This window comes from Melanotaenia boesemani, chromosome 14 (assembly GCF_017639745.1).
Source record: "Melanotaenia boesemani isolate fMelBoe1 chromosome 14, fMelBoe1.pri, whole genome shotgun sequence".
Lineage (NCBI taxonomy): Eukaryota > Metazoa > Chordata > Actinopteri > Atheriniformes > Melanotaeniidae > Melanotaenia > Melanotaenia boesemani.
This window is the reverse complement of record NC_055695.1, coordinates 17,270,769-17,413,945: the sequence shown is the minus strand read 5'-3', so window position 1 is coordinate 17,413,945 and position 143,177 is coordinate 17,270,769. Positions and strand designations below refer to the sequence as shown.

The window sequence follows — 143,177 nt, the reverse complement described above, 5'->3', positions numbered from 1 at the left end:
TTACAGGAAAACGAAGCACCATGGAGTTACACAAGTAGCCCTAGTTTGCATTTACCAACAGTGTTGTGCATGAACAAGTTCATTGAACACGCTAGTTTTTCTGTGAATGTTGAACTGAAAAAAATGTATTTGTTCTTGAAAGTGTACTCGTTCATATTATCTGAGGTCCCACAAAAGTCACTACCTACAAATTTACCCTGTTCTACACCTATTTCACACTATTTACTCATGAATGAATGAATGAATGAAAAATACTTTATTAATCCCAAAGGGAAATTCAATAATGATGCACACTCTAGCAAAACAAACCAGCAATACTTCGCATCAACTCCTGTTCAGAGAAGCTGCAACACAGTGTGCACATCAGATGCCTCATCTGCTTATAGTTATTTATGGGAATATTACATACTCTATGAAGTACCGGCACTGTTTAGTTCGCTTTAAACAAAGGCCGGTCCGCAGCTACAGATATTCTGATCCGTTTAGAATAGTGTGAATGTGCATTCGGACTATGATGCGGAGCAAAGAAGCAAACACTGGTCCACCTAAAAGCTAGGGGTCTCTGTCGGCTTGCAAATATACTGGTCTGGTGTGCTGACAGTGGGAATAGAAAGAGACCATCCACTGGACCAAAGAGAAAAAGTGGTGTAGGACACGTCATACCGTAATATGTCGGATAATTAGTTGCCTTTCCTGCTGCTCATACTAGACAAATCCTGGTGAAAACCACAACAGGTTTGAACTAAGTAATAATAAAAAGACTAAATAAATTCATTGTTGCTCCATGTTTATTTGCGATGGACGAGACAGTTTCGGCCCCGGCTAATCAATGAGCAGGATTTTCTTCTTTCTTCCAGGTCAGATGTTGTTTCGGGGAATACCTTTCCCCAGTGGCCTCATCCAATTACTGTGTGACATGGTTGAGGCTGTTTGGTTCACTTAAGCAGTGATTCCCAACCTGGAGTCCTAAAGAGCACAAGGGGTCCCCGAGGTTTTGGACATTCAGACCAAATGTGATCAACACATATGTAGCCTTTATTTTAAGAAAAAAAAAATTAAAAAAAAAGAAAAAAATACAAGGGTATATGTTTTTAATTTAACTTTAGTTCTACCCAAGGACAGGACTCAGCCAGAATACATTATTTTTGGTGAGAATCTCACTTTTGAAAGCATAAAACCAAGCATGGTTTCAGCATGGCGTGAGACAGGAGGGCCATGGCTTTTTAGTATTTGCAAGAAGGGGGTCCTCAAGGAAAACAGGTTGGAGCCACTGTGCTTGAGTAAAGTGCAGTGTGAAAGCAAACCAAACCCATTAGCCATTAGCACAATCGTTCCCTATTTTTTCTGCTGCATTTACTTTTTAAATATTACAGTATCTCTGTGAAATTAAGCTAAAGTTTTGGGGGCTTTCATGAGCAGTCATTCATCATGCCTCCATCACAGCAGCTCATGGGTGATACAGCCTGTGGTTTTCTGGGTTTGACTGGGGAAAGGTTTGGTTGCCCTGAACATCAGCATTAAAAGTTCAGCAAAACAGATTGCACACATACACACTCACATACACCCACACACATTCTGGCTTTTAGGCACACATTGTGTGCATACACAACCGAGTGCAGGATGTGGTTTTACTCATTCTGTGTAAGAGGAAAACACCTCTGATGTTTGTTATGTTTTGCAAGAAAATAGCAGTTGTTCATGCAGTTGGTTTGACTGCTGTCAGCCTAAATTTCACAAGTATATCAAAAGCAAATCATTGTTTTTTTTTTTTTGGTTTTTTTTTTTTTTTTAATGGAAACATGAAAAATCCAAAATATCAAGTACAGAAACAATATTCTGGAGAGTCACATAATATTGCATCACTGCAACATTATGTGACTTTAATCATTTCATCAGTTGAATTAGTGCTACACCAACTCCTTAAGAGCAATATTAGTGTTTCAGTTGTTTTGTGTTACTTTGAAACTTTAAAGTAAAGTATGTGGTGTGTTGGATCAGGGAGTGTGACTTACTGACTTGTGGTCAAAGGAATGTGGAGTGTTTACATGGCCTCCTGCTCAGATGATAATAGACAGAAATTAGTCCAGTTTACTTGGACAAATCCACAGGAGTCATGCTTTTTTATGATTGATCATTTTCTTCTCATTATTCAGTTTTCTTATTTGTAAGTGTAGCAAAATAAGACTTAGGACCAAATTGTATGTTCATTTTAAGAATGACATTTTCTAATATGTTAATAATGATGTTAATCATATTAATAAACTTTATTTATTATGCATATTTACACTATCACTAGTTGTTTTACAAGTGGAAATACAACCAGACAAAAATTATTATGTCTGTGAGAGCCAGACAACATTCATGGCACCAAAACCTTTTACAGCCTTATATGCTTGGGTCTTTTTTGTTTGTTTGTTTGTTTGTTTGGTTTTGTTTTGGGTTTTTTTAATGGACATACCATAACTCATGTAGCTGGGTCATCACCCACATGTTTTATTTGTGTTTTCCTATAGTGAAGATAAATATAATGTTAGTGATGGCCAGGATGCTCTCAGTGATGCAGCAGCAAGTTTTTATTCACTTTTCTTCATTTTTTTTGGAGGCATATTCTTATCCCAGCTGCTCCATACTTGCCAGTTCCAAACTGACCCAGTGCCTAATGGACGTCTCACTCAGTTAAGCCAAAAAGCAACGTTGTAGTCCCAAACCATCCAAACTGGAGACCTTCTGGTTGTGCCAAGAAATTCTGTCTATAAAAATTATGAAGTGAATAAAAGAAAAAAGGGCAGCAATAATGGAGTCCAGCACACACTGGAAATTGAGCTGACTTAATGCCAGCAGTAGACACACATTTTAGCTGTAGGGAGACCTAATGGCCCATAATAAGGGGGAAGGATGTCCCATGTTCACTTTTCACCTGTGTTTTCATTGAGTGATGAGGAATATAAGGTTAAAAAATGGTGCAATACGTGCACAAGGGACACAGTTTTAAGCCTTTTTACAAAGTCCACTGAGCACATGAAGACTGGTTTGGCAAAATCCCATGCATCCTCTAATATCCTTGCAAGAGTAAAAATCTAAAAATCTAAAAAATTCCCAAACCATGACAAAACACGGCATTGCTCCCACCTTCCCCAGAATCCAAGATTTGACTGAGTATTAAACTCTTCTGTCCCAACCCCTAGCAATTAATTTCCCAGGGAGGCTGAAAAGTGTGATCTTCCTGTGGCTGTAACACACTATCTGAACCAGTACTTAAAAAAAAACTTTGACCTCCACACACCTGTATGGATGAGTCAACCATATTTACTAACCGAAGAAACAAATGTGCTTATGGTTCTCTACTAGCACTTTGTTTAATGTTAAATTTCCCAGCAAGAAAATCTGACTTCTATGCAGTGTTTCTTTTTTTTACTGTTCACCTGCTGGTAGTTAGAAATAGTCATTTCCCATTTGAAATCTGTACATCAGTCCCAAAAAACAACCATGGTTAAGTATTGTCTATATTAACATCATTTTTTTATGTTAGCAACTAAAATCTTAAAATACAGAAGATCAGAATGACAAGAAAGTCAAGATAATGCAGACCCATATGTGAATTACAAAGTAAACATTTACTTTTATTAATCTACCAACAGCTTTCAGGTTTCTGATGCTGTTTTAGTAACTTGGTTCAGCTCAACACATGACTCAAAACTGACCAGCTGCCCATGTTGCTGCTGATGATGGAAATGTGAGTATTTCAGGGGGGAAAAAAAAAATCTGTCAACATTTTTTTATTTTCTGAGATATTTATTTACTGTCTCCCTAGCTATACATATATGTATACATATATGTATACATATATGTAAGAGATAATGCCCGACGAGATGGCCATTATCAAAAATTAATGGATGACGCGGAGGCGTGAACCTTTCGACGATGTTGTTTTTTGCCAGTAAAATCCTAAGTTTTTCACAAGAAGTGGCTGAGTAGACTATTTCGTTGTGACGCGTTGCCAAGATAACAGGCTCTGACACAGAACCTGCAGCTCGGTGGGCAGTTATGTTACACAAACATTTCAGAGGGCCGGTGCAGCTCTTACAGCTTGTGTGTGTCCAGAGAATGATGCGACATTTTGTTTCAAACAGTCAAAGTCCACAGATAGTTTCCTACATCGTTCACTATGCCTGCAGGCTGCTCTGATCGGGTGTCTGCTGCCGGGCATCTGAGTTTCTGTTGCCACGGTTACCAACTACTGTTTAGTCAGCGCAATAATTTACAACAACAAGTCTATTTGACCGGAACTTCTTTTATAGGTGTCCATTATCAGTTTTTAATGGATACCTTCCAGCCAATCAGAATCGAGTAGAATAATAACTGCCTTTCTTCTGGTGCTGAAGAGCCTTTCAGTGGCAGTGCTGGCAGCAGGGATGTAGAGGTATTTCTTGGTTCAACAGTTTATTCAAGGAAAGTTTACCTTGTACATTTTCCACAACATGAGGAATGTAGTCTACAGGTGGACAGTTTACGTATCTGTGTGGTTCATCTGGGATTTTCTCTCAGACATGTTGGCTCTGTTGCTATGCCCTTAAAAGCTTCCAAGAGTCTTCTTTGGTCTTTTTTATGAACTTTGGGTCAGTTGAGTGTTTTCTGCAGTTTCAAAAGAGTCCAAATGTAAGACAAAAAACAAACCTGCGTTAATGCATGTTGGAAAAATTAATGGCATTAATCAATTAATGCGTTATCGCGTTTACATGCCTAGCCCAATAAATTACATCTATGAAGGCACAATCAATGCTGGAAAGTAAACAGAGGACCTAGAGCTACAGATGTTCCCATCCAGACAACATCTCTTGCAGGGAAAGCCTCTCAAATTTGAGCAAAACAAATGCTAAACTACATACAAGCATGGCTTCACAGGAGAAGAGTTCAGGTGATGCAAAGGCGTGTCTGCAGTCCAGATCTTTCACCAACAGAAAACGTTTGGCACATCATGAAGCAAAACTTCTAGTAAGAAAGGCCCAGGACTGTTTAGCAGCCAAAAGGTAAAAGGTCTTAGCTTTAACATGGTGTTTATATTGTATTAGAATTAAATATGAGTTTATGAGATTTGTAAATGATTACAAATCATTTTATATTTATATATTTTTGGGGATTGTTGCTGTAGTTAGTAACTTTTTTTTATGTTTATATTTAGTAAATTTGCCATTGTTATTTCTCACTACTGAGATTAGTTTAAGTTTTGTTTAAATTCTGATACTATAACTACATAAAAGGCAGACTCAACAAATCACTTTTCCCTTAGCTAAATAACTAGGACTGATCAGTTAGGGATAAGTGATGTTTGAACTGTGTGAATACAGAATGTTTAATGTCAGTTCCATTGCAAAATAAACTCTAAATCATGGTTTGGTTTTCAGAACATCTAAGAGGATGATTTCATTTCAACTTTCATGTAAAGAAAACTAAACACATCAGTATGTTAGTGTACGATGAAAACTTTTTAGTTTAAGAAAAACTGTCTGGAATGTTTCTGAAATTTCTCTGTTTTTCAATGTTAAAATGATTACAGTTTTTAATCTATGTTAAAATAATTGATAATGAATGCCAGAGCATTTTTGTTTTAATTGCTGCCAAATCATCTTCAGCGTTCATGATGGCTTTGTGTGAGTTTACCATCTCGGAGAGAAAAGCTGTTGAAATACTTGGACTTAGCACGTTCTGAATGCTACCCCTGTTTACTTATCTTTATCCTTTCAGAAAGCTGTCTTTACCAATTGCGTCTAAATCCTAACGATACAAATAACAATGATGAAAATTCCACATAGCTCTGAGAAATGTGAGCTGTAACACTTTTCCTTTGCTGTTCATCTTTGTATCCAGACTTCCGCTGGTGGAGACTGCAGTCAAAACAAGGAGGAAACAAATGATGGTTATGATGTGCAAATAAAAGATGTGTTAGCCTCAAACAGGTCTGGTGATGAGTGGGTTAATATGAGGCTTTTTCATCTTGAGTACCTCCCCCCTCCCCTCATCCGGACTAATTACAAGCAATATAAAAGCCTGTGTGTATCTGATGGTCTTCAAATATCTGAGTCCACAGGAGAGAGTCTGTCTGCTGGTTAATAACCCCCCAGCAATAATACAGGTCATCTCCAGGCTTTATGAAAGGCAAGGAGCAGCTTAATGAAGTAGTGAGAGGAACACCTACCACTTTGAATTAGACTGAGCCTCTACAGTGTGTTTTTCTGTTTCTTTGCACCTCACAATGAGCAGGTTTATGTTTAGTCTTTCTTTCTGTGTTTTTCAGATAAGTCATGGTTCTCCTTTTTATCAGCAGTACTGAAAGTCATAAATCTATGTATACATTAGTTAAACATAACTCTATATCTAAGCTATATTATTTGGATGTTTATCTGCTGTGCATTTCAAATCCAGTTAGCTCACTCACTTTCAATATCTTATAAAGGCTTGACACACCGGTTACAAACTTAATTACCAAATAAACAACTTATTACTAATCAACTCGAACATTTTCTAGAGCCAAGCAAGTGGTGTGATGAAGGATTTAGCAAATATCTTTCCCAGCATATCCCTGTTGTTATGACTAACTCTTTTACCAGTTAGAAAACTCTGTGTCCAATTTTCTATAGGAAAATCACAACTTTAAACCCTTTAAAAATGAGCTTGTCAGCCAGGACCTGGTATAAAGGGTCAGATACAGACCAATGCCCACAACACTTATAGAAAAGGAGACAAATGTTTTAAATTCTTATTTTTTTAAAAGAAAAAAATCAAGTGAACTTTCTGTTGCATGCCACATAAGACATATCACATAGGCCTAAGCATGTGAGAGGGATCACATCTATGTGTCATGACAATACTCAAAGTAATAGGTGTGATATAGGTGATGAAAAAAAGTGTGAAATGGGGTGTGATAAGACAAACCAAAGGAGTATACAAGCAGCATAGGTGCAAGATGCAAGATGCAAAGCCTTCTCCAGCACATCGCAAAGATTCTCAATGCGGGTCAGGTCTGCACTCTGTGGTGGCCAATCCATGTGTGAAAATGATGTCTCATGAAACACTCCTTCATAATTTGATCCCAATGAATTCTGGCATTGTCACCTTGGAATATAGCCGTGCCATCAGGGAAGAAAAATTGATGGAATGGCCATTCAGTATTTTCAGGTAGTCAGCTGACCTCATTCTTTGGGCACATAATATTTCTGAACCTAAACCTGAGCAACTGCAGCAACACCAGATCATAGCACTGCCTCCACAGGCTTGTACAGTACACAAGGCATGATGGCTGCATCACTTTATCTGCTTCTCTTCTTACCTTGATACGTGGATCACTCTGGAACAGGGTAAATCTGAATTCATCAGACCACATGACCTTCTTCCATTGCTCCAGGGTCCAATCTTTAGTCTCCCTAGTAAATTGAATCCTTTTTCTCCAGTTAGCCTCACTGATTTGTGGTTTTCCTCTGGCTACACAGCTGCTCAGTCCCAATCCCTTGAGTCCCTTCACATTGAGCATGTAGAAATGTCCTTACTTTCATTATTAAACATAGCCCTGAGTTCTACTGGTGTTTTCTTCAATTTGATTTCATAAAACATTTAAGTGATCATTAATTACCATCATTCTTGTTTTTTTCTAATCACATTTCTTCCTTAAAGACAGTTAGTAACCCAAACTCCTTAGATATTTTCTCCTGAGATGGTGTCTCTGCTTGATACATGCCAGTGATTTGACCCTTCTTAAACAGACTAGAATATTTTCCACAACCACAGGATGTGTCTTTCTACAAGGTTGTTTAAGAAATGAGAAGCTACTCATTGCATCAGTTGGGGTTAAATAACTTGTTACTAGCTGAAAAATAATTGCCTGTACATTAATTAACCAACAGGAGGCTTGTACCTATTTGCTTCAGGTGGTTCTTTTGTCAAGACAGTCCATGTGGAGGTACAACTTGCTAAATGATCACTTCTTATTGTTTCTTTCAGATGACAAACTTTATGAATAATTTATTTCCTCACTTTCTGACTGCTACCCTTCCCCAAATGCTGGCTGATAGCTACCCATTAATTCTGAATGTTATATATATATTTCTGTTTTATATATATATATATATATATATATATATATATATATATATATATATATATATATATATATATATATATATATATATATATATATATATATATATATATTATGACTATATCAAAAATAGTGTGACAGTAATATGAATATGAAACTAACAAACTGGAAACAGCCAAAAATTTATTTTATTTTTGTGCCCACTAAAGCCTAATCCAATGCAGAGTCCTCCACAGAATTCATCATACCAAAGATAAATTAGCCAAAATTTACTGCACGGTAATGATGCCTGCAACAGATGGAAACAATCCCCTGCCTATCACATGTTTTCTAATTTATGTAATTAGTTATCAGCCACCTTTATCATCCCTCCTGACATCAATCTCTCTGTTGGTATGAGGCCAAATCTAGCTTTCATAATCTTGCATGAACATTTTACTGATTTCATAAATGTCCTTTTAATGTTTTCTGACTTGCCACCTTGAGCACTGCTACGGTAAATTTCAGAGTAAAAATATCTTTAGCTAAAAACACACATCTCAGTTTGTATAAAGACAGACATCTACATGGAGCCTCAGTCACTCAGCACCCAAACACCAAAACATTCCCTTACCTTCTTTATCTTATGCAAATTAAACAAACTCAGACACAAAACAGAGACACAATTATGTGAAGCCCGTAAGACACACAAGCAGAGCTGCTGTGTGTGCTTTTCTTTTCAGCCAGCTCAGATAAACAAAGATAGAACCAACCAGTGTTTTCCAGCATTTGGTGACTGGCCATGCAGCAGTGTCGTGGTGCCCACTGTTACACCCCGCAGCCAGCCTAAATGTTCCACAAAATCCAAAACATACAATTACTGTATTTAAAAGTGTCTGTTTGGGTGGTTGTGTGTGTGTGTGTGTGTGTGTGTGTGTGTGTGTGTGTGTGTGTGTGTGTGTGTGTGTGTGTGTGTGTGTGTGTGTGTGTGTGTGTGTGTGTGTGTGTGTGTGTGTGCGTGTGTGTAAGTTCTACAGCCACCTGCCTGCAGTAGTCATGATTTTAACTAATTTATTTTTGGGTTTTGACAGCTGGGGAAAGACCACCCTGGCAAAATTCTTACTAAAACCAAACCCCCCTCTCCTAACCACTGGAACATTGAAGCTTTCCTAATATGTGTCCTTCAGTTACTATTCTTAACCCATCAGACACTGAATTGGTTTTTAAATATCTGTCAGAGAGATGTTTGAGAGTTAAAAGTCCTATGCCAGGTTAAAAACAGGGGGTGGGATGGGTTGTTCATGAAGGGTAACAGGCACAGATTTCTTAGTTTATTAATGCTGCTGGTACCTCTGGTACAGAAGCTGCTCTCAAGCAGACCCCAGCACAGTAAATGACCTTTTCCTCCTTCATCACCACTCTCCAGCTTCTTTAGCTGCTTTTGTATTTGTTCCCTTTGACCAAATAGCCTTTTTTGACCCCATGTTATCATAAATTATCTCTGCAGGTGAAATAAACAGGGCTCAGAATCAGATTATTTCAAATAATTCATTTTAAGGGAGGTACCAGGTTTAAGGAGTTTCTTAAAATGCATTATTAATAATTAAAGTGGTACTTCCTGTTCTTTTTCATAAAGAAGTTTTTCTTTCATTGCACAAAATTTGGGGAGAGGAGTATATAAATGAATAATCGTGACCACTTACAAATCATTGCACTCACCTTTAACTGCACATTGCATCACTGGCAGAGATTGTGGAGGAAGAAACAAGAAGACATTAACAGACAGTCTAGAAGGAATCATACAATGCATCTCAACATTTTATAACTTAATTTTATTCATGCTTATTTTCTTTTATTGGGGTTAAAAACTTGTGAAACTGCAATGTCATCACTCATATTTTCACCTGCAGTGTTCCTGAGTGCAGAAGAATATAGAAGGCCAGTGTATTTTCTCATGAAGGATGAGAAATGGAAGGAAAAGAAAATGTTCTCAAAAACTGTTGTTCTCAAAGTCAGTTCTCCGTGCACGCCTCTTGTGTAGAGCCGACTTATCAACGGCATGAATTTAAATAAATGACTGAACATGGACAATGTACTTAATACAAAACTATTGAGCTATTTAGTAGTTTTTTCTTTTTTTTTTTCCTTTCTGCCTGCGGTCACATTCTGTCTGCTACAGGCTCAGTGCCTCTCTATGTTTTTCCTGTCAGAAACCTTTATGGTATTTTTAGATCTCGGTTCAGCTTCCTCTTATTATTATAATTGTTTTTTTATTTATTTTTTTAACAGTCTTTTTCTCCCCTTTTTTTCCTTTGGACTCAGAGTTCCTTCAGCAGGGAACACACCTTTACCACAAAATGGGGGGGGGGGGGGGGTCCCCTTACAGTCGTGTGAACATCGTCACCGACCCCGAGTAATAAGTTTGCCCAGCCTCTCTTTTCCAGTGAACTACCACTGGGGGACCTCTGTGGACACAGAGGAATTAACCAGCTTCAGGCCTGTCTCCCGCAGCTAACACCGCGTACGCCCATGCGACCAGACTCTCACAAGACCAAACAGACCTCCCAGTCTCCCAAACCAGCTTCACAACTTAATTAAATAAAGTACTTTTAACTCTCCAGACTTATTTCAGACCATATTTTGAGTTCATTTATTTCGGCAGTGACTTCCAGAGAACCAAACGAGGGTCTTCCTTACAAAAACAATGCCTGAAAATCAGGTTCAGGTCGGTCAGACATCGTCGTTGGGTCCCCCTGGTCACTCGCAAAATCCTGCCCGACAACTCCAATTGTTGTAGAAAAGAATGAGTAAAAGTATAAAAAAGTTAATTACAGGAGAATTATTGAATAAGGAATTACTTGCAAGTAATGAGAGTGGTCGTCCCGACTCACGTGAAGTCGAGAGAGACTCTGGAGAGACAAGAGGAAAAACAATAGATATACATTTCTGTAGAAAGAATCCTCCTTCCTGAAGACCTTGGGTGGACACACAACTCCAAGAGCTGGCGTCAAAACAACCTCACATAGTTGTGTCTCCACCAGAACCAGTCTGACTAAGGGTCTGGAGCAGGACCAGAAAAAGGTCTCTCTACAACATCAGGAGGATCAGACCCTACCTGACTGAACACACGACCCAGCTCCTGGTCCAGGCTCTGGTCATTTCACGCATTGACTACTGCAATTCCTTACTGGCTGGCCTGCCTGCATGCTCAGTTAAACCTCTGCAGATGATCCAGAATGCAGCAGCACGTCTGGTCTTCAACCAGCCCAAAAGAGCTCATGTCACTCCGCTGCTAATTGCTCTTCACTGGCTTCCAGTTGCAGCAAGCATCAAATTCAAAGCTCTGCCTCTGGCTTACAAAACAATAACCCAAACGGCTCCGGTCTACCTTCACTCTTTAATCCAGAGCTACACTCCCTCTCGACAGTTAAGCTCTGCCAGCGAAAGACGCCTAGTGCTCCCACCACAACGTGGCGCTAAATCAGTAGCTAGACTCTTCTCCTCTGTTGTTCCCCAGTGGTGGAACGATCTACCAAACTTCGTCCAATCCGCAGAGTCCTTATCCACTTTTAAGAGCAAGCTAAAGACTCAGTTGGTTAAGGAGCATTTCCACACTTAGCTTAACTAAATGAGTTAGAAAGATATGTCCAGCTCTTTGGCTCAGCCAAGTACTGAAGAAGCTGTGTGCACTTATGCCCAAGATGATATTGTGTGATGAAATCATGCACTTATGCCCAAGTTAATATTGTGTGATGAAAGCATGATCTTGTGATTAAACAAAATGACAAAAAAAAAAAAAAAAAATCATATGCACTGCCTCTAGCACTACATGACAGCACCTGGGTCCAACTGGACTCAAAGCAGTCTGACCATCACTTAATTATGATGTCCCATCTTGTTTGAATTCATGCTTGTGTTGTTCTTACTCTCAAATGTAAGTCGCTTTGGATAAAAGCGTCTGCTAAATGACTGTAGAATAGAATAGAATAGAATAGAATAGGTCATCTTACCCTCGTAGTGAACTTTTAACAGAGCATGTATATGAAGAGAATAAACCTTAAAAGTGAATAAAAGCATGATGAGTAAATATGTACAATATAAAAGATGTAAATGAATATAGTAAAGGAAGTAATTATAGGTGTGATTATAATATTATATATAGAGCATAATAAGTAAAATTTCTTCCACACATGACATTGTGAAAACTGTAAAACTTGGGACTTCTTATTACCAGTGGGTGATGACAACATACTAAAATGGTGATGTGTTGAGGAGGGCACTGGTTTCCAACATGTAAAGGGTTGGTAGACAGTGGGTCCGCTCCTTTACCCTCAGCTTGGTGATGACCAGGGGAGAAGTGATGATGAGCAACAGAGGAGGATTTTGAGGTTTTAATGGAGAGAAAAGTGTTTGTCGGTGGAAAGAGACTTTACCAAAACAAAAGGGGTATGGATCTTTCAGGGCGAAATTGACAATAAAAATAAGTTTATAATAAAGCCATAATTTTGTACACGTTTCTTTCAGGTTTTAGTGTGCAAAGTGCAACAGTGTCCATTAGAGGTCTCCAAACATATAAGGACAATTAGTTGGGTTGGAACATAGCTTCACTGCATAGAGCAGCTGAAAAGAATCGTAATACCAGCAGAAGTTTTTTGATGAATCATATTAATGCAAAGTTATCTACTGAACAAATAAATGCCAAACATAATTTATCAAGGGTCATCCAGCTGATTGCCTGGTTTGAATGGAGTGAAAACTCCACCCATCCGACTCGCCACCTGGTCAACTGGTTGGTAAATGGTGCGGACCCACTAAATGGTGTTTGGAACAGAAATAACAACTTCATGTTAAATGGCAAAACATCAACATATAACTGGTGCCATGGATATTCTTTTTAATGAATCAAAATGTTTTAAATAACTTTCAAAAACTTAATAAAAAAAATGATTGTAGACTTATCCTGACCCATGGTTATATGATAATACCTGTAGGATTGATAAAAACATTTAGCCTAGAAAAAAGCCTAAATTTATCCCAAAAAACAGACTAATTAAAAATGGATTATTTTCATTTTGATGTAACCGTGACTTCAGGAGGCTTTTTGTAAATCTTAATAGGTTGCAGTTGTGCACCAAATGTATTTTGGGTCAGTGAATATAGTGAATGTAGTGGGTGGGGCTGAATTATTTGCTTTAGGGCAGTGTTTCTCACCCGATTTCCTCAGGGACCACTACCGTGCATGTTTTAGTTCTTACCAACTCCAGCACACCTGATCCAGATTAATTAAACTGCTTGTTAAGTTCTATGTAACTGGGTGTGTTAAAGCGTGGACACCTCTAAAACATGCAGGGCAGAGGTCCCTGAAGACCAGGATTGAGAAACACTGCTTTAGGGGCCACTGAGCCAATTTTCCACAACCACAGAACATGTTTATGATTTTGGTGTTCGGGGTTTGATTATCATCAAAAATGCCAAGTTTCGGTTACAAATGGATGTTGTATTTGAAAGTTATAAGAACCTCCTGTTTCATGGCCATCAGGGACCAAGTAGTAAAACAGCAGGACACATTAAGTTTTATTCAAAACATTTTTTGTTTGTTTGTTTTTTACCATCAAAACTGAAAATTGTAACCAAATCAAAAACTGAACTAAACAAACTGATAAAAGAGACCAAATAAATATAACTGGACTCAAAATCAGAACTAAAGAGAATTCAAACAAATGAATGAACATAAACAAACTAAGCTCCTGAACATCACACAGAGGAACTTAAGTACAAGTTTAGTAAAAGTAAAGACAAAGGGGGAAAATCAAACGGCTACTACATGTCACTTCCTGTCCCCCGGTGGGCGGAGCTCCAGCACTGAAAGGATGAAGTCAAGTAGATGTGTTCAGGGTGTGGCAATGATTAAGCTGTGAAAGTTTGACACAATTTGGATTTCATATGCTTGATTTATGACAACTTTTACGTCATGGCATGATATTGAAATTCGGCATGCCACATGGGCACACCCTGCAGTGAAAAGTCACAGTTTTCACACAGGAGTGGTCCTGGCCTGCACTGCGCTCTGCGTGGGCAAATACCCTGCTAGACGTTCCCCTTAATTTATATGAAAATACAATTTGCAAGCTAAACCTGCATCATTTACCCAGCTGAAATAAAAATGCTATTATGCAGTCAACACTTAACAGAACAACATTCTGAAGTATCAGTGTATGTTATGTTTTTAGGTGAGTACCAACTCATGTGTAGCATAGAACATTTTCTTTTTGTGAACACAGAAGTGTAAAAAAAACTAAATACTTGGAATACTCTGTGAGTTAAACATATTGTGTAACAAACACAAACAAGCTGGATGAAATTAATTAGATGACACAATCAGATAATAATAGTTTTAGTTCAGGAAGACTAAAAACTGAACTGTAGAGGCAAAACAATAACAAAAACATTAACTGATTAGTTTTATGAGATGATGTATCAGCAAACTGGTTCTTCTCCTCTTTTTTCCTTCATTTTTTAGAACCGGACCACCTGATGGATTCTTGAATCTTTTAATGTCCATTCATTTTTATGTGCCACTGGACCTGAGACTCAAACCACTTCAATCCTGCAACACCGTCAACAGTGTCAAGATGACATTTGTAAATTAATTAACCTGGATGGTCAGATCTTTATTTATTTTATTTTGTTTTAACAATTTCACATGACCTGCAAACAATTATGACACTTTTGGTATATAACCAATACTTTATGAGTGAAATCCAGTTTATTTGGAAGCATTTTGTGGTGTCATTGATTTTAATTGAATCAATGAGATCCAGAGGTTAATCTAAACAAATAAAAAAACAAACTTTAAATTGCTTTGCATCTGTGATTAACACAAATACGTTTACAAGCTGTAGAAAATATTGTTGTTGTTAACCAGAATTAACTAAGAAACTTATAAACATATTTTGTGGTGTGCAAACCACACATCCTACTGCAGCTCATTAAACCAACATGTGGTCTTATGTGCACACATATTCTTCTGCTGTTCCTTCATTGCAAAATTATACCAGCCAAGTGTAAATAAACACTAAAGATCGAGCTGGGTGTGATCAGCAATCAAGCACAAGCACTACCATCTGTCAGACAATAAAACGTTTTAAACAAGCTTCAAAAACAAAAAGCAAATGATGAGTGTCACATCACAGCTAACAACAAATTCAGTTAATGCTGATGAAAAAAAAAAGATTTACTACTTTGATTTGATTTTTTTTAATGATTCCAGATATGTCAAAATCATTGTACGAAACATCATACAAACCAAAACAAAAAGAAAACAATCTTCAACACTAATATGAAACCATATATACATACACACACATATACACACACATACATACACACATACACACATACATGCATATTCTGAACTTTGAATCTCATCCCTTTGGTTTATTTATCTCTCTCTCTGCAGGTAAATGCCTCCAGAGCTGAATGTTTCTGATCAGACAACAAACACTGGGCAGTGTTGTCTCCCTCTGTCTTGCTGTCCTTCTTCTTTTCTTCTTCACTCAACCCCAACCAGTCCAGGTAGGTGTTTGTCCAGAGTCTGGTTCTGCTGAAGGTCTTTTTTTTCCCCTTCTTCTTCTTTACAATATTCTGTTCAACTGAAGTGAATTAAATCAAAAGTAGATACAAATCTTTTTCTATTCAGAAGGTTTTACTTAAAAGAAAGTAAAAAAAATCTGACAGAAGCCTGCATCATAAAACTGTAGCAGCTTTGTTTCAGGGGAAAAATTTACAACCAATGCTTTGGTGATGAACAAATAAAATTTAGCAAATAATATATATTAAATAACCAGGTTATAATGATGAGGAGATGGCTGACAGATTAATTTATCTGCCATATTAAATGCTTCATTCAGTACACAGTTTGACACCAGGTCTGAAATGTTTCAGTGCTGTGAGCAGATGTTTAGCTGAAGCTCCGATGGCTCTTAAAAGTTTATGAGGAAAAGAGATCACCTTGTCAGCTGCTTGTGTGTGGCCTTAAACATAATTTTACACAGGAAAATAAGAACTCACCAATGATCTCAGAAAGAACACACTAACTCAAAAATGATTGTGGAATTAAGTACCGCCATTCAAGATTACTGCAAAATCTCAGAGAAATTCCCGTGTTTGTTCTTTACTGAAACTAACTAAAGCTGTGGCTGCTTTGCCCCAGTAGTTCATCGTTGTTACTAAAGTAAAACAAACTTGGTTGCATCACTAAAAAGAAACTTGAGAATTCAAAACTAGTCTAAAAAGATTATAGAGGTTATAAATAAGATTTATTTGCAGCAATTAGACTAGCTCATCTTGACCAACAACACCGGATCTTAAACAGCCCACAATCTTTTTATTGTAATATTATCATATCAGGAAGTAAAAGATTATTTAAGATCTGGACCTGATGTATTTTAACTGAGCTCATTCAGGATAAATTAAACTGATTAAGTTTGCGGAGGGGTGTTGCCCCTCTCTGTCAGTGCTCACCAGAGTCTCACACTGAGGAAGCCTGCTTTATTTATTCTAAATCTGTCCATGCTACACTCTTTTTGGGGTGTAAGGTGCTTTTGTTTGTACCATAGTAAAAAAAAAAAAAAAAAAAAACTGTAAGATTCACAATTCTCTGTCTCCTCACTCTCTCCGACTGAAATCTTAGTTTTGAAATCTCTCCTCTGTGAATACTTTATCCCTCTAACCCTCTAAAACCCTTGGTTCCTAGAAAAAGTTCCTTTAGTGTAAATGCTGCTAAATGAGACAGTGTTTTAAAAATGGTGACTTTCATGCAGTGCTGCTAGATGGGAATAAAGATTACACCCACTTCAGCTGTGTCCCGTTAGCACTGGGAATATTTCAGCTCCTTTGAATCCAAAGAATCATATTATCTCAATTGATGACAAAGTTTCCTAATTAAAGTTCTTAATTAAATTAATATTTGTTTATTTGTATAATCATGCTGGAAAACTATATAAAAAATATTCTCATGTAGATGGAAATCCCAAAAGATTCATTTCACTTTTGACCACATAATCTACATATAACTTAGCTACTTTGGTTCCTGTAACACCGTCTGCAGACGACCTTATCCCATAAAATGAAATGTTAAAATATGCAAAATGCAAAAATATAAAAAAAAAACTTCAGTATCGTAAAGGTTGGCATAAATTGCCCTATTTAAGGCTGGAAAGGAATGCTTTAAAAATTTGTGGTTGGAAAAATTTGGTTTTCTGGGTCTCAAAATGCAAGAGAGTAGTGAGAATAGTGTTGGTTAAACAGAAAGTTTAAAGGCAGATCACAGTGGAGAACCTGTTCTGTAGCCAGGACACACTATTTGGACAGCTGACACAGTTTAAGACGACATTTTAGAGATTGTGGGACGAGCTGCCCATGAAAATGTCATAGGCCTAACCATTTTTGCTGTCTTGCTCTGATTCTTCTATTCTTTTCTTTTTCCCATATTCTTTTCATCTCTTTGTAAAAAAGACTATCCTTTATTGTGAGCATTCAGTCTGTAATTCCTATCCTTCAATAAAAAAAAGGAGCCTGGGTTTCTGGCAGGCTATCCAACAGCAATCCTGTGGCTTTGGCATTTTAAGTAGACAGGAGGAAAGAAATGGTGGGAGAAATGAAGAGAAAGAGTCAAAGAGGGAAAGAGCTTGTTGTGGATGTTTGAGTTTACCTAAATGCTTCCAACTAAGTTTCAGCTCCAAAAAATTTAAGTCAACCTTATAATTTCCTCTTTAAACAGCCTGTGGACAATCTGTCTCCCAGCTCATCTGATGCAGTTTAACCGAGGCTCAGAGGCAGCATGCGTGCTGTGAGAAATCAGCCTGTCCTCAACCTGCTCCCACAGAAAAACATGAAATCATCAGAAAATAAATGTTGTGTTTGCTGTTGGACAAATAGAAAAGGTTTTTTTTTTACACACATTGTGACTAAAAGGTGGTGTTTTTCAGTGTAAGGTTGCTTCTCTGAGGCTGCAGGGTGGTGTGGCGGTTAGCTCTGTGTCTGCTCAGCAGTAAGGTTGCTGGTTTGAATCTCAGATTTCTGTGCGGCGTTTCCATATTCTCCCTGTGTGTGTGTGGGTTTTCTTCAAGTTCTCCATCTTTGTCCTACAGTCCAAAAACATTGGTCTTAGGTTGTGTGAGTGCTTGTTTGTCTCTGTTATGGACTGGTGAACTGACCGGGTGACCCCCTCCTCTCACTTGGTAGCAGCTGGGATTGGCTCCTCCACCCAATACCTTAAACTGGATTAAGCAGATATAATATTAAATGGATGGATAGATGATATTTTCCATTTCAAAACCCAGAACCTGACCAGACTGCAGCTGGTGGCTGTTACTGTTAGGAAGCACAAACAGATCTTCAACTTCTGAACAGACCTTTTTTGACTTTTAAAAAGATGACCATTAGTCATTTTAATTACAATTTGACAAAATGCAATACTATAATATATAATCCAATCGATGGATGGATGGATGGATGGATGGATGGATGGATGGATGGATGGGCATAGTAATGAATGGTGATTAATCATAATTATACATGATTAACTAATTTGTGAGCTGTGATTAATCTGATTAAAAATTGTAATTAACAGAAGGGCAAGACAACGAAAAACAAGCTGCTGCTGATCTCCTGTACCGAATGAGTTTGTCTGTGTGTTTGATGTAACTAGGGGAGTGTTAACAGCTAACAAATTACTTTTCTCTTCGGATCATAGCTCAGCCAACAGGATCCACATGCAGCTTGTAAAATCGGCCAGTCAACATGAACATGTGCATGCACACGTGCACACACAAACATGCGCACACGTGTCTGAGCTGCTCTGGGATTTTTGGGGCTTTAGATATTAAAAAATTGCTGAATGCTTTACTGACCACTCAGCAAACTAGATATGGGATGTATAGAAAGGTCTGGGACTGTGCTCACCAACATGAATTAATTCCTCCTCTATAAGACTCTGTGTATCCACTGAGACGCCACAGGCCTTCATCACATCCTACATAAATATCTTTCAAAGTATAACTCTTAACATGAACGCCAACTGCTGCAACAGTTGCCAAAGAATTATTCCTTTCGTTTAAATATAAGCTTAAAACATTAAGAATGTGTCTGTTTCTTTTTAAAGAGGTATTTGTAATGTATTTTGGTTGTTCATGTTTTTTCAGCCACTGTCCAAAGATCTGTTTAGAGAAGAAAATAAGTAGAATGAACACAGAGCCTCAGAAAGTGAGGATGACTTGTGTTTTTAGCATATTAACTTTCCTTTTTTTTGTTTTAATCTAAAAGCACTGTACTTTGAAAGTCCCATCAATTCCATCTGTGCTCTGAAACAGAGGAGCAACTCAGTCCAATTCACCCCACAGCTATGCTTGGAATCCTCCTCTGATTTTCTTCATACTGGATTTTTCATATTTCTGTTTTCTCCTTAATTTCTATAACAACTGGTCTTTTGACGCCATGTTCACATCTGGTATTATTGTCCACACTAGTGAGCATCTTTTTATCACAACACTCCTATCTATAACACTGTTTTTCTGCACTTCTTTTAGGTTTTCTCTTGCTCTTTAAAACACTGTGTTGCACTTCAACTTGAAAAGGGTCTTAGAGATGCACTCCCAAACTTTTGCCATCTTCTAGCCCACTATCAACATCTAATTTGGCATCCATCTTGCATCCTACCAGTACTGTGAGCTCTCTCCAGACAGTAAAAAACAGTCTAATGTTGACTTTGGTCTTAGCTCTTGCTCTGTCTCTGGCTCTCTTTTGTTTCCTCTTGTCTTCCGATTACATCTTCTAATATTTCTTTGCTGAATTAGCCATGGTGTATGTTCCAGATTGCCTTTTTGTGTTTTTTTTGCGCAAAGTCACAGTGTCCTATATGAAAAAGTGGCATAGTGCAGATTCTCAGCTGTGGGACACTGTGAGGACAGTGAGAAATGCACATAATAGATGTCACCGTGCCATCAAATGCAGCGTTTTAAGGCTGAAAAGTTACAGAGTTGGTCTTTATAGTTGAGTCCAGTCATTGCATATTACTATACGTTACTTTTAGGCATATGATACAACTACATGTACAATCAAATGAGCCGGATGAAAAAGGCATGTTGCAGGGCGGCAGAGGATGTTAATATTTTAAAAAAGAGGCTCACGACCTTTAAATACTACCTATTTATGTAGCTTACTCTACTCTGTTTTTATTGTTTTTTCACAGTTTCTATGAACTCCTTTATCCACACTTTTATCCTCGTTGCTCTGTTTTGTTGTTATTGTTTGTAGTTTTATTTGATCATTGTTTTTACTTTTTAACTTTTATAACTTCAGTGTTTTCATCATGGAGAACCTGAAGCCATGCCTTCAAAGCACAGAAACGCACAATACTTTTTTCCTATTTGCTAACACTCTGCTCTTGTTCTGCTCTCCTTCAGCTTTTTCTTGACAGTAGCCTTCTCCAAAACAGTTTTTTTGTCAGACTCTATATAGACATCTTTTCTGCCACAATGTCCCTTATGTTTAAGTATTTTGATGTAATAAGCTAGCCAAGCTCTGGCTCTTACTTTATTGCCTCCACAAGTGCTCCAAGCCTCTGAGAGCGAGAATCATGCACGTAGAGGGATACATACAGAGGGGTTGAAGGTGGAGGGACAAATGGTAATTGAGTTTGATAGACATATCACCAACCAATCGTTTAGAACGGGATGGTGTTTTTTCAGTGACAAGTTGAATTAATTACTTGGCTGCAGTTGGGCTTTGAAGGGGAGTTTAAGCAATATAGTAAAAAATGCTCCTGGAAAACATCTCCCTACCTTTCATACTTTTATATTTATATTCAATTAAGAAACAGAAACTTGAGTTTGGAGTTAAGTCTGTGCAAAATAGGATGGGGGCGAGGAGAGGGGTGGTGGGGATGGGTACTTGTGTGTATGAGTGTGTGTGAGAGAAAGTAGGATCAGGCGTGTGGCTGTACTTTATCCACAATGCTGTACAGAGAAAACTAACAAAGTCTTCAGTAAATCCTTTATCCTGAGCATGCTTTAGGCAGGGTTGTCAGAAAAAAACTGCCTTCTAACAGTTAAGACACCTGCTGCAGAACCAGACTCAAAGAGGATGGTCATGTGACAAACACAGAAACCTCAAGTCAGTGATACTTGGAAAGAGAAACACGTTAATGACAACAATGGTGTCATATCTATACATGGAGAGTAAAGAGTAAAGATTAAAGAAGAGGAGCTCAGGGTATCATGCAATGTTCCCTGGCATAGTGTTGCCCATGCCTTTTAGTGAGTATTTAAACCAGAATGGAGAGTGTCCAAATGTCTTTATGAAGCAGGTAGCATGGCTTGTACCGTGTGTAGATACTTTGAAGAGGTATTCCTGTTGATGAAACAAATAATTTTTGAAGGATTTATATATGGAGCCATTTTGAATGCTTTATAGTCCTGAAAATTTTTTATTTGTGTACATGCACATCCATGTTTTGTGTCTGCATTGCACTAATTTAAAGTTAATGTTGGTCTGTCTTGTAGGAGGGGCTTCCAGTATAAAGCTGGAGTGGAAGCTCCAGGTGCGAGATTCATTCATTTGCAGCTAAATGCCTAACTATTAAAATGGCAATGTTTGAGCTCCTAAGGGATGTTTTTGTAGTTTGATTTGGTGTTCAAGTATTTTTTGACCTTTTTGCAGCTGAGTTATGAGTTTTGCAAAGCTGCACTGTCACTTTACTGGTGAGCAAATAAAGACAAGCACCAGGTTGAAGAACTGAGCTTCCACTTTTCCTTTCCACAACCCCCCATACACCTATGGGGTTCGGAGGGTGCACACGAGCCTATATTTTTGAATTGGGGCCAGGTGGGATACAATGAAGGATTACTATTATACTCAGTAGAACCTGTAATTGTCAGAGGACTCCGAATCTGAACTGTACTGAAACAAAACTGTGATCTGTGCCATTGTTGCACATGCTCTAGCTGCTATGATATAGCTCCTTGCTGTGTTTAGATACGTTCAAGGAATTTGTGGGCATGAAAAAGGGAATGGATATAATTCATGTAAACCTCTGTTATGACACTGTGTATAACCAGAACACCACTTCAGGCACTGCTGTCATCACATGTCATTTATGACCATTTTAAGTTTTTGGCATGATGTTTGACATTGTTAAAATACAACAAAATGGTGACAGTTTTGGTGATAGTTTGAGCCAGGGTGTCATCCACTACACCGTTAATAACTCAGCATGACTTGGTGAGCAGTTTGTGAGGACATGACCAGCAGCAGCCTGTGCTGATGGTAAAAAACATCTCTGAAAGATAAAAAAAAAAAAAATCCGAATATTAACAGGTTAGTTTGAATCACAGTAACAGATACTTTTATGTTACTGATGTCTCTGCTTCACATCATTCCTGTCTCCGTATGTTTCCCTCCCACTCTTTGGCTGTAGAAGGTATTTCAGAGCGACACCATAACAAGTGCTGGAGTAGGTCCAGGCTTCCTAACGTCATGAGCTGAACAATTTCCAGCTTCCCTCCCACTCTCTCTCCCTTTCCTACTGCCTCTCTGTGTCTGTGTCTCTCAGTGCCTGGTTCTTTCTGAGCGATCATTCCCATGATTCCCTCGGAGTCGGCATGGCGTGCCGGTAGGAAACTCAGCCAAGTAGGCTTCCTGAGAGAGCAAGAGAGGAAGTGCAGTAATAAGGAATCAGGAAGGGGGTGTTGGTTAAAAATAACCCGCCTATATAAGCTAGGACGAGAGCCCACTCTCCGTCTCCAAGTTTCAGTCTGAGATAGAAAACCACTGTGCTAGGCCCAGAAGCTCTCTCTCTCTCTCTCTTTCTCACTCTCTCTCTCTCTCTCTCACACACACACACACACACACACACACACACACACACACACACACACACACACACACACACACACACACACAGTGTAGTCCAACTTTCTTCTTTCTTATGTTTCAGGGAAGCAGAAAAATAAAAGTAGGTGTTTCTGATGTGAGGTGTTCTTTTGTAAACTGCTTGGTTGTTCATTTTAATGAGATGTTTCAAAAAACATCCTCACCATCTTGTTTACTTTCACATTTTTCTACATACACTGCAAAGGGACAGCTCATCTTTAGCAAAGTCTGAAGGCTTAGAAAAGGCCAGTTTCAGTCAAAGGTGACAAGCACCAATCTCTACTTTTGATACCTTTTGACTTACAATAGATTTATGTAAATAAATATCATATATTCATGTTACAAAAGAAACAGCAGAACAACTTATTCCATTGTTTTATATTTAGGTAAACTTGGATCCTCTGTAACAGAGTCACTAATAAATAAAAAGAGCCTTGTTTGTTGACCTCTTAAAGAACTTTTACATACTTTTCAAGCCACTTTCATACAAACTCATACAACACGTACAAAGGGTTTTTCCTCTAACACACATACATCTATAAACACATCAGAAGCAAATTGAGGTATTGGACTTGAGCCTGAATACCAGACCAGTCACATGATTAAAGACAATACATAATCATACTGAAAGGTCCAATGTTTGTTCAAATCGAGACCAAAAAAAACATAGGGTTATCGATATTCATTTCAGTTATTCGAAACCCACCAGGAACTGACATGAGGAAAGTAGAACATGGGTTTTCCTAAACTGGAAGTCTTTTGATATCTATTGAAGCTCTTGGGATTATTGTGTGACCTGGAAGATTGAGAATTTTGGTTTATTGAGATAAGGGAGGACAACATGCGGCAAAATCAAAATCCTTGCATATGAACCCAAACACCTCCTGTGCAATCTGTCACAGCCCATGCTCTTTGTTTTTCTAGTTTTGATCTTAGGAGTTTTATGCTGTTACTTTTTTCGTGCTATTTTCTTCTTTGTGTGTGTGTGTGTTCCATTTGAGTTTTCTAATTTTACCACAGTGTGTATGTATGTGTTGAACCACTTAGTCACTCTGCTTTACTGTTTTGTAATGTTTCAGATCCTGTTTTTTTTGTTTTGCTTTTGTTTTGTTTTTTTGGGGGGGGGACGACGACGACTGATACTGATGATGGAGCACCTTCAGTCCCTAACAGACGTCATGATGCAGTATTGGGTCATGGAACCACTTGCTGCTAATAAAGGTATTGATACTTTTCAGCACTCAAAAGTTAAATGTTTACTAGTTGTGTACAAGTGCTGCTAAAAACCTAAAACAAACTAAACATGGTTACTAACATGCAGGACATTTACAACTGGACATACCATTCCCCATACGATGCTCAGAATAATGGCTATCCATAGCACCCAATCAGTAAGTTAAAATATCCTGCTTGATTTAAGTCAATTCTGAAAATATCTAAATATATAAAGTTGATATTTTAATATAAATTAGAAGAGAGAACACGTTGAGAATGAAGAAAGGAGAAAAATAAAGATTAAAAAATAAAATATGATGAAAGGGAGAGTTAATGTATCAACATTTTCATTCTTTTCTAGTTTCCTCATAGCTTTTACAGCAGTTTTATGTTTTATTATGGACATTACAAATAATGTTTTGGATTACATTATCTGACTATAGATAGGCTGCCTTCTTTACATTCTCAGTAGATGCATAGGTCCATAATTGATCTTGTTTTGCTGATCTGAGAGAATCTTACATTTAAAATGGGTTCCTTTTTTTTCTTCTTCTTCTTTTTTTTCCACATTTGACTTCATTTTTCTTATAATGTGTTTGGATGTTTACTGGATAATTACAAGAAGTTGAGCCAAATGATATGGATGGATAGAGAAGTGCGGGGATTGTTCTCTCTGCTTGTACCTCTGAAGTATAAGAAGCTGAATTTGACAGAAAAAAAAAAATTATGGTGACGTTAGCTCCTTGCTGCGCTGCATCAGTCTGTCATGACGCACAGTTGGCACGTTCTGACATTTTTGTTTAGCAAAATATTTTGTGGTCATAAACTCAGCGACACAGTATGCAAGCAAGTGGTGCAAACATTTCAGAATATGATATTGAAATGATTAAATAATTATTAATTATTTGCGTAAAAGCGCATCGATTCCAAAAGCATATGGCGCATGGCACCTGTCGCATCTCTACTCCTGGAGGTTCTTTGACTTTGCTTATTTTTTCAGTAAAGTAACTGCTTTTATTGCTGGTACAGGGGCGGTCTCCGTTTCTCTCTGTGCTTCCAGTTGTTGGACAGGTTTGACAGAGGGGCGGGTTTTTATCCTCCCTGAGAAGTTTAAGTACAGTAGTTCTCTGCACTCCGCTCAGGTCCTCTTCTGACTCTCCCACCTCCTGTCTGCTCAGGCTCGTAGGCTGACTTTTTATACCGAGGCTAAATTTAGGGGGTGGTCGGTGTGCGGCGTCCCTATCCTGAACGCACATCCTTCCCCAGTCCTGCGCTGGTCTGATTTATGCTGCGACGTTAACAAGAAAAGTTACTCACAGACGCATAGCTGCTCATAAGGAGCAACAGTTATCGGACAGCATCAGAAGAAAAGCGCTCCCCATCATTTTTGCTGGAGGCTCTGTGGGTTCTGTTGACTTCTCCCACAATAGCTAAAAATACGTCTTTTGGTAATTACTATTTTTTCTAATTTTGTTTATGATAACGCATGGAAATGGCCTTGAGTGGAACAATTTTACCTTCAATTTCTACGTTTTCTAACCAAAGAGAGAAATACTGGGAAGATGTAAGTAGAGCTCTTTTTACTTTTAGCCAATTGCTGCTTCTGGCTCAGCGTATCACACAGCTTCGTGCACTTGTTTGTTGCCATCGATTTCACATATCTGATACAGGGTATTTGCTAGATGTTGACTTTGGATCGGTCTGTTGCTACGCATTTGCTATTTCTGTCAGCTTATCATTGTCACGAGTAACTTGTCAGGGCTTTTTTTTTTTAAGTAAAACCCTAACTGCAGCCCACTCTCTTATCTCGCTCCAGAGATGGAAAGGCGCCATGAGTAGCATACCAGGCGGAGGCAGTTGTCTGGACACAAAAGACGAAGAGGACCTGGATAAGTTCTTGGATCTTGAATTTATTCTCTCAAACACCACCGAATGCAACAATGCGCCAACCCCAGGGACGGCAGCAGAGTCATATCGACACCAGGAATCTGGGGGATCCGCGTATCACCAGCAAGAGCTCCAGCACAGCGGAGCGCCCCAGCAGTTGGCCAGTTACAGTTCAGTCCCAGAGATGAACATTCCTCCCCCGCCCTACAACAGCCTGATGGCAGAACTCCTTCGCTCCGACGTGGATACGAGTTTCCCTGATAACAACTCTACCTTCCAAGGGAGATTCTTGATCAGCTCCACCCCTTTCTCTTCGCAGGATTTATTTTCCGAGCACCTGAGTATAAAAATTGAGCCCACATCAGTGGACGCTTACGGACCTGTCAGTGGTCTGGTGCCTCAGAGCTGCATCAAGCAGGAAGGGAACGTCTCCTGTATGATGTCGTTCGAGCAGCAGCCGCGGCTGGCCAACTCCCCGCAGGCCACCACGGGGAGCATGACTCCGCCGCTCAGCCCGGACGACCTGAGGAACTCCGAGTGCCAACAACCCCAAATGTGCAACTCCACCTCGCTGACATTCCAGCAGAGTTTTCCCCGCCGCGCTCCAGGCGTATTTCCTCAGTTGAACACCGGAATCCAACTTTCCTTCGGGGCGCACAGACACCATCAGTTCCCTGGTGTTTTCGGAGAGGATGCAGCCATGAGCGTACAGCAGCAGCCTACGGCCGGCCAGCGGGTGCTACTTACCCCACCGTCCTCCCCTCTGGAAATCATGGACACCAAGCCAAAGAGGGGTCGCCGGTCCTGGCCGAGAAAACGGACTGCGACGCACACCTGCACGTTCACTGGCTGCGGGAAGACTTACACCAAGAGTTCCCACCTGAAGGCTCATCTCAGGACGCACACAGGTAGACAAACATCTAAATGCTGATAGTGCTGACAGTTGTTCATTCACCCAATATGCATTAAAAAATGACATGAACCATCTTTGTTTTTATGGTTCTAGGAGAGAAACCATACCACTGCAGCTGGGAGGGCTGTGGCTGGAAGTTTGCGCGTTCTGACGAGCTCACACGTCACTTCCGGAAGCACACTGGACATCGGCCTTTCCAGTGTCACCTGTGTGAACGGGCGTTTTCCCGGTCAGATCATCTCGCACTGCACATGAAGAGGCATATGTGAATAAGTTTCCTGGGGACAGAAAACAGGCTACAACAGACAAAGACTACACCGAACCTCACACCTACTCAAGTAAGCTGTGAGGATGTAAGCAACAAGTCTGCAGGTATCCTGTAGGAACTAGTTGTGTCTTTGCAGGATAAACTGTATGATGGGGCCACCACTGAATAAACATAGCCTATGCATAAAACTAAACTGAGTTGGTTCTTCATCAAGACAAGAAGCCTTTTAAATTTGGCTTAGCTTCAGGTTGTTTTATACGGAACACAATTAAGTCAATAACTTTTTCTTTTTTAAAAGAAAAACAATAGAAAAATGTCATATATAAAGCTAATTTCAAAGAAATGGTCATGCAGATTTGACAAAGACAGATGAATTCTGTTCAAACAATTCTTTTTCTTATTTGTTTTATTACAATGATGTAGCTGGTACTACATGATCATGCTAAGAAGTAAGTGGTTACACAGACATTTGGGAAAATCCTGTTTGTGTTTGTATTTGGCTATCAGTGCCTTCGATGTCACATTATTGCACATCTTACGAGAGCCATATTCTCTACTGGCTTTGAGAAAATCAAAGTCTCATTCTCCAGTGATATTTCCATGGACATACGTTGTGACAATGTTTTGCTCCAAACAGCGGTTGGTTTTGTTCTCCTTGAAGACTTGAAATTAAAATGTGTTGTGAGTGAAGCTTCATTAAAGTGGATGTCATCTCAACTTGACTAAGGAGGGACCACACTGACTTTAGAAAAAAATGTATTTGTCTGTGTCTTGAAAATGTTTTGCCATGTAAATACAATGTTTATACTTTGTGAATAGTTTATTTTAATATACAAATTAAATGGATAACTGGGTGTCTGAGTCCTATGATTTTAATAGAGATGCATATGAGCTGATGTAAACACACACACAGACACACACACACTGGTTTCCATTTAAAAAGGTCAGTTTTTACCTCATACAGTAAGTACCTGGAAATCTACTGAAGTATTTCCAATTTATTTATTGAAGAACAATTGATTCTTTCCTTTCAGATTCTTTCCTTGGAATAACTTAAAATAAGTAATTTCCTGCAGGAAATCAGCAAACAAAGAGCATCTAGAAAAATGTAAGGTCTCATAGCAAGCTTGTGTTTGCTTGTTTAGAGATGGAATCTGATTTCAGATATATCTAATGTTTGGTTTTATTTGATGACATTTATTCTGGAGACAGTGATGATATATATCAATACAAGAATATTCCTGTTTAATGCTAACAGTGGTGGATAACACATTTACTGACTTGTGCAAAGCCCCAACAGACTGAATGGTCTGGGACAATGCTGCTACTATGAACACAAACATTATGCTAATATGATCAGTAACTTGACTGGCTGTGTTAGAGCACATCACAGGACCGAATGCCTGAGCACGAAGCAGTGAAGATGAAGACAATCATGTCCTTAGAGGGAAAAAATAAAAAATTAGGGAAAGCTCAGAAAAATCTGTCAAATAGACATTATCAGCCTAATTTCAGAAATAATGTAATTTAGTAAAAAATGCATCATTACTACTCCATGATCTGATTAGAAGAGTCATAGTTGAGGCTTAGGCATACTGACACTTTTCAAAAAAGTGTCAGGTGAATAATTTCTCTGGCAGATTAAACTTACAAAATGGTTACATGAAATAGGTAACAAAAAGGCTGGGCTTTCAAACATAAATGTTTTTCATCGGGAGTCATGTTATTAAAATGCTTCAGCTTAAACAGAAGAGTAAGAAATAAAGGCTAACAATGCCTCAGATGATTTGGTTTGGATGGTATGTGTCACTTATAGACATAATGATTTGGGGAGTTTTCACTGGCCAATACTTCCCCACTTTCTAGTGATTATATTGTGTGCAGGACCTGAAGAAAGGGTTTAAAGCTTTTTCTCATTTCTCTGTTTTTACACTTTCACTTTTCCACACCACCTTTTTATTCCTCTCATCTCAAGTCCTTTGAAGACAGCAGGCCTTAACCTCAGCACTGATGGTTCAGAAGAGTTAAAAACACTTATGATGGATATCCGCAACCTGGATTATTTACATGAACTGCATTTCTGCTTGGTTTTTAGTTTTGACTGTAAACAAAGTCTGTTTAATAGAGCTTAATTTTAAAGGAGAAACCAAATGATGGCCAAACAAAGATCCCTTTGATGAATATAACAAGCACAAGTTGTCCTTCATTCAAATCATTCAGCTTGCTTCAGTACTTGTGTGTTGTAATGTGGGTTGACCAACAGAGATGCTGTCTCTTCATTTTCAGTTACACTAGTGCTGCAGTTGGTTGACTGTGGTTGTAGAAGGCCACATATCTCACTGACATCTCCACAACTGGCCCCATGCCACCCCGGAGAAAAGAGGAACCCAACCTCTAAGATTTGCCTGTTTACTCAAGTGAAACACCAACTGAGTGTAGGCGGTTGCAGACTGCAGAGCATGGGAACTGTGAGCTGTGAAAGTCAGATGGTTTACATTTAATAGATATACAGGTATCTGTATCTGCTGCCAGAAAGTCATGTGATCTGATCAATCACAACATTCTGTTACAGAGACTTGAACACGTTATTGGGATTAAAGGAATCACATTCAGTTATATTTATCTGAGAGATTCCAGTTTGTGCATGTAAACTGTGTTTTTCTTCCACAGCTAAGTAACTTGTGGAGTTCCTCAGGGGACTGTGCTTGGACCAATACTTTTTACTTTGTAAAAGCACCTATTGGATAATATTATTAGACAGCATGGTATAAATTTTAGATGTGCTCATCAGATGAAACCAGCCAAACTACAAGCATGACTGACTACCCAGAGTAACCAACATATGATTAACTCATTCAACAGCAGTGTGTTTCCAGAAACCCTGCAACCCTGTGTATGTTAGTAGAATATGGATTTATTTTTAGGTCAATAAATAATTCAACAAATATTCTGAATATGTGCAGTGGCTCTGAGACATGATATTTTCAGTATGTTAGTAATATCACATAAGGATGGTGTGCCAGGGTTAAAGGGTTTGTACAAACACACTGCTGTTGAATGTGCTGAATGTCATTGTTTGGTACTGTGAGGAGCACAAAGAAAACAGCTGGGGGCCTCCAGGACACAAACTTTCCCTCAGCCTTGAATGTGATATGATGATGGAAGTATTGATGCAGCTGATGGATCCCTGTTTTCCTTTATCACTTGACAGAGAAACCAAAAGTCTTTAATCTGTTTTACCTTTTTAATCTGCTTGAACATGAACCATCTCACATAGGAGCAACAGCACAAAAACTTACTCACCACAGAATGATTAACCTCACCAATAAATCTTCAGCCAACATTCCTGAAGTAAATTGTTCTTCTCAGTTATGATGCAACAAATTATTTTCACTCTGTTTCAGCCTCCATGGCTGCGTTTCATCATCCAGTGTTTGGAGTTAACAAGAGAAGGAAAACATGTTCATATGTTCTAAGCAGCAGCTCTTCTCAGAGGAACTCTCCATTATATTCTTCTTCAACAAAAGCCCACTAAAAGAAAACAGAAAGATGGCAATAGAGGCTGTATACGCTACAAGTAAAAATACTTTTTAATGTGCATTTTCTATCTTCACTCTAATAGTTTACATTATTTTTTATCATAAACAGAGAGAAATTCATTTCACTGTCCTGAGAACAGTGAGGTTTTATTAAACTCATAATACAAGCATTTTTCTGTTACTGAAGATTTGAACTTTACCTGCTGTTTGGGAAAAATTTGGCTTATATGAAAAAATCATATGTAGATTCCCAGAGTTACAAGTGCCAGGCAGCACTTTCTAAGGAAAAGTGGGAATTCTGTTTTTTGGTAAGAGGCTGCCATCTACTGGGACAGCAGCACCTCATGAACCTGGAAACCAGTTCCTGGACCTTTTATCAGACTTTTTCTGATGCTAGTGTCTTTGAAACGACCTTGATTTTTCTTTTTATTTCCACATCTCATGTGTGTTAGAGAACAGGAGTATGGCTGCGGTCTTTCTTCACACACTTCATTGGTCTTAGAAAATCAGTTTTATCAGTGACATTAAATGTTGGAAACCTCTCTGAGTGTACAATGATCTGGTTCAGGAGCATCAGAATCAGCTACAGTCTATAAAGTGACCAAAAGAGTTTCAAACAACCATAATGAGGCCATTTTTAAAATTACACTAAACAATAATTAGGAAATGAGTCACTCCACGCCTCGTCTACCCTTTAATATCAATTATCATTTCATATATATCATATCATATCATTATATGAAGGGGAATGTTTCCTTTTCTAAGTCTTCCATTTTTTTCAGAGCTGTGTTTGTTAGCTGTGTGTGCTTCACACTGCCAGCAGACTACAGATAAAACAATAACACCAGACTAAAACAGCTGTATTGAAATATAAACTGTTAATTTTTTAATAAATAAAAATGTATTAGATGAAAACTATGGGACCAACTGCTGGGATCTGATGTTTGACATGGAAGAACCTTCAAACCAGGACGAATGTGAACTGTGTTGAAGTTGTGTGATGACAAAGGAAACAACAGCAGTTTTTTGTAAGAGCTCAGATTTCTTTTTACTTGGGAATCACAGATTATTTACAAAGAGCTCACCAGTAGCAGGGTTGATGACATCATCAGGAACAGCAGCATTTTTTTTTTCTTAACAGCATCACAACCCACCTTGATCGCCCCTCCCTTACAGCACTCAGCAAAGAGCAGTGACAAATAACTGATGTAAAACTAAATTAAATCCATAATAAAAAAATAATAAAATCTAAACAGGTCAAACTTAAATACCTTCTCTAGACTAACCATCTGGTTTGTCCTAACCAGGTAACTAACTCATCAGTAAAATTCAGCTGGAGGCTGATAGGAGTAAACTTAAAAAATGGAGATGTTGGTGAGTTTTCAGAATCATAAAAACAACAACAAACTTCAAGTCTAAAAAAAATAAGAAACATTATAATGTCAAAGTGTAAGTTTTTCTCCTTCATGAGGGGGATGCTGCTGCCTGATCTCCATTCAAACAAGATATTTCTGATTGTTAAATTCAGTTTGTCTCATGCTGCATTTCTTCTACATGTGCAAATCTCTGATAGTAAAACAGCACTAAATGCTACACAGAAATATACACATATTTTTAAAAGTTCTTCCTGCATGTTTCTGCACTTTTAAGTCACTGAAGCTGTTAACCAGCAGGCTGCACCTAAAACACCTCCAGAACCAGGAAGAGGAGGAGAAGGAGGATGATGAGGGAGGTGGAGCAGTGTAGGAAGGCCCAGCAGGTTTTTGGTGCTAATTTGCACCACTAAGTACCAAAGTTAGACTAGAAATCAGTGTTTTTAGAGTTGATATCTGGTTTTAATGAGGCCTGCAGGAGAGTTCAGCTCTACTGCTGGAACCATCTTCATCAAACAGATAAATCAGACAGCAGCTCAAAGTCTTGAAGTAATTATTCTAGTAAACAGCAGTGAGTGTGAAAAGAGGATCACTGTTAGAGCAAACCAACTCTCCACAACTATTAACTAAAACTGGTTCTCTATAATCTGACTTTTTCTCATTAGTCCTCACTTGGTCACTGGTAAGAATACACAGACTGGATGCTTCTGGACAGGTTAGATTATGTTGCTATGAGGAGGAGAAGGAAATAAATTCACCTAACTTAAAGTTAACCAAGTCTAAAACAAGTTCCCCAAATTCTGTTAGAAAAACTTAATTTTAAAACATGTCTGTGAGTTCAAAAGTTTCATGTCAAAATGAAATAAATCTCCGTCTAAACTAAACACGTTAAGCTGTAAATATATTTTTCATTCATCATTAATCCATAAATATTTCTTTTTCACTTGTAGATATTTAAATAATACTGAGTGTCAGAAAGCAAAGAGCTTAATGAACTTGCAGGTAGTCGAACCAAATGAAAGACGGGGACAGAAAAACACAAACATTTTCTACATATCAAGCTATTAACATCAGACTGATCTGAAACATACACACAAAAGTAAACAAAACTATTGCACAGTGGAGAGTTTAACAGGTCACACAGGATGAATGATGGTACCAGTGTAGAACAGAAGACAAATGTCAGACCATCAGGTGCTTCCCTCTGGTACTGACAGACCTGTCTGTGGTACCAACAGCTGGAATCAAACATCTGCAGAACACTGAAAGCATCTCTTTGATCACATGGGTCAGTATTTGTCCTGGGAGCTCCACAGAGCATCAAAACCAGTTCCAGATGAAACCCAGACTTTGATTGAAGTTGGAGTGAGCGCAGCGTTCTGAGCTGAGACCAACCGGACTTCCAAAATTTATCCACCACTTCCAACAAAGGAGGACTAAAAAGCAGAATTTCTTTCAAGTCCTCTGTTTCCAGCATGATGCCTCTTAAGATACACACATATGTGCTACGTAACACACTTTTGTTCATGTTTTTCAAACAGGGTTTACATTCTGATCCCTCCAGCTGACACACCGCAGACACAAACCTCAGGGAATTTTGTGTTTTAACTCCCACTGCTCCAGAAACCGTCCGGCCACACCGATTGTTGTGACCTTGTTAGAAATGAAAACTAACCCTGCGTCCACACAGACGGTGCCAGAGTAGCAGCACTTTCTGCTGTACTGAACTGTTCCAGGTTCAACGTTCAGGTCAGGAGAGGACATGAGGAAACTCCCTCCTTTTAACTCAGCATATTATTACATTATGTAAATCTAATTTCACGTAACAGTGGATTGCATTGCGTTTTCTTTCATTATTTTAGTTGGATGAAGCAAACGCTGTGGTCCGGTCTCAGCAAACAGATTATTTCCTGAAGTTAAAAATCAACCAGCTGAGAAAGTAACTGGCTCATATTGAACTCCATCAAGTCATTTATATTACATCATTTCATCATCTTTCATGATAGAAATGTAAAGGAGTTTTTTTATGTTTTTGCTTCAGTAAAACCTCTTAACGCTTCTTCCAATGACAGATTGAGACGTATGATCCTGAGCTGTAGAGGACTGACTGCAGTCTGCTGAGACTCAACAGTCACTGCTGCTGGAAGAAAAACAAATCCTGTCCATCACATTGTTTGCCAATACAGGCTGATGTTGTGTTTTTGGAGTATGGGGAATAAGATAATATTTCAAAGCTAAGGGGAAGCAAAGTTTTTACGAAGACAATTGGTACAGTCAGAGCTCACACCTGCCAAGCTGAACTTGCTTCATACAGATCACTGGCGACAACTGATTTGATTCAGGATAGACATGAATATAAATACAAAAAAACAAAACAAAACAAAAAAGATGCCATCTTACTTCACTTCTGGCATCAAGCTACTTTTTCAGCTGGCTGTCCGTTTACTGTAAACCTAACTTCAGTATCAACACTAACTACTACAGAACTAAGCTGCTAGAGGCAAACTAACACTGTTCACACTTCTGTTCTCATTTCTGTTGAATGAGGGTGCTCTCACATGATGAAGACTTTTAGCTGCTTCAACATGTCTAATATCTATGTTCATATCTCAACAATCCTTCCTCTTCATCATCAGTTACATGAACATCTGAAGTCACCACAACCATCCAGTTTTTATCATTAACTCCAACATTATCACAGGAACAGAGCTGGTTTCTTTCCTTTCAGCTCTTCATCATCTCTGCAATCTGATCACAGACACTGAAGGCCTGTAATAAAGTTGGTGATAATCGTTTAAACACCTGAAGTTATGCAAGTTCCATCAGACGATGTTCAGCACTGCAGAGGAAGCTGAGAGGGAAGTGGCCACACAAAGAACACAACAACTACAGTAGACACCGTTCAGAAAACGAACAGGTCCTTTTGTTTAATCAAACTAAAACTGCCTTCGGTTTGTCTCCTCTAACTTCAAGTAAATCAATAAAATATATAAAAACAGATAAGTGGTGGATCCAATGATGAAATATTGAACTATGACACATGAAATCTGTCAGTCACAAACCTTTCCAAAGCAGGGCGAGACAGCTGGAAACTCAGTTACCACAGAAACTACCTGATGAAATAAAAACACTAAATATCCAGCTTATGGTAGAAAAATGTGTTACAATCATCACTAAAAAAAAACAATAAAAAAATGTTTCATATGAATGAAAGTGTTCCCTCATCTGCCTTTCTGCTGTGAGATCCAGCTTAACACACTTTACACTCGCTGCTCACATCACAGGAGACCAACAGAGTGTGAACGAGATGTCAGTTACACTGGGAGTCACAGAGGATGAGGAGGTCTCCATCTGTGCCTAACTAGGTTCTCCAGATTCACGGAGAGCCTCTGGACTCCACATCTGTAACCCTAAACAATTTTTATGAAACACATTTTCACACAGGAGGGTTTGTTTTCACAGTTTGTCAGTGCGACTCAGAACAATGAAGGTTTCACCAGGCTGACTGACAATCTAATAGTTGTCTTCCTCGATTGTCTCAGCTAGTTTGTCCACATGGTGGTTTTCTCTGGTAGAGAAGTGCACCGAGAAGCTGTTCGTCTTATCTAAAATAAAAACAGCTCGCTCATGTTGGTGTTGGCTAAGCTCATAAGATTTCAACATGTTCAGTGATGGAAGAACAGAGCTCAGCAGAATCCTCCATCTTCTACACATCTCCTCCTCCATCCATGTTGTCCTCTTTCTGACAGATCGTACAAGCCAGAGCTGCTTCTGCTTCAGTCTCTTGGTTACCATGGTGACAGTTTTCTTTCAGAAAAGTTCTGTCAAATGTTGCTGAGTGCAGCAGCTTTTCTTCATGTAGCCTCACATACACACCATGTGGACACCCTGAGCCTGAGACCAGAAACATAAAGCAGAAAGCCTCAGGAACCACATGTGGTGTGGCACTTCATTTTATATCAGATCAACAGCCACTTTAACACATCCAGCACTCTCAGGGCTTTCCAACTTCAGTTTCTGTGTTTTCTTCAGCAGTGGACAACATATCCTCAAAGTTGAAGTTGAATATGTGATGACATGTGGAAACCAGGTGGGCCTTCTTAGTCTGGACTCCAGGTGGGGGTTTCTGGTCTCAAAGTGAACCAGGCTGTGCTGTAATGTTCAAAAGAAACCTGCTGTTTGGGGAAATCTTCTCACCCAGATAGATGAGAACACGAGAAACATTTTCAGTGCTGTTCATCCAGTTCAGAGTTCAATCCTCCAACAAACCAGTTCTGAGAACATAGACCTAGTTTGTCTTCTACAGTCCTCCACAACAGGCACTGCTGGACCACATCAGTGTGTATCTGTTACTGTGTTACAGTAAAATGAAAACATCTGGACATCCAGTTGTGTAGTGAGTAGTTTGCTCTGCAGCTGGAGGCTCAAATACAAACTGCTGAGGTGATCTGTCAGTCCCTCTGGGCTCCTCTTCATCACCTTCTTCATACTTTTACTCTTCAAGTTTTACAGTGATAAGTTTAGCATAATGTACAGTTTCTGAGTGTGTGTGTGTACAGTTAAGAGTAACTTCAGTGGTAAGCTTCATGTCAGTCACAGCTGTGAGCATGCTGGCATGTTGTTTCTTCCAGGTCACGCGTTTGACATCTCTGCCTTGCTGAGTGCGATGGCCAGCTCTAGGTCTTCCTGCTCCTGCTGTCGGAGCCTCTTCAGCCGCTCACGCTCGGCTCGTTCGCTCTCTCGCTTGGCCCACTCCAGCTGCTGAGCCTCATTCCCAAACTACAAAAACACAAAGAAAAGACAAGATTCAGATTCCAGCTCCGTCTTTAGAAAGCATCAGACAGTCTTTCTGGATATATATATATATATATATATATATATATATATATATATATATATATAGATATATATATATATATATATATATATATATATATATATATATCAGGGCTGTCAAATGATTAAAATCTTTTAATCAGATTAATCACAGCTTTCAAATGAATTATGATTGATCACCATTCGCAACTATGCCTGAAATTTGCCAATTTTTACTGTATTGTATCAACAGAACAAGCCAATACTTACAAATAATTAACTGACCTTCCCTTGACTTAATGTCAGATGTCCAAGGGTCAGTAAATGCAGCATATAATGTGCTTCTATATGTTGTTCTAAATCACCTCTACCATATTCTAGATCATAATGTAGAATTCATATATCATCATCTCACCAACCATCTCCATGGTGAAAATTTCTGTCATAAAACCACCAGATGTGACGACTGAAGTCAACATTGATGAAGAAACACTGATAAAAACTGATGATCTGGATAAAAACACGTTTTTCCTTTTATCACTGAAGTGTAAGTGTTTCTGCAGCATAAAAGTCCTACAACAGCATCACCCAAACTGTTATTAAAATATATCATTGGCTGTTTGTTTCTCTTCACTTTTAGATGATCACTTTAGTGGCAATAATCATTTCAATATTTTAATAAAATCTAGACCTATAAAAAGGTCGCATTTGTGCCCCCATTTTCCTGGTCAGTGCTCCTGCCTGGCCCCACATAAAAACTTTTCTAGACCTGCCCCTGCATAGCTGAAGAATAAACCCTGTCTACCACCAGCTAGACACTGTGTTAGAGAAGGATGTACCAGGAACAATACTTCGGGGTAAATATGTGCCGGTGTGAACCACGAACCACTAGTTTCCTCCTCAGCTGAACGATAAACAAACGCAACAAGAGAAAAAAGCCGATCAGCTGATCACTGACAGCCTTCATGGAACAACTTGAGAGGAGAGAGAAGAAGCAGTGCTGCACAAACATGTAGATGACCAGAGAGCCACTGGAGCAGACACGCTGGTGCAAAATGCAGGATAAAAAAACAAATTAAAATGCGGTAAAACTGCAGGCTCATCTTTTCCATTTTGCCTCTCCACGTCCCACCGTCATGACAGAGAGATGATGGGTGCATGGGGTTTGTCATGCCACACATGCGTTACCAGCTCCCAATTTGGGTTTAGGAAGCAAACACCTCTCTAAATTTAAGATTAGACGGCAAACCTTTCTTTTTAATAAAGCTTGGGGTTAAAGCTGGCTTGAGTGACCCTTGGCCATCACTTCTTATAGGCTGAAGCTGCTGAGGAACATCCCATGATTAGCTGAGATCTTTTCCGCTCTCTTTACTCTCCATGTACTGTATATATGTGACATTATTATGGTCATTAACTTGTGTTTCTATTTTACTTCCTCAGCAGGCATCTCTGGCTTGGAGTGATGGTGCTTGTCGACCCCTCTTTCCTGTCCTCTCCACGCTCTCTCAATCAGTCAGAACTGATGGCCTTTCTTCTTGGTTCTGGTTCCACTGGAGATTTATTCCTGTTAAAATGGAGTTTTCTTCTCCACTGTCACCTCATGCATCTCAGGGTGGGGCATTGAATTAAAGTGAAGATTCAGTGGGGTCTGTTGGTTTCTTTTGCTAGGCAATGTTTTATGAATTGGCTTTATATTAAAGAAAGTCAAATGAATTGGACTGATGTGGATTATAATGGATTTGAACTGGATTATAAATAGATTGAACTTAATCTTTAAAGTGCCTTGAGTTGATTATTGCTTTAAGTGGGTGTTGCATAAATAAAACTGAACTAAACAGAGTAATAATCTGATCTGATGGAGAAGGAAATGTGTTATTTCTCCCTATAATAACATTTATTAACAACAATTCTGATTTCATGTGTTTTAAGAACAAAGAACTTTCTCTAGAGCATTGTTTCCCAAACTTTTTCTGTATCCTTTTACATCGAAAACAATAACTCCCTTCTACGGTAAGAAATACTATTCACAAATAAAAAAAACCTTCAAGAGAGCTATTCTTCCCAGGAGTGCACAGTACAGCAAGTTCGGCCAAAGGTCAGATTGTGTAATGCTCCAAGAAAATGTAGAAATTCCAGGAGCTACATCTCAGACTCCACAGGTCTCAGTACTCAGGCCTAGTAATACTCAGAGTAGTTCAACATAAGACGAAGTTAACATTATCTAACAGAACCACATGTTAAATGGGTCGTTTTTAGTAACAGCAGAGAGATGTGGTAAACAGAAGCGATCATTTAGACGGCTACTGTTTTCAGATTTCACATTGTGTTTGAAATCAAATGCTGACCTACATCTTGTTGACATCTCAGCTTTGATTTGACCTGTTGGGGATTTATATGTCCTGTTAACTACTAGTGACCAACCAATTTCTGATCAGATATATCCAGGATTTCTTTCTTCTTTAAATTGATTTGCTTTTGTAATCTCCTTTCAATAATAACAGTTTTTCTGGATTTATTTTACAGTGGACAGATGAACCAAGAGTTTAGATTTCTGCCGTTTCCTTTGTCTTCGTCTTTATTTTTGTTCAGTAGAGTTGAGCTTGCAGCACTCTGGGAAATTATCTAAATTTCTCCTGACTGTGGACAGCTAATCTTGTGATTAAGGCAAGGTTGATATCAAACACATATAAGTAAACAAGACAGACTGAATCTGTACTGTGACACACTGTGCAGCCTTAGTTCTTGTTTACTTCACTTTGTTAAAGATAAATTATAACCACACAAGCTCTTTTTAGCACACAAAAACACAACATGGTTGAATCTCTTACCTTGACTTTGTCAGGTCCTGTCAGAGGGGTGAATTACAAAACAGAGAAGTTATACAGCAGAAATCATTCAGCTCTTGGATCTAGGCTACAGCACCAGACACAGATGCTGAGAGGGAAACCTGCAGAGTTTCTTCCCAGTCCTCTAAACACTGTAAGTTTTAGTATCTTTACATTCAGAGCAAGCGATTGTACTTGCTTCACCTTGCTGGTGTGTGAGTAAAACTAAGAGATGCTGGCAGCTGCTGAGGCCGAGGCAGACTGCTGTGACATTACTGGACTGAGATGAAACAGAACTGGCAGCAAATCCCTTCAAGTAAAAACGAGCCACACTCAAAACTTAAGACAATTCAAACAAACTCCTAAAACAACATGCAACATGCAGATGGACAAATCCATATTTTGGTGATGTACACTGTGGTGGATTCAAGTAAGATCTAATAAGGAATAAGTAAGGAAGGCTAAAACATCTTTTTAGTTCAAGATCTTTGGCTGGTTCAACCAGGGCTGCATTTTTCTGCTTGGTGGCCAATAACTGGCTGATGATGAAATGCTGGATGTTTAAGATATTAAGCAGAGTCGTTAGAGATGAAGAACCAGGATATATTGATAATGCTGATTTAAATGGTCTTGCAGTGATGGCTTCACCCAATATAGACTAAAAACATTCAACAAGAATAAAATGTGATGTTTTCATATGGAGCATTTGCTCCGATTTGTGTTACTTAAATGATGCTCATAAATAATCTGTATGTGAGGCTGTCTAAAATTAGATGGTGAAGCAGAGAGATTACAGGAGCTACGGTCAGCTAGTAGGAAGAAGGATAGTTCTGGAGAGTGGTAAGAAAATGCCAAATAGTAACATCATAAGACAAATACATGCATGACAGAACAAAGAGCAGAAATAAACATGAACACACACCACACACACACACACACACACACAGGAAGGTCCTACAGGGCCAACAGACTCAGCTGACAGTTGAGAGGTGATACTGCTGTTTCTGATGAGACACAGTGTGTTGAGAAACACTGTTAACACTGAGTTAACTGAATAATGTTGGGTTAATGTAAATGTGGGGATGGGAAGGTGATGTTTTCATGTGTGCAGACTGTAAGTTTTCTACCATTAGCTGATATTAGGTCTCATTTCTACGTTCCTCTTCCCAAATGGACCAGCTCTGTGACCTCTTTGTCATTGTGTTCCAACAAAATGGACAATGGTAGGGTTCCTGCTCACTGACGCTCAGGTGTACGACAGGAATTCACTTGTGGAAGTTCAAATCAGCCCTTTTTAGCACCTTGTGCACCATATCAGCTTTTCACATACATTTTTAAAAGTTTTAACAGGTGTAATTTGCCATCTTCTCTTCCCATCTAAATCGGTTCCATGAACAGTGAGATTTTTACGACAGATGGAGCAGCATGAACACCCAGCTAACAGATCTGTCGCATGGTTTCCAGTTTGACACCAAGAAATGAAGCTGTTGGGGCAACAGAAGAAAGTGATACCAAGCAGCAGTATGATGTTGTAAATAATGGAAAAAACATAACTTGATTAAAAACTTCATATTGTGTCATGTAGCTCTAACCGGACAGAAAGAATAGGAGGTGTATGTTTGTCTCAGTATTGTTGCTATGTTCTTGTAATAAGGTTACACTGACCTGGTTACTGGATAGTTTCCAACCTCTTTTTGCATGTGTTCTGAATTAATTCAAAATGAAAAATTATAAACACAGGTCCATCATCACAGACGAGGTATCGCTCATCTTTGAAAATGAAGACACAGAGGTCATCAGAACAAAGCAACAATAGCAAAGGAGAGACTTAATTTCCTCTCAAAGCATCACTCCAGCAGAAAGCCTCCTGCTGTGATATGCTGATGTGGAAAGATACCGGACCAAACAGCCTGAACCTTCTCCTAAAAGTCTCCACGGTTCACCCGAGAAAACAGCTGTATAGACATTTAATTAGGTTCAGTAAGGGTGTTATGATTTTAAAAATTAAAAAAAGGCACTAACACACTAAGAGTTTCACAGTCTGGACCAGAACTGAGCCAGTCAGTGGTCTGATGGACCAGTCATTAATCCTTTTATTTATTTTCACTACAGAAATGCCCTGATTCCCGCTTCCTCAACAAAAACCTGTTCTATGTGCATTCCACCATAAACACCAGGTTGACCTCAAAGATGGTGCAACACACAGATCAAATGGCGGCTGGATGGAAGTGAGTTTGAGTCAGAAGGTGGTGACAACACCAGATTTCATTGCACAGAAGAAAAAGCAGCTCCTCCAGCAGCTGAGCTGAACAAGCAGTTGTTTTTAATTGAATCACAGAGCAGCTTAAAGCTAAAGCACCAACACAAGCAGCAGCAGCTTAGACTTCTCCACACAATTTTGGTGAAAATAGCATAAAACGTTTGTGAAGCCCTGACACAGAGCAGAAAGAGAACCTCTTTGAGAGCTTCTACAAGAACTGTGCTTAAGATAGTCTACATGTCAAGAAGTTATCTGTGCTCCATGTTCACTGTGTTCACTACACCTCTAAAGCTGTGTTGAACTCAAGATGCATTCATGACTCTTCTTGTCCCCATACAGAGCTCTGTAGCATCCCAAGCCTCATCCGCTCTCATCAGCAGTTTTTGCTGCAGTGAACTGAAATGTTGCGACTGTGCTGGTATTTGTGTGTGTGGCTGTGTGCGCACTAGCAGTTTAACAGTATCACCGATCTCAACTTACAGAGCTGACGTCTGTAAAACCCGAGTCTTTAGGTGCTTTACTTGATGCTGAGGATGGGGCGAAGGGGTCCTTGCCGCTGAACGGATCTCCTGGGCCTTTTTTACTCTGAAATGGATCGATGATGTCAGTGCTGAATGGCTGGAAGGGGTCACATGGTTTGGAGGAATCTGCAACACCAGTTAGGCTAACTGGTGTTGTTTTACCTGAAGACACAAAAGATGAGGCACGTCATCATAAGTTAAAGTTTCTGGCTTTTGCCAGTAAATTCAGACTAATTCAAACACAAAAACCTGTCGCACAGCATCATTAAGAGATGACTGGACATCTTCAGATGCTTTAATTCCTCGGCTCTGTCTTCTTATCTCAGTTCTCACCTTATATTTAGTAACACTAGTAGCACCAATCTGATTAAAATACTACCACTCCCATTTGTGTGGGCCTGCACAGTCACCTCAGATGCCTACCATCTCAGAAATGTTTACAGACCTCTAAAATTCAACTCAAGCACAAATGTCTAATTATAATCTGCAGAACTTAATTCCCCTAAAGACAGGAAGTACTGACAAACAGCTGGTAACAGAAAAAGACACAACACCCAAAGGACCAAAACCAGAGATAACCCAGAACCCACAGGGCATTCAACAGTTATCTCTCTACCCACAACATCAAACACTGGCTCACCATATTATCCACAATCTTTATATTTATGAAGTATTCAAACTCTGTTCCCCATTTAGCAGAATATTTCACCTAAACCGTGTCATTTAAAAAAAAAGTCACTCAGCTTCAGAACAAGCAGACATAAAATGTTCATCATCTACACATTTTACAAATAAATAACCGTTACAGAGTAAACATGTGCACACCAGTTTAGATCTGCAGTATATCATTTTTTGGCTCCTGTTTTTCTGATCATTAAATCTGTAAAATAACCCATATTACCTTTCTTACAATAAATCGGATATACATCTGGATATTATCTGTTTACGGTTTTATAATAGCATATTATATTAGTTAAAAAAAAAAACAAAAAAAACAAAAACAGCTCCAAGAGGACTGCATGGAGGCAGAAACACAACCAAAAATTTGTACCAGCAGCTTCCTGACAACTATTTCAGACTTTAAACTGCTTTTAAAAAGACTGTTTTTTTTGTGTTTTTTTTTTTAATCAGACTCTGCAGAGCCACATGTCAACATGTGCAGAAACAAAACATGGAGCATACCAGTATTTATAATTATAGCAGCTTCTGTTACTGACAAGAAGATGAAACTGGGCCTGCCAGAGGACTGTGGGAACATTGTAGGTGTTAAACCACAGGACCCAACAAAAGCAACACACACACAATATGACCTGCTGCCAGATAACCGGCTGGTAAGGGTGAGCAGTTCATTTCACACTCCATGTTGAGCAAAACTGCAACCCTGCCAATAATTTTTTTTTCTCCTTTTTTTTTGAGTAAACTGTGTACATCCTAGCACACGCTCACACAAGCACACACACACACTTGAGAAACCGCAACTATGGACTCCACCCTGCTTTACAATTCTGTGTAACAGAGGTGGCATCTAATTTGAACTTCTACCACACAATCTCATAAGACCTACCCAGCTTCAGGTCTATCAGCATGATGAGCAATAAGAAGAGCATCCAGCAGAATAACATCTAGAGGAAATACACAATAAGTTCATTTTACTAACTGTATGCAGCTTGTATGATGACCTGCAGCACTCACCCACAAACATTCACACACCCCACCTAAACCCACATAAAGGAAGCAAGACAGGGTGTGTCTGAAAACAACGGGCAGAGGAAACTGCACACCATCTCCCGTACTTCACCACCTCTACATGAGGATGTTCACAAACAACCCAGCAGCACTTTTTTGAGCAATGATAGATTAAATTTATAGTTAAAAAAAACACTGACGTGGCATTTAACCATAGTTTTAGAGTCTCTTTTCTTTCTTTCAGCAGATAACAGACTAGTTCCCCTAAACATGATCTGACTCAGCGTGTTAACACTGTACTGGAAACATGCTGAACATGACATTCTCAAGCTGTCCCATTATGTTTTCGAAAACTCAAAAGAACCAGAATCTGTAGCAATGATGCCAACAAAGCAAATATTATTTTCAGGCCTATTTTCTGCTGGGTAATGGTTGTAAAACCCAACACGAACTGTCACAGAGTGTCCTTGTGTCAGTGGACATCATCGTTTATATCAGAACCACTCTTCTGGAATCTAGGCTGGTTCTTTCTGCGTGGTGTTTCCATGCTCTCCCTTGCATGTGTGGGTTCTCTTCATATTCTTCTGCTTCCTCCCATAAACCAAAAACATGCATGTTAGGATTAGAGCCTTGGTAGAAACTAGAAACATGAAATAAGAATGTGTTTCGTTACAAGTTTGAAAGATAAATCAAAGAGGAGAAAAAGCAGCCTTAGATGTCCATCTGAGAGGCAGTTTCAGCCAAGATGAAAGCTGGCTGCATTGATCTGCGACATCTGAAGTACAGTTTTTTTTTTCTGTGACATGAACTTCTTATCAAGTAGGCACATTTCACTTTATCATTGTTACTGTCCTAAAATTCAATGTAAGGCACTAAATTTCATGAGGTAAGCTGCTTTTGTCTGAGGTAACTGCAGGACTGCTGGCGAACAAGAGATGCAGGAAACCATTCTCTCTTTGTTTCATACCAACCACACAGAACACTTACAGGTGATATCATTAAGAAATAAAAGTAGTTGCTAATTCTTCGGCTGTCAAACTGATGTTATCAAGAACAACAACAACAAAAGCTCTCACACAAACTTCATTCCACAAAGACAGAAGTGATGACTGTTAATATGTTTGGTAGCTCATTTAAAGCTTGTGTACTGAAGCTCTCACCGCTGGGGGGTTTGGGTCTTGGAGGGACGCTCTTCTTCGGAGGCAGAGCTGGTGTGTCACTTTTCCTGCTAAATGGGTCATCTGCAAACACAGGCTGGAATAAAACACAGAGTTGGAGGAGGTTGGTAAGTTCAACACAATGTTATAAGGTTTGTTGACAACATATTTATGTCAGAAAGGTTATTTTAAGCTGTTCTATTAAAGTTACAGTCCTTTAAAACTGAACACTGTGGGGTCTCTGTGGGTCTCTACACACGTGGCAACATATTTTAGTACAGAAACAATGAAAAATACAATCTTATCTTTCACATTTGTTATACTATTGTTCTTTCCAGAGCCCATGTGTCTGCCTGCCCACAAAAAAAGTTTTTAATTTGAAGTTTGGTCTTCAGTACCTTCTGGTAGTCTGGCAGCCAGCTAGCCCGTCCTTCAAAGGTGTCTCTGGGTTTGGACATGTGGCTGAAGTCTGCAAATCCAGCCGAGCTGTTTGTGCTGCTATTGAACGAACTGCTCCCAAACGGGTCTAAAGTGCCAAACAGATCTGAAAGTAATAATCACAAGCTTTGATTACCGGCCTATCTGATTTATTCAGTATAACTGAAACCACTTTTTAAATCCATGCACCATTTTCATGAATTTGCACATCAGCAAAGCTGCCGTTTCCTGTGTTTCAACACAGGTCTTGGATTTCCTAACATGAACTGATGTTTTTATGTGTGATGATTAAATTTTGGCAAACTAATTTCCATGAATGACACTATTAGCATGTTAGCCTGCTGAGCCTTAACATAAAAAGCATCTTGTTGTTGGTTAGAATAAAAGCAGAATTGTTTGATTCAGTTGGGTTTGGAAGAAGCAAAAGAATTTTAAACTCTGATCTCAGACCTGTATGGAATTTCAGTGGTCCTAAAACCTAGAGTGGCAGGCTAGCTAATGTGACTGCAGTCATGGTTCAAGGTTTGTCCACCCATTTAAGCTGAGTTCAAATCACTCAGAAAACTTTAACTAAAGTCTGACATCAGTCTAAGCTCAACACAACACTGTTGCACTGTGGTTTAACATCTTTTGATTTCATTTTTACTTTAAAAAGCTGTTTTATTTCTGCAAGTTATATGATGGAATAAAGAAAGAACTCATACCTGGTCCTCTGGATTTTGGGTGGCTTGAAGAAAATGGGTCAGTGCCTGGAAAGTGACCAGTTTGCTGTAGAAAACATCAAATAAATGCTATTTTATTAATAAATGCAATAAAGTCACAACCAAACAGTAATAAGTCTTCTTCTGCGTTAAAATCTGAATAAATGCCATGGGTCCAAACATGTTGAGCCAATAATGTAAGCATGTCTGTGACCTGTTCAGATGTTCCTCCTTCTGTATGCTGGAGGTTTCTGAGGTTATGTCAGAAATGAAGACCCCTAAAATCCTTTCTGACGATTTTTGCTTATTTACAGTATGTGTAGGCTGCAGGTGGCAACAAGAAGAAAGACAACCTTGGCAAAAATAATAGAAAATGCAGCTCATTTGGCTGATTTAATTGGCCCTCAAAAATCTGATACAAAACTACTCAATCTAGTAGCTGACAAAGACTGAACCAATGTTTTTTTTTTTTTCAGACCAGATCAAGCAGAAGATATTCCCAGTTATTTTAGTTTCAGTTCCTCTCTGTGTTTTCTGATGGCAACTTTGTCTGAGGATTTCACAGATTGATATTTATCAATTAGATACCAACTTTCTGGCCAATAACTGGATAGACCGGTTTTGCAGGATAGGGCCTTTCCAAAGAGCATTTTATTCAGTTTCCAATGCTCTTTGTTGTCCATTGCTAATTGCTCTGCAAATATTTCTTTATTCGCAGACTCATTTACATATTAAAACATGTGTATTTGTTTTAAAAATACAAATAATTGTCAAACTATTTTCACTACTTGACCTGAAAAAGAAATGTAAAAACAAACAAAAAACCAGCTATTTATAAAGGAATGAAACAGTTTTGTGTCATTTTGGGTTTTTTTCTACAATGGAACAGCTGAACAAACACATTGTTTTCTTAAATGAAAACAAATCATATAAAATTCTTTTTTATTCCTTCACAGATGCTGACTGAGTCACCGTTGCTCCAGCTAACACTATCTGTAAGCTGAACTTCAAACCAGCTGCAGGAAGGTAATAAGTGAGGGCATGTGCATGAGTCACTGTAAGGTCACAGAGAGGTTTGTACTTTCTCAGCAGTAAGAGAGACACGTTTCAGCCAGGTTAGATTAGAACCTCTTTAGAAGGTTTTCTGATATGGAGAGCTCTAAAGATGCAAAACATGTTGATGTCCTGATCAGTTTAGACATTTATGCATATGAAGTTGACAAAAACCCTAAAGCCAAAGTTTGTTCTGTTCAGGATTTTAAAAAGCAGCTGTGTTGACACTGAGGTACCTTGGATGGTAAAGTGGCACTTTTACTGAAGGGATCTGGTGCGGAGAAAGGATCCATCTTTGTGGTTTTCTTGAAGAAATCTTCTGATGAAGCTTTGAATGGATCTGCCTCTTTGAACGGGTCTCCTCCAAAAGGATCTGTGGTAGAAACATCAGTCACTCAAACACTGAGTGCATTATTTCTCTAACTTCTCATTAACCAAACTAGGTAAAGCTAAATAATCAATGTTTATGAAATACCACCATCAGTAAAAATGTTTTTTTTTTTATCCACAAAATGACTTACAGTGCAGCTACACTATACATAACACATGTTTTAGGTATTCAGCAGTTGTGTATGAATACACTGGAAAATTTGCATATAAGATGCCCCAACCAGAGTTCTGTGATAAACCTACAGTGTATTCACATTTCAGAAAATCTGTAAAAGCTCTTAATTTCATCTTTGAATGACAGATTTTAGTTTATAAATTATACTTCTGTTAATATGAGAATGACTTCCTGACAATATTTAGAGAAGGGTCTCTGTGACTGGAGAACATGTGAACAGTCTCAGTACAACTGTAGCATCCAGCTAGCTCTGACAGGAAGGCTGTCTTGTTTGAATTACCACGAACAAACTAAAGGAGCAAGAAGCAGGAATGGATCTACACACTGGAGTCAGAGCATGCCAGGGTGTGAGCTTCATTGCTGCATGAAAAGCTTGTTTTCCATCTACTGAGCAGAGAACTGAAACTGTATCATATTACTGAAGGAGGAAGTGCAACAAGAGTTCGAGCACACACATGTGTCAACCAAAGTTTAAGAGCTGGTACCTGGCACTCAGTGAGTGTTCCAAGACATGAGCTACCTTATATTTAAACCTTTAACCCAGGTGAAACGCAGCATCACCATGTGTGAGCTATTACAGAATCAGAAAGATGTGATGTTTGGACTGTGCTGTCAGTCGCTTTGTTTGGTGATTTAGTTAAGAATAACATCAGTGCAACTTATTGAACAGTGCAAGCAGTTTTAACAGTGTTGGTGTAGTCTCAGTGAAGCAACAATAGATTCTCTTCATTAGAATAAAATGCTGCCAGAAAATAACTGATCTCACTGTTCCAAGTAAATACCTGTGGATGATGATGGCTGCTTTGCAAAAGGGTCATTTTGAAATGGGTCACCTATAGGAGCGGAGTCATGTAAAGCAGGAGGAAAACAAAGAAAGGGAGAAAACAGTCAGTGAGCAACTCAAGTAAACAAAAGATATAAGCTGTTTGGACAGAAAAAAAGCAATAACTGCAGAGAGGAGTGGGAAGACAGAGAGACACCATGAGAGGGTACATGGTGAAAGTAAAGTGGTCTAACCTTTAAATGGGTCTGTTTTGAAAGGGTCTTCAGAGTGAAAAGGGTCTGTGTGAAGCTCCTGTGGCTGGCTGTTGAAGACAGGGGGCTTTACTTTGAATGGATCTTCCTGTAGAATGAAAATAGAGTTATTTACTGAATAAGATCTCATCCATCACCCCATCCAACAAACTCCAACAACACACTTCCCTTCCTCCACTCTATAGCAAGTACAATGATCATCAAATAAGTTAAATCAGTTCTCAAACCAAAGACAATAAGAAAGTACTCTGGTCTCAGATGCTGGGGGTGTCGTCACTGAAGATGCGGATTAACAGATCCCAAATCAGTTCTAATGAACTGCAGTACAAACAGAGCTTGTTTCAGAGGAACCAAGGTGAAATCCCACAGTGAAATCTATTAATCCCCACTGTCTCCAGATTAAATTAGTAAAACTACCTGTTGAAAAATGAGGCTGATGTTGGTGGTGACACTAAACACTCTATCATCAACGCTCTGCATAAAATAAATCCACTGAGCAACCACAGATCAGTCATTACTGAAACTTTTGTTCTATGTCACTCTTCACAAAATTAGTCCAGTTTTTCTTATTCACTGCGTTCCCTATCAAGTAAGTACATCCCAATGTTTCTATACAAATGTACAAGCGCTAACAAAGACAGCTCATATTTCAACCCTCTGCTGGGCTTCGAGACATTGATCAAAGATTAACTTTAAATAAATGAAAAAGGTCTGTGCTTCTGACCCTCAAAAAAGCAGCACTGTAAAATCTGACTTGTCGGGAAACTGTGGGATCTGAGAGTCAGACATAAGAAACAGAGTTTTCAGTGAAATATGGACTTAATGACAGAAGAGAGAGCTAATGCTGATTTGCAAACTGAAGATAATGCTTACAAGGGAAAAGACCCAGAGAAACAGAGGAAGTGTGTTTTTAGCTATAATTTTGAAGCACTGATGCCTGTAGAAAAAGTCTGAGTGAGGAACAATTAAATGTGCTGCAATCCGCAGTAAGAAGTAGAAGCCCCCTGACCTGTACGGCCCTCCCCATTGCTGAGAAGCCTCCGTTGTCTCTGTCAACAAAGCCCTCGCTCATGTCGGCCAGGTTGGTCATGCTACCTCCATGGGTTCCATTCAGGCTGCGGTTGTACTGCTCGATGCTCTTCGAAACTTCCTGTTGACTGTCCTGAATCTGAGATAACTTGCTGCGAGCCTGAAGGAAATAAACACAAGTCAGGAACTTGAGGAGCCTAAAATACTACAAGATGTTACACATTTTTTAAAAGTGCAAACAGGTCACATCAATGCGACACTGAAGCTTGCTGCTGAATCTCTGGAACACTAGCAGAAATATAAAATATTCTACATGTTTCTCCCAAGTCATTTCTGACTTAAGCATGTTTCTGAATGTGCTGCAGGCTGAGGTTGCAATCATTAACCACAGCAACAAAATATTTTTCCACACAGCCCTGTTATTTTCTCACTTACCAGGACTAGAAATTGTGCAGCCTATTTTTATCTTTTCACTTCATGTCTTTACCAATAAATGTGCAATTTACCAATAAATGTGCAATCAATTATCATCACTGCTCTGAAAAAGGTGAGAGCAAGGTAAAAACTGGACACACACTCATGCATAGGCTTATAGTTACAGTACTTTAACTGTCCTCTAAAACCTTGGCTAAAAGATTAAAAAGTAAATAAAAGAGAATCACAAAGAAGACCCAGGACTATTGAGCACCTAGAATCCTCTATCAGACCAGAATGGGACAATAACCTTCTCCCAAAGGTCCAAGTCTGTTAAAAGAAGAGTGGATGCTGCACAGTGGGAACAATGGACCTCCATTAACTTAATAAGATGTGTTACTGCCATCAAATTCCAGATGACCTTATCATCTTTCAATGTCTTACTTTCAACATTTGACATGTTTTCTATGTTCTGCTGTGAATAAAATATTGCTTTAAGAGATTTATAAATAATTTAATGATACTTTTATTTACATTTTGCACAGAATCAAAACTCTTGGTTTTGTGGTTGTGATCTGTAGAAAAATACTAGAGATATAAAAGAAAGCGAGAGAGAGAGAGAGAGAGAGAGAGAGAGAGAGAGAGAGAGAGAGAGAGAGAGAGGAGTGGCTGGCAGAAAACAGATAACATTATCCACACTTTCATGCCAAGTAAACAGCAGGTGATGAAGTGCAGTGGCGCCCCCTGCTGGCAGCCTTCAGACACACAAACACTACCTATGTCCTACCTGATTGATCTCATCCTGGGTGGACTTCAGAGACTTAATAATGGTTTCCAGTTGGATCTTGCCAGCAGCCAAGCTCTGCTCCAGCTGATTCTCCTCCTGCTGCAGGCGGCCCAGATCAGCCTTGGCCCGGCTGAGTTCCTCCTCCTGGCTCTGTAAGTCTGACTCCTGACAGTGTATCTGGCTCTGCAAGGTGGTGATCTATAGACAGACAAGGATGAAGTTAAGTCATTCCTAAGTAACTTTAAAATCTCTTGTGCAGTTCTTCAACCACATGGATGAAATCATCTGCTTGTGACCAGGTTCTAAAAGGATACAACTACATCCTTAGATCAACAACACCATGGCATCTTACAAGGTGTCAATATTTATTTAATAAATCTGAGCCAAAATGCAGATGAAGTGTGGAAAAAAAGAACAATCCAGAAATACTGAAATATCCAAAGATCATGAATGAGTCTGTATTTATCTGCTTGGACAGAAACCAGGAAGCTAAAGGCAATCATTAATGAGATCCAGAGAGGGAGATGATTCCACAAGGACAACAGTGAGAGCAGCAATCTTCTAATCAGACCTCCCTATTAGTGTCCAGGAAACATAACATCCGGGAGTTCAGTATGTAGGAAACATTAAGTCTCAGTGTTCACGTGGACGACAATACTAACTCCTGTACAGACTCTGCTGTTACTGCTCAGGAAGCTTTCAACCACAGCAAGGACTCAGTGAGGTGCCTGAACATTTCTGTAATTAAGACATTTCAAATCAGTTTTCCTAAATTACTTGTGCTTTTCTCTTTCTTCTCATCTGCTCTGTTGTTCTTTAGTAGTAAACCAACTTCAACTGTCACAAGCACCAGTCTGTCCTTCCTTACCATCTGAGACTCTTCTTGGCACTTCATCCTCACTTCATTCAGCATGTCTTCCAGTTTATGTTTCTGTTGGTCCATCTCATCCAGGCGGTCCTGAGCATCCTGTTTTTGAGCCTCCAGCTCCTGTAGGCTGATTGTCTCTCTGTCCAGGTCATTCTGCATTTCCTGATGGACCAATCATCAAAACATGTTAGTACCCATCAGCTAACATGCTGGGTGACCTTTTCACACATGCCTTCCATTAACTAGCTAGAAACTGATGATGTTAGAGATTCTCTTTAACATTCTAAGAAGACAGTCTGATCAGGTGGCACTAACACGTATCACTTTTTAACATGTCAAATCTTGTCTAATCAGCATGTCAAATCAGCTGTTCAGCGGTATCTGACAGATCACATTGTTGAATAAATAAATAAGAGTGGAGTTCAAGCTTTTGTCCTTCAGGGTTTTATACTCAGCTGAAGTGCCGAGTATTTTTTCCTCAGCGAATTAAGCCAAATGAACCACAGGAAACCGTTTCAGTTTCTGTCTCATTATAAATCAAAATTTTCAGCTGCTCCATCCACCTTTCAGTTCAGAGCCATAGCTTCACCTCTCACAGACAGCATTACATTTTCCTACAACAGACAGTAGATTTGTAACACATATGTATATATGTATATACTGTACATATATATATATATATATTGGTGGTTATTCATCCTATCCACCTTGTCTGAATCAAGTACTGCCACATTAACAGAATGATGTTTAATTTGAATGTGTGAAAAGGTTTCAGTGTCAGATCCAGACGGACTGTTCAGACTGTTTGATATGGATCCATGTGCTGACATTCAGGAGGTGGTCTCACCTGAACCTCTGCACTCTTGTGTCTGATGGCGTCCTCTGTCTCCCTGATGTCCTGCTCAAGTGTGTACTTCTCCCTGAGACACACATACACAAGTGAACACAGACAGAATAAGTACTTTTCATGGAACAAGGTTAAAATCCACCACCCCAGCTGCATACACATACATGAAAATGGCCCAAAAGAAACTGGACTGAGATCCTATGACAGACACAATCCAGTTCTGTTCCCAGAGAGCTGATGTCCCGCAGGTGTTATATGCTTCCTGCCCCAACACACCTGGTTCAAATGAAACAGATCTCCAACAGCTTGTTGTCAAATTTAGCAACAACTTGATAATGACCTTTTACTCTGAAGCAGGGAAACATGTAGAACCTGCAGGACAGTGGCCTTCCAGAACCAGAGCTGCGTCTCCCTCATTCCATGGATTGGAAACCATGGCTCGCTAACAAATTTTGCTAAAGATGCCATGTTCAGAATGACTCATTGCCTCTCTTTAATTAGTGTTAATTTCATTTTTGGTCACAGGATTCTGCACCAGCCTTTGCCAATGATCTCTGAGGGACCGAAGATGTCTGACTCATGGTCAACTTCAGGTTTACTGTGGGGTCTGTGTGACAAAACTGGCTCATTTTGTACACTGTCTATCACTATGATGATCACCCTTTCTGGAAAACTAAATAAAAATATCTCTCCTCCCTTTCAGACTTAATACCACACAAATCTTATGACTTCCACTGGTGAGCCTCTTCATGACTGAAATCTTAGAGCACAGAGAACCATAAACTGACTCTCTTTAGATATTCCATTAATACAATGATCCAAAGTGATCAATAAATGGTTACAAATAAAACTTTCTGGTGTGGCCCAAACTGGATTTGAATCCCACCCATAACACGCAGAAAGTACTAAAGATCAGAGTGGGAATAAAGAAAAGGAAGAGGTCAGAAGTCCCAGAAGAGATATGCAGAGAGGTTGTGAACCGATACTGCAGGCAGGTGATTGCTGAGATGCATCATGAGAAAGTCTAATTATAATGCTGGTTTTTAGCAGTCATTAAGAATTTGTGATTTTTGTGAGAAAAAGGCAGAAACTGTTAAAAGCTTCTTGTTTATACTTCAGCAGGATGTTTATCATCTTTTGCTAGTCATATCATTTCCAGCCAGGAGAATCCTTCTGGTCAAATACAGAGTCAGTATAGATGTGAGTAACTGTACTGAAACTTATCAGAAGTATCCAATCTGACTCCAGACTTTTACTATGTGGACCAACTTCAAAGTTCTACAATCTCTCCTCTCCAAACAGTTTGTACATGGCGCTGACAAAAACAAGCATATCCTACAGAAGTGAGTGTGAAGTATCCACAGCAATAACAAACATTGTTAATGTGAGTCCCAGAATCTGAAAGATTTAGTTCATGAATGCTGATTAGCCAAGATGTTTACCTGAACGTATTCCACTGCGTAAACGCAAGAGTGCTGACGCCGCATGGAGAACAAGTGGTGAACAAACAAAAACTGGATCAAATACATGCATCAAAGGATGGACGGGTGGATGGATGGATGGTGTGGATAGATGTGTAGAACTCAGTTTTGTGTTTGTGTGTTTGTGGTTCTGATGGAGATGATGACAGTAAATACAGAACATCTCACAATGAACGTGTAATGTTCTGGCTGCAGAAGAAATACAGAAAAATGCACACACACAAAGACTATTTAAAATCCGAGTTTGTTTCACTATAAGGTTCCACTCATGTCATGAAGGAGGTATATCATATTTCTGAGGTATTGGCTGAACTGCTGGTTACCTCTGTAATTGAGCTATCTCCTGGCTGATGTCATCCAGCTCCTTGATGCCAGTGAACTCTCCAGAACCCACCGAACTGGAGCTGTCCTGCAGAAACAGAAAAAAGGTGGAAGGCAGAACGGTGAAGTGGAGCTTAGTTGTAAAGAGGGCAGGATGAAGAAATGGCACCAAATGAGCAGTGGTGGATCGGACCAAGGGACAGAGACTGAAGGAAAGACAGGAGTGGTGAAGAAGAGAGGATCAGTACAGAGGTTTGACCGACAGGTGGGGCTGGGTCAGTCACCAACATGTGAGGCGTCACTATCGCTGACAAACCGCAGAGGAAAGATTCTGGATATGGTCCGTTTTAAGAATTCTATGTAATTAGAAATGTCAAAAAGCTGAGATGACTCATAGTTTTCAACTAAACTCCAACATTTTGTCCACTAACATTTGTTTTTCATGCTGGTCCCACCATCAGGATGTATTTCATGGAAAAAGTAGCTCTCAAGAAAAAAAAAGAAAACAAAACAAATGTAACTGATCTGACTTCATTTAGGTTTACAAACGGCTACCATCATAAATCTGGAACTGCTAGAGAATTATTTTACATCCCATCATCTTGAATCTTCCCCTTATCAGCAGACAGTTGACAGGGTGAGACACTGTCACTGCACTGAAAACTTTGACAAATGCTTCCAGTTATTGGCAGCCACTGAAAGCATTCATGGGTTAATACGGTGTAGGTCCATGTTACCTACCCACAGCTTGAACATTATAGCCTGAGGGGGAAGATGCAGAAACATCAGCAGCACAAGAGTTCAAATATAAAACAATGACAGAATGACAGTGAGTTTAACTTTGAACTGATTAACCTCTCCTCACATCTTCCATGCTGTTTCTGCAGGTCAGAGGCAGACGTTACTTTCAGTAAGCATATTTCACAGATCAGGGCAGCTCAAAATACAATATGTGCAGCAGCAGGATGCTAACTAGCTAGCTAGATATATAGATTAGACAGACAGACAGACAGACAGACAGACAAATAGATAGATAGATAGATAGATAGATAGATAGATAGATAGATAGATAGATAGATAGATAGATAGATAGAGCAGAGAGAGCAGAGAGAGCAGAGAGGGGAGGAGAGGAAGTGTACTCACCCTTCTCATTTCTGACAGAGCAGCCATCTCTGATCCCACCGGAGTCATGTATCCAGACACACTCTGCTCCCAGAGACAAAACACATTGTTACCAACACAAACACTGCAAGCAAACTTTTTAATGAGCAACATTCACAGCATTAAATAAATGCAGGAACAGAGAAGTAAATGTAGGAACAGAGGGCTGTTTGGTCAAGAAGCATAAACTTTTTAAACTAAGTTCAAAGGAAGTCCATTTTTTCACAAGCAGATGTGATACTGTTACCTTCTGATCAATTTGCTGAATGTTATATGTTTAAACATATAAAGGAGATATAAGGCGTTATTAACAGTGAAGGCCTAAACAGCCAATTAGCACCTGGAGGTGAACTAAAGTCTGTTCTCAGTCCAAATGTCCTGACTGTGGACTTGTGTAAATCTATCAATAAGAAGCTCTCAGCTTATGGCTTAAACTCTGATGTAAATGTTCCAGCAGGAACACCTTGACACCAGGAAGAGTGGCAGAGGAGTAAAAGAGGGCAGTTCCCTGTGGTTCTCCTATCTGACGCTCATCATCATTTAATCTTGTTCTTTTCTCCACAATGTAAACAAGCTGTTTGCTAAAAGTTGTAAAGTGATTCTTTAACAGAGGAAATCCTCTCCAATGTGGTCAATGTGGACCTTTTGTTGGTAATCGTTTCAAGACATAACCATGGAAGATAAGTTAGTCAGTGCTACAGTTAGCTTGCTGTAAGGACAAACAGTAAACCTGGACTGTAATAGGTTGACTCCCAACAGAGGATGTAGAGCTCTTTTCCATGCCTCCTGCTAGCTGCACTGACTGATTGCAGCCTGATGCTAACCTGGACTGGTGACATACTGGTGTACAACACTGTACAGCCTCTACACAACATCCCGCAGTGAGATGTCCACGGTTCTGCTATGAGGACGCTACATGAGGTCATCCGGCCCACTGTAACATCCTTTTACAATGTGTCATTTGTCTGTTTTTACTGTTTTCTTTTGGTAACAGTCTTGTTTTCCTTTATACTGCCTAAAGATCTATTTTATGTAGTGATACCTGAATGATAATGATTTCTCTCTCAGTGTTTGCGTATATTGGAACCTACTGGTACAGGAGTGCCTCTCTCAGATGGGGGGATCATGTCAGCAGTCAGGGCCTGAGGAGGGTCAATGCCTTTGCTTACTTTCTGTTGGATGAGGTGCATGGCGAGAGCAAACTGCTCCCTGGTCAGTTTGCCAATCTGCCGAGTGTCTGCCAAAGCCCTGCAGGGGAAAAACAAGGGGGTTAATCTGAGCAGACTGATCACATTATAACTACCAAAATCATCACAGAGTTACTGCATGCCTCAGGTCTAGTTCACATCTACATCTGTCCACACTCAAAGATTAAAACCAGCTTTGAAATAAGAGAATAAAAGTTTAAATAAAGCTGAATATGATATAACCAAGATGCTTTAAATAGCCAGAGCTTGTTTTAACATTTAAAACATAAGAGTAAATAAAAATAAAGCTTGGCACATTGAAGGTGAGAGTTAAAAAATGAGTGGGAATAATAATTACTAAAAAGACTTGTAAAGCATCAGATGGGAGTATTGGGGGCTGAGGTGAAGAGAATAAAGAGCTCTGGGCTCATAACAGCTGTCAGCAAAGAACAGGAAGAGGCTCAAAATGTGCTGGTGAGCAGAAAGATACAGAATGAAAAGATTATATGCTGGATGAACACTGGTGGACAACAGAGTGACATCCAGAGGCAGGGAGGCAGGAGGAGAGTTAGTACAACTTTTGAGGTCTCATTTTTAATCAGAATAATTTTAGAGACATGATCCCGGGCTGATTACCTCTTACGATGGGGTTCCACCACTGTACAAGGACATTTCTCTAATGCAGCATTTGTTATCAGAATAATTAATATGTGCTGTTATCAGAACAACAATAAGCACTGGTTGTCACATTGATTAAAATGGACATTAAAATGATGATAATGATATGAAATGATGAAGGATGAGCGGGAGCCTGCTGGGTTCCTACCATATATGAGCAAGGAGGTTTTGAGAGAGTCCAGACTGCATGAAAATATCCTTCACTTCCTGTCCGCTGACAAAACCATCCAGATCAGCATCTGTCTTCAGGAAAATGTCGTCATAGCGACCACGCTCCGACACCGGCACCACCCAGTTCAATGAATGCTGAGACAGACAGAGATACTCAGTTTGTGACCTTCTGGGTTTTAGGTTTAAAATCAGACTTACTGAAACTGATGCAAACGTTCCAAAACATTTAACTTTATTCTACTGCAAAAATCCACTTGATTAAAGAGATCATTTTGTTGCCCTGCACAAGGGTTTTCTGGACACGTGACAGATAAAGCTCAGATCTAAGGGACAAACACCTCCAACAGTCAGTGTTTTATTAGCAACAATCATCACAACTTCAGCACACAGATATAGTAAAACTTAGATTAAATGCAGATATTTATAATAGAGAATTATTAATTAAATGACTGAGGCTACAGTAAAACCAGGAAATCCTTCACACCTGTACCTATTCAAAATCCGTCCAAGTTACACACTTTTATGGTGTGTTAAGGTACAACTGCTGTGGAGACAGGATTTTTATTCTACTGATTTTACTTTTTTTTTTTCTTGCTATCTCAGCTTTTAACATGTTCACATCCTGGAGTTTGAACTCCTGCAGCTGTTTCTGTTCTACAACTGTGAATATTAAACCTGAGATGACTGAGATGGAAAGGAGGACATGCTGAGAAATGCTTGGCAGAAATGTTCAGTCAGCCTCACCCTAAAGGTTCAGGAAAGGCCCCAAAGTACTCCTTCTCTACAGGACCCTTTGTGGGGTTGAATTTTCTTTTAAAGGACTGTTTAGTCCCCAGTTCCTGAGGTCAGGACCACAAAACAGACCCTCTAAAGACCTAAAAAAGGTTCCTGTGGTATATTTTTAGAGATGTCAGCAGACATGAGAACAGATCTGCAGATGTTGTTTTGGTTGTGTCAGGTGTATCCTAGTTTCATTTCTGTACAGACAGCTGTTAGATGTTTAGAAATTTAGAAGAATATTTCAGGACATCCTGAGCTGAATCAGAGTGTTTTTGCCTCAGCTCAGTCAGGAAATCAGTGCATACTAATGCATACTTTAATATCAGCATTGTTGTACCTAATCTCACTACACAGCCACAAACAAGTTTAAAAGAATTAAATATTATCTTATCATGCCTGGCTGTGTTAGTTGTGTTTCCTGAGCTGTCCTAATTTTCTCTGATCTGTCAGAGACACAACTGAAATGCAAAAATGTTATATATATTTTATCTCAAATACATTTTCTAGTTGATAGTGTGGGATTATTGTGTGCAGTGTGTGAGTGTTTGTTAAGTGTGTTTTACCTGTCCTGACTTCAGTGTGTGTTTGGGGGACAGGCTGCCAGTGCTGTTGAGCGAGGTCATGCTCCCATGGGAGGGGGTGGAACGCAAGGAGTCTTTTGGGGGTGGAGGGCTCGCTGGTAGTCCAGGCACAGGTCCGGTCACCGAACAAAGACTCTTCTTCCTCTTAGATGGAGGGATGAGGGCGGAGGGCAGGAGCGAAGGAACAGGCTCCTTCTCCAAGGCTCGGTACACCAGGTGCATGGCCTGGAGAGCACATCCTGCTGTCAATGGATGCATTACAAGTTTTCTAAAAACACTACTGTTGCCCCAAGTCCAGACACAAGCTCCAACACCGTTTACGTAACAGTAATGACATCAATTTGAAAGCCAGTTAGGGATCACCTATTTTTCTCATTGTGTCTTTAACAGCAAACCTGCACAGTTCACATCTGAACTATAACAGTTGATTACCTGGCTTCCTGCAGCAGAGTCTATCAGATTAGTTTTAAATTTAAAATGAATTTATGGGTCAATGCACCATCCTCCTCTCTATGATGGTTTCTGGGCACACACTGACCCTTCCATACCTGAGCCTCATGCATACCCTTTGTCTGTGATCAGAGATGGAACAGATGATTTAGGGGAAAGATGTGCATGAAGAGACTAAAATCTCTGCCATGTTTTTAGCACTGACCTCAAGTAAAGTCATCAACAGTTCAGAGAATATAGCATACAGTGTTCAGACAGGAAGACATGTGATTGTTGTCAGAATAATGTTGTACCTTCACTTACACTGCTGTACCTGCCAGATAAATTTCTATGTAAATCTAGAATTGTATTTATATCTGTTTACACTTGTGTCATGTTTCCCGTCACACTTATGTTCATGTCCTTATCCTCTCTAATGGCCAGCTGCCACATTTACTCTGACAGACGAGCTGATCTAAATTTGGACTGAACTGATCCATCCCTGTAGCTGCAGCAGGGAGGAAGGGGGCAACAAGAAACTGACCTCAACAGAAGGTGTTGAGCTTTTCAAGTTGTTAGAGGGGTCTGAAAGGTAGCTTAGGTTGGTGACAGCAACTCAATGGCAAAGGATAATGTGAGAAGTATTCCTCAAGATGGAAAGACATGACGCAATCAGTCAAGATTTGACTACAGATAAGAAAACCCGATGTTGTGCAAAATGTGACAAAAGTCTGCTTCTGTGTGCATACATAAGTTGTAAAAATGTCCAGTCTGCACTCAAAAAATCAACCAAAAACTTTGAAATCTGAAACACTTGGTCACAGATGCAGCATGTGTGTGGGTCACATCTAGAAAGCAGGAATTAACCTGATGCTGGTGGAGGTGTTTCAGGGCTCCAGGGATCCCAACCACAGGCAACATGGTCCTGGGTGAGGTGCCAGACAAAGTGTGATTCAAACCATTATGATGGGGAGTCCCCCAAAGAGCTGGAGGAGGGGGCTGAGGGGACAGAGGTCTGTGGGTCTCTTCTGAGACTGTCGTCCTAACCACCCAGTCCAGATAAGTGGAAGAAAATTAGATGAAGAGAATTAACATTTAAGTGGAGCTCCTGAAATGTTCAGTTGGTGTAAAAACCTCTGACTTCTATACAAACTTGGTGTTTCTTGTTCTTCTGGATCTTCTGGATCATTTGTTATGATCCTGCCTGTTTACTTCACAGACCAGCTACCTCTGACTGAGGGGCCATGTTTCTGTTATGTTCATCTTCACCTGCAGCTTCCATCTGAGCAAAGACACTTTGCCTTAAACGGTTTGAATTTATGCTGGGAGCCTGAAGGAAAAAGTTTCTTTACACTGTAGTGAATAACAATGAAAAGAGTCAAACTCACCACAGCAAACTCATCTTTGTCCAGATGGCCATCTTTATCTATGTCACTCAGGTCCCAAACCTAGCAGTGGAAAGTAATCACAGACATGTCATCTATGACAATGTGTTGCTGAACAGCAACCATGAAAAGGTCATCTTAGGGGTGTCTGACATTGCCATGGAAACAAGGAAGAGATCAAAACATCCTCTAACAGCAAACAACAGAAACAATGGTATGGTAGGTCAAAAATTCTGGATACCCCATCAACAAAACGTCACTCATCCTGGAGCTTCTACATAGAAGATTTATTTTAGTGGCTAAAAACCATATTTGTGTGAGGATAATTGCAGTTTGCAAAAAATACCCATGTTCATGTGGACATGGCCTAAAAACAAGTAAAAATGAGGCAAATACCTTTCCAAGAACATCCAGAGGCAGCTTGGAGTTGATGAGGACTGGCTTGACCTTTTCTCCTGACAAAAGGCCGTTGACTGGAGCCAAACTTTCAAAAATGCCATCAAATTTATTCTTCTCCTCAGGCTACAAAGACACAACAGTTCAGTGAACCAGCTGATCTGCAAATACTCAACTGACTTACATCTTCTGATCATTCTGTAGTTGAAGCACTAACTTATTTCAATTATCTTTGCTATAAACCTTTACAGTACGAGTATCAAATGCTGAAAGTGAGACATTTTCCTATTTCATAACGAATAAGGGCTTATTTTGAATTTGATTGCAGCAACACACCTCATAAAGTTGTAATGGGGCAACAAAAGGCTGAAAAAAGTGGTGAAAAGTGGTTCTCAAAGAAAAAGCTGGAGGGACTTGTTGAAGTTAATCGGGTGGGTGTCGGTGATCTTTGGGCCCTCGGGTAGCAATGCATTAAAAACAAACATGATCCGTCATGAAAATCAATGCACTGGTTCAGAAACACCTTCAGACACTGTCTGTGAACACATCTCACTGTGCCATCTACATATGCAACTTGAAGCTCTATTATGCAAAGAAGAAGCCATGTGTGGTCATGATCCGTTTCTGGATCAAAACTTGTTTATTTGATGAATCCAAACCTGAAATTGATTTTTGGGAAATAATGGACACTGTGTATTCCAGACTAAAGAGTAGAGGGATGATCCAGCTTGTTACCAGAGCTCAATTCAAAACCTGTATCTCTGATAGTACATGGAGGGCGTTAGTGCCCCTGTAACTGGCAACTACTAGAAAGTCTCCATCAGTGCTGACAGGTATACGCAGGTTTTAAATCAATCCAAGCATCATCTTTTCCGGGGAAGACCTTGCATATTTTAGCAAGAAATTCAGGCTTCGTAGTAGAAAAGTCTGAGTGCTGAACTGATTCGCCGGCAGTCCAAAACTTTCACAAAATGAAAACATTCAAAAACCCAGAACTGTTGAGCGGATGGGACCCTCTATCAGACCAGAATGGGACAACATTACTCTCCCAAAGGTCCAGCGGCTGTTGACCTGTGACAACTTTATAAGCTGTGTTACTGAAATCAAAATCAAGACGAGTTCATATTCTTCATTAAATAGTAAAATGTCTTATTTTCAATATTTCATATGTTTTATATTTTCAATTGTGAATAAAATATGAGTTTATAAGATTTGTAAATCATTACATTGTGTTTTTACTTAGATTTCATCCAGAGTGCCAACAGTTTGGAGTTGTGGTTGTACTCAGTCAGAAATTAAAATGATTTATCACCAAGACTCCAGGCAATATTCTACCTTTTATAATGTTAGTAATAAGAGAGCTTTACTCTGTCTGTATGTGTCTGTGTGGGCGAACACACCCTAACAGCCCAGTGGGATTCAGCAGAGACACAGGTGTTGCTCAGAGATGGACTGCTGGTGTCCTTCTGAAATAAAGAAACATTATTAATTCAGAACCTGTCACATGATTCATTCACTGACTTTCACTTAAGGCTTTAATGAAACAGCAGTATCATGTAAAAAAAACTAAAAAAAATAAATAAATAAAAATAATAACAATAATAACGATTTCACACTCACAAACTTGGGAGGAGGAACAGTGAGGTTGAGGCTGGACAGGCTGACTTCCTGTCCACTCTGAGCACAGGCCACCAGGCGGAGAGCAACGTAAAACCCCTGACACATAAAACACATTTTCAACCTTTACAATTTAATCTTTGCTTTTTCTTTTTTTTTTTGTTTGTTTTTCTTTTAGCTGAATACGATAGCTACGATAACAGGGTTATTAAGGGTTGCAGATCTGTGTGTGTGTCTGTGTGTGAGTGTGTGTCTGTTTGGGGGGCGGGCGCGCTCACCTGTTTGTCAAGGTACCCTTTCCCATCAGGATCAGCCAAATCCCAGATCTGAAGCAGCAAACATAAGCACACATTAATGACATGCTGAGCTCAGAGGGAGCTACATGTTCAGCAGTGTAGTCGCACGGGGCTCCAGTCAGTGCTGTTAATAATGAACCACAGGTTTTCTGTCTCTTATCTGTGAGTGTGTCCAGAGATGATGCCTCACATCCCCACAGAACCTCCCACTTCATCAACCCTTGATCACCCAATGTAATCAATACATCCTAGCAGCCTGCACACACTGTTAACTAAATGACGTGTCAGTGACACAAGTAGCCATTATCCTGCTGCTGGTTGACTGTGGGGAGCTTCATATAATGAGAGGCTGTCAATCAGTGCAGAGATTTCAGCACTGGACCAGACCACACACCAGAATCAACAGGGGGGAAATTGGGTTTTCCTTAGTTAGCTTAGTTGGGTTTGTATCTGTTACCTCTTTGTGTCTTTTTGTTTGGGCTGATCAGCCACTTTAAAGTTTACCCTTGTGTCTCAGTTGTTAGGCCAGTTTATTTCGTTTGTTTGAATTATTCTGCCACAAGTTATTTAAGTAGAGTTCTTTTATGTTGACCTCTTTTATGGGCTGGCTTATTAATTGATTTAATAATTGTTTTGGATTACTTTTTTGGGTTAAAATAAAAAACCCTTTTTTTGGACTTTAAATCTGTGCCTGACTGTCTTTCACTGCTCGGTCCATCGCACTCTGTTTCTGAGTTACTCTGTCAGGCTGTTAGAAATGGCAACAGTATAAAAAGTACTCTTTGTTTTTCTGAATGAAACAAAAACTACACAGAAACTTTATAAGCTCAGTGCTTTTACTTAAAGCACTGGGCTTAGAGGTGGCGTGGCTCAGTGGGTAGAGTGGTCATCTTGTAGCCTGAGGGTTGCCGGTTCGATCCTTGGCCTGTCAAGCTACCCTTGACCAAACTCCAAATTGCTCCTGATGGCAGCTTTCTCCATCAGTGTTTGAATGTGATGTATGATGTAAATTCCATCATTGCAGGTACAGAAAAAGCTCTATATAAATACAGACCATTTGCCAAAGAAGAATGTAAGTAGGGGCAGTGTGGAACCCTGAAATACACCTCAATGTTGCATGAGCTTAAACGCATTCTTCTAAAGAACTACACACTTTTTTCTACCATACAAATGCAACTCTAATAGATCCTGAACTGTCCCAGCCCCTGTCCTCCTAAGAGGATATTATGAGCCCACATCCTGTCAAATGCTGCTCAGCTTCTCCTTGTCCTCTGAAAGCCTGACAGATTTATTTGTCTCCATTACTTGAAATATTCATTTGTTTCCCTCTTCTTTCACTGACATAAATATATATATATTGTTATAGCATTATTATTTGGATTTCACACAGTGTTCTATACAGGAAGTGTCTGAAACAAGATCCCCTTTCTTGGTCAGAAATACTTCACTCTACAACAAAAAATGTATAAAGAACTCATCTTTTAATAAAAAGGCCGCTTACAAATGAAATGTTTTCATTTGATATTTACGTGATACATTTTTTTAAACAGCCCTTTTGCCTCAGGCCACAGAATTTCCTTCATAATACCACCAATTTCACAAACAAATGGAAGATTAGGTGTTAAACAGGTTGTAGACACATAACTTATATCTAAATGCATTTAAAGCTGATATACTAGGCACCAAGCCAGCAGCCACTCCTTTACATATCCAATGGATAAGAAACTTCTATTTTTCACCTGGAATTCCAATGTGTGATTTGATGATTCACGCTAGTTTTGGGTGGGAAACTAACATTTGACAACATCACCTGGCTCTTTAGTCAGTCCATGCTAGCTCCAGGAATGTCTGATTCAATCAAGTATTAGAAAAAGAATTGAATCAAGTAACAGATTTTTTTCTTTTTTTTTTTTTTTAATGATCCGTATCCAGATTGTGGTCTTTAGTCCCATTAGCCTACAGTAACCTCAGTAGATGTTGATGGCTAATTAGCTTATTATGACAGAGACAACCTACTAAAGCTGTGTACTCACCATTTTATTAATAATAAAACACACAACGCTTATCGCAATGCATATACAAAACAGCCTAATCTTGCCAATCACAGTGAATTGTCTCGCTCAATGTCACCACAGCGAAAACATTTAAAGGCCAAAATAAAAAACAACTATTTTATTCATATTGTTATTTTTGCTGAAATACATTGGTTTGAAACCAATTGAAATTTTAGCTTAAACTGTGAAGTGGAGGAAAATGTAAGTATCAATCTTTTAGAACCGAGATCATATTGGGGACATCACAAGCTAAGTCTTAACTCTGAGTACCTGCTGGTGAGCAGTGTAGGTAACTGAGTTTTTTGCTGGCAGTAAAACCAAAGCTGAAGGAACTGCAGAGACCAATCAGATCAAAGTATTTGGTTTATGTAAAGACATCAGAATTGAATGTCTGTTCCCTGAAAATCACTGCAAAGTTGATTTTTGCTGACAAGATCAGCTGTTAATAACACTGATATGACCTCAGAGGCTGCAGCCCACTGACAACCCACAGTAACAGCAAACATCCACCAGCATCACTGTAACTTTGGTCACCTTTCCCAGTGTAATGTCAGATAGTCCAGACTTCTTTAAAAACAGGGCAGCCTCTGTTGGTCCCACTCTCCCTGTGTTTCCTGGATCCACCTGGAAGCAAACACACACTCTCATTGCTTTGAGTCATTTAATCCTGAGCTGTCACTCAGGCTGTCATCTATCTCAAACATATCAGCAGCTCAGCAACAACCTGCTTCAGCTCATGTTCTTACCTGTCTGTAGAAATTCTCATAAACAGGGTTCCCACTCGACAGCTGTGGCACAAACACAAAGTATTTACACTTAAAAATTATTGTGTAAAGTCCTGAAAGCCAAAAAAAAGTCACAGACAAGCAGACATAGAGCTCTTCTCACATTCAGCTGAGATCAAGATAACAACGTGGCGATTTCGAACAATATATAAGGCTAACTTAATTTTTCATTCAAATAAATAAAATCATCAGCCTCTGTGTTCCAGTGGACACGATCCACTTTTTAGGCTCACGGGACAGACACTATCACTGCTGAGAGCACTGGCACAGAATCAGCTATCATCACCATCATTCATCACGTTCAACCCTCCTCCTCCGCCGCCTCCTCTTCATCCTCACAGCATCATGCTAGGCTAACTGCTAGCTCCTGTGAATCCCGGACGTCCTCATGTCAGTCCGCCTCAGTCTCGGTGTGCTGTGTCGTATTTCAGCCTAATATCATTAGCAACATCGTGTAATGTGTCGCGGGTTAACAGCTACACGGCTAAATAGATCCAGCTGATGCTAACAGCCGCGACCTAACGGTACAGTACCAGGCCTTGTTGGACTGGCTGCCTCATTCCGAGACGCCCCTCAGAGGGAGCTCAAGAGTTGTTCCGAGTTCAGCTCAACTAGAACCTGATCAGGGAAACATGCTGGGTCACAGCAGTGCTAATTGTCTACTTCCACTAAGGCAAATTGAGGTAAATGCTGCATCTTTACCTGGGTGAGAGATGTGAGGGCTGCCATCTTCCCTGTTGCTGCGGGAACGCGCTCCACCCCCAACCCCTGTCCAGACGACACGCCCCCTGCTGGACGAAGTTACAAATCCCACCACCTATCATGAAGGTGAAGCTGGAGGCAGCAGCTTCAGGACCCCGAGTTTCACTACAGCTGCTCTATTTACTCAAATGAATTTGAGTGAAGAGTCCTGAGAGTGTAGAAACGCTACTCTGTCACGATGACCTGCTCAGACATTCATCGTGGTCCTGTTGGATTGAGACACTTTCAGGATTTGTCTTGAGTATAGTGTGGCAATCAGGGATGATCTAGACTTTTTGATGGGGGACCCAGACATGAGACCCAGGCACAGACCAGGAAAAGGGTGAGATATGCAAATGAGATCTTTAAAAAGGGATCTAGGTTTTAGGAAATAATTATATGATTTTTACAACTAAAGTCCTCTAATTTACCAAGAGTAAAGCAAAATTTGTAAAAGCAACAGCCCATGATATAATCCTTCATTGTATGCCTTTAATCACTGTGCATAAATACATGTACCTTATTGATAATGAAAACAAAACTTGTTTAAAAATAAATCACAGGTTTGATCATAGTTTCTTCAGCATTCTTGGTCAGCTAACTTTATACCGTGATAACATCTGGTGGTTCTATGACTTTCAGAACCCCTTCATAAAATGAAAACAGTCTGGACAGACAAATATTATCACCCACATAGGCAGCTGGCAAGATTATGCTGTAACAATGCTGCATTATAATTAAGAACATAGTAATGTTAATTTAAAATGTAGAAGTACATAACATGCTTCCTTCACTTGCACTACCAGAGCATCTGAGGTTTACCCAGGTAAGTCTGTACTTGGGGTGGCACCAACACTAACACTACCTCCACCACTCACCCATTAGGCCCCATGCTTAGTAACAACAAAGAAAAGGACTCATTTGAGTGATAAACTCTGGTTAACTCAGTTATCTGGATCAGTGTTTGCTTGTGTCTTTATCTTGAAACTGTTACTTATAATGTGGGGGGAGAATGTGGCTTTTGCTTCTAGTAAAGTCACTCAGCTCCTTTAATTTTGTAAAAGCTTTTTATTTTACACATTGCTTAAACATTTTCATAAATAAAACTGCTTCATTTATGGTTGTCAAGTCTTTTCTGATCAACCAAAAGAGGAAAGAAGATTTGATCTGAATAAATTACTGGTGAGTTTCTTCTTTCCTTGCCATGCTCCAAACAACCATCTCATGCAACACCAGTAACTGTCACAGTGAAGCAGCTCCTCAGTCGGTTATGTCCTCCTGCAGCGGAAATAAAAATTGCCAGTTTCAAACACTCATGCAGCAAAGCACATGCTGAAGGTTTTGGTACGTTTGTCTGCAATTTAGCAAAAAATCCCCTTCAGTTCATTAGAGAAAAACAGCAATTAATTCAACATGAACACCAATGTCCCTGTTGTCTTTCACCATAAGACATGAAGAAGCAACAGCTTGACTCCTTACAGCCACAAGATCCAGAGAGGATGTGGCAAGATGGGACAAAGGAAATTCATTTTTGTTTACTTAATTTGATTCATTTTCTAACAAGGTGTAGTTCACAAAGTATGTAGTGTGCTCACCTCATATCAAACTTTTCCCATCTGGAAAATAAAGAGCATAGAAAGACCTGATGATGGTTCAAACTGAATCCAAGTGCTGCACCTGGATGAGTCAGTTCCATAAAAATACAACTTTTCTAATATTCACAGCAGGGGACTGTTTCTGTTGTTCATCATTTCTGCCTTTGGCCAAGGCCAAGACACATTTGGCCAAACTGTTAGTGGTTTTGACCTTTACTACTGGTGTGACAATGATGAGAACAACTCACAGTGAAAAGATAAAAATACAAAAAACAAACACATGCCCACATCCTGACATACCCACCCCAAACAAACACAGTAGGTCTTGGCTCACAGTTATCAGCAAATCACCATCAATATTTGACCTAAATTAGAATCTCAAATACATAACTGTAATTTGAATTCATGACTATGCAGAATCCACCTCCCCATGACAACAGCTACGTTTCTGACTGATGAAGGCTCAAACACCACCCTTCTGTTTTAATGTGGACTAACTGAATCATTGATATTTTGAGGTAAAAAGCAGGAGAAATTGGAGAATTCAAGCTGAAGAAAGCGGCTCTAGTTCTCAAACGCTGAAGCAAGCAGCAGTAACACGAAGAGTTTGCTAATGTGTTTCTCTCTTTCTTGCTATGAACTACACACACAGCATAAACTGCACATCTTGAGTTGAACCCAGGCTGATGATAAAGTCTGCAACCTATGAAGTGATGCTGATGTGACCTCTGTCAGCAGCAGATGATAATCATTACAGCTGTATGGAGTGTAGGCAGCATAACTAACTTTAAACAGCACATCATTATCATCATCATCATCAGACCAGACCACAGGCACCATCATGAATAGAAATGTCCTCTTCCTCCCAGAAGGCCTGTGCAGGGCTGCGTTCTGCTATGCAGCTCTCTGCAGGTGCAGCAGGTGTTGCTGGTTTACTCGTCGTCCCAGGTTTGTTGGAGCAGGAAGTTAGCTGCCAGATTCTCGTTCTTCTCACATGCAAAGTAAGCCTGGATGACTAAGCCCTCAGGGAAGCCCAGTGCTTTTAACTGGAACACAATCAACATGTTCTGTTATTACACACACTCAGTTACACAGCTGCCTGACACATGGAGTCAGACAGAAATACCAAGTCTGGACACTGACCCTCTCTATGGCCTCCTTCTCCTGTGGGGTGACATGAATATAGTTTGTGTGCGATGACCCCTGGACCTCTTCCCCTTGTCCTCCTGCATCTCCACCTTGTGGCTCATTAAGCATTTGCACAAAATGGTCCTGGTGCTGCGTGATTTGCTGCAAGTAACAGCAAAAGCAGGTTCTCAGCTCAGGACATCTGATCAGGGTTTAGATCAAACTGTAGATAGCAAACATGGTTGGCTAGCCTACTTCACTTTTTCACAGTAACAGTGAAACTTCAGCATATAGATTTGTGATTGTGGTACCTGCAGCAACTGTGGGTTGTCTCTGCCCAGCTGTTGCAGCAAGGCCGGCAGGAGAGCCGGGTTGTGCTGAATGATCTGTCTCATCTGGTGGAACTGGGGCTGGTTCCTTAGAAATTCCAGTGGGTTGCCTGTGGGGCTAGAGCTTCCCCCAGCACTGGGAGGCAGACTGCCAGATAGTGGCCCTGCTGAGGAGAGACATAATCTAATGAACATGTTTAATTACTGAGAGGTTATTTCCTGAGAAACTATTAGTTTAAAGTCAGTTTATGAATAGGTTAGTTTTTTAAATGTCTAAAGAAATTTTAATACTTATACTATCAAACAATTGCTAAAAAGTTATAGAAAGAGTTGTGAAATGTGTTCCAGAAATGCTACAACTTATGCTCTATCATTCTTGTAGATATTACCCACCCAGCTGGTCTCGTACGAAAGTTCTTTTCAACTGCTTCATGTGAGAGTGTTAGCCACGTTCACCTAAAACAGCTGATTGGTAATGTGACGGCTTCTGTGTGTCAGCTAATTACATTCAGTGTTTCATCCACCTTCGTGCACCTGATGTCCACAAAACGCACCTCAAGCAACCAGAAAAACTTCTGTAATATTGAGGGAAGTGTCTTAAGAATATTTATTTGTCTATCAAACTTTTCTAAAGCACATCTTTAAAACGCGAAATCAAAAAAACTATTATGGAAACCCAGCTAATGCACACACTGAAGAATCTTTGGGGAGAACCAGATCACTGTAGGTGGATCTTTTTGCTACTGAAGCCTAATGAACATAAAGGACACAGAAGCGTGAACTTACTGTTGGAGGCTACTGGGGGCTGCTGTGGTTGTTGTGTGGCAGGGGTGGAGGGGTTGGGTGGAGCACTTTGTCTAACGGGATCTGGAGGGGGTGGGTCACTGGCCTCTGCAGGAATACCCTACAGGACATAAAGATTTACTACACACTTAGATACAATAGAAGAGGAGAATTCAGGAGCAGAGCACATCCTCACCATGAGTAGATACTCCACTGCTCGATCTGGGTTGTTGTAACTGGCTCTGAGTGCAGCCACAACCTGTTCTCGTTCGTATCCCATAGACATCATCTCTGACACCAGGCTTTCATAGGCCAGACCAGTCACTGCACACACAACAGAAGTAATTTATATCAAGCTTCTTACATCTGTCATTTACTATAAGAAGTGCGTCTTTGCTGCATACTAAACATTTGATATACAAATTGGCTCTTTTCATGAAGCTAAGATTATTTCAGCTTTGTGTCTTAACAGATATTTAAACCAGCACTTCATCTTTATTAATCCAGAATCTGTTAATCTTGACCACTGTTTCCCTACAGAGCAGAGGAGATTGAGCTGCAGGTAGATCGTGGACTACTCATACAGTCACTGATGAGAAACAATCATTTCACTGCTCCTAATCATGACCTTCTCAACCAGACTCTGATGTTCCTCGATGCTCTGCAGAGGCTCAAAAGTTCCATCTTTCTGCATTTTTGTGTAAAACCAGTAAAGTGTAAGTTTATATTAATCCAGTTTAATTCCCAACTGCTCTCGTTCACCTATTTTTCTGTTTTATTTATCAAAAAAATGTGACTGAAAAGCAGCTCATTAAGACTATGTGTCAGCTCTCTTTTCTGTAACCACAACCATTGTGAGATAAACGCATGGCTAATTGGCATATTAGCATATTTTTGCAGTTAGTTTACATTGCAGATTGTGCACCATCAAGTGATGTGAGAGATGAGGCAAATAGAATATACAGAGCAGAGGAATGGATGTAGACTGAAAAATGAGTGTTTACTTATCAAATACTTTAATTCTAATTTGATCTGATAATAAAAAAAAAGCTGATTCATTATTTTTTTTATGGTAATGTTATTATTTATCATCTGCAACAAAATCTGCTATTCATCATTCCAGGAAAGTGCTCTCAACAACACCATCTCCAATGAAATGTCAATTTATCACTCAGTTTTTATTTCACAAATCACTTAAAAGTTTATCAGCTTTTGTCTCTTCTGTTTTATTTAGTTACTTTTGTTACTTCAACTCTTGCACCATTTCCATGAAATGATAAAAGGCAGACTTCATGTTGCAGATGAAAAATAATGAATTTAACTCTAAAGACTAAATGATAAAACATGGCTTTTCATTCATAGAATTGCAACTGTTTTAATCAAATGTGCTTCAAATTAATCAAACTACATGTACAAGTACTTGAAAATTGAATCTTTCATTTTTTTATTATTTACATGCATTTATCATTTTTTGCATCCTCCTTTAATAAAGTAAAGCACATTAAACAACAACATTAATCACCTTCAGCTACATCTGATAGAACTTAGTTCTGTAGTGCTAAATGACAATAGAATAGAATAGAATAAAAATACTTTATTAATCCCTTTGGAGAGTCCTCAGGGAAATTTGGGTTGGACAAAGACACCAAAAGATCAGTATTTACCAAGTATTGATGCTGCTTCCTCAAGGAGACCCAGTTCATCAACAAGGCTGAGAGGCATAAAGAAAATTAAGAAATATTATGAATTAACATCCCACAACATGACTTTTCACTTTTCATCTTTTATCTTATAGGAACTTCCTGTGAATGTGGGGACAGACATTTTGAAGATAACGACTCAGTTGTTGGACTAACACACATCAAGTTCCCCTTTAAGTGTATGTCTATTAAAGTTTAAAACAATGTAGCTCTGTGTTGGTGTGGAAACAAATGCAAGTTAGCACCATTGTGATGAAGCTGTGCAGTAACAAACACACACACAGAGGTAAACTATCTGGAAACAGAAGAGGATGTGAGGTAAGCGAAACTTCCAGCTGTGCTCATGTTCTGAAACTTCTGTTGGACCACAGTTAGATGGTGTGAACTCTGGTGTCAAGATGGACACTAGCAGCATCCTGATCCTCTGACCCACAATGCAGTGGGTGTGGCATTACTCTACAGGAAATAACTTTTCTAACTATTTGACTGCAACCCATCACTAACAGAAACAGTCCCCTCAGCCAACATTAGTACAAGTGAAACAGACTAAAAATGCTGAGTAAATTCATCAAGATGTTCCAAATACTAGTCAGTGTCACTATTCCAGGTCAGATCTGTTGTTTTAAACAGGTCTCTTGTAAAACTAACAAAGGAAAAACACTGTGTTTAGTGAGTTCCACCCACCTGGAAGTAGAGGAGTGGACTGGGGCGGTGGCAGGTGTTTCACTGTCAGGGGCTTCATTTGTTTTGTCCTCTGACTGGCCAACAGGAACTGAGGCTGGAGCAGAGGGGGGGTCCATCAGAGTGTTTTCTGGGATAGGGAGAGGAGATTCAGAGGGAGCAACTGACTGGGCTGCAGGCAGGGCTGCAAGAGCTGGTGCTGGAGGACCAGATGGCGGTGCTGCAAGTGGCGCTGGAGCTCCAGCTGTGACTGAAAGTGGTGCAGGAGCTCCAGCTGTGACTGAAGATGGTGCTGGAGCTGCAGCTGTGGCTGAGGGTTGTGCAGGAGCTGCAGCTGCGGCTGAAGGTGGTGCAGGAGCTCCAGCTGTGACTGAAGATGGTGCTGGAGCTGCAGCTGTGGCTGAGGGTGGTGCAGGAGTTCCAGCTGTGACTGAAGGTAGTGCAGGAGCTCCAGCTGTGACTGAAGATGGTGCTGGAGCTGCAGCTGTGGCTGAGTGTGGTGGTGGAGTTGAGGCAGAGGGTGGTGCTGGAGCTGCAGCGATGGTGGAGGGTGGTTCTGGAGCTGGAGTTGGAGTTGGAGTTGGGGGTAGTGCTGGAGATGATAATGGTGCTGGAGCTGTGACTGAGGGGGGCGATGAAACTGCAGTTTGATGGGGAGCAGGCTGAGTGGCCCCTTGTGGAGGAGGGGCTGGTTTAGGCTAGAAGAAATTTCACAGTAGATTATTAGAGATGGGGCTATGATGACAAAACATACAAATATGGGTTGTTAAATACAGTCATTTATTCTAATTGCTTACAAAGGTCAGGTTAAAAAAAGAGAGTGAATAAAACATGGACAGATTTCCACAACATTGATCCCAGAAGACTGATTGGAATAGCCACTGACTGCTGGTTAATATTTTACAAAGCTGGAAAGCAAAAATACAAAAATTAGTTTGTAAACTGCCCTTAACCATGTGTTTCTTGTTTAACCACTGATGAACAGAAGGAAACAACCTCAATTTCTGATACATTCTGTGTCTGAGGTCAACAGCAAACCTAGCATCTTGTTAGCAACATGTAAAGTGAAGCTTGTAAGATGAGTGACAGTACAGAGGAACAAGCAATGGTGCAGAGGGATAAGTGGCAGCTGGTCAGTGAGCTTAGCAGGTTTTAGTCGGGGTCTGCTGATACCCAAGGCATTCACTGTTAGAAGACGGTTCAGCTGTGAAGCAGATGGTCAGAACCACCTACACTGCTGCCCTCTCTTTGTGCTTGTCACCGACATTTGTTTAAACTCACAAGAAAGACGGCGACAGACACTAAAGCTTTAACTGAAAATAATCAGTGAAATAAAACTGTGTGAGGAGACACTAACCTTAGTAACCATGACCACCACAAAGTTTTTCTCATCGATGTTGTACTCTTTCAGTTGGATATCATCATTTAAGATCTTGCCTAAAACAACAAAAAGAAAGGTTTTAGGGCACAACTGAGATTTAAAAAAAAGTTCAAAATACTTTGACAGCATTAAATCCAAAGCTCTTTTATTAGACTAGATACAGCAACCAAGCTTTTAAAGCTCAGTTCCTCCATCAGAGTTAACATCAAGAGCCACAGAGAACTGTAAACACAGATTTCTTTGTGTGACTGGATGTTCCCTTTAAACCACGCCAGTCATGGACAGCGTTAATCATTTGCTGATTAGACTCTGGGTTAACATTTCTAATGACAAAGACAGTGGATCAAAACTCTGAGATGCCTTCAGTATGATCTGAAGTTGACTTCCATCTAGTTTCCTGACTGTATCTTGTACAGGTTGAAGTAGTTCCCACAGCAGCAGGAGTGACCTCCCCATCCCTGCCACTACCACTGTTAACAGAATGACTAGAACACTGAGCACTGATCCTGAAAGGTGAAAACAATAGTTAGATTGATTATTCAGGTGGCCTCGCTTTATTTGTTTAACTCTGGCTTACCTGCATAGATGAGTTTCTGTCCCACAGAAGGAAAAGCATCTTTCCCTTTGTCCTCTTCTATTTTCTCCTTCAGGGCTCTCACCTGACAGACATGAAATAGTAACGCACTGATATGGCAAATTTACTTAAAATATAACATCTCCAAACAGTGTGACTGTAAGGTCTAGTTGGAAACATCCTATCATGGGAACAACAGCTGATCTTCTCTACTGAGACTATAAGATTGACTTGTAATGACATTAAAGAAAGTGCTCTCACTCTCACAAAAGTCATTATGATGCTGAACGAGCCAGTTTTCTCATCTTGGTCCTGGGGATTGATATTTCTTGAACATAAAAACTGAATCCTCCATTTTCTACAAAAGTCTCTGTATTGGATGTTTCTGATGTCTCTGTGTCAGTTTTGAGTTAGTGGAGCAAGTCAAACAGAAGTGAGACTAATCCAAAATAATCTTCCACTTGTTTCGTCATTATAATCAATAGATAAAATAAATCTATTTTGTCCGAAGTGATATTACAGAAATCCATACTTTAAAAAAGTCAGCATTCCAGGTGACTTTTGACTTTGAAAGACAGAAACTGTCCAAATCCAGACCTGAACGCAGGAAGGAGCCCAAAGCAAACTGTACAGGACTCTACAGCGAAAGATTCTCCCAAGGTGAATGGTCTGATTCCTGTTTTGTTAGCTCATTATGCCAAGCCAAGCCAATTTTATTTATAAAGCACTTTAAAAACACTAAATACTGACCAAAGTGCTAAACAGTAAATCATTTAAACAGACACAAATTTAAAAGCATAATAAAACTATGTAAAATAAGACCAAAACTAAAATAATAAAAACAAGATAAAACTATATAAAAACCAAAAATAATATAAAAATAATATTAAAATCAACTCTCACGCTGGGTCAAAGGCCAAAGAAAAAGAAGTGGGGTTTAAGTAGGGATTTAAAAATGGACAGTGAGTAGGCCTGTCTAACATCCAGTGGCAGCACGTTCCATAACCGAGGAGCTGCCACGGCAAAAGCTCTGTCTCCTCTGAGTTTATGTCGGGTCTTTGTAGCCTGTGGATCTTCCCTTGAGCTTTTCAGTATGTATTTCTATGAAACCATGTAAGCTTTTTCAAGGCTCATCTGCCATTCTTCAACATAAACGTGAAGGAAATAAAGTTGGCTGTTAAATGTCTCATTCCAACCCCGAGTCTAAGGCACTTGGGAAGGATGAGTTGACCCAGCCTTTGAGAGAAAAAAATGTATCACATGGGTGGTTTCTATCACACGTATGCATGCTTGTGCTTTCTCTTTGGAGAACTGTCAGCTTGATGCCCTCATGGTGACTGTGTACATGATCCAACACTACCCCTGTTCTGAAACTGAACTGTCATGGGTTTAGACAGCATGGGTCCTCCTCATCTTCTTGGCTGAGATGGTCCTCTCTACAACAGAGATGCACCCTGGTGTGTACTACAGAGTTTACTCATTACTGTGCTTCATCTTTCATCAAGGTGTGGTCGCAGACAGACATACTATTTCTAAAGGCAGAGTTAAACATTTTGAATACAAATTCATATATGTATATATCAAAATTATCCTTAATATCACTTTTTTTTTTATCTATCTGGCACACTATCCCTGGCCCCTGTTCTTTCAGTCCCCTTCTGGGTAAAGACAGGGACTGAATAAAACTAAATCTATAGGCTTCTTTTTCTGGATAACTTTTTAACTAACAAATAGGTATTTTATCGATAAAAATAAACCGCTGAGTTGAATTAAACTAAACTTGTTTTCTATATAGAACACTGGTTCTGCTGATGAACAGACAGTATATGAACAAAGAGGACTTGGAATGAATTGGATAAAAATAAATAAATAAAACTACTACTGTTTCTCAGTAACCATGGCAATAATGACATGTGGCATCATCCCAAGTGTCATCTTGCTTTCTGGTTTAGAATAAACTTTATTTCCAGTTTACAGAATTTTGGATTATTCTTGTTGTATCAGTTCACAAATACAGAGCAAATGATTACTTGTTTTTCATGATGGCACACGTGACTGATATCTTTGGATAGAAAGTTCAGATCCAGAAGTGATCCCTGACAATCAGCATATTTGGTATCTGTGAGTACACCTGATTTAAAGCTATGGATAACAACGAGCCAGAGGAAGGTGGATCAGGATCTGTGTGGAAATATTGCAGCGTCATCCCGCTTCGTGTTTTCACCACTTCACGGAACCACTGAGAGTCCGTTAAACTGACGTCTGCTCTTCAACTTGAAAGCGATTTACTTTGGAGGGGAGCGCTTACTTCCGGCTGTTGTAGCATAAATTCAGGTGAACTCTGACACCGGCTGTCTCACAGCTAAGTTGCGGTATTTGCAGGAAAAAAAAAACCAATATAAGGGGTGTGTTTGTGTTTGCGCCGCGGCTCCACCGTGTCCCGGTACTCACCGTCAGCTCCGGGTCGATCTGTATCTTGAACGTCTGCTGCTGCAGTGTCTTCAGCGTGACCGTCAGCATGTTTCCACGCAAACCAGCTCTGTGATCACAGGGATTTCTGGGCTTTCCTCACACTCTTTCTAACTTCGTTTGTTTGTGTGTGTGACTCAGCTCTCTCAGGGCAGACTCACCACGGTCGCCACCTGCTGCTCGACAACAGTCATAACATGCCGCCGAACCTCCACGTGCTGTCCAAAACCCCGCGATATCCGCGGGGTCAGCCAACACTGACCGTTATGGTGACATCAGAAAACAGAAATACCCCGTCACATGTCATTAGAGACACAAAGAGACGCCCCTCACGGGGAGGATGGTCCTCTGGAGTCACATGACCAACACAGCTGGTATTATCTTTCCAGTAAACTTGAAATATATATATATATATATATATATATATATATGAATCCTCAAACAAAAACTGACATTCCTGTCTAAATGTCTTTCTGCTGGACCTGTGAAACCTCATGACATTTTTTGATTGTCTGAGCTCATTTTAAAGAATAGAAAGGCTTCCTTGCTGATCAACTGCTTTCCCCCCTCATGTTTGTTGAATCAACTCGTTCATAAATATGTGAAGATCATCAGTTTCTTGGGTAAAAAAAAACAGTTGTTCATCCTGGATCTTAACTCAGATACTCATTTTCTTTAATATATAAAGTAAATGGGTTCTCTTTACCTTTGTTGTGGGATAATCATAGCTTAGATTGTATTTGTACATATAAATTATTGTAAAACATTTACTTCTAATCATTTCTGTACCAAGAGCCAAAAAGGACTACTGATGGTTTGATCCCTACAGCACTGACAAAAGTCAGATATGTTTAACAATCACACTCCATGCTGAGTTATCCCTTCACTGCTGCCTGATTTGGTGACCTGACTCCTGAGGTGGTCATATCACTTGCATAATTTGATCACTGGAGGGAGCTAGAACTAAAACGCAGCTTCCTTTCAGTACAGGTGAAAATGTAGGTTTAAAATGAGAAAAACTGTCACCTTGTCTGAGTTCTTTTCCACTTCACTAAAGATATGCACAACCAGCAGACCAGAAGTAAGAAGCTTCACTTTATTAACTCAGAAAAAAAGCAGATGCAAGGATTGTAATAGAAAAGAACAACTCAGAAACAGTTATTGCAATTTTATGTTCCGTCTCACACATTGTTTTATTCACACCCATGAGGTTACTGCCATAATTGTTTCTCTGCAGCTGAATGTTTCGCCCTCACGCTGTTCTCCATCCAACCCTGAACTGAAGCAATTTTCACAGATGCTCATCAGATATTTTTGGGAGAAAGTCCAGAACAGATTGGACTGATCTTACTCTGCAGCTTTTGATCCCACATGTGCTCCACAGAAGGAGGCTGTGAGGGAAGAGGTGCATGTTGAGGCAGCAGGTGATGCAGAAATCAGTCTGTAAATCTCCGTCCGCCAGCAGATGAGGCTCATTGTGTTGACGAGTCCTGCATGTATCTGTACATATCCACAGCAGCAGGGAGCGAGTGGAAAGCAGCATACAGGTCAACAGGAAGGACGGAAGGACACACTCACACTAACACACACTCATGTGCAGAGCTGCTGGAAATGGTCCATAATATTTTCCAAAACATTCACACATCGTATCATTACTAATAATCCAGAGGGTTTTTTTCCCCCCTTTTGAAGCCTGGTTGGAAAGTCAGGAGTGAATGTTGCAGACATTTGTAAAACCGCTCCAGAATATTTCAGAACTCCAGAGCACGTATGAAAGCAGCTTAAACTTTAACCTCCAAAGAGATAAGGACCTGCAACAGGAGCTCACCATGACTCAGTGCAGTTTGTTTCAAGTTCCTGTTAGGGTAAATAAAACAGTGTTACAGGAGGAACATATGACTGTACGAATGCATCTGTGATGGACTAATGAGAATAAATTAGGGGAAAAAAATTACTTCACACAATCAAAAGTACAAAAAAAAAAATCACTCACCCCATTTAACAGAAAGACAGGAATGAAAAACAATTTAAAAAGGAACTGGTTTCTGACACACACACACACACACACATCATTAAATTAACAAGATTTGCCATCAAAGCCCAAAGCAGACACAAACAAATAAAATAAAAACAAAAACAAGAAAACATGTAAACGTTCCTCTAATGTGAAAAAAAAAAAGATACCACCCCAACCCTCCATCATATGACAGAAAAGTCTGTTAAGGTTTGAGTTCCTGTCTGGAGGAGCACACTGCCTCCTCTATACTACAACTCATCCTTCTGTTTGACGTCCTCTTCCTCCTCCTCTAGACCATCATATTCATCTGTTTCCGCATCAAGCTCCCCCTCCTCATCCTCCTTGACCCCTTCCTCATCGTCATCGTCCTCCTCATCCTCAGCATCCTTCTTCTTGCTCTTTTCCTCCTCCTCTCTCAGCTTCCTTTCCATGTCTTCTTGCTCCTCCTTCATCTTCTTCTCTGGTCCCTTTGTGGTTTGAACACAGAAATGAAGTTTAAGTTGACAGTGTAGATATTTTTCAAACAGGAAAGAAAAATTATGAACATGAAAAAAAAGTGGTGCTAAATAGAAATTTTAGACTCAAAGCTTAAAAAAATCCTCTTGGAACGATGACATTCAGCATCAATCATCATAACCTCTGACTGCTTGTTAATTACTTCATCAGACCTGTCAAATGTCTAGAACATTGAACAGCAAAGAAGCCCTTGCATCAGGGCCTGACATGGTTCTGTAGAAGTGGTGGAAATCCAAGCCAGATCTAAGCTGGAATAAACTAAAAGCCATCTCTGAACCAGAGCTGGAACAGTTTTGGTTGAAAAGACACATCTGTGATCCAAAACTAAAGAAGTGATCCCTCCCTGATCTTTCTCATCCTTGACACAGATGAGTTAATCAGACACTGATTGGTGGCAGTTTTCTTTATTTTCACATGAATACTCATCATTTGTACAAAAACACGAAGTTGCAGTTTCCAGCTCTGATGGATAGTGTTTATTACCCTTTACAGCTTACCTTGGTAGCCCCCCATGTTTCCTTCCCAAACTCCTCCGCTTCCTTGATGTCATCGGTGATGAGGAAGTTATCAAAGATGGTTCCAGATTTAACCTTTAAATGAGGACACCTAACATGTTAACAGCACTCATTTTCCCCCTGATGCAGTTTAATTTCTACACGAACCAAACAAATTTGTGTTTACTGATCATAGCTCATGTAATCACCGCTCCTAATGGAGGACTAAGGATTTACCTGCCACAGATCCAGGCCCAGAACAGAAATCTTGTCAAACTTGTACATGGAGGCATCTTGAGTGTACTCTGGGTTGTCGATCTCAGGATGAACCCAGGCTCCTTTGTAGTCAGGGTTATCGATCAGCTTGGGTTTCCACTCCCCCTGTAGAAACAGCACAGCAGCAGTGAGGACAATTTGCATGCAGGAGTCATTCCGCATCCAGCTGCATTTTATGAGTGTCTTAATCTGGCTTTGAGAGCTTTGATTTGTTGCCATTTTAGTCAGACTAACATGTTTACCTGCATTTTAAATGTCAGGTATCAATCCAACCATCATATTTATTTTAATGCGAGGGAAACATTCTCAGTATGGCATCATTTCAGTGCCACTTATCAAAATAAGGAAAATATAACATATGAAATATATATTACTTGTAATATTTCAGTGAAATCTGATGCATTTCATGTGGGAAGCTGCAGCTCATATCTTGACAGTCCAGCCTTACCTTATATTCTGGATTGGTGATCATGGGGGGCTCCCACTCTCCATCCATGTCCTCATCCCAGTCATCAGGTTTCTTAGCATCAGGATCAGGGATGGTTTCTGGCTGTTCCCAGTCCTGGAATACAGCAGACTGGAATCAGCACCTCTTAAAACTACAAAGCAGGAAAATGGTGAAATCATAAAACAGGAGTGTGACCTGGGCCTGTGTGTGGAAAACTAAATCAAGCTAAAAACTGGTGGTTATAGAAAAAATGTCAAGCTTCCAGACAGCACTTTATAGTGCATGTAATTGTGTTTTCACACTAATCATGCATGTGATATGACCAGCAAATACCAAACCCATGCAATGTAACGCTAAAAACAGGCCATGTAAGGTTAAAGCAGTGTCATGCCTCAGGCTTGGTGTCGCTGGGATCGTCAATCTTGGCCCTGTCGTCCCAATCACTTGGCTTCTTGGCCTCTGGGTCCTTGATCTTCTTTGGGGGGAGCATGTCCCAGTCATCCTCCAAAGAACCAGACTCCACTTTCTCATTGTCAATCTTCACTTCATATGTCTGGTCTGGGTTAAGAATCAGTGTGTACAAATGGGTCAGCTCGTCATCCTGGAGAGGATGGAGAAGATTTAAAAAGTGGGTAAGAATCTTCAATTCACCAAATGCAAAAACTCTTCAACATGCTTAGTACCTTGCATTTGATGTCTTTCTTGATGAGATGGTTCTGGCCCTTGTAATTGAAGATTACATGAACTTTCTTAGTGCTGTAGCCACAGATGTCAGGCCCTGAGGACACAGGTCGCATCATGTTTTTACTTTTCATTACAGAGAAACAATGCTAACGAATTGGCTTAATGTAAAACATCCTTCTAGCTGCTCTTTATGTTCTGTGATAAGGCCTCAAACTCAGCTCACCAAACATGATGTAATATTGTGAGTCTCCATGCATGTCGCTCTGGTCAAGGTCAGAAGGAAAGATCTTGACGTAGCCGCCTCCGCAATCGATCTTCTGCTCATGCTTGACAGTGAACTGGACGACCAGGGGTTTTCCCTCATTGCTGAAAGGTTCAAAGCGGGCTGACAGGGCATAGAAGCGGGCATCCTGGCTGGTCTGGATACCTGTTGAAGGTCCACAACTGTTAACAACAAGACTTTCATCCAGTCATCACTTATTCATGAATCCTAAGTAGTTTCTTCACCGCTTTCCCCTTGTTGGAAATGCATTATTTTTTATAACAGGGATGACTGATGGTGGCTCAAACGGTTGTCCTACTAGTTTAAATCAAATTCCTAAAGTTAACATGTTGACGTATCAAAAGCTGAAGATACTGAACCCTGTATGGAATTGTAGGGAATATAACTAAAATTGGAGAAGCAGTGGGGCAAATCTGTCAACTCTTAGAAGGACCCAGAAGAACCAGTTTCAGGTGGTTTTAGCAAACAGGTTACTGACAGAGATTAGGAAGGGGGGCTTTCAGATAATTATTCTTAATTTTTACTTAACCTCATGACCACAGAGCAAACCTGCAGTAGTGTTGGGGAATTTTACAGTCCATCTGGATGGGCTATCGGTCTCTATGGCAGTAGTGTTGAGAGCAGGTGATCTGCATGATGACACAGCAGAAGTGTAGAGAGGAAATACCTTTATCAGCTTCAGGATCCCCATAGAACTTCCCGGCAGTCAGTTTCCACTGACCATAGTCCGACTTGTGCTTCGATTCAAGCCAGCGACTCTTCCATCCATCTGAAACACAGAACCAGCTCAGCTGGTTATAGTGTTTTGGACCAGAACTTGTTCCAGACATTTACTACAGTAATAAAGAGCCATAAGGTGACAGAACCCATTTACTGTCTGTAAGAGTTTTTACACCAATGCTTTCACATTCTCCATGACATCTGTCACAGTTCAACTAATATATTGAAACAATGGTCAGACTCAGACAGAAATATATAAAACTACCAACTGCTGACATGACCATTTCCTTACTGATTTCAGACAAGTTTAATATTCTAAACATCTGCACTTTTACTTTACTGTAATATTACTCTGCTTTATAAGCCACAACGCAGCCCTGATGATTTTAACAATGAGGGAAACTGATGAAGGAGATCCTTTAAAACATTTTTTAAAGAAAAAAAAAGGCCAAACAAGAAAATGGTCTGCAGTCAAACAGCACGTCAGGCCTGCTGCTCCAGAAACTCAACACAACCATTCAAATCAGCAACTGTACTTCACCTCCATCTGCAAACTGCTCCCTGAAGTAGACCGTGGCGTCAACACAGACTGTTACAGACACAAAAAGTACCAAAACCGCCACTGAAAGCTTCATTCTGCCGATGTGAGTCCGGTTGTGGAGAAAGAGCCGCAGATCTGAGCGAAAAAAGCGAATGAAGCTGAAAGAAATGCAACCTGATAATTTCTACAGCGTTGAGCCCTGCACAGATGGCCGCGGCTTATTGGACGAGGGATTCACCAATGAGATTAGACCACGAGTTACCTTTCGGAAACTGTCGTGTAGCATCGGGATAAATCGGAGATAGGCGGAGGGTAGAAATATGTTTGCTGTTCTCTCCCTCTGCAGTCTGCATGACTTTCATCAACCCACTCATTTTCTGGACAAACCTGAAAATATAGAAATGCACAAAATTAGATTTAAAGAAACAAAAAGAGAATAAATAAGACGAAAATTATTATATATCTAAATCTTTATGTGGCAAAATAACAATCTAAAAAAAGAGAAGTGACTCAAAAATATGAAAGATACCAAACAAATGACTAAATAACCATTTTCATTTATGTTTATCTACTTCTCTATATGTTGATATTTCCTGTTTATTTTTTTTTTTTGTATCACTATTTCTTGATATAATAGTATTTTAAATTTACTTACTTTTGATATTTTCTTATTTTTTCTATCTCCCAGTTGATTTAATTTCTTCTGACTAGTTTCATTCATTCATTCATTCATTCATTCATTCATTCATTCATTCATTCAGTAGTGTTTCCTTTTTACTTTTAAATTTTGAACCACAAAAAGAAAACAATAATAGAAAAATTCTGTGAAATAAAAAAATATTTATTAAATGCACCAAAACCATCTGCCAAACCTGAGCATCACATTCTACAAATGAACTGTTTTTACAAATGATTTTCCACTTGTAACTAAACATGCAACTATGGCAATATATGCAGATGACAACATTATATTTATCGTCAAAAAATATTGATCGACTTAATAACATCTTAAATAAGGAGCTGGGCTTTGTCACTTACTAGATTATTGATAATAAATTTGTTATCAATGCAGGTGCCACCTGCCTTCTGTAAGTGGATCAGTAGCTTCCTTCCTGACAGAAACCAGCAGGTGAGGCTGAGGCAGTTCACCTCGGACACCCCGACCATCAGCACTGGTGCTCCCCAGGGATGTGTCTTCTTTCCACTGCTCTTTTCCCTCTACACCAATGAGTGCACCTACACAGACCCCTCTGTGGAGCTCTTAAAGTTTGCAGACGACACCACCATCATCGATCTTATCCAAAATGGTGACAAGTCTGCATATTGACAGCAAATGGATCAGCTTGAGGTCTGGTGCAGTAAGAACAATCCAGAGCTGAACACACTCAAGACGTTATAGATGATTGTGGACTTTAGGAGACACCCCCTTCTCTGCCTACCCTCACAGTCCTGAGTAGCACAGTGTCCATTGTAGAGAGCTTCAGATTGCTGGGCACATCTCTCAGGATCTGAAGTGGGAGCAAAACATCAACTCCATCCTCAAGAAGGCCCAGCAGCAAATGCACTTCCTGCGACTCTTGAGGAAATACCGACTGCCCCACAAGCTGCTGCTGCAGTTCTCTACAGCAGTCACTGAGTCTGTCCTGTGCTCCTCCATCACTGTGTGGGTTGGAGCTGCCACCAAGCAGGACAAGACAAGACTACAGCGCACTGTGGGGACTGCAGAGCGCATGACTGAAACCCCTCTGCCCTCTATTCATGACCTGTACTCCTCCAGGATTCAAAGGAGGGTGGGGATCATTATAAAGGACTCCTCTCACCCTGCACACTCTTTTTTAACTGCTCCGGTCTGGCAGGTGCCTCAGAACCCTTCAGAGAAGGACTAGCATGTACTAGAACAGCTTCTTCCCCATTGCAATCATTTTAGTGAACAGATAAACTGCTAACCAGTTCCACAATACACAATTAAACCTCATCACTCGCGTTTCATTTTATACCACTTCTCTACAGCATTTACTGTGTATATAGGGTATATTTGATATTTGTAGTTGTAATTTGTATTTGTATATATTGCTCTGTATAGTAGACACCACTTTAAAAGACTCTGTTTTATTACTTTCTACTTATTTTATTCCTTTACTTATTTTATTATTTTTTACTTATCCTAATACTTCTACTAGAGTGACATCTGTTGGCAAAAAAAATATTGTATGTGTTCATACTTAGTGAATAAAGCTGATTCTGATTCTGAAAACTAAATGTATGGTAGTGGAGTCAAAATTCATCCTTTTTTTCAACATTGCACTTGATTTTTGGAGAAAATGTGATTTAACAAGTAGAAGAAGCTCATTTATTGGGTGTATTTGTGAATAGCACACTGTCTTGGAACAGTCAAATAAATAGTATAATGCAAAAAGTGGGTCATAGTATGGGAATAATCAGAAACTGCAAGAAATCCAATCCCCAATGGTTGAGCAAAAGATTAGCTTAATCAATAGTATTATTTTATCTAGATTACCGTCAGTTGTTTGGTCAAATATTAATGAAGTTAATTTACACAAAGTGCAAGTCACACAGAATAAAGCAGCACAAATTGTTTTCAGTTGACCATACTGAACTAAAATAATCACAATGCACAACAACTTGGCATGGCTAACTGTAAAATACAGATTGAAATACCTTAAATCTGTATTTGTAACATTACAGGAACAACAACTCTTGAAATTATTTACAGAAAGTAATCATTTTTGGCTGATCAGCATAATTATTGCACAAGTCAAATCAGTGGAACGTGAATGGTATAAAAATGTATGTAAACAGTTAAACTTGTAATGTAGAGGAGACCCCAGGAAGAATAGCAGCTGATGTTTCAGTCGCTAATGGGGATCTTAATAAATTAAATTTAATGAACCAGAACCTCAGTCTCCTCAGAGGAAGGTTCTGATCAGGACATCAGGCACATCAACAACTGATGTGATCCAGAAAGGATCTCCATTAATTATAAAAATGATGAGAGCTGGAGTATGCTGCACAGGCCAGGGATTCCAGCGGGATGTGTTACTGTATGCCAGCCTGATACTGTACCCAGGTTCACAGATCCTGATGGAGACCACTTGAACACAGGAGAGTTAGGTGCAGGGAATTCATAACTCAGGTGCATTGCCAACACGTCTCACCTTCTGGGTGAGCCTGTAGGATCAACAGGCAGCCATTTCAACAAGAGACTTATACAACCACAATGTAAAAAAAGAGCACATGATGTTGCTCCTTCATTCCCACAGCAATTGTTTAGTTAGCACAAATAACCAGTTAATAATTCATCGTGCACAATTACAGGATTAAGGACCTATATATTGTTTATTTTATTCCAACAATATGAATATATCAAATATATAATATAATTATTTTAGACATTTTGTGCCGTACCATGCTTCTAGAGCTGTAAAAACATAATTTCCTCACTGCTGGACAAAAGTCTTACATAATTTTATCTCAGTTATTATATCAATTGTGAGATCAATTATTGACAGAGACAGAGGACACCAACTAAAAACCTCAAAGTTGCCAGTTTTTACTCTGCTATGAATGCCGCAGATAGTTATAAAGAATGTTAATTTAATAAAATTATTTATTTTCCATACTGCTTAGTTCAATTCTAGATCGTGGGGAAACTGGAGACTATTCCAGCAATTAGCAGGACGAATGGCAGGATATACCCTGGACAGGTCACCAGTCCATCGCAGCAAGACCAAATCACTCCGGAGTAAAAACAAATAAAACCATTTGACATTGTCAAAGTCCTAATCTGGATCAGATGATACAATGAGACATCTTCAGACCTATGCTTATATATAGATTGGCAGGTTTAAATGTTTTGTTTGAGATCTTTTTGTTTCACACCTGTTTGAAGTTAGCTGACAATCCATATCTGACACACTTTGTGTTCTGAGTATGATTTACAGAAAAAAGCATCTCCTTAGTTTAGTCTGTGTTTTAGTTTGCTCATTACTGTCATGATAGCTGCTAGGTGTTAGAAATATAACAGTGCTGCATCTCTTTATGTACAGTCAACACATTTATGATGTTCTTGCATAACATCAATTGAAGTTATTAATTTATATTTCACATCCTCGACAGAGTGAATATGGAGTTAGTGAAAATATTTGAAAATCTTTCTTTTTTGGCATATCAGCATAAGATTTTTTTATGTGAGATCGGCATAAACAGTGCCAGGTCAACTTTCATTTGGTATTGGAACAATAAGAAAGGATTTTTTTTTTAACAATATTCCCTGATAGGAAAAAATCTTACACCTATTTGTTTTCCTGTTAAATTATGTCACAGTTGTAAGGAAGATGCATTTGCAGTAGGAGCAGCAGAGTTGAGTATGTGGGTTGTGCCCATGACAAACTTGCCAAATGTGCTGATAGAGTGCAGCTTTTGGTAGAGGCAATGTGGCGATGTGGGCCGGCCTCTCCCTCACTGGAAAAACATTAATGGAAGCAAACTCAATGCAAATAGATATCAAGAGGAGATTCTGCAACTAGTAGCTATCCCATGTCACTACAGACCAAACTCTACCCTGGAAGATGAATGACTACCCCCCCACAGAGCGTGTTTTATCATAAATACCTCCAGCATTTTCGAATCACTAGACAACTCCTTTGTGTACTTCAAAATTGAATATTTCAAAGCTAACATGCATTAAAAATCTTCTTGAGGATATTGACATAAACTACAAGCATGAAAATAATTATCGTTAAAATTTTTAATCACTTGACTTGTCTGATGTTTTTTTTTCCAGTAAATTTAACAAAAAATGTTTTGATTAGTAGGCAAAACCAAATTAAAATGTAAAAAAATTAAAATGGTTGAAGAAATAGCTGCAACAACTGGCTGCACTGGTTTCACTGTGTTTTTTTCTGAGTTGAAGTGTGTTCCTGTTTTGCATGGCTGAGGCTTGCAAGTGTCCTTGTGGAATGAGCAGGCCCAGAGGGGCCCTGTACTGAGCCGGCAATCTGTTCCTTCTTGGATGGTTATTTCAGATTGATTGAAATGAGTTGTTGACATCATGAGAGAGAAGCAGGTGACTACTGTGGACTGTGTGGTCTCTTACATTATTGTGAAGTAGGCAAGTAACAGGACCCAGATACTTTACAATAGTTTAGATGTGGCTAAAGCAGGCTAAACCTGCTCTTCAACTGATGTTTGAGTAACAACTCTGCTGATCAACAGTCCATAACTGTGTGCCATAAACTCATGTACATGAATTAGAAATTAAGCTGCAGTCTAGGCTGCACAGATAAGCATGTTTGGGTTTTTCTTTCTTCCAACAACTGAAAAAATGACTGTCTGTATTGAACCTTCAGAAGTACAATTAAAGCCTGCTGGAGGGACCAGTTTTTTTTCTTTTGTTTTGTTTTTAAATCAGCTCCCAGAAACTACCCGACTTTATAGGATGTGAACTATTTTTCATTGTCGATGACAGCTTCTTCTGGTCATAAGAAATACAGAAAACTATAACACAACACTTGAATGGACTTTGCCGAGGTTTTGATTGTCATGATAACCAACTCTAGCCATTTTGAATGATTCCTGCAAGAAAGTAGTGTTTGTCCTTTTTGAAAAGGTTTATGCGAGTCTGTTGCCACACCCAAATTAGCCTGTTCCAGCAATGCATTGTAGCCTGGAGTAAGGCAAAAGGCATAAAAGTTTCTGGGAGTGGCTCTGAGCCCAACGGATAGAACAGTTTTTATGGGCAGCAACGAGGCTGTGCAGAAAGGTGGTCCACTGCGAGGGGCGGCCAGGAGGCCAGGTAGAGAGGACTAACTGTTTCAGAAGGAGGCGACCTGGACACAGACAGGCTCGAAGAGCAGGCCAATGGCTCATCAGGGAACAGGCTGGGATGCAGTATGGACTGCTGGAGCAGGGATCCCTTAGAGGGCCAGCCAGGGAACAGGTGGGTCCAGCGGGGTAGATGAGGCTGGCATGATCGACAGATCAAATTGAGCAGGTCCTCTTGAGGAGTCGAGCAAGATGTAAACAAGTCTGGCAGACCAGACAAGGCAAGGGAACCTGCTAGAACTGGTGGAGCTAGACTAATGCTGAAACTGATGGTGTGCAGACACCTGACCAAGGGCTAGTTTGATCACTGCAGCCTCAAAGGACCAGGACAGACCTGGAAATTTAATATTCACAAATACCTTTTATAAGACTGGATAGGTTCTCCAGAAAAGATGAACAGCAATAGTTTGCATGGCCGCAGAGGTATGAGGGTATTGTTTCATTTCTGACAGCAGTGTTACACAACAGCTCCTGCACTTAACAGCATCACAATGTTCTGGCTTTCAATTATCTATCATTTTACCCACGTACGCATCATCAGCTTCAGTGTAGATTAAACCAACCCCAAACAGTTCATCATTGTGAATGTCCACTTAGTTTTTGAAGCACTCTGATCTGTGTTCTGGGTCTTATACGTTGTCTTTTTATTCCAACTTCATCCATCCATTTTCTTTACTGCTTTAAGGACATCATTCATCATCATTCTTATAGGTATCATCATTTAGGGTTGCTGGAGCCTATCTCAGCAACCACTGGGCAGGAGGCAGGGTGCACCTTGGATGGGCTGACATCCACAGTAAGTGGCTGTTCATCAGAGAGATAAACAACCACTTACGCTCACCCTGAGGTTCAATTTAAAACATAGATGTTTTGGACCGTGGGAGGAAGCTGGAGTACCTTGAGAGAACTCACACATCAACCAAGAGAGCTCCACAGAAAGGCAAGACAAGGTCAGACAAAATTGGAACAAGGAATCTTCTTGCCATTAAGTGACTACAAACTGCCACACCCCATCATGCAGCTCCTCTTTTATTTCATGGTATTTTTCACCTGTCTTGTTCAGTCCTTGCATGCAGTTTTACATTAACGTGTAGATGTGGTGGCTTATGGTTCCACTACAGCCCCATATCTGTATCTGTAGCAACTCTTTGCGATTATCTGGCTGAGGGGTTTCAGGCCTGCAGAACATCAGCAGTACAGAGCATCTCCCTGGTAGATGCTGCACTTGGCGCTAACACGTTCAAATAGCTTTGAGTTGGCCTCTGCTTTGTCTTCCACAATCCCATTGAGTTTTTGATGATGACTGTCAGTGTCCTGTCAATGTTGCAGAGTTTCAGTCATTCCAGCATCCATGTGTGCAGCAGTTCAGCCTTCTCTGTAGTCAATCCAGGCAGTGCATGGATTCTTATGTCTGATCTTACAGTCTTGAGTGACAGTTCTGTCAATCAGTAGCTAACACTTGGCACTTCTGGTGTTACTTAAAATCTCCCTCTGGGGTTTGCTCATATATTGAGCCATGAGTCTATTCATCTCATGCAGTTTGATGGCTGAAAGGAGCTCCCATGTTGTACAGAAAGGATGCATTCCATTTGAACTCAGAAGCTGGAATTTCTTACCCTCTAGTAGTAAGCTTTACCCGACTGGTTGTAACCTGAGCCTCTAATCCAGTCACTGCAAAGAGGTCGCAAGTCATGTTCACAAGGGACCTGGTCACAAAATAAGAAAAATGCAGAACTTTCTTCTTTCAAAATAAATGAGTAAATTGTACTGAAGCATAAAAAATACCATAACAAATCAGCAATTGTAAATGTGAGGGTCTGATTGTGATTGTTGGTCTTTATATTAAAGACGACTGAGTGTCGCTCAGTCCCATCATTGGGTTAAACTTTAGTGAGGTAAGCTCACCAGGAGTGTGTAAGTGCACGTACGCGTGTATGTGTGTGTAGCAGCTCAGTGATGTGGATGCTGCTGGATTGGCTGCCATCCTCTACGTCCTGCCAACATACTGAATATATCCCTTGAAATCTGTGCTGAGCAGGGGTTTGATTACTCACAAAGATCCCGCAGCTTCTTTGTAGTCCCTGTCATTTAACGAGCGCCTTGCCATAGAAAATGCTGGTGACCTCTTGAGTTATGTTAAGCTGCTTGAAATGAGTTCATACCGGACGTTGATTAGTCCACTTAATAAATTAAAGGCACATATTTGGGGGAGTTCAGTCTAATTGTGTTTGTATTATCTGTCTGCAACATAGATTAATATTGTAATGCAGAGCTCACATAACTGATTTGAACATCTGTAATCTTTTTCTGTTTTTGTTTATACATGGCAAAAAAGTCTAAGTGGCCTCACGTGGATAACAGGATTTATGTATTGCGGGTTAATATAATGCATTGTACTAGTAATATGAACTGTTAGTATTAGTTTTTGAGAAACAAAATATATTGTACTTATTCCATTCAAATAAATGGTTAAAATTAGGAGATTATATCAAATAAAATATTTTCCTTGTAAGTTTGTGGCAGCTCTTGGCATGATAATCGATGACTGATTCTGAATTAGTAATGGTTTACGTTTAAAACGTGTTTGCACACAAAATCTTTCACGTTTAACAGTCTTTATCTACGCATGATAGAGATTGAGCAACACGATCGTGCAGGGCAAAGGGCTTTGTTTTGAAAGACCAGGCCGGAAGTTGTGCGGTGCTTGTTGGGCAGATGACACGTGTCTGGAAGGGGTGACTCGGTGACTGCGGCTACCGCAATTTCAGCAACATGGGAGGCGTTGTGGAATTTACCTTTAAAGGATTTTAAGAGCCGCCGGGAAAATGGCAGAGAGGTGAGTCTAACAAAATGCACGTGCCGTTTTCCAACTCACCCTTGAACTCGATCATAGGGAAAGGCACAAGCCAGGAGCTAACCGTGGTGCGTTTGGTCTCCGCGCGGACTAGCTAACTCGCCGCTGTACGAACGTACCTTTAAACGGTTTTATTTATTTTATTTATCCTGAAAAACGCTCGCGTTTGTTCCGAGTGGTTTTCTGCCCGGTGACCGAGTGTTTTCTCCTTGCCCTGGGTGTTTTTCTCTTTCTGATTTCTGCCGAGGTACAAGCCAGTGGTATATGGTAGTTGTGTTGGCTGGCAGATGAGGATGGTGATGATGCTGATGGTGATGCACCTGTCGGTCTAAATTGCCATCTCTTCCCAGGAACGCAGCCTAACCTGTGTTTCTTGCTTGATGCTGGCTGCAAATCAAGCTTGATGCCCCGCTTGGCTCAAGATGAGACTCAGTAAGCCGGATCCTCCAGGTCCTCCCTCGCAGCATCCCTTGTCATGAGGGATGGAGGCGCCTCCCATGTAGAGGCGCTAGGAATGGAACAGTCCTGTTGCCTAACACCATCTTATTCATCGTTACGCGTGTCAAATAAGTAAAAATACTAACGAGTTTTTGTGTGCTGCATCACCAGTTTTCCATCCAGATCATCCAGTATCGCGTCAGCCTTGTCCATAAGAAATTCTTCCTGATGAACAACCGTGTTTGAATCAGTAGTCTGGGATTCCTTTGATGGCTATGACTGAAGATGAGGGTAATATGGGGAAAGTGCACCTGCATGCTGGATGCTGCAGCGAGGTGTGGTACTTGATGAACAGTCAGATGGTGTAAAGATCTTGATAAAGCTGTCCATATAAACTTTGCAGATAATAGTAGTTTGTTCAGCAGAGAGCCCAGAGGCCTGAGTAAATAATTGATGTATGTTAAATGCATGTTGCTGGGGTCATCTGGCCTCATGTAAATCAGCTCAGCAGGTGTGCTGTGTAGCTCTGGTGGATTATTCAAATATTGACCTGCTGGTCATAGTGCCACAATCAGAGGCTTCACTCACTCATTCAGTGATATGTTGAAAATGCATAATCACTGTTGTGTCTTGTGTGCAGTAATATTTGATGACTGATGTCATATGGTGGATTCATTCAATATATCGTCATCGTGGCATCTGGTATACAGAGCAGCTAATCAGTGACAAAAGAGGATTCCTGGATCTGAGCATAGGCCTGTTCCCACAAACAGGGATTCAGCAATATGATGGCTGTATGAGGAAACACCACCACCTGTGGTTTGGTCCATGCGGTTATCTTCTGGTCCCACTCAAGGGAAAATGAAAAGGAACAAGAATAAGGGCAATAGTTTTAATAACCAGAATCAGGCTGACGTCTCGCTGGAGACTGGTTGGAGGACGGTTATTTGCACGGTTATATATAGATGTGTGATAGTATAATTTAAAAGTTAAGATTAAGAGGTTATAGTGCTGCAGAGATCATTTAGATATAAAGATGATAAACGATGACTGATAAAAGAATTATGTCAAACATTTTCAGGACAGGTTCAAAGTGAGAATGTGCTGTTTTTCTGTTGTCCATCACTCTTATGTTAAGGAGTGTTTGGGAGCGATCAGATTATTCTTTGTCTTTAGTTGTAGAAGGTTTTGGAAAGATGTCCGTTTTTAAATAATTGGGAAGATCTGATGTGGAGTATATAAAATAAAAAATAAAAGAGAAAAAAAAGCAGCAGTGTGTAGAAAAGTGGAGACTCATGGTGGAAACAACCCAGTCAACCTGTGAAGGAGAGGGTTTGGAGGATCCAGATCACTCTGGGTCGGATCTGTCGGAGGGCGAGGAGCCTGATGGTGACCTTTTTCATTTTCTATCAGACGTAGCAGAAGGTGACGAGTGTTTGTGCTAAACTTTCTTTATATTATGATGAGAGGATGTAAAAAAAGATTAATTATGTGAATTTAAAAAATATGTAATGTAGTTACCAAGTAATTTGATTTATCTAAAGCTGATTTAATTATAAAAGTTGCAGTACTATTAATAAAAACCATGTTTATCATTTAGCTTTTAGAATTAAATTCATTATTTCTCATCTACAACACAAAATCTGTGATTTATCAATTCATGGAAGTGGCTGCAAAGGTGGAAGAAACATAAGTAAATTAAAGTGAAGAGACAGAAATGCTACTAATCAGGGAATTGTGAAATAAAAACTGACAATGAATAGACATTTTATCTGAGATGGTGTTGAGAGCACTTTGCTAAAATGATTAATGGCAGACTTTGTGTTGCGGATGATAAATGATAAACTTAGATAAACAATGAAACAGTATTTATTATATGACTGTTTTGTTATCAGATCAGAATTAATCAGTGTTTAATAATTAACCTCTCATTTCTTTAGTTTACGTCCATTTTCTCTACTCCGTGTATTTTCGTTTCCTCAATTTTTGCAACTAGTTTTGTTCCATCCACCCCTCAGATTACTTGAAGTTGCACAAAACTGCAATGTAACTGTTTTGCTTGCAACAATATGCTAATATGCCAATTAGCCATGTGTTTATCTTACAATAGCTGCGGTTACAGAGCACAAGTCTCGAAAAGCTGTAAGTGTCCGGGAGCTGATAATGAGCTGCTTTTCGAGCACAGTTTTTGACAAATGAAACAGAAAAATATGTGAATGAGAGCAGCTTTATTGGGAATTTAGCTGGATGAATATAAACTTACACTTCACTGGTTTTACACAAAAAATGCAGAAAGGTGGAAATTTGGAGCATCTGCAGAGCACTGAGGAATATCTGAGTCTTGTTGAGAAGGTCGTGATGTGGAGCAGTGAAATGATTGTTTCTCATCAGTTACGCTGTAAGGCACACACACACACACACACACACACGCCAAAACAAAACAAAACATAAAATCGTCTAACATGGACCGGCTTTGTTTAAGCAGCATTCCTGGTTGTAATGTCTATTTGAGCTCACCATGGAAATGCTGAGACTTCGACGAGCACACAACAAGAGGAGAAACAGCTTTCACTGGGCTAACCCTAATTTACCTAAACCAGGGGTGGCCAGCATCGGTCCTCGAGAGCCACAATCCTGCAGGTTTTCCATGTTTCCCTGCTCCAGCACACCTGACTCAAATTAAATGGATCCAGCAGCCTATAAGGATCTGCACAATGAATCATTAGTTTAAGTCAGGTGTGTTGGAGCAGGGAAACATGGAAAACCTGCAGGATTGTGGCTCTCGAGGACCAACGTTGGCCACCCCTGTCCTAAACTACCGTGAACTTTAGTTGATCTGCAGAAGAAGGAGGGCTGAAATGATCTTTAAGCTCAACCAGTTAGGTTGTGGTCCTGTTTATGGAAATACAGATTTTGTCGGGTTAGTCTGATTATGCTGGTTGCTGATGACTTACTCGTGTCAGTGCTTACTGAGTTTAGCTCTGTGCTGTCTTCTGGTTAACTTTACTCCTTTTTTTATATTTACCACCACCAAGGCAGAGGTCATGTATTCGGCAGCGTTGGTTTGTCTGTCTGTCTGTCAGCAACATAACTCAAAAAGTTATGGATGATTTTTAATGAAAGTTTCAGGAAATTTCCAAAATGGAAGAACAAACAAGTTATTAGTTTTCAACATCACCGCCTGGATCTAGGAATATTTTAAGTATTCTTTGCTATGGAAAGATTGGGATAATTTTGCCATTATAGCTTCTAATAAAAACAATAATGTCCACAATCATTGGCAATTTTTTTACAATGACTTGGGAGAAGTCTGTCCTCTCTGAGTACTTCTAGCTTGTAGAAGTTCATTTGTTCAGGTCAGCTAGTTTTAATCTTTCCCTTGTCACATACCAGGGCTTTGTCTGCTGACTGTATTCATCAGATACTGTTAAGTTTTTTTGAGTCACTCATTCCAAAGCTTCACCAGCAGCCAGTTATTGAGACGAGCTTGCAGCTGCCATTCTTATTCCAGATGGTGGACGTGAAGATGATATTTCAGATTAACTTTTTGCTGCAAATCTGTCAAATGAGCTTTTCCAAATCACAGGGCTCACACGGTGTGGCTTAATGTGTGCACCCCAGCAGCATGGTGTTTGGCTTTGAACATTAACGGTACAACATGTAACAAAATCAAATGTCAATGGCAGAATTAATGTAATATATCATCTAAAACTGTGTTTCCATTGAACTCAATTCCCCGAATTTAGCTGCACAAGGTGACACTGGAGAGGAAAAAATCCTTTTCACAGGAAAAAACGTCCAGTAAAACCAGAATCTGGATGGGTGGCCAGCTGTCTTGCCTGGTTGGGTATGGAGAGGACAGGAAAGAGGGGTCAACAAGCACCTTGCCTGTAAGGCAGGGATACCTACTGAGAAAGAGAATGAAACATGTTAATGACAATAGTGTCATATACATACATGAAGAGTAACTAGAGAAGAGACGAGATGTTCCCCAGCATCAAAGGGACGACTAAGGGTCACTGAGCTAGCCATAACCATAGTAAGGAAAAATTTAAGCCTAATCTTAAAGGTAGAGTGGGTGTCTGCTTTGTGAGCCCATACTGAGACCTGGTTCAGGAGAGGGGCCTAAAAACTGAAGGTCCTGCCTCCCAAAGGAGATTCTAGGAACCACAAGTTAACCTGTAGCCCTGATGACCTGTAGTCTGTGGAGCTTGGCCGTTAAGAGCTTTATATGTGTAGAGAGGAAATTTATATTCTTTTCTGGATTTAACACAGTCATAGCTCTTAATATTGTTGAAACCACTGAAACCAACTTTAAAAATGGTGCAGAGTATTGAGTACTCTACTGGGCATTGGTATCAAGTTTGAAATTCTAATATGAACACAACCCTAGCTGAAGTAAGTAGGCTACTTAATCTTTGCCACAGTATTCGATAGTTGGCCTCTCTGTGGCTGCTGAGATGAAACATTTGAAGACATTATTTCAGCTGTTAAAACATGTTCAGAGATGAAGGCGATTTATTTTTTGGAGGAAAAGAAAATAAGCATAAAAAGAAGAGGAGGCTGGTGTAGAGGGAGAGCCACCCAAAGGTCCAGAACCCAATGCAGTTCCTGATGAGTAAGCAGGTAAAGAGGAAAAACACTAAATGCTGTTGTCTCATACAATCTGTCTCATTTTTTTGCCCTCAGCTTAGGGCTGGGTGATATGGCCTAAAAATAAAATCTCCAATTTTTTTCAAACCAAATCTGATTTTTTTTTCCTTTTCTATCTTAAAAAGATATTAAACTTATTAAAAACAATATGAAACTTAAAGCTTTTGCATGGAAAATGTGTTTGTTTTATTTATTTATATGAATGAATGACATCAAAGAAAGTAAATAACATCACAACTTTCCCACCATATAAATGACTTCATATCTTGCATAGAGATATGCAACACTGCATCCGTGATCTTTTTCCATCTGGGCTAAAGCTCACTTTAGCATGTTGCCTCCATCACTTTAGCATGTTGCCTCATTCAGTTTAAGGTCCTAAAGTGAATGTGACCCAGTGTCGAGCTGTCAAACTCTTTCTGCTGCTGGACACAGATTGTTTGAGTGCAGGCCAGGCTATCTGAATCTGAATCTGAATGTGAAAGTGAAAAGAGATAGCAGTGTATTGATGACACTGACAGCTGGTGGAACAGCAAGTGGGGGGAGTATTGACAGATAACACACATATAACACACACATGAATAAACTTTGTGTGGGAGTGTGAGTCTGTGTGTCCCTAGAGGTTTCTATTGATAACTGATAACAGTTCACTACATTGTTTAGTTTCTACACTTTGGTTTTAGGATAGAACAAATTGGGTTGTTATGTGTTAGTTAGCTAGAAATTTACATTTATTTGTTTTCCATTCTTTGTTCTAAGCTAAGCTGTACTCTTCAAATACGATTGCTGAGCAACTTACCTTACAGTCACCAGTAAAATGACAAAGACAATCCCATGTCGAAGACACTGGGGATAGAATAATTTTCTGGTGATTGTATGACCAGAGATGAAAAAATGCTACTAACAGATTACTGTTTATTTACTCAGAAGCATCATGTGCAACTTATCATCTTCTCTATAAGAGGCAATCTTTCACCGAATTGCAACAAACTGAGCTAACATGGTAAAACAGTATTTTTGTAATGTAATTACATACAAACGTATACAATAAAAAATAGTAATACATTTTCTTATGTATCAGTATCATAAAATTGATTGCCTGGAATCGATCCACCAGTAAACAACGGCTCTTCCTCTTCAGTTACAGCCACGCAATGCTGTGTATTGTATGATGATTTGATGCAGAAATAATTCATATGGTGCAATAATGATGCTGATCATGTACATGATGAACCTTCTGTAAGTAGGGTAGAGAGATACTGATGATTTTCCTGCAGTTTTCACCATACTGTTTAGGTGCTGTTGTGTTGCAGCCTTGCAGATGCAGAACTAGGAACTGAATGTTGCCCCTGCAGAAGGAAACAAGGATTGTAATTGGGAGACATGTCCTCATCAGTCTCTAGAGTTAATGGAGCTAATATTGGGCCTTTACAGTGATGGCTTTTATGTTAACAGGCCAGGTCATCTGCAAGGTAGACCTCCAGGATTGTAACACTGTTGGCCCTTTCCCAGTTCCATGTCAATGAACAGGGTCATGTGATTGGTCGTGCCTGTCTACCTGCTATCTGCCGCCATCTCCTTTTTGTTTCACACACTGAGAACTAGGTTGTTAACTTTAGACCATGCTATAAGTTGTCCTATCTCAGACCTGCATGCTGATGTTTCTCCAAGGTCATGCTTGATGTCGACTGGTCGCTTAATCACAGAGTTCTTAATTACATCCATTTGTTACTTCTACCCCGGCCTCTGTCTCTGGTTATGGCCATTTTCTTTGAATGACCACAAAGCCAAGCAGCCTGACATAAGGAGAAATGTCTCTTCTGCACAGTTAATGTGTTTCTATAGATATGATACAATACACTTTATTGTTCCCATAGGGAAATTTGACTTGGACTCAAGTGCTGTTACATTAGCTGCATTGGCAACATCAGTACACCCCCACAATACAATAACAAACAAATGTAATCTACAACCAACTATCGGCCAAGCAGAAATCATACATATTTTGCATGATGCCATTTGGGATCAAAATTAGAGGAACATCATTAATAAAAAGATTTACTTCTAATTTTGATCCCAAATGGGTATTGTGTAATATATTTATGATTTCTGCTGTGTGACTGCTGGTTGTTTGTGAAGAAATAGTTTTTAATTTCCCTGTGACAGATCTTCAAACACCTTGTAAGATTTGATGTGTTGACATATTTTGGCTGCTTCCCTCCATGAGGGAATTTCCTGCACCTTACCTGGAAAAATGGGAAATGCTTTAACTTTTTACGACATCTGGTTGAACTGTTAGTTGAAGTCATTTTAGCTGCAGGCAGAGAGAAACTTTGAGTTGGAACCAACATCAGATGATGATGACTGATAGACAATATTTTAATTTTTTTTCTTTCTTTTTTATTTTTCTTGCATAATAATTCTAATTTCAAACATATTATTTTCCCATTTTTTCACACTACAAAGACGCATTGAGTCTGGACTTTCCGCTATCTTGGAAAACAACTGAACTTCACAGAAAATTTCAGCTCTGAAGGAGGTGGTAAATGCTCTAAAATGTGTTTGCCAAACCATCTTCCAGTTGGAAGAGCAGCATCTTTCTGTGGGATACTGATGAGGAAAGTGAGCCAGAGCATAATTAACCATCAGTAATCCATGGCTCAGAAGAAAAATCAGAAAGCTTTGTCTGGCCAAAAAAGAGACCTGCAGAGGTGGGAACTGGATCCTGTTATCTGCAACCAGAAAAGAGATATTTTAACTCACTGCCAACATATAATTAATCTCATTGTGTTTGTGTTTGTTTGGACAAGTGTGCTTTCACCTTTGGTGTCTTCTCCCACATTAAAGTATGCTTTAGGATTTCAGTAATAGCGATATTAGAAAAGATCTTAAAATCATAAACAAAACTAGTTTCTACAAACTTAGAACACATCTAACATCAGAGTTTTAAAGCCCTGATTTGAGGTTGTATGGCATGACATTTGTTTAAAAAAAAAAAACAACCAACCCTGACATTAAAAGTGTTTTTGCCTACATTAGGAAGCTGCAGAATGTCTCTGCAGTGCACAAAGAGAAGAGTTAGCCACCCAAACTGGGTCATCTGGAACGCCAACACATCAACCAATTATGGCCAATTAATCCTACTATCTCCGCTCTGGATCTCTCTATTTTACTGACCTGTTCTGCTCCGTTTGACAAGCATTTACTTTGACAGCTGATGTATCACTTCTTTCTATATTCCTTCTCTTTCACCAGCACAGGCGTGCAGAGTGGTGCTCCTGCGATTCTCAGCCAGGGTCTTTGATTAAAGAGCAGTGTTGATTTACATCAAGAGAGCAATCTGCAGGGTGACGGAGAACTCTGGAATAAAAAGGAAACAACCCTCAAAATCAACCAACAAATGGAAAATAACTGTCATGTGAAGAAAAGTCTTCAAAAACCTTCATGTTGCTTTAAAATGTTCTGTTTCAAAATTAGGATTTTTTCAGATTAGCAACAGTTTAATATCTAATGCATGGACTTGCAAATCGAGCTGAATAATAGTCTTTTTTAGGCAGATGCATTATGCATTGACATGGACATTTTGGCAGTGTTTGCACTTTGGTCTATCTGTCATGCATCAACTGTCGGGACTGAGGTCGATGTAGGATCTTGTTCTCATCCACAGGAGGAGAAGAAGATGTAGCCTTTCACCTATACTGTCAATAGAGCTTAAGTCAGAGTGGATCATGAGATCAGATTCAGCAAGACCTCCATCACTTATTTTCTTGTCAAGCAGGCAGCTTTATGTTGAGCAGGGACAGATTGTTGACTGATAAGTGGCAGTGGTTTGTTGATATCTGGCCCAGCATGGTATTCAAACTGATTTTAAGGGTGCCAACACAGAAGAATAACCAAACACCACATTCTGAGCAAAAACACTTAAACTAGGCTTGATTTTAATCTCATGAGTACAAATGCATATAGCGGGAGAAAAAAAAAGAGGGAGCTATCAGAAGTTAAAACATCATGTGGCAAAGGGATGTATTTGCTGCTTCTGCCTATCATGGCATAATCAGTATTTTCATTCTCAGTAGTAGTTTTAATAACATATGCTAAATTATAATCTCAACTGAACAAAAACATATTTCATTTTTAGCTAAATGTAAACATGGCTATTTCTAGTTTGGCTTCAGCAAATGATTATTCTCTTCTTATTGAATCTTCTGATTATTCTTTTGATTAGTCGAATAATTTAATTATTATTTTCTGTTTAGCTGCTTTAAACTATACCTAACCCTTGTTAATTTACCAATAAATAGTAATCATAATGTCTAAGGTCAGGATTAAGTATAATTAACTTTAAAGTCCAACATAAATTTAGCCCATCATTAATAATGCAACTATAGATTTTAAGGCTGTCACCTCAAATTCCATACCCTTAAGAGCAATATAAATTCAGCCCAACATGAGTAGAGGAATAATACCAAACATAAAACTGTAAAGCACCAATAAATAAAGAGAAAAAGATATGGAGGTGGGGGGAAACACATAGTCACTGACCGGGAGCTGTACAAACCAAACTATAGTGTTTGTTATTGTAAAACCTGTCTTGCACTTCTCTTCACTTATAAAGGTCTGACTGAGAGCAACCCGAGCCTCTCTGAGACCTGAACTGAGGTTACGAAGAGAAACCCTCCACAATCCAGGACCACAACTTCACTTGTGTGAAAGTTCCCATGATCTTTTACAACCGTTTGCGTTAAATAAATCTGAAGTTAACCTCCACACAGCTAACAGAGTCAGTTTGGGCCTTAATAGCAAGATTTGTGCTGGAAAAAAAAAAAACAATCCAGGAACTTTGTTGTAAGATGAAATATTGCTTTATATCCATTATCTGGTATTTATCAACAAACTATTCCACTGATTTACATTGAGGGAGTTACTTCTCTAATTTTGTAATAAAATTTTCTTGATAACAATCAGAGAAATTATCACTGTTATTACATTTATTTGGTGTGTTTATTGCTGTCATATCTAGTAAATGGAGATGGTGAGGTCAGGATATGAGTTTTTTCCTGACCCAATAACTGGGTTAACTGGTAGACAGACCAAGAGTGTATTTAAGCATTTATCTATGGCACCCAGGCACATTGTTTGCAAATGTTAGTGATTTCTTATATTGAGTAATATGTGTTCTATGAAATATTTTCTATTGAATTAGTTAAAACTGGACATTGGCACCATTTTACCATTTTAAATGTTATTTGCTTTTTTCTTTTATACACCGATTTCTCTCAGGAGTGATAAATAAGTCCTGATTCCTCTTGCTATCCCATGTGGTCGATTTCAGAACACTTGTTATGAATTAAAAGTACAACTAAATACTTGTTAAATAATCCCATGAAATGATTAAAGCCAACAACATCTTTCAATACCGTGTCACTTTTCTGGAATGTCAGTTCTTTCTGAAAAAGTCAACAGGTACAAGTATGTACTTTAATGTAATTTATGACTTTTGCAGAGGGAAATCAAGAGATAATGTGCTTTTCTTTCAAGCTGTGAAAGGTCATGTTGAGGATGCAGGAAGATTTTTTTCTGTTGTTTTTAGACAGAGATGACGATCTAGTCTTCTGGACTAACATTAACTTTTTTTTAACTCCCCCCTGCAGGTTGGAATGGGTGGAAATTATTGAGCCACGCACAAGAGAGCGTATGTACGCTAACCTGCTGACAGGTGAGTGCGTGTGGGACCCTCCACAGGGAGTTCGCATCAAGAGGACCGGTGACAACCAGTGGTGGGAGCTGTTTGACCCCAACACTTCACGCTTCTATTACTATAACGCCTCCACCCAGCGGACAGTATGGCACCGGCCTCAGGCATGCGACATTATCCCATTGGCCAAGCTTCAGACTCTGAAGCAGCACACAGATGGGACCAACCCTCGTCCAACAGGTGGAGAACGAGGGAGAGTATCTGCTGACAACAGCCCGGGACGTAACAGTGGGGTCAGCCGAGAGGGAAGCACCTCCTCCTCTCTAGATCAGGAGCTTTCTGAAAAACAGGGCAGCAAAGAAGAAGCAGACAGGTGAGAATGATCATTTCCTGGTACAGACAAGCAATCAGAGTTTTCACCACTATACAGCATTACATGTCACCCAAAAACGGTTCACACTCAAGTCTGACATACCTAAGACTTTCGGAGAAATCTGATGTCTCTAGCTGATAGCCAATGATAAGGAACTTTAGTAGTTCAGTCTTGAAGTAACAAATGCATGGACTAGTTTTTCTGCATCACTCCAAGACAGGATGTTCCTAATCTTAGCAATATTACATAGCTGAAAAAAGGTGGTCCTAGAAACCTGTTTCATATGTAAGCCAAAGGACAGGTCCTGGTCCGAAATAACTCCAAGGTTCCTCACGGTAGTACTGGAAGCCAAGGTAAAGCCATCCAGAGTAATTACATAGCTAGACCGTGTCTGACAGTGTTTTATAAGGTATGAGAGGACCAGAAATAGAGAATTAAACCCTCACTGTTTATTTCTAGGTGGTACAGAGTCGCCTCAATGTCATGCTGTCTGCTAACATGGACAGAAATCAGTTTTTCAGACAGGAGCTATAAGATCATTAAAACAATGTAAAGTCAGTGAGACAGAACTCTGTGTTCAGATATTGATCTATTTTCCAGCTATCTCATACTATTGCTAATTATTTATTTTGATGTCATGATGGTAATATTAATCTTAATAATAGAGAATAACAGGATACATCACACTGTGTTGCATGCTGGGATGAGATGCCATCTTGTCAGGATTGTTCTCCCATCACCTCTGTCTACTGCCTTTGTTGCCTGGTTAGATTTAGTTTTGTTTGGCTAAAACATTCAAATCTAGCTGAGAAAGGAAGAGATTGTGAAATGAAAAGGAGGTAGAATATGGATATTACCAAAAAGAGCTAAATTCTGCTGCCGAACACAAAATCTGTTACTTGTTAAACCTGTATTGTACTAAAATCTGATCTCCGTGGCTTCCATCTGGCCTTTTTTTGACCAATTTATGAAAACTAAATACATAATTATACTTAAAAATACAGTGTGTTTACTTTATAGAGGCATATCTAGAGGTTTTATGAGTCACTATATTGACTGATATCCTGTGGGATTCTCTTCAGATGAGGTGGAAGAAGTGGCCAGGGAAAGAAAGTCTGGGCTCCTCAGGTTAAGCTAACCCCACGGTCCAACCCTGAATGAGCAGTAAAAGACAGATGGATGAATATATTTATAAGAGAGATGCATTAGAACATATTAAAAATCAATATCAATTTAACTTCCAGTGCAAAGAAATGGGCTGCACGGTGGTGTGGTGGCTAGCACCGTCACAAGAAGATTCCTGGTTTGAACCTCAACTGGGGTCTTTCTGAATGGAGTTTGCATGTTCTCCCCGTGCATGCATGGGTTCTCTCTGGGTACTCTGGCTTCCTCACACATTCAGCTAGACATGACTTTGAAGAAAACTGCAAATTGACTGCATATGTATTATTTTTCCAATCTGTTGAAATGTAGCCTAATAACATATTCTTTTGTTGGAATAATGTTATTTCATGTCCTAACAAATTGAGAGAAACCAGATAGTAGATAGTCCTAACCATAGATAGATAGATAGATAGATAGATAGATAGATAGATCAATCGATCTTTGAGGATACAGCATGTTGCAGTACATTTTGCAGCAACTCAGTAAAGTTTAATTCTTCCCTCATTGTTCATCTCTCTCACACACAAACATGCATATTAACATCCACAAGTAAACACACTCACACAGCCACCATTGAGTTCAGGTCCCGGGGATCACTCTGTTGGTGGCCAGTGCAGCAATCGATTTCACACCCCCCCTCCCTCTCAGCCGTTCACCTCTTGTTCTGTAGCCCACACGACCCTCCTCCTCCTCTTTCTCCTCCTCCTCTTCTTTCTGCTGTTCTGACCAGCAGAACGAGGGGACCTGTTTGCTGAGAGGAAGACTGAATGATTGTGAGCTGATGAAGGAAAGGTCTGTTGTTGCCACAGGCTTATTTTAACCAAGGGTAAAATGCCCATACATTATATACAGTTTTCACTTGAACCTCTTCTAATATCTTTAAAACTATTTATATGATTGTAAACCAGAAAAAAGTATTTTGTCTGCTGTTATGTCCTCTTGTAGAAGATGTTGATCAACCCAACACAGGACCTTTTCAGAACAATACATGTGTGTTGAATAGATTTAAAAACTACAACACAGCATTGAGAATCACTCAGTCGTGTCTATCAGTCATGTCTTATGTGTGTGGTTGATTTTATTCCTGTTTTATTTCTCCTGTGTTTGCATGTTTTGCTTTTGGTGAGGTTTTTTTTTATATCTAGAGTGTGTTGACACCAGTGGGGGTGTTCTGTTGTGAATCTGTGTTACTACAAAAACATCATGGTTCGATTTATTCTTGTCACTCTATCGTGTTTTAGTTTTGTGTCTGCTCTTTGCATTCAGGCTCCACACGAGCAGCAGCTCTTCCATTAAAATGAGCAAAGTGGCAACTTCCTGCAGGGTTGTGTTTGTGCCTCATAATGTAAATAACTTTCATTTAGATCAGGTGCTACAAACACATTCAGAGTACCCTCAGATGATCCGGCCAAACTAACCCTAACTAACAAAAAAATGGAGCTCTCACTAAGCAGTACTAAGATGCTAATTATCAGTAAATCAACTCAGGTTTTCCAGCTCTGTATGTGCACATTTATGTAAAACTAGCAAGGTTGGCATCAGATGACCAATCACAATGATATATTTGAATGATGTTGAAGCGCAACACAGCCGCTGCAGCCAAAGCAGGAAGTAAAGAAAATGAATGCTGACTATGTGAAGTTTAAATAAATGAGATCAGAATCACTGCCTCATCATTAAAACATGATCCAAGTCTAATGATGTTAGATTGTGTTTCATTAAATGAATGTGCTGAGGATATTTTCTTGAGCCTTCTTATCTCACTGATTCACTGTTGGCTGTCATAGTTACTCTTTGTACCAATAAAAGAACAATTAGAAGCAATTAAAGCAGCCAACTGGGTTTCTGTAGATATCTAAGGTCAGTTTTTGTCCTGGCTCTCAAATGGTGTGATAAAAGTGTTTTTAATGAACCTGGTTTTAATTCAAGCTTCAAGCTATTTGGACATGAACATAGACAGTTTGGAAAGTTCGATGCTTCTCACTCACTTTAAGAGAATGATGATAATAAATAAAATTATTTTTACTCCAGAGCTTCAGGAATAAGTTGGTGTAAGCAGAGTGAAAGTCAAACAGAGCGTCAGTATCTAAGAGAGTCAGACACTCTCTCACTGTCCACACACCCATGTCTTTTCTATTTTTTTTTATTTTATGAGAGATCTGATTGGATAGAAGGAGCTTTCATCTACGTTCATTTCTTATCATAATTTCCAACTCTAGTTGCCATGGTGCTTCATGATACTCCAACTCCATTTTATTTATATAGCACTTTAAAAACAACACAGCTAACCAAATGCTTTACACCACAATCAAAGCAATAAAGACAGTAAATGGTATAAAAACAAACATCAGCCAATAAAAACACTTAAAATAGTATTAAAAGAAAATTGCAAAAACCAACATCTGAACTAGTGTTAAAAGTCAAAGAAAAAAATGTGTTTTAAGCATTGAATTAGAAACAAGTGAAGAAGCCTCCTTAATATGTGGTGGTAACTAGTTCCAGTCTCGGTCCAGAGACAGAAAATGCTCGGTCACCTCTAAGTTTCCTCTTGGTTGAGGGGATGGCTAAAAGTGACTGGTCTGCGGGATGTGACGGTGCGTATGGTTTAAGCAGGTCAGACAGATACTGTGGGGCGAGACTGTAAAAACAAATAAAATCATTTTAAATTCGACTCTAAAAAGAATGGGTAGCCAATGAAGGGAAGCCAAGACTGGAGTAATGTTTGCTTATTTTTTAGTGCCTGTTAGAAGTTGAACCACAGCATTTTGGACCAGCTGTAGCCAATCGAGGGGTGTGGTAGGGTTGGGGGGGGGGGGGTCTGACTGAGCCCGTCAACGTCAAGTGCGTAAAGTACTGAAAATCCAGCACCTGAAGTTACTTCCATAAAACTGTACTGGAGTGGTTGAGTTTGACAACCTGCTTAAACATCTCAGTTTCAGTTGTCCGGTTACTTAAATGTTGTACATCTCATTTGACAAGTTTACTGCAAAGTGTCATGGACAGCTGCTGGACAGCTAACATGCACTAATCAGTCAAAGCAGTAAAGCCACAAGCCAGTAAAGTCAGTGGCACGGCTCATCTTGTTATGATGCGGTGTACTGGTGTCCAAAGGATCTACTGCTAAGGTCCTGGTATCGGACACTCCAGATCACATGTTCTGGCTCCATGTCATGACTGATCAGAGCTCTGTAGCAGTGTGAAAACTCAGTATTAGGCGGGTGGTCATAATGTCATGGCTGATCAATGTAAATGAAACCATCCTTTTTGTTTTGACATTCTGACAACCACATGAGCGTTTCCACTTGCATGAACACAGAGATCAGCTGACCCGAACAAGCAGATTCCAGAACTGGATTTCATGTCACTGGTCTGTGTTATGACATATTAAAAACTGTTTCTCCTCTCTTCTCTTCTCAGGACTTCTCCCTTTAGGTGGAATACTGGTACCAAGGAACGGATGCTGATCAAAGTGACAGACAGAGAGCCTAGCTTTTTGGCTCATCAGGGAAATGGTTACTCTCCTTGTGACCCTCCAGCTACTGGTGGTCCCTCTGGAGGGGGAACTGCCACACGAACCCGCCATTCCTCTGGAGGAAACCTCCCTACAGAATCCGACGGCTCCCCGGTCCTCTATGCTGACCGCCGGCAGTCTCCACTTCTAAAGCGAGCTGAACTAGGTTGCACAGGTACCCCTCGACGGCCCTCAGCTGACTCCCAGCCTCCGTCACCCCGCTATGCCTTTGAACCTCCATTGTACGAGGAGCCACCTTCAGAGTATCAGCCTCCTCCAATCTATGAAGAGCCACCCACTGACATGCACCTGTCTGACTCATGTTCCTTTCATGGCTCTGGAAAATCACCTGCCCGGAAGTCTTCAGCCCCCCTCTATCACTCCCCCAAGCAGAGCCCGTCACCGTATGGCCATCTGGTTCTGACCCGGCAGAAATGTCCAGAAAAGACTCAAAGTCTGGAGTACAGTCCTGTGGGGAAGGAGTACGTCAAGCAGCTGGTGTACGTGGAACAGTCATCCTCCAGCCCCCGCTTCAAGACAGCTGACAGGCTACTGCGATACGGTACTACCGGGGGCTACGGTGGCTCATATGGGGGGTCCTATACTCTGCAGCACAGCCAGTCTCTGATCCGAGACCCCCGCCTACTCCTGGACTACAGCGGGGAGGGTGGAGAGAGAAGCCAGAGGTTGCTTTATGAAGACTCAATATCCTGGACATCTACTCAGACCCACTCACTCTCCTCCTCCTCTACAGCCGGCCCTGGGGCTTTTTCCCCTGGTGGCAACCGCAAACGCAAGAGCCGCAAGCCATCCCTCCCCCAGGAGCTGGGACGCTGTGGGGAGGTGGAGCTCATAGGCACAGCATCAGAAGCTATGCTGGCCCAAGCCAGACTGGCATGGGAGGCCCAACAAGTGATGAGACAGAGAAGCAGCTGGGACTCTGGGCAGGGTGGGGGGCAGGCCCAGGGTGGAGGGTCTAAAGATGGCTATGAGAGCGATGGGGCTATGCCTCTGCCATTACCAGGACCAGTGGTGAGAGCATTCAGTGAGGATGAGGCTCTGGCGCAGAGCGATGGCCACCACTGGAAACGTAGTACCTTTGACCGGCTGGGCTTCCCTCAGGCCCTGCTGGAGAAAAGCCTCTCAGTCCAGACCAACCTGGCCTCCCCTGAACCTTACCTCCACCCATCACAGGTAATCTACTTGTTTCTAATGGTTTTCAACACAGTGGTTGTTGCAGTGGATTTGCTTCAAAATAGTCATTTTCTTCAAGGTCAGGGACCCACAATTTACCCTGTTTTATCCAAGGTGGACGGGAGAAGTTTAGATTTACTTTTTCACTTGTAATAACCAGCAGATAACATTAGCAAAGAAAATCTAAAAATCAAGAAACAAGTATACAGAGACAGTTTGTCCATAGCTGTAAAGAAGTTGACAAATAGTAGAAATAAAGTTGATGCTTGAAATTAAATTCCATGTTAACAGTGAAGCTTTGTGTTGTTTTACTGAGACAACTGAGAAATGAGCACATACGTCTCAGCCAGCCGGAGAACAGGACGATTCTCCTTTCTGTCTCCTTATACTTACACTTTTCCACCCACTTTATCCATTTTTAAACTCAATGATGCAACATTTCAATTCAAAGCTGAGGCAACTAAGAACACACTGGACAGACTGTGCCCTCCATTATACATGGTTTAAACCACAAACAGGATCACGGCAGGGAAAAAGCAAATCTTTAATTTGCACGTCTCATTGTCAACATGTAAAACTAAAGATATTAACATGTGAGCTGTATAAGTGTGAATTTCCAGAAAGGAGGTTTAACAAATTCTTCTATTATATTATATTATATTATGACTGCAAAGTAACTCTAAAAAGTCCATCTACAGTGCCAAATCACAAAGGCGGACCTGGAAATGAAATACTTAAAAATGAAGACAAGAAATCCATGGGGACATAGGCCAAAATTAATTATAATATGGCATAACAAAGTTTTTCTATGTTAATATAGCCAGCTAATCCAGTAAATGGTCTGTATTTATATAGCGCTACATAGCGGGTTTGGTGTCTTGCCCAAGGACTCCTCGACATGAACACGACTTGGCTGAGGTTCGAACCAGCATCCCTCGGGTTACAAGACAGCTGCTCTACCTTGCTGAGCCTCGCCGCCCTGCATTTTAGAGTACCCACCTGGACACCTAGAACTCAGCTGTATTCCAGTTAAAAGCAGTTGTAGAATATTAGAAAATTAAGAACTGATGTTCATTTTCTTCTTGTGTGATTAATACGTAGCAAAATGAGGAGTTGCGATATCATTAAGACATAAAATGAGTAGCATCAAAATTAGATGCGAATATGGTGTTAGTTTCATTTTAGATGACTATTCTCATGAAAAGTGTCAATTCCAACCATTATGTGATCAAATAATCATTAACGAGGGATTTTGTGATAACTGAGGATATTAATTTCAGTCCATTAGTCCAACAGTTTGGTTCAGATGTGTCTTTATCTTCACTCTTCCTGTAGAATATCTACACAGAAACTATATATGATGTTTCCTGTCTCTTCCTCTCTGTCTGTGCTTCTTTACCAGTCGGAGGATCTTGGAGCCTGTGTGCAGTTTGAAGCCAGTCGAAATGCCAGGAACATGATGCCCAGTGCTAGCTGTGGCATTTTCCAAGAATTCAGCTTGAGAAAGCCCTCATCAGAGACTGACATTGAGAACTGGGCATCCAAGCACTTCAACAAACACACACAGGTATTACACAAAGGCAATGATGCACCTGCTTCTCTATTGATCCCAAACCGGCATGTTTTTATTGGTATTTTTGACAAGAGTCCCCCTGCTGGGTCTCCTCAAATGAAAGTGTTTGAACAAATGAAAATGGGACGTGAACGCACTTCAAAGACTTCAAATTGCTAGACAGGACAAACAGTCCTGCAACTGTACAAGAAGACGCAGCTAACCAGAGCAGAAAGTGGCAGTAGTGTGTACAGCAAATGAATAACAATAAGAGAAATCAGAAGGTGATTTAAGCTTAAATTGAATGATGTGGGTATGGAAAAAGGAATGGATGGATGTAAAGCAGCATGTGCTTTTCTCAAAGAAGGCTATTTAAAAAAAAAACACCTCCCCATAGTCTAACAATCTTCAAAGGTAAAGAGGAAAAGAATTAAATGCATCACAATAAATAGCTTTGGGTGTGAGTAAAAGAAACTAGTTAACTTTATACCTACTGGAGTCACTCTGAAGTAAAATGAGCGTACCCACTACGAGGTAGATGTTTGTTGAGAGTAGAAGGAGTCTGAGTGGAAGAAAAGAGTTCAAACTTGAATGCAGGACCTCTGCACAGCAACACTAAATCTGAGAAAAGGAGCAACATGTTTGGATGTAAGCAGGAGTATTGAGGGAGAGCAGGATTATATTTGAGCATGAAAATGAAGAAGCTTGTTCTCAAACAGGAAAACTACACTCCCGATTAAAGATGCCTTAATAGCTCCATACAGCAGTAATTATAGCTTGTAAATCAGCTGAAAAAATACATCTACAGAGTCCAACAATGGTGGCAAGATAAATACAATAAGAACACATTGAAGACTAACGCTCTAGATGAGCTTGCTGTTAGTTGAACGCTGATTACAGTTTTAACAGGAGGTTTTGAAAGAAGTGAGATGGTAACCACTCCTCTCAGGATTTTTCTTGTCTTTCTGCCTTTGTCTGACCTGCTTTTGTTTCTTTGTTCATTCTTTCCTGTTCTCAAAGGGCCTGTTTAGGAGAAAGGTGTCGATTGCCAACATGCTGGCCTGGAGCAGTGAGCCCATCAAGAAACCAATGATTGTGACCTCAGACCGTACAGTGAAGAAGGAGGCTGTGGACATCTTTAAGCTCATTCAGACCTACATGGGGGACCGTCGCTCCAAGGCTGACCCTTATTGTGTGGCTCTGGAGGTATGTGGACAGCAAAAACTGGATCATCATGTGTTCAGGATTGTTTCTACACTGGTGATATCAACTCTCAACAGTTACTACTTGCATGCATAAAAGAAGAAAACAAAGGAATATCGTTTGGTTCAGTTATAGGCAAGTTCTCATGTTGAATTTGTGTATTATAAATAATAGGAAATGTTTAGTGTACACCCGGTTGTAAAAACTGAATAGGTAAAGTACTAAAGAAAGCTTTTAAAATAACATTACATCATTTTACAACCTTAAAACTCTGTTCTTCTGATTCATTTTTATGTCACACTGACGTTTTTTACGCAGTGTTGGAGCTGTTGTTGCCCTACATGTCCTGAAGCTGAGAAACTGCACTTCACAACTTTTTTTTCCGTCCCAGAGCATCACTTTACAGCAGCATTTTGCACCACGTCATGTCAGTAACTGGATATCAACACACCATCTGATTCAGCAAAGAAACACAAGAGGACATTATCAGAGGAAGTGAATAAAAGACAAAGAGAGGCACAGAGCAAGAGATAAAACAACAGTCAACATCAGCCTGAGTTTTACTGACTGCTTTGAGCTCAAAGACAGGATGCAAGACAGATGCTGTATTAACCTATGTTAGGGTCGACCTCAGTGAGAATATCTGCTGAAGTTCAGTGGTGGGACTTTAAAATGATGATAAAGTCAAATGAACAACTGTAGTCAAAATTTGCATTCGTAAAGGCTTTCTGCTTGTCTCTGTCAGGTGGTGGTGAGGGGTTGGAGTAACCAGGGTCTTCGTGATGAGCTCTACATCCAGCTGTGTCGTCAAACCACTGAGAACTTCCGGTATGACAGCTTGGAGCGCGGCTGGGAGCTGATGGCCATTTGTCTGGCCTTTTTTCCTCCTACTCCCCGCTTCCACACCTACCTAGAGGGCTACATCTACAGACACATGGACCCTCTGAATGACACCAAGGGTGAGGGAGCCATGCACACTGATGCTGTTGAAAGTGTTTTCACATGCAAAATCCTTCACCTCATATCCTATACACAGAACACATTTCTCTATCTTACACACACACACAAACAGACTGTTTTTTGTGTTTTTACTAATATCTGTATACTTTTAGGACAAAACCATTGCATTTTATCCATCCATCCATCCATCCATCCATCCATCCATCCATCCATCCATCCATCCATCCATCCATCACTACTTTTGATTAACTCCTTTCTTAATCATTAATTTGAATGTCCTTATATGTTTAACATAGTTGCAAATACTGTGCCAGTAAAGTTTTCCTGGTTTGTAGCTGCAGATGCAGCAGCTGCCACTAGTCTACCATACTTATATGTACAATCACCGGCCACTTTATTAGGTACACCTTGGTAGTACCAGTGTTGGACACTGTTTTGCTTTCTAAAGTGCCTAAATTCTTAGCAGCATAGAATCAACAAGGTGTTGGAAAGATTTTGGTTCATATTGACATCATAGCATGAAAATTTGTCAGCTACTGTAAACATCCATGATGAGAATCTCCTCCATTCCACCACATCCCAAAGGTGCTCTGTTAGATTGAAATCTGGTGACTGTGGAGGCCATTAGAAAAGAAATATTGTCAGCAACAATACTCCGGTAGGCTGTGGTGTTTAAATGATGCCAAGCAGGTACTAAAATGCCCCCAAAAAATCTTGCACACCATTACATCCCCACCAGCAGTCTGAACCATTGATACAAAGCAGGATAGATCCATGTTTTCATGTTGTTTACGCCAAATTCTGACCCTACGATCTTCAGTAGTCTTCTATTGTCCAATATTGGTGAGCCTGTAAGAATGTTCTAATGTCTTCTGTTGCTGTAGCCCATCTGCTTTAAGGCTGGAGATGTTGTGTGTTCAGAGGTTGTATTCTGCCTCTCTTGGTAGTAACAAATAGTTATTTGAGTTACAGTTGCCTTTCTGTCACCTCCAAACAGTCTGCCCTTTCTCCTCTAACCCCTGACATCAACAAGACATTTTCATCCAGACCACTGCCGCTCACTGGGTATTTTTTCTTTTTCAGACAATTCTCTGCAAACCTTAGAGATGGTTATGTGTGAAAACCCCAGTAGATCAGCAGTTTTTTAAATACTCAGACCAGTCTGTCTGGCACCAACAACCATACCACATTCAGAGTTCCTTAAACTCCCCTTTCTACCCCATTCGGATGCTCAGTTTGAACTTCAGCAAGTCATCTTCACCATGTCTACATACTTAATTACGTTGAGTTGCAGCCATGTGATTGGTCGATTTGTGTTAATAAGCAACTGGCTCTGATTATAGATCAAAATTTTCAGCTGATCTCAGCCACCTTCTTTTAGTTAACCTCACTTCTGCCTGTTTGTTAGCTGGATATAATTTTTATGGCAAAACACAACTAAGTGTTGAAGGATTTCCAGAGTTTTAAGAAGCTGCAGCTTCTTCTATGACAAATAGCAAAAATGGAGGAGATGTTGTCGTCATGTGTTATATATTGTGTTTAAAAAGTTTCCAGTGAAGAGAAAAATTTAGAGATGTTTATGTAGCCTGGGAAATGAGTTACCTCACAGAACACAATTACTGGGGTTCTTTTACAGCAATTGAATATAAATGACGAACTTAACACTGTACAAAAGTGGCAAGACAATAAAAGTAATAAAAATAAAACCCAAGAAAATACAGCAGTGGGCTGTGTCACAACAGTTCTTTTCAACACATCAGATGGAAGTTACAGGCACCGAGGTTCTTGCTCTTCCTTTACATAAAGGAACATGGCAGTCTCCGCCCTGCACCACATATAGGCTCTCTTCTCTCAGAGATCGGTCTCTATTTTACCAAAAGATGGACTCTTAATTAGCGCTCCTCGTGTCTCTAGTCAAGTCAGATGTCCAACAGGAAGAAGGCCCAAAATGCCCCTGGCCAAGTGTTGGCGGAAAGATATAAGCTCCTGTGACACTGCCATCTAATGGCCACATCACAGGACATCTGTTTACACTATTTAAAACATATTTAGCGCATCTCTATACATGCAAAGAACCACAAAATAATACAAACTAAAGCAGAAAATAAATGACAAAGCACAAACATTGCACTATAAAATAAACAACACTTTAGCCATTTATAAAGGCCTCTGCGGGACACAATCTATGCCTAAGTGACAGATTTACCACCTGGCTACATGAAGAAGAGGAGACTTGGTCATGTCTTCTGCCCACATTGGACAGGCAGGATGCTGAACCCTCAGTTGCTCTCATCTGGTTTTCATCCATTACCGTGTCAGTGTGTTAATGCCCGAATGAGAAGGGAACAGCTGTTGTGCAGGATATCTTTATGTATACAAAAATGACCAAATATAAATAACGAATGACACTTTTTTCTTTGTTTTTTTGTTGTTTAAGGAGTTGCCATTAGCAGCTATGCCAAATACTGCTACAGGAAGCTGACAAAAGCTGCCCTGACTGGCGCCAAGAAGGTAAGCAGCTTGTATCTGTCACATGAAATTATTCTATTACAAAATTCTTACCTCTTGTCAATGCAGTCAGCAGTTTGGCTGCATTTATTTCTCTGGATACATTAAATATTATTTTGTAATATGTAACCTGAGTGGAAAGGAAAACTAATTTACACAAATGTCTCTTTTTTTTTTATTTATTTTTTTAATCCCTGAATATTTACACTTGTGAAAACTTTTATTAGGTTCATTGGACATTTCAGAGTTTTATAGCTTTTTTTGTTGCCTTTGTAGGAAGCCTAAAAAGGTTTATTTCACTAATACTTGAAAATTTAACCCTTATTGTTGGTTCATTTAATTTTATTCATTCTTTCCTTCCCAACCCTTTCTAAAAAATTCCCAACCAGCTAACTGGTTCCAAATGAGGGAAAAGTTTGAGTTCTCCTCCTTCTGCCATGAAATGCAGCTGATTGACAGCTCATGCTAAGCAGACAGTGTTGAGAACAACTCATTTCACAGGACATGATGATGATGTTTTGAAACTGGGACATTTCTAAGACTGTGATATACCTTGAAACCAGAAACTGGCTCATGGCTGCTTTCTGGGTTCCGGATGTTTCTACTGATTTTAAGTCGGAGTAGATTGTTGTATTGCTGTCACAACACATTGTCATGCAGACATGTTTCTGTCTCTTGACATTAATGTCACATGGTGATATAAGCAGCCTGAGTTAATTCACTGTGTTTTACTCACATATTAAGAATAAATAACAGCTTTGGTCATACTGGTTTCTCTGTCTTAAGCACTGACATTTATATTAAAAACATCCAAGACATGTTCTGAATATTTAATTGAACTTTGTTGCCTGTGGTGGCTGTTTTTTTTTTGTTTTTTTTACTGTGCTGTTCATTGTGTTTGATGAATGTTTTGGTTATTTTCTCTTTCAGACATGTGTCACCTGACCCCATCATTTATTTGTTTCTCTCTTGTGTTCTGCTGAGCTCTTCACTCACATCTCTTCCCCCTAAACCCCTTGCAAATATCAAAGATGCTCAATATTCAGTCAGAAAACAGGATATCTCTTAGAGCCTCTCAAACCACATCTTTGGAACATGTGTATATTGTGATTGATGACAGCTGATCAACAGCTGATTTACCTCACAACTGGGTCATTTGTCTGCAGCCTCCAACTTTTTTCTGCGAACTTGTAATGTAAGCTCGGTAGAGACAAACTTTCACTAACACCTCATTCATGAGCTGTGTGAACTGTGGTTGGACGTGCGTTTTTCTTTCATACATTAACATATTTTTGTTGTCTCTCTGCAGGGCCTGCAGAAGCCCTGCATAGAGGAAGTCAGGCATGCCAGGAATGCCATTTTCAGTCCATCCATGTTTGGTTCCTCCCTGGAGGAAGTGATGGTGCTTCAGAAGGAGCGATATCCAGACCGCCAACTGCCCTGGGTGCAGACTCGTCTTTCTGAAGAGGTTCTGGGTCTCAATGGAGACCAAACAGAAGGCATCTTCAGGTAAGTGACAGAAGGCAGGTAAAGCAGCTGTCAATAGCGAAAGGATTAAAGACCACGGATGTGACAGATTAGACCTAGCTGAGGTCGAAAGGCGTTTTAGAAAATCATTTCTATTCTACTCTGGAGAACTCTGAAACCAGCACACAGTGTGTTTCGTTTGTTTTATTAGACCCTCATTAGCTGCTGACCTTTCACAGCAGCTACACTTCCTGGGGTCTTGTGTTTTATGGCATGACAGACATGAACTAGCTTCTTCACTGTCAAATCAGATCAGCTGTACATGTCAGCTGTACACTGTCACACATACACAGAACACAGACATGAGCTGCAGGCAGAAAAAAACACTACGAATATTGAAAACAGAACCGTGCCTGTGTGCTTTGATGTTGTTAACAGGAGAAAGCTAAGATCAGACTTAAGATAAATGTCAAAGCAGCTCAGGTGAAACGTTCAGGCAATCTTCATTATTTAACTCTGTTTCCCAATCCAGGTCCTGGGGACGCCCTGCCCTGCATGTTTTAGATGTAACTGTACTTTAACACCTGAATTAAATGAATGGTTCATTAACAGGCTGCAAAGAACTTGATGAGGAAATTCATTCATTTGAATCAGGTGTATTGGAGTAGGAACATGTCTAAGACATGCAAGGAAGGTGATCCCGAGGACCTGGATTGGGAAACACTGATTTAGCTCTTGCTTTCCCCTCCAACACAAAGCAGTCATTTATACTTTATATGTGTTTTTTCAGCAGAGCAGAGCTAAAGCACCACAAACAGCTGCAAAACAAACAGGAGCAGCTCACAGATCTGATATTCCCAATACTGCCCCCAAGTGTCAGATAAGCGCTATAACATGGACTTGTGTGCAGGGACCTGAGTTAAGCCTTCAAGTCTAACTGACTTATGACTTTTGACCTCCAGAGTGCCAGGAGACATAGATGAAGTCAATGCCCTGAAGCTGCAAGTGGATCAATGGAAAATTCCCACAGGACTAGAAGACCCACACATTCCAGGTACTCCTCTGACACTCTTCTTTTGCAGTGTGCTTTTTATAGCCACCATGAGGCCTCTTATTCACCAGCCAGAACCATCATCAACCAGAGACATCCTAATGGGTCTCCTCACTACACCAATAAATGAATAAAATACAACAAAATGGCACTTGAACTCACCACAAAGACAGCTTCCAGTGATCATCCAGGATGTACAGCCAGTACCTGTACAGGAAGACACAGCTCACCACAGAAGGTTTTATGTTATATAAGGGAAAGCAGAAGAGCCCAGATTCAGAATGTCCATAAATCTGTGTGTACTTGATATTTTCCAGTAATGTATAACAGAATCTGTCTTGAGTCATAATTATTAATTGCTCACCAGGTTCCTCATGCCACATGTTGCAGTTAGTTCTGTTCCTGTGGTGGAGAAAGCTGATTATCAGACTGGTGTAGTTCATGGTTTTCCAAGTCCACTTTGGTTCAAGGCCTGAGTGATGAAAATCACTGCATCAGTCTGCAAGGCCCAGCCAAAACAGCAGACATTGCAACTATGCATTTAGCTTACTGTGTTATCAACTGTGTTGATACCAAACTTTTCAAAAACAGTTGTAAACAAGTGTTGGATGGTGCAAAAAGAAAATAAAAAGATAAACAGGCTTGTACAAAACAACATCTCCATCTTAAAGTTCAGTTATTTTTATAATGGGAACTTCAGGATGGAAAAAAAATGGAAAAAAAAAAAAAATTGTGTATCTTTAGCATAAACAGCACAGGCCTTTAGTTCCTGCCATGCATTGTGGTTTCTGTTGTCAGCAGAACCACTGTGTGTTGTGAGGTTCAGAGGCAGATTGAAGGGTCAAAGTTGCTTTTCCTCTGAGCCAACAGCACAGAAAGCCCCCAGTATGCAAAGGATCACACTTCATGGGACACTAACATTGCTGTCCTGCCTCTCAATCAACCATGCTGGACTAAACCAGAAACTAGGACATCACTATATTGTCTGTTTAGTCTGTGTGAATAAAGGTGTGTGACGGTGCCATTGTGAGGGGTCTTCTTAGCACCACTACAGCACATTAAGTGTGAAAAGTGACCCAAAGATCTTTCTGCAACTGTATCAGCTGTTCAGATGACTCAGTTTGGTTGTTAAACAGGTTTCAAATATGCTGTCTCTGTGTCCTCGGGGGGGTTTCAGCATCACTGCTGAAATTCTGGTACAGGGAGCTGGAAGAGCCGCTGATTCCTCATGAGTTCTACGAGGAGTGTATCAGTCACTATGACAACCCAGAGGCAGCTGTCAATGTGGTTCTGGGGCTGCCGCACATCAACAAACTGGTGCTCTGCTACCTCATCCGCTTCCTCCAGGTAACACCCACTGTTACAGTTTATCAACCCTCCCAACACTTGAGGGCTGATTGAGAGTTGTTGCTGCTGACACTATTGACAAAGATGTGGTCTTACTAGCATATTAAACATGGATAAATCAGGAGGGAGATGGGACACTAATCACATTTGAGTTAATAAAAACTCCCACTCAGACTCCTGCTAGATGCAGCCTATGTTTATGTAGAGTATTACTGCTATTACCATTAACACAACTCAAACAAATTTTAACTAAGTGTATTAGGTTCAAATCACATCCCAGTGGTGTCTTTAAGTTGAACCAAGAGCATTAAAAGTTTTTAAAATCTTCAGTCTGAGCAAACCTCTTATGTGTGGTGTGTACAGGTATTCGCCCTGCCCGCTAATGTGGCCATCACCAAGATGGATGTGAACAACTTGGCCATGGTCATGGCTCCCAACTGTCTGCGCTGCCAGTCAGATGACCCCAGGGTGATCTTTGAGAACACCCGCAAGGAAATGTCCTTCATCCGGGTGCTTATCCAGAGGCTGGACACAAGCTTCATGGATGGAATCCTATAGCCCCCCCTCCCTCCGTCCCTCCCACTCAGTCACACCTACACATCCAACAGCTGTGCTTGACCCTCGGCATCTCTGCGCTCCCTTTAACCTGCTTTGTCACAGGCCCTGCACTCCCCCACCCCCCCAGCACAGAAACATCACACATACAGATCAATGCTGCTGGGTGAACATCATCTCCATCATGTTCACTTTAACTGAAACTGCCTTGATTTGAGTTTGACCACTCTGTGTTTTGAGTTGAACCAGCTGTTTTTTCTATTCTGTGAGTGCGGTCCTTCAACAATTTTCTGATGCTAACAGTACTGTGTGTGCCTTCACATACATTATTACAGTACACACATTCAGTATGAAGATATTAGCAGGGATCTCATCAGTTCCTTCACAGGCAGATTTGCAGACCTCTCTGTATGTATGTTCTTTTTTTTGCAGCCTGACTTATTTGTTTTATATGAAATTATGTTTTTCTCTTTCTTTCCCCCAGCTTAAATACATGTGCACTGCCACATGCACACATTTACATCCAGGTCTTGCAGTGTACAATGTCATATAATGTAAAGCAACAATCATCAATAAGATGACTGAACAAAGCGCATGATTAATATACATGACTTCTCACACATTTACAGGCAAAGCAATGCATCCATATTTAGCACTAGTTTTTCACAAATATAAATTCTGCACCATGCATACTACTCCCACCCTGCCGGGTAAAGAGAACATATTGGCCTAAAGATAATGTCTGGCTGTAAACACACTGGTACGGGGACTACTCTGTTGATCATGAAGCTTTCAGGTGAAGACAACATGGACACTAAAGCTGCTCTGCTTTGTTTGACTTCATAAACTGAACATTCCTGGGAAGGTTGTATTTAAAAAGTTTTGTAATGTCAATTTTCAAATCCAGGATCACATCATACTGACCCAGACTGCTCTCTCTCTCAGCTTACCTCGTTAACCATTACACTACAGTACTCCTCCTCCCTCTTCACATCAATCTCTAGATACCTGAATTCCTTCACCTCAGGTATTTACTCTTACTTAGCCGAGAACTCTAAGCCAACAAATCTTGCTTCAGATGTAGACAAATTAGTTCTGTAGTTACTTCAGACTCATCACTGAATGAAGCCAACAGGACAGCATCCCTTTCAAAGCATCACTGAACAGCACGAATACAGAACAGAGACGACTACTCAGAGATGGCTAAGCTGTTTTATGTGTCCATGTTTTATTCACTTAATACATGGAAAGCTAACCAGCCTGTCCACTACTGATTTTGGGTAACTGTTTCCTCTTGATTGGCTAAACTGGTGCTAACAGATTAACCAGTGACTTTTACTGTGGGTCCAAAAGTAAAGTTGGATGATCATCCTGTCCTCAGTTGTAGTTTGTGAAGTGATCTCATGGCAGTGTTGCAGCCTTTAGCGTTTGGTCATTTTGCAGAAATCTGTCCACTCTGCCATCGTATTTGGTGCTGAACAGCCACTCTGGCTGTTAAACACAGCTTCATGAACTGATTAGCAACAGATTCACGGAGGAACAGCACTGCCAGCAATCGTCTCCATGTCTGAACGCAGCATGTCCATAACTTCTTTTAAGGGGAGTGAGAATTGAAAGATCTTACTGAGCCGCCTGAACCCTGCAGAGGATCAGTTCACCACCAACACTGAGCCCAAACAGGCCTTTCTGCTTACTGATGGTTTGTGAATGTCTAGCCGTCTGTGTGCTCGTCCCTTTCTGTCTGTCACTGTTTACAAAATGTGTATCTCATCCATCCTGTCTGTGAGCAAGTACTGTTGTTTAATATATTTATTTAGATTCCTTTTCTATATTTAACTGAAGTTCAAGGTTTTTAACACTTTATTTTATATAATTTATTTATATTTATTTGAGATTTCCTTAATGCCTTCTTGAGATGTGTTGTAAGCTCAAAGGTGTGTTTTGTAATTGCACAGGTGCGCAAATGTGAATGAATGTGTGAAAATGCCTTTGGGTTTGTAGTTGTCAGTGTAGCAGCAAACAACTATACTGAATTTAGCTGCCTGTGTGATTCATTGGCTGAAAGGTTGATGGACACATTCAGACGCCCTGTGAGAACCTGGGTTCTGTCTCAAAGGTCCCCCTGGTGTTCTGTCTCAGTGAGTCTGTGGCTATATGAACCTTCTTGTTGTGAAGAAACTGGTGTAAGTGTGTGATATACAGCTCACGACAACAAAATTCACTGTACAGACTAAAAAGAAGTAAAAGTGGAGGTAAAAGCAGAGAGCGATTAGATCTCTAAAAGAATTCATCTGTAAGCAGCTCACACAGTTTAAACCCAATGTCCAAAAGTTTGAGAACCCCAGTTTTCTGCCCACCATCAGTTCAGCTATCAGAGAAGTGTAAAACTGGAAAATCAGCTGTTAGGTTAGTTGATTCTAACCTGACTGCAGTTGTAAGGCTGTGACAGGCCTCTGATCAGAGCTGATGGGCTTCAGCTCTAACAGTAGATTCTGATAACAATATCCAGTATGAAGGGGGATTTAAATATTTATGTGGACTGTTGGAATCACAAGTCTTTAAAGATGGTTTGGTAACTTTTCCAGCTGGAAATGAAGTCTACACTTTTGACTCAAAGCTGGATTCTCATTATCTTCTTTTGGGAGCTGTGTGAAGGATATGAATGACATTTGAAGTTATGTTCATGGTGGACAGAAAATGTTTCAGGGTTTACAGACTTTCAGAAACCTCTATGTTTTCTGGTCATCAACTGTTGGTTTAGGAAATAGACTCGGCCATTACACTGTGTCCCTCATTGCTGCATCTGTCAACATGCTGTTACATCAACTTTAGCTTCATTTTTTTTTAATATGTGTATCAAAATCTGGTTTTGGTGTTAAGACTGTCTGTTATAACAGCCTTTTTTTAAAATTTTTGTTTGAGAAAAGACAATGAACAAATTTTCCAGCTGTCCCATAACTGACAACAGATTTCTTTATGAAGCCGTTTTGAGTTCAAATCAGATCAATTAGTGATAAGAAACCTCAAAGATGGTTAGGCTGACATGTAGCTGCCGTGTGCGCAATGTATTTGTGTCTTTGTTTTATGTAAGAGGTGGTTGTAGACAAACTCTTCAAATCAAACAATCAGCATGCAGATAGGATCTTCACTCTTTAACTGGAACTTACTAAAATGTTATTAAATTTATGATAAAGCAGTCTTTCAGTATTTAGCTTAAAAGATTCACTCAAACATATTCAGTCCTTTCTAATCCATTTTCTGTTTTTTTCCTACTTGAATTATACTGAGTTGGTAGTTGGTGTTAATGCTTACTGTCTAATGTAAGAAAACAATGAAAACACCTGCTGTGAGCTGCTCTTCACCTCAGTGTGAGGCCTCCAGGCTTTTCACATGTATATTGAAGTCCACTATCACTCACACTTGGTCTGAGAGAAGACTCTGGAAGTGTAACAGACTTTGGTTTAATAAATTATTCAATTGTCAAACTTATGTAAAAGCTTTTCTTTGCCTGTGCTGCAGTTCTTCGATGCAAGATGTTCTGAATGTCATATTTAATGAACATAAGATTCACAGGACTCATTGCAAAGCAGAACAATAAAAACATCCCTCTCAGGCTAAATGAAGAAAACTACCAAACTGATCTAAAGATGCAAGTCTTTACAAGCTTTCCTTCCTTTTTTAAATGTTTGATTCTTCCTCTCTGTGTTCACATGTTACTTATGTGGTCGACCATCATATCGGTGGATTTCCACCCCATAGACAGGAAGAGAGTGAATGAACGGAGTTTCTGCAGAGCAGCACTCCATGTGTCAGGATCTCGGTTAGCTGGATTTTTCCTCAGGTCGAGGCTCAGGTTGTAAGGAGGTTGATGGGTTGTCAGTCTCTTTGCAAACTCCAGCAGATCAGCAGGCTTAATGAAGTTGGAGCTGTTTAGAGTTAGGAACAAGAAAAGTCATGAAAAATGTTTAGTATTTTGTAAGATGAAGTCTGCACATTTTCTTCATTCTCGCTTCTCAAGCAGCCCTTAGATGTCAGATGTTGCTGCTGTTCAGGACACAAACAGGATGTAGGCTTCTTTTCACTGGGACATTATTTCAGTTTGTCCCACTAACTTCTGCCCACTGCTTTACTGAATGTTTTATATTCATAATAAAGATGGCTAGCCAGAAGTGGCGAGCCACTTTGTGAATTAAATAGGACTGTCTACTTACTTGCCAGCCCGTCAGTGTTTATTCAGAAGAAAACAGTTGATCTGTAACCTGTTTAAACTAATCTTTGCAAATAAGAAACATTTAATAAGCCTTGCAATCTTTTGCATCGTTATAAAATTACTAAAAAACAAACACATTTAGTTTGAATTGTCAAGGAATTACAGCTTTAGAAAAAAAGATAGATGCCCTTATGATATTTCCAGCTGCAGTGCAGATGATTCAAACAAAATGTTTGTTTTTAGAGAACCAGGCTTACACTGTTAACCAATCACAGAAGCTCCAATACCAAGTCTGTCCAAAATCAGACCATCAAATGTCGGACGGAGTAATGACTCTTTGATATCTTATTACAAATTTGTATAATTCTATTCAGGACATACAACTGTTTTTTTTTTAACACAGAAAATCTGTAAACATGCTCTATGTAAAGGAGAGATGGGATAAGGAAACAACAGGGCTCACTCAGATGATGAGCAGAATAGAAAATAAAGAAAACTATCGGCTATTGTTTTAGGAAAGAATTCTGTTATAGGTAGATCACTCGATTTATCCAGGCATTAGTCACTGTGGTCAAGGTTCATTATCATTTATATCCACAGAGCACAATGTGAAGAATTATCAATTTAGCTATTTTCAGTTGAAGAAATAAGTCTGATTTCAAGGCAAGGCAGTTTATTTGTATAGCACATTTCATGTACAGGACAATTCATAGTGCTTTACAAAAAACAAAGGCATTACAGATATTTAGAAATAGTAAAAGGCATCAACACATAATCACAATAAAATAATAAATTACATTAAAATGATTAAAAGCAAGTTAAAAAAAAAAAAAAAAAAGTTAATGGATATTAATTAATTTCTCTTAACTTACTGGAAACCAGTTCAGTTCTCACCTGATGTCCAGATGATTCACAGAGCTTGATGGGGATCCTGAGAAGAGCTCAGCCAGCACACACACATTCCTGGCTGTTGACAGAGTCAGTGAAGTTCTTTAAACCACATGAATATTTCCTTTCTATTCCAGTTAAGAGAAATACTGATAGTGAAGATACAACCAAAACAAAAAAGTTGGTAAGGTAGAACACACACACACACACACACACACACACACACACACACACACACACACACACACACACACAAATAACAATAATAAAATGCATGACTGCTTTTTATTATTATTATTTTTTCTGACTTTTTCTTTATCGGTAGCACAGGACTTCTTTTGTTTTACATATTTTGTTCAGCATTTCTTTAATTTAGGGTTGCAAAATTGTATCTGAAATTAATCCTGTTTGTGAATATAAATAAACAAATATATTTACGTATAAAAAGGTTTCTCACCCAGCCGATTCTGTGCCAGACTTAGTGTGCGGAGTGAAGAAACTTTCCTCAGAGCCGTCACCAGCTCCAGCAGAGTCTGTTCTTTGTTCGAACATGTCTCCAGAAGACGACAATCATCAAATCGAAGCTCTGAGAGGGGAAAACAAGGGGGTTTAAGAGTTCTACTAACATATCTAAAACTGAAACCTGTTATGAAGAAGAAAAACACTTCATAAACAACTGAAAAAAAGCATCCTGTTTTGACTCACCTTCCAGTTTGCAGTTTCTCAGTAGATTCAGGATCTCAGGGAGACAATTGGATAGTTTCATATCCTCCAAAATGAGAGTCCTCAAGCTGTGGTTGAACTCTGAAAGGTGAGTTTGTTTAAACACCATGTCATAAGCCAATCTGATGTAAGCAGCTGAGACCAAGAGCCAGCAGCACAGAAGTGAAGAATATCCTGCACAGTATGCAAACTGATAAAAAAAAACTACAACATAATTTATGTGATAAAATTGTAAAATTAAAAAAAGAAAAAAGAAAGAAAAAAAATCAGCTAACTTTAGAATAAATGCCAAGAAGGTCACAGCATCAGAATCTCATTGGTCACTCAGTATTCTTCTTTAAGCATTTATAAATAAAATCTCATAGAGGATTCTAACAAGCCCACAATGGATCATCTAAAGTAAAAGTCAAAGGGATATTATTTTATTTGTCTGTTTAATACTGATCCATAATATCCAACGATACAAACTCATTCAAAATACTGGCCATTGTTATAAACAGCTGCTGCATAAACACAACTTAATGCATCATGTGTGGCAGCCAGGAATCAAATGTACCGCCACATGGCACCATGCATGACACAGTAGGAGACCTACAGCACAAAATCCACACACAGAAAAAAATCGAAAACTGTGAAAACATCTCACACTGATGTGAAATTACCTGAGAGAGTGGTGAGGAGTGGGCTCAGTGAGGAGCCAGTGGGTAATCTCATCCCAGCAAGGTGAAGTGAGGTGAGATGTGGGGAGCGTCTCAGTACATACGTCATGAAGTTCAGATCTGACTGGAACTCGTGTACTTTCACTGTTAGCCTCTGCACGGGCCACGCTGCAGAAAAAAAAAGATTGGGGAGCCGTCACCTCAGACTGATTCTTAAGTGTTCGTGTAAAAAAAAACAACAAAAAAAAAAAAACAAAAAAAAAAAAAACTTTTTTGAACAAAAATAAATTCTTCTATTTTCAACTTCAATCTTCTGTTTTCTTTATTAACTGTGACTCCTATTTCACATATACATGACAGAAGTAAGAAAATGAGACTGCAGTTCTCAAACACATAAAACTATACTATCTGTCTTCCTTCTGTTTCCCTGTTAGCACTTCTAGTTATTCCATTTTGTTAGCTTGCGATCTCATTTTTCCCATTAGAACGATTGGAAGATATTTAAATTTCCTCCACTGTTCTCTATGTCTTGCTCCTAACCTGCATCCTCTTTTACTTGTGTAGGAGTTTGTGTGTTATTCCCCTAACAATTTGGTTTTGGAGAGCTCAATCAGTTAATCCTGCTGGTAGTTAACTCTTTATGGCATTGGATATTCATCATAGCATATTTAGCAAAACACCAAGGAGAAATTGCTCAAGCAGCACAACACATAAAAAAAAAAAAAAACTTTTTTAAAAAAGGGGAAATATTCTTAAAATGTACATGCATATGTATTCACCCCTTTTGCCATAAAGAAACCAAATGAACCTGGTGCTACCCATTACCTTCAGAAGCCACATAAAGTGTCTGCTTTCTGGAACTCACCCCAGATGGTCTAAGTGCAAATAATACAGAAATAAATGGAAGGGCCTTATATGCATTTTCATTATTTAAAGAATAAAAGTGTATGAAATCAGGAAATGTGTTCTATCAGCTGTGTAGAAAAATTCAGTTCATATATGAGCATCTGAAGTCTTGCAGGTTTTCAGCCTGATCTTGTCTAATGTGGCCAAAGTCCCCAAAAAGCAGTGGAATCGGCTTTTTTAATCACACACCAGAAGCGAACTTCATCATTGTCAGGCAGCATCTCTGAACATTTCTTCATCCACGCTCGAACTTATCAGCCTGGTGTTAATTACCTTATTTAAGTGATGGAATGTCTTTCTGACTCTACAAGATCGCATGTTCACAATTCTCCTCCACCCCAACATGCAAAGACACATGCGTGTGCACACGCAGGTAAGTCCACTCCCACCAGCAGACAGGCAGAGAGCGTGTTGAAAATTATGTGGGGTAAATAACAGGGGGAGGGGCTCTGAAACCATAATAAAATGTGTCACAAACTTTGACTGCACCTGACACTTGTGACTCAGCTGGTGGGAGAACATCAAATAGGATTTGTGGTCCCTCGATTATATTCCGGACCTCCACGTGAAGTGACGTCACAGTGTTGCTTGCATCCAGTAGTTTCTCTATGAGGTTTGTGGTTGGCAGGAAACTTATTGTGAGGTCAGTGAGTTTGCCACAGGAGCTGTCAGACAGCTGCTTCAGGGCTGAGACCAGGTCCAACACATTGGACTTGCTGAATTTGGCTAAACACACAGCAGAACAAAAGTTCAATCTACTGATCATTCTCTGAAAGCTGATTACCATCTATTAAGTTTTTCTAATTCATTCTGTACTAACAATAATAATGCTGTAAATAGATGTAATGTCAAATTCAGTTTTTGGAATTTAGATGCAAAAGCTCGAAACTGTTTCAAGTTACAAAATTTCCAAACAACTCCAGGTCAGACAGAAACAAATCATATGCATTTATGTTATTTATTTGTCATATGCCCCATTTCTGCTAAACATGCACTGCGGGAATCTGAAAATAAAAAGAAAAAAAACTTAAACTTTCTCAAAGTAATGAACAGGCCAGAAGGGTATTACGAAACCATGGTGATTGTTCATTTCGAAGTTTGTGAGCACATACTAGACAATTTTACTATAGCAGCTTGAGAATGGCATGATGGCATATTTTACTAAACTTGTGTTTCTATAACGCCATTTTTGGCTTAAACAAATTTCTGCTGGAGAGCCTTTACTTAAACAGTGTGGACAACGTGCTCGTCATAAAATGCTTTGGATCAATTGAATCACACGAATCCAGCTTTTCAAAAACATGTTTCATGATCAACTATGCGCTCTTCATAATTTAAGGGGCTGTGAAATTATGCAGCATACAGCTGCTGATCCACTGGTGTTCTGGTCTACTGGTGTGCAGGTGAAACTGCATGTAAATAGTTAAATCTATATCGTGACTCTGTGTACATAAACATTATTCCCTATACTAAATAATAAAAACATTTCAATTATTTTGGTGAATATTATGTGTCCATGATGACCACTGAACCCACCCCAGCACAAAAATAGCATACTTACAACTGTGAAGACTCAGAGATTGAAGGGAGAAAAATGTGGGGAGGGAAGAAACCAGGATTCTGAGAGAATCGGATCCACACTGGTAGATATTCAGAGCCTCAATCTGTCCCAGCGTACAAGGAACTGCAGAATTAACCTCACAGTGAGCAAAGTTCTGGCAGATAACCTGTGAGTCAACAGTAAAGCTGAGATTTCCAGAGGCATCCTCTAAGCATGCAGAATCCAACCTTGAGCGTTTGAATGGAATGATCTCATTGCCCTGGTTATCTGAAGCCCTGGTCATTAGACCTGGACTACATCCGGCTCCATCTTCACTGACTGGAGAGGTCTGTGACACACAACTACTGTCCATCAAGTTCTTCAGCTCTGGGTTCACATAGTGTGATCCCCTTCCATGCAAGAGCCATGCTAGCATGATCGGATTAGGTATGCTTACAGTTAGTTTTGTAGCAGCTCCATGGTCAAGTAGGCGATGGAGGATGTACAATGAATGTTGTGTGGTCTCCTTTAACAGATCCATGGAATCAGTGATGGTTACATTCCTGATACGCTTCTCAAAGATATTCAGAAGAGGCTGCGGCCCAGAAGTTAAACTCTGAAAAACCTTTTGGGTATTTATGTGGCATGCCTTGCATAAGAAATGTTGAATACATTTCGCTGCAGCCCACAGAAATGATGTGTTTAAGTTAGATAGATTTTTAATAATATAGGGGTTCCTGTAGCCATAAAGCACAGAAGGGAAAAGCCAGGTCAAAACTTCTTGTTTCGCCTCATCTTCTGTGGGGAACTTGATAGCCTGAAAATGTAATATAAACATGTCACATCTGGTTGACATATACAAAACACGCACATTTGCATCATTCAATAAGTTAAACATACGTAGTCACGGCCCCGCAGGTCCTCTAAGATTGCCAACCATCTAGAGTAAGTGGATATACCTGAAACAAAGAATGTAAAACGTTTTGTTTTTTTTTTCTTCTTCTCAAATGGACCTTTTAAAACAAATATGTCCAGAGAAACCAGAGGAAAAGAGTCACTCACCTCTCTGATTCAAGGCAGGCTGGATCTCATCCAGCTGACATATTGTCAGATGAGGGAGAAGATCCTTGATGAGATGTGTAGGAAGACCTATATTTAGTAGAGACATTAGAAGACAAACTCATCCATCTCCAATGAGTAACAATACCCCCAAAACAACGTTCTCCAAATTATAAATCACTGCAGTTACAGTAAGGATGGCTAAAAAGTCATATCATGATAAATTAGCCAGCCCTAAGCTTCACCAAAAAGAAAAGCCTGAAGCCTAATCTTAGCAGGTAGAGAGGTTGTCCGTCTCCTGAACCCAAGCTGGGTACAGGTTCCACAGAAAGGGGACTGATAACTGAAGGCTCATCGATTCTACTGTGGGAAACAACCAGTAAACCAGTAAAATGCTCCGTTTGGAAGCTAACTATATCACCAGTTTGTAATTTTACCAGGAAACTGATGAATGGGCGGTAATGAATTCTTAACAAAATATGGTGAAACAACTGTTCAGTGTGTGGGTCTATTCTCTGAGAACTTGTACCGATAATTGAGCTTTTCTAAAAAGAAAGTACTTACTAACAACTGCTTCTGTCCCCAGAGCGAGGAAATGTTCCCTAACAGCCAGAAAACATAGATTCTTAAGACTTCCTCCTGCTGACTTGTGTGCCATGCTCGGCAATTTTTCCTGGTTTACCAATTTTCAACATCCATTACAATATCAGCTCAACCTCAGTCACTGGTGTAGCCAACGTTTGGTTTTCTTCTTCTCCGATCAGTGGCTGCCTGTTGCCTGACGAAGAAGAACGGAGCTTACTACCGCCATCAACTGGTGTGTTGCTCTAATGACAAACTTACTTTTCATAAGAGAAATAAATGAAGAGAAATTTGTCCGCAAATGATTAAAAAAACCAAATACAAAAGGATACAACGATGGTATTTAACATTCAAAGGAGCCTCTGTAATGTCTGTGTTCTTGCTGCTGATGGGAATGCAGTTTGCCTGGTGTGGATATACTGAAAGCTGATTGGTTGTGCTGGTTTCTACTTGGTAACCAATCATGATGAATCGTGAATTTGTCCATAAACGTAATTACTTATTTCCTTATACTTGTTTATTTATATTTGAGCATGGTAGTTTTGGTCCCCATTGTACTTTATCTTCTTGAGGACCTGCATAAACGTTTGTCAAGCCAGTATTAAGACTCAATAATAAAGAGGTGATTCTTTGTTAATTTGCTGATAATAGAATATGGCTCATAGATATGAACTATAAACTAAATAAGACCTATGTATGAAATATGAAGCATTAAAATATTAGAACTATATGGGATAAAGAATCATAACAATGTGAACTTTAATAAATTAAGTTATATTAAATGACTTTAGCTGGAAAAAAAATCAAAATATCATGTAAATAAATAAAATGAATAATAATTAAAGTTGTACAAATTCTGAGATACAAATGGCATATAGACTTGACAGAAAACAGACTGGTTCCTGAGCTAAGTTTTGGACAACTGTGGAATGAACTGAAGTGAACAATTAACTTAATTTTATGTAATTTAAAACATCTGATATGACCCTATAGAAAATTTGAACACTATTCCTACTCCCTTCCTCAGAGTGCTGTGGGAAAACTAAGCCTCCCAAATATTCTACAAACTGTAGTACATTTAATTTAGAGTGAGATAACTAATTAATGCTAGTAAATCTATCAGTGTTAATTTTCTCCTTAATCCTACATGTGCAATCACATAGCCTATGTGAAGAAATTTCTGGACCGTTTATTATTTCCCCTTTATTTTTTTCACTTAAAGAAAAGAAAATGCCAAAAGTCATGAACAAATAAATATCAGCATGTACAAAACATGTGGTAGTATAACAGCCTATTGTGTACGCCTGCTATAGTACACCCCTCTGGTCCTCGTGAGAGCGCTGGTGAAAGACAAAGGAGACGGCAGCATCCCAGGAGGCTTTCAGTATTTGGTCCCTCAGGCCCTTTTTATCAACACAGTGGTTCCACTGGGAAAGATCACTGGTGCAGTCTGAATCTTCTGCAGGTGGCCGCACCTCTCTGCCATTTACACAGCGACGACAGCGAAACCTAGAGAGAAAAATTTATTACACAAGTCCATTTAAATATATGACACTATAATACATGAGGTGAAATGATAAGCAGCAGTTTCAGCCTTCCTGCTTACATATCTAACTAAAAGCACCCAGAGGGCACAGACCTCCACCAAGCCATTGTAATTTTTTTTTTTTTTGGCCAGTGATTGTGGGCATTAGTTTTTGAGTTGGACACTCTGATGGCAAAACTATCTCTAAAATGATCTCTCCAAGGGCAGGTGCAAACCTATGTCACAACCCGGTGGTCACGTGACCATAAACCGCTTACCATGAACAAACCTTGCATCATCAGTTTCAAGTTTTCTCCATCAGTTTGGGATAGAAAATTATCAATAATGTCACACAGTTATATTGATACCGTCAATGTATCAACCCTCACTGTGCTAGAAAAAGAAATGAGGTGAAGCTAGTAGCGGCATGACTGAATGAATTCCCTTACCTCCATCCCCGTCACATTGTGAAGGAGGTGCTAACAAAAAACATTGACAACATCACAAAAACCACCAACAGACATTTGTTATCATTACTGTAACCAGCCATTTCAAAGTAGTTTTTGGTATTTCAAAGAACGATCTCTTGTTATCTGGAAAAACTATGTTTATGGCAGCCAACCACACAACTTTTTGCCATATGAAACTCAATGAAAAGCAAAGAAAAATCTATGAAGATCAAAGCTGAAAATCCAATGGTGTTACGGAAAAAACACCAAACAAAACCTTTTGTGAAAGACCCAGATGTGACAAAGTTCATTGACATTCCCGAATGTTTCCGCCTGCCCTGTGCCTGTAAAGAACCCTTCTGCCTTCGTGGAGGTAAATCTTAGAGCAGCATTAGTTGACACAGATGTGGTGAAGGAGGTTTATAGTTTTGAGTGTGAAGCTTGGTGAAGCTGGAAGGCATTTTAGATTAAGCTTTTCACCTTAGGACTTAAAAATAGAAGACTAACTTTTGCATTGTGCTTCCATCTTTTCTTTCTTTCTTTTTCTTAGAGCCCTTCTCTTTCTGGTGGAGCACCGTGTAGGGTCTGTGCATGTATAACCTTTGCATGTGCATAATAACGCATCTGCTTCATCTAACAACTAAACACAGCTCTCCTTAATATAAGTTTATACATTTGACATGTTAATTGGCTAAAGAGCAAAAAAAGTTTTTTTTACTTGTCATGTGTGTCACTGGTCGTGTCCTCATTGAGAGTGAAGAGTTCTCTAAGTTCGCCTAAAGAGAAGTGACGCTCCACGTCCTGCTCCTCATCCACCACACAGCTGCTCAGGGCTTTCTTATGGGCCTGTCTCTGCAAAATCTTCTCCTCAATGGTCCCCGTCTGCCAGAAAACAAACACCTGTTAATGTAGAATACTGCAGATAGACATATTACAGTTTTTCTCATGTCAGGTCATTAACAAAATTTTATTATTTTTAAAAAGAGATGAGATAAATAAATTTCTAAATTTAGAACTAAACAGAAAAACAACAAAGGTAAAGATCTATTTTATCAGATGTCTGCACTTTGTGAGATGTTTAACTGACAGAGAGAAGTCTGTAGATGTAGCAGGTCTTCTTCTGGCCATCTCTCCACACGCGAGCCATTGCTTGCTCATCATTGGCTGGGTTCCAGTCGGGATCAAACATCACCAGACGATTAGCACCAATCAGATTAAGGCCACATCCACCAGCCTTGCTGCTCAGCATGAAGATAAACTCTGGGTTCTGTAAAAAGGATTAGGTCTTGTTCATGCTTTTAATGCTTTCACTATTATTTAAAACGTTTTAAGAACATTTAAACTCACAGATGGACTATTGAATCTTTCCACAATTTTGGCTCTTTTCTTGATGGACATTGTGCCGTCCAATCTAACATACAGGTAACTGAAAGAGACAAAAAAGACGAATGCTGCTCACTTTTACAAATAATTTAAAATCGGACACAAATGTCAAACATTTCTTCTCCAAATCACCTTCTAGATCTGCACAGCTTTTCAAAGAGGTCTAGTGTTTGGGTGTAATTGGAGACAAGCACCACCTTGTCACTAGTTGTAGTCCTCGTCATTGCCAAAATGTAGTCAAGAACTAGCATTTTCCCTGGAACAGAGGAAAAGACTTATAAAAAACAAGATACAGCTTTGCAGACTCGCGGAAGCCAGTTTCACTGATAAAAGTTAGTGTTAGGATAAGGCATTTGGCTCTTATACTGCAGACAACATTTCTGAGACTACTTAACACAGTTACCTCTATTGTTGGCTCTTATTTGAATATTGAATAATTTTTTGTCTGGATAAAAAAAATGTTGCTGTCAATTTCATATCAAAAAAGCTTTGAGAAAGATTCAGGAGCTGTTCATTTCAGCCCAAAGGTTGCTCTAATTCTGTATATCAGTGAAGCACTCACCTGTATTTGATCCATTCTGTAACCTATCTTTTAAAAATAAATTATACTGCCTGGCCAAAAAAAACATTACATTCTTAAAAAAAAGGTCACAAACTAATATTTTGTTGGACCACCTTTAGCTTTGACTACGGCAGCATTCGCTGTGGCTTTGTATTGATAAGCTGCTGCAACGTCACAAGATTTAATTCTATCCAGTGTTGAGGTTTATATGCATCACATGCGGTCATTCAATGACTTTTACTTCAAAGCCGTGATTTTTTTTCCCCCAAATCCAAGATCTTACCAGAGAGTTGCGGTTCCACAGCTTTAGTACTGTAACCAGGAGGAAACAGATCTAGTGCTCCCTCAAAGCCCTCCTCTCCTTCCACACACTTTTCATAGATCAGAGCTGGATCTGAGGAAAAAGTCAGTGGTTGATATTTTTAACCACAAAGAAAGCAGGAATAATTAACCCTAAAACGTGTTGAAAACTACACAGCTGCATCTTAAAGTAAGCCATATATGTTAATTTAGACTTTACTGTGACGTCACTATCCTTTTGGAAGGAGAAAAAAAAGGGATAAGTTTTAACACCTAGAGGAGTCTCAAATAATTACACTGATTTACAATAAACAATTATACATTAAAAAGGTCATGATGCTCAATACCATATGACTGACAGTGTGGGCAAATGAGACTACATTTTTAAATGCAAAAGTGGCAAGAATCCATGCAATCATGAAAGTACTTGATATCAAAAGATTAATATGGCTTGGGGTAGTACCACTGCTAAACATTTTGTTGCCCAAAACACAATTCCTCTGTGGAGCTTTGAAATGAGAAACCCTTTTCTGTTTAAACATTTCATTTGTTGTGTTTGCACAAATTTAAATTACATATGGGGTTTAACAATGTACTGTCATGTGAAAAAGGAAGTGCATCCTCTTAGAATCCTGGTCCTCACCAGATCTTAAAGTCAGGACACGTCACACTGTGTCATTATTTAGGAAACAAAAACTAAAAGTCAGAAGTAGTGTGCTAACAACTAAGTCTATCCTCACTGGCTGCACAGGAATTAAAAGGGTCGGTAGAGGCCAGGTGCCGCTGATTAATTGATTATCATCAGTGTGAGCACTTCAGTAAAGCAGAGGGTCTTTTTTATGTTGGACATCATTGAGAGGGATATCAGAGAAGGCGGTCATCTTAAAAAAAAAAAAAAAAACTGCTGCAATGTGAAACCTTTTGGATTGTATGACTGAAAGTAGCATAACTGATATATAATAATGAACTAAGATACTCTCCTTCTATTTTGTGCAAAGTGAATTGTAAAAACAAGTTTTGTATTTGCATTGGATATATGCAGATTTTGGGAGATTGTGTTGAAATGTCAAACGTTATTTATTTATTTATTTATTGTTCCCTTTTCCTCCTGTTAAGTTAATCCAGGTTGCATCTGAACAAACTACAAGACTGGAACACAGACAGATCAAAGCAAAATGGGGATGTTTGGTCATAATGCAAAACGGTATTTAACAAAAACCTCATACTAACTATCAAGCACAGCAGTGGAAGGTTAATGATTTGGACTTATTCTGCAGCTACAGGACCTGCACACCTTGTTGTCATCGGGTGGACCATGAACTTTTCTGTACACTAAAGAGTTCTAGAGTCAAATGTGAGGCCATCTGACCGACACCTAGTTTGGCTGAAATTAGGTCATACAACAGAACAATTATCCCAAACTAAGCAGCAAATCTACAACAAAATGTCTGAAAAAGAAAAGAATCAAAGGCTTGCAATGGTCAAATCAAAGTCCAGGTCTGAATCTGATTTAAATGCTGCATTGATTTAAAGGGCTGCACATACACAAATGCTGCAAACTTCAATGAACTGAAACAAAGTAGCTAAGAAAAGTGTGTAAAGATCTCTCCACAATATCAGATGGGCACTGGAGGAGGTGTGGTAGAGAAGCCAAGCAAATAGAACATCATCTGCAGATGATAACAGACTGATAACTTCTAACAGAAAACAATTACTTCAAGTTATTGTTCCTATAGGTGATTCTACAAGATGCTGAATCATGGGGTGATTTTAGTTTTTGTTTATTAAATAATAACTGTTGTGTTATGCGCCATTTTACTCACCTCATACTAACACCTGGTAATGATCAATGACTTTTATTAACCCCCGACACACAAACCTTATCATTAAAAACTGTGTCACTTCCTTTTTCATATGACTTTTTACTGAAATTATATCTTAGAAAACATCCAATTTCATTGGAAACAGGGCTGCAGAAAGGCAACGACAGTCTGAATCCTGTCAAAATTTGATATTTTACCTGGTCTGAGAGATATTAGGACAGTCTGATCATTTGTCTATTGTTCTTAGATACATGAAGCAACAACTGCAACACTTACGATTACACAGCTTCTTGAGAGATGTGATTGAAGACAGGGAAGAAACGCTTATTTTGCCCTCCTGTAATGTCTCCATGGGTTTGGCTTGCCTCAGAAAGTGCTTATAGAGTTCTGTCTGCAAAGGAGTCAGCCTGCAAGATATAAATCATGGCAACATTTATTAAGTTTGCATATGCATGAATATAATAACTTTCCTCAAACAACATTATTAAAACAATAACAATATATAGAAGAACTTTCCTACAGTCGATAAAATAGCCATCTTGTATTAAGCTTGATTCTCAGTCTGTGTTAGCACTGTGATGTACAGATTTAAACAGGGTGCAACCTGTTGATTAGTCAAATGACAGCTTTATAATGCTTATCAGGATATAGCAGGGTTAATAGGCATAGAATGGGTTTGTCGCTTTGATTGTGAAGAGTGACAGGAAAAGAAAGAGGGAAATGTGCCCGAACCACTTTGCTGCCAAGTCACCCTTTGACAAGAATATTATACTGTATGTGACGAATGTGAAAAATGTAAACTACGACTGTTTGTTGGATGTGAAATCCAGGTAAATATGATAACAAATAATATGAAAAAATTACATGAAAGTATATGTGAGAAATGTTTGTAAATCTCCAACCTGCCATCTGTTTTCATCCCAAGTGAGTCAGCCTACCTGCAGCACACAACCTGCTCAATTTTCACTGGAAGATACTTCGAGAGGATGTCAGATGTCCTCCTTATCAAACACCTGTTGATGCACGACATGATTAGTATTAACTGAAATAAACACAATGCATACACACAAACACACACACGCAGTAAATTCAACTCCATCTCAAATTGAAATGCCAAAAGAATAAAAATCCAAAAATGAGAGAAAAGGCTTTACATGACCTTGTTTTAATACATTAAGCTGAAATCAGATTTAACTGGACTTTGTTTAGACTTTAAGTAAAGGTGAACTTAAACTGACATAAAACTTTAGATTCTTCTTGAGTTTACCTGTTGACAATGCTGATCAGCTCCTTGAGTTTTTCTTCTCCTGTCTGTCTGTCTTTATCACTGGCATCTGCATCCCTACCCTTGAGAATGGGAAGCTCAAACCGCTTTTTAAATTCTTGAGCTGTGCCTGCAAATACAGTGAAAAATCACCAACATTATGTATCAGAAATAAGGCCAGCGTGTTTGAGATGTTGTTTGTGTAGTGATGCTTACCAAGAATTCCAGCATTAACAAAGTGGACCAGGCTAAAGTACTCCAACAGGTCATTCTGGATGGGAGTCCCTGATATCAGCACTCTCCTCTGGGCACTCATGGCATTCAAAGCCTGGTATGTCTGGTTGTCAGAGTTCTTTAGCCTATGGCCCTGCAGCATACAGACATTATTGTAACATACATGCTTCAAAAGTCCTTTACATGTTTGAACTGCATTTAATGGCAAAGTACCTCGTCACAGATAACAAGTCCAACTTTGCCCTTGTGCAGAACCCCAGCATGCAGTCGAAACGTCTCATAAGAAATGATCAGGATTGGAGTTGGCACTCTCAAACCATGTTGAGAGATGAAGTTCACTAGAAATCATAGAAATTGAACAATTTATCATTTTTAAGATAAAATAAGTCAGTGCAAAAGAAGCCCAACACTGACCATGTGATGATTAAATCTGGCAATAATTTGAGGTTTTAATATTTAATAGCACTAAGTGGCTGTAAAAGTTGATGAACAGGGTAGCGGATCCTGTCCTAGTCAGACCTGGATTTTAGCAGTTCCATTAAATGACGAAAATAAAAAATAAACTGTGCTGCAATCTGAAATTTCAAACGCATGTTTCAACCAAGACCACAGGTAAAAAAATGAAAAAAAGTCACCTTAAATTCTAAAGATTGTGAATAATTATTGCTCATTTAAATTCTATGTAAAAAATCCTAAAGTGCAAAGCTAATGTTACCCCAGTTTCAAGCAACTGATGCTGCTTACAGTGATCCTTATATGGGATCCAGATAATCTTTAAAGTAAACATGTGGTCTGGTTTAGCTCATTTCACAGCAGTTAGATTTATCTGTGACACCAGACCTTCTTTCTCTCTGCTCTTTTATTTTAATGAAGTAGATGGAGGTGCAACATTTCCTGTATTGCAAACATTTTATGAAACCCATTCCTATTTTTTACTTACAAAGCCATGAGCAAGTTTTACTTCCTTTAAAAACAAGTAGCACATTGGATATTACTATAATCATAATACATTAATCAACTTTCACAACTGAGTAAATTAACTTTGATCGTCCCCTTTTTATATGGTATCGTCGCAAGTTATGAGTTATCTTGTTTTTAGTTGGACAGTTTAACCACAAGATAGTGCTAAAATGTTTAAATGCACTGTTAATGGTCTGATTACTGAATAATATTGTTAGACCAAATGATACCTTATAAATTTTTAATTAATTACATTTAATCATGTGCTAAAAAAGCAGTTAGAGCTCACCATTGACTAACACTTAAGTTTATGATAGGGTTTTTCCAGACATTTTGCACAGAATGTTTATGAGGAACAAAATAAAATAGAAAGCTTGGCTACCTAGTTGTTTATCGATCTCATCTTTCGAGCCTCCATCAATGGCCACAGGTGAAATCCGTCCTCCCAGCCACTTTCCTACTTCATTATACCAGTTGCGAACCAGACTAGAAGGTGAAACCACAATTGCTTTGTCTATCTCTGGCTTAATATCAGGGCTTTGACGTAGCAGGGTCCACATGAGGGTAATACACTGCAAAGTCTTTCCCAGGCCCATCTCATCTGCCATGATGCAGCCATAAGATCCTGGAATACGTCTGCCCGTCACACACTCCCACAGGAACTTCACCCCCTTAGTAAATCAAAGATATCTCATTTTAATCCACCAGAAAAAAAAAAGCTTACTGTTGAACTTTTTTTAGTCAGTAGAAATCTTAGTGATACCTCTCTCTGATGGGGTCTGAGCACTTTTCCCAAAACTGGATCCACAACAACATGGACTGGTAGCTTGTCTCTGGATTAAAACAAAAGAAACTTTTATCATATAATTCATGTTGGTCATTTTTACTTAAATGCTTTTAATGTTTCATGTAAAGCACTTTGAGTTGTCTTGTACATTAAGTGAGCTATAAAAATAAACTTGACTTGTCACCTATACAGACAGAAAAAAAATCATATCATATATATCTATATATCAATCATTCATACATTCATTGATTCTCTGAACCGCTTAGTCCATTATGGGCTGCAGGTAAGCTGGAGGTTATCCCGGCATTAACAGGTTAGAGGCAGGGTACACCCTGGCCAGGTCACCAGTCCATCACAGGGCCAACACACAGGGGACAAACAACCATTCACACTCGCACTCACTCCTAGGGAGAATTTAGAGTCATCAGTTAACCTCACATGCATGTATTTGGACGGTGGGAGGAAGCCAGAGTACCCGGAGAGAACCCATATATATATATATATATATGTATGTGCTATACAAATAAACATGCCTTTTCATTTTCACTAAAGCTGCTAAAAAATAATGATCAGAGAAGGCTTGACTTGTTGGACAACTGACAGGTTCATTTAAAATCTTCTCATTGGTTTTTTAAAATAAATAAATAAATACATAAAATTGTAATCCCAGTTGAAGGAAGATTAACAAATACTTTTAACTTACTTGTCAGCTTTGATTAGATCATGAGCACTGAGATTTGGAGGCTCATAAAGTACCAAAGCATCTTCTGCAAAGGGATCGTGAAGTGCTTTTCTCACTCCTGCTCGTTTTAGACCAAGTGCCCTGATTCCCAGTGAGCCTTTAAGAAATATATGAAGAGAGGTGTGAGGTAAGTCTTTATTCATGACTCAGCACAAAAAAACCAAAACACTGCAACTTACCTGTGTAATTTGCAATAGGAATTTTAAAAGGTTTGGATAGAATACTTCGGATAAATGCCTCCTGTGGAAAAGATTTTTAACAAAAGAACCTGGTCATGTTAAGTATTGTATCATTGCTGTATTTACTGACAAAAGCTGGCCAAATATATTGATAATTTCAATTACTTACATGTTTGTCACCTTCCATACATACAGGCCTGTTGTTCAGCTGTGTCAGAGGCTTTCTAAAAGGAGAAACATGGCTTTCTATCACCTTGTCTCCTTTTCTTCTTTTCTCCTTAAAGATAACAAGAAAAAGAATGTACTCAGTCAAGCATGTAATGTTTCTGTAATCTTACTGCCTGTGTAAACTGAATAAGCTGCTATATATATTAATGTAATACTGTCAATAAAGTTTTTTATTTTTTTAATCGTTCCATTATTACTTATACAATATGTTGGTTGTTTGCAGGTTTTTCTCATGTTTATTGTTGGGTCAGTTAGCTGCTTTTTAATTGTGGTTCGACTCTGTCATTGTATATGCTAAACCCCTCTATTAAATGTAGCTACTCTGAAATGAGCTTTGCATGTTTAAGAGTCAAACTAATGTACTTACAGTTTTACATATCCAGTCATCGTCTTCATAGGAATCCCCTGGCTGCTTTCGTTTCGCAACCTGACTGGGAGCAAGACTCCTTCTCTGTTTATGTGTCGACATTAACAATATATAAAGTAGTTAGTAAAATCCATAAACGGATTACACTTATATGAAGATAAACAGTTAAGCTTGCTTACCATTTTTCTCGTGTTTCCAACCAGGCTGTTATATGACTCTTCTCATATTTGTGTTGCTAATGTTACCCTTTATAACTTCCCAGTTACTCGGAGAAAGCTAGCAACACGTTTAGTCGTCTCCGTTTAACAGCAGTTAAACTTAGAAAAACTTAAAGTCCGACTTTGCAAAATCCTTGCAAGAGTTTGTATATTGTCTGAAATGACGCCAGTCCTACGGAAGAATCAGTTCATCAGTGATTGAGCCTACTGAGTTTATTCCTTGGTGAAGGCTTTTCCTGGAGACTGCAAAATTCGCGCTGAATGTTAAACACAACACTACGGAAAGCCTAAAGGGTAAAAAAAAAAAAAAAAAAAAAAAAAAAAACACTGGACGAAGCTTGGACGACTACTTTCTTTTAAAAATGTCAATTTACCTGTAACACCTAAAGAGTACGCTGGTGTTTTTGAGGTAGTTCTTTCAGGTTTTCCTCAATTTTGAACGAATGCTTAATTTACAAAATGTCATTGGTGATATTGATATGATATCACCAATATGATGATGATGTTGATGATGATGTGATATCACAAGCAAACAATGTTTCAATATACGTAAGAAATTAAGTGTCCTGTTCGGTTCCACCTACTGCAAATTTACTGTGGGTGATTTACAGTGGGAAAAGGCTAATAAAGGTAATCATAATTACTCTATTAATAACAAATTGAGAGGTTTAAATTAAGGTTTTACTTCAAATTGATCCTGTCAAGAAAATACTAAATATATTCAAGGTAAATATGGATGATGTCTGTTTTCTGCAAGTCTAACAAAATGACCATTTTCCATTTAGTGAATAATAAAGGGCCCAGCACTGAACTATGAGATATACCGTTTTTCACTTGCAATACCTCCACAGAGGACCCCTCAATCTGAACAGCCTGGGCTATGTTCATAACTTGTAAACCAGCCAATAGCTGAAAGACGTTTAATTAAAGTAATATGATCATCACTATTAAATGCCTTTGATAAATCAATAAAAAGGGACAAACAACATTGCTTCTTGTCAAGAGCATCAGGTATATCATTTATGACCTTCTAGACAACAATAACAATTTTTGCAAAAACCTGACTGAAATGGTGACAGGATAGAGATGGTGGCCAGAAAGACTTTTACCTGTTCACTGATCAGGGATTCAAGCACATTTGACAGAACAGAGAGTTCAGAGATTGGCCAATAATTATTTAAAATATTAGGGTCACCTCCATGGAGGAGAGAGATTACAAGGGCATATTTTCAGTCCAAGGGGGGTTGAAATCAAAGTAAGGCTAAAAACATGACATAGTGGTCCAGCTATTATTTCAGCTTCCAGCTTTAGAAAGAACAGCTCCACATTAGTTTAGCCAACTG

General features: G+C 39.6%; 7 protein-coding genes across 23 annotated transcripts; 2 read left to right on the top strand and 5 right to left on the bottom strand.

Moving 5' to 3' along the window:
* The first annotated feature begins 25,362 nt into the window (after positions 1-25,362).
* Positions 25,363-28,130, top strand: LOC121653674 (Krueppel-like factor 2). The gene is made up of 3 exons (XM_042007306.1): positions 25,363-25,778; positions 26,031-27,009; positions 27,108-28,130. The coding sequence occupies exons 1-3, from the start codon at positions 25,701-25,703 to the stop codon at positions 27,281-27,283; spliced, it is 1,233 nt and encodes a 410-aa protein (XP_041863240.1). The 5' UTR covers positions 25,363-25,700; the 3' UTR covers positions 27,284-28,130.
* A 3,742-nt stretch (positions 28,131-31,872) lies between these two features.
* On the bottom strand, positions 31,873-67,287 carry LOC121652816 (epidermal growth factor receptor substrate 15-like 1). 11 transcript variants are annotated; one of them, XM_042005855.1, is made up of 27 exons: positions 67,220-67,287; positions 66,479-66,520; positions 66,267-66,356; positions 63,661-63,708; positions 63,371-63,481; positions 63,166-63,231; positions 61,766-61,891; positions 61,373-61,432; positions 59,538-59,780; positions 58,172-58,329; positions 57,250-57,406; positions 56,141-56,203; positions 55,000-55,085; positions 53,196-53,268; positions 52,349-52,510; positions 51,481-51,678; positions 50,260-50,439; positions 49,233-49,338; positions 48,998-49,048; positions 47,887-48,023; positions 46,601-46,664; positions 45,857-46,002; positions 45,462-45,555; positions 42,575-42,777; positions 41,500-41,539; positions 39,838-39,854; positions 36,908-36,973 (listed from the first exon to the last, which is right to left on the bottom strand). In XM_042005855.1, exons 1-25 carry the CDS (start codon positions 67,244-67,246, stop codon positions 41,504-41,506), a joined length of 2,727 nt encoding a protein of 908 aa, XP_041861789.1. In that variant the 5' UTR covers positions 67,247-67,287; the 3' UTR covers positions 36,908-36,973; positions 39,838-39,854; positions 41,500-41,503. The 11 variants fall into 11 exon arrangements, 8 of the variants coding, with proteins under 8 accessions (XP_041861788.1, XP_041861785.1, XP_041861786.1 ...); XR_006012690.1 differs by having other exon boundaries at positions 36,951-36,973; positions 41,500-41,789; XM_042005854.1 differs by lacking the exon at positions 41,500-41,539 and having other exon boundaries at positions 31,873-36,973.
* Positions 67,288-68,306: 1,019 nt separating this feature from the next.
* Positions 68,307-78,108, bottom strand: LOC121653605 (UV excision repair protein RAD23 homolog B-like). Of its 3 annotated transcripts, XR_006012824.1 has the most exons (11): positions 77,881-78,107; positions 75,433-75,514; positions 74,832-74,911; positions 73,478-74,172; positions 72,758-72,804; positions 71,290-71,417; positions 71,097-71,214; positions 70,293-70,477; positions 69,997-70,143; positions 68,854-69,899; positions 68,307-68,536 (listed from the first exon to the last, which is right to left on the bottom strand). XR_006012824.1 is itself a non-coding variant. In XM_042007188.1 (10 exons), exons 1-10 carry the CDS (start codon positions 77,947-77,949, stop codon positions 69,786-69,788), a joined length of 1,662 nt encoding a protein of 553 aa, XP_041863122.1. In that variant the 5' UTR covers positions 77,950-78,108; the 3' UTR covers positions 68,307-69,785. The 3 variants fall into 3 exon arrangements, 2 of the variants coding, with proteins under 2 accessions (XP_041863122.1, XP_041863121.1); XM_042007188.1 differs by having other exon boundaries at positions 68,307-69,899; positions 70,293-70,474; positions 77,881-78,108; XM_042007187.1 differs by having other exon boundaries at positions 68,307-69,899.
* A 1,474-nt stretch (positions 78,109-79,582) lies between these two features.
* On the bottom strand, positions 79,583-84,083 carry LOC121653013 (calreticulin-like). The gene is made up of 9 exons (XM_042006190.1): positions 83,878-84,083; positions 83,284-83,385; positions 82,557-82,760; positions 82,333-82,427; positions 82,041-82,250; positions 81,650-81,763; positions 81,163-81,306; positions 80,929-81,021; positions 79,583-80,382 (listed from the first exon to the last, which is right to left on the bottom strand). Exons 1-9 carry the CDS (start codon positions 83,969-83,971, stop codon positions 80,164-80,166), a joined length of 1,275 nt encoding a protein of 424 aa, XP_041862124.1. The 5' UTR covers positions 83,972-84,083; the 3' UTR covers positions 79,583-80,163.
* Positions 84,084-89,730: 5,647 nt separating this feature from the next.
* arhgap39 (Rho GTPase activating protein 39) lies at positions 89,731-123,731 on the top strand. Of its 3 annotated transcripts, none has more exons than XM_042006607.1 (11): positions 89,731-89,836; positions 103,318-103,734; positions 108,316-109,603; positions 111,006-111,170; positions 112,176-112,361; positions 113,104-113,317; positions 115,756-115,829; positions 117,136-117,335; positions 118,256-118,347; positions 119,522-119,691; positions 120,055-123,731. In XM_042006607.1, exons 1-11 carry the CDS (start codon positions 89,790-89,792, stop codon positions 120,247-120,249), a joined length of 3,048 nt encoding a protein of 1,015 aa, XP_041862541.1. In that variant the 5' UTR covers positions 89,731-89,789; the 3' UTR covers positions 120,250-123,731. The 3 variants fall into 3 exon arrangements, with proteins under 3 accessions (XP_041862541.1, XP_041862542.1, XP_041862540.1); XM_042006608.1 differs by lacking the exon at positions 89,731-89,836 and adding an exon at positions 92,447-92,557; XM_042006606.1 differs by lacking the exon at positions 89,731-89,836 and adding an exon at positions 101,055-101,125.
* lrrc41 (leucine rich repeat containing 41) lies at positions 123,724-131,128 on the bottom strand. Of its 2 annotated transcripts, none has more exons than XM_042006610.1 (10): positions 130,796-131,128; positions 130,235-130,321; positions 130,073-130,131; positions 129,194-129,989; positions 128,122-128,358; positions 126,730-126,897; positions 126,050-126,148; positions 125,802-125,930; positions 125,351-125,423; positions 123,724-124,172 (listed from the first exon to the last, which is right to left on the bottom strand). In XM_042006610.1, the coding sequence occupies exons 1-10, from the start codon at positions 130,887-130,889 to the stop codon at positions 123,953-123,955; spliced, it is 1,962 nt and encodes a 653-aa protein (XP_041862544.1). In that variant the 5' UTR covers positions 130,890-131,128; the 3' UTR covers positions 123,724-123,952. The 2 variants fall into 2 exon arrangements, with proteins under 2 accessions (XP_041862544.1, XP_041862545.1); XM_042006611.1 differs by having other exon boundaries at positions 126,730-126,894; positions 130,796-131,126.
* Positions 131,129-131,992: 864 nt separating this feature from the next.
* Positions 131,993-142,108, bottom strand: rad54l (RAD54 like). 2 transcript variants are annotated; one of them, XM_042005266.1, is made up of 18 exons: positions 141,796-142,108; positions 141,617-141,700; positions 141,191-141,298; positions 141,022-141,082; positions 140,804-140,939; positions 140,077-140,146; positions 139,696-139,984; positions 138,567-138,691; positions 138,336-138,486; positions 138,123-138,249; positions 137,794-137,868; positions 137,132-137,262; positions 135,016-135,126; positions 134,303-134,426; positions 134,135-134,213; positions 133,875-134,054; positions 133,506-133,669; positions 131,993-132,322 (listed from the first exon to the last, which is right to left on the bottom strand). In XM_042005266.1, exons 1-18 carry the CDS (start codon positions 141,796-141,798, stop codon positions 132,121-132,123), a joined length of 2,220 nt encoding a protein of 739 aa, XP_041861200.1. In that variant the 5' UTR covers positions 141,799-142,108; the 3' UTR covers positions 131,993-132,120. The 2 variants fall into 2 exon arrangements, with proteins under 2 accessions (XP_041861200.1, XP_041861201.1); XM_042005267.1 differs by having other exon boundaries at positions 141,191-141,295.
* Between the last annotated feature and the right edge of the window lie 1,069 nt (positions 142,109-143,177).

What these genes read in the sequence shown, in the direction of transcription:
- LOC121653674 (XM_042007306.1), top strand. Translation starts at nt 25,701, where the DNA reads ATGGAAATGGCCTTGAGTGGAACAATTTTACCTTCAATTTCTACGTTT. An exon ending in GAGAGAAATACTGGGAAGAT is followed by an intron (nt 25,779 to 26,030) that starts GTAAGTAGAGCT and finishes ATCTCGCTCCAG; the next exon opens with AGATGGAAAGGCGCCATGAG. An exon ending in TCATCTCAGGACGCACACAG is followed by an intron (nt 27,010 to 27,107) that starts GTAGACAAACAT and finishes TTATGGTTCTAG; the next exon opens with GAGAGAAACCATACCACTGC.
- LOC121652816 (XM_042005848.1), bottom strand. Translation starts at nt 67,246, where the DNA reads ATGGCAGCCCTCACATCTCTCACCCAG. An exon ending in CTCTGTCAGAAATGAGAAGG is followed by an intron (nt 55,086 to 56,140) that starts GTGAGTACACTT and finishes CTGTTTCTGCAG; the next exon opens with GACAGCTCCAGTTCGGTGGG. An exon ending in ACAAGAGTGCAGAGGTTCAG is followed by an intron (nt 52,511 to 53,195) that starts GTGAGACCACCT and finishes TTGGTCCATCAG; the next exon opens with GAAATGCAGAATGACCTGGA.
- LOC121653605 (XM_042007187.1), bottom strand. Translation starts at nt 77,949, where the DNA reads ATGCTGACGGTCACGCTGAAGACACTGCAGCAGCAGACGTTCAAGATA. An exon ending in GCCCCCAGTAGCCTCCAACA is followed by an intron (nt 70,478 to 71,096) that starts GTAAGTTCACGC and finishes GTCTCTCCTCAG; the next exon opens with CAGGGCCACTATCTGGCAGT. An exon ending in AGAAGGAGGCCATAGAGAGG is followed by an intron (nt 69,900 to 69,996) that starts GTCAGTGTCCAG and finishes ATTGTGTTCCAG; the next exon opens with TTAAAAGCACTGGGCTTCCC.
- LOC121653013 (XM_042006190.1), bottom strand. Translation starts at nt 83,971, where the DNA reads ATGAAGCTTTCAGTGGCGGTTTTGGTACTTTTTGTGTCTGTAACAGTC. An exon ending in AGAAAGACATCAAATGCAAG is followed by an intron (nt 82,251 to 82,332) that starts GTACTAAGCATG and finishes CATCCTCTCCAG; the next exon opens with GATGACGAGCTGACCCATTT. An exon ending in AAACATGGGGGGCTACCAAG is followed by an intron (nt 80,383 to 80,928) that starts GTAAGCTGTAAA and finishes CAAACCACAAAG; the next exon opens with GGACCAGAGAAGAAGATGAA.
- arhgap39 (XM_042006606.1), top strand. Translation starts at nt 101,067, where the DNA reads ATGGAAAATAACTGTCATGTGAAGAAAAGTCTTCAAAAACCTTCATGT. An exon ending in ACTTCAACAAACACACACAG is followed by an intron (nt 111,171 to 112,175) that starts GTATTACACAAA and finishes CTGTTCTCAAAG; the next exon opens with GGCCTGTTTAGGAGAAAGGT. An exon ending in CAAACAGAAGGCATCTTCAG is followed by an intron (nt 117,336 to 118,255) that starts GTAAGTGACAGA and finishes TTTGACCTCCAG; the next exon opens with AGTGCCAGGAGACATAGATG.
- lrrc41 (XM_042006610.1), bottom strand. Translation starts at nt 130,889, where the DNA reads ATGGCACACAAGTCAGCAGGAGGAAGTCTTAAGAATCTATGTTTTCTG. An exon ending in AGCTGAGTCACAAGTGTCAG is followed by an intron (nt 126,898 to 128,121) that starts GTGCAGTCAAAG and finishes TTTTTTTTTCTG; the next exon opens with CAGCGTGGCCCGTGCAGAGG. An exon ending in GAGAAACTGCAAACTGGAAG is followed by an intron (nt 125,931 to 126,049) that starts GTGAGTCAAAAC and finishes TTCCCCTCTCAG; the next exon opens with AGCTTCGATTTGATGATTGT.
- rad54l (XM_042005266.1), bottom strand. An exon ending in CTGATCAGCATTGTCAACAG is followed by an intron (nt 137,869 to 138,122) that starts GTAAACTCAAGA and finishes GTGCATCAACAG; the next exon opens with GTGTTTGATAAGGAGGACAT. An exon ending in ACATCTACAGACTTCTCTCT is followed by an intron (nt 133,670 to 133,874) that starts GTCAGTTAAACA and finishes GTTTTCTGGCAG; the next exon opens with ACGGGGACCATTGAGGAGAA.